General features: G+C 39.3%; 6 protein-coding genes and 3 non-coding genes across 23 annotated transcripts in view; 2 read left to right on the top strand and 7 right to left on the bottom strand.

Moving 5' to 3' along the window:
• fchsd2 (FCH and double SH3 domains 2) overlaps positions 1 to 14,864 on the bottom strand; it is an 88,822-nt gene extending 73,958 nt beyond the window's left edge. For 2 of the 6 annotated variants that reach the window (XM_016676937.1, XM_016676939.1), the window contains exons 1-2: positions 14,486 to 14,861; positions 6,530 to 6,627 (exon numbers count right to left, since the gene is read on the bottom strand). In XM_016676937.1, the coding sequence (XP_016532423.1) occupies positions 6,530 to 6,627; positions 14,486 to 14,506 (119 nt within the window). In that variant the 5' untranslated portion in view covers positions 14,507 to 14,861. Of the gene's footprint in view, positions 1 to 6,529; positions 6,628 to 14,485 lie in introns of all 6 variants that reach the window. The other 4 variants (XM_007563030.2, XM_007563032.2, XM_016676936.1 and 1 more) reach the window with 3 other exon arrangements.
• Positions 1 to 22,874, top strand: part of p2ry2.1 (purinergic receptor P2Y2, tandem duplicate 1) — a 41,867-nt gene extending 18,993 nt beyond the window's left edge. Inside the window, exons 1-5 of one of the 5 annotated variants that reach the window (XM_007563033.2) lie at positions 18,033 to 18,114; positions 19,190 to 19,543; positions 20,393 to 20,561; positions 20,664 to 21,015; positions 21,102 to 22,874. In XM_007563033.2, the coding sequence (XP_007563095.1) occupies positions 19,207 to 19,543; positions 20,393 to 20,561; positions 20,664 to 21,015; positions 21,102 to 21,323 (1,080 nt within the window). In that variant the 5' untranslated portion in view covers positions 18,033 to 18,114; positions 19,190 to 19,206 and the 3' untranslated portion in view covers positions 21,324 to 22,874. Of the gene's footprint in view, positions 1 to 18,032; positions 18,115 to 19,189; positions 19,544 to 20,392; positions 20,562 to 20,630; positions 21,016 to 21,096 lie in introns of those variants that run through there. The other 4 variants (XM_007563034.2, XM_016676940.1, XM_016676942.1 and 1 more) reach the window with 4 other exon arrangements.
• Positions 183 to 255, top strand: trnam-cau (transfer RNA methionine (anticodon CAU)). Its single transcript has one exon. It is a non-coding gene; the product is annotated as a tRNA-Met (tRNA).
• trnat-agu (transfer RNA threonine (anticodon AGU)) lies at positions 642 to 715 on the bottom strand. The gene has a single exon. It is a non-coding gene; the product is annotated as a tRNA-Thr (tRNA).
• Positions 22,108 to 35,173, bottom strand: LOC103145563 (tumor necrosis factor receptor superfamily member 19L-like). 2 transcript variants are annotated; one of them, XM_007563035.2, is made up of 11 exons: positions 34,933 to 35,173; positions 33,495 to 33,569; positions 33,321 to 33,413; positions 32,300 to 32,484; positions 32,136 to 32,188; positions 31,789 to 32,043; positions 27,856 to 27,936; positions 27,147 to 27,219; positions 25,001 to 25,381; positions 24,643 to 24,771; positions 22,108 to 24,005 (listed from the first exon to the last, which is right to left on the bottom strand). In XM_007563035.2, the coding sequence occupies exons 2-11, from the start codon at positions 33,534 to 33,536 to the stop codon at positions 24,002 to 24,004; spliced, it is 1,296 nt and encodes a 431-aa protein (XP_007563097.1). In that variant the 5' UTR covers positions 33,537 to 33,569; positions 34,933 to 35,173; the 3' UTR covers positions 22,108 to 24,001. The 2 variants fall into 2 exon arrangements, with proteins under 2 accessions (XP_007563097.1, XP_007563098.1); XM_007563036.2 differs by having other exon boundaries at positions 31,789 to 32,040.
• An 11,210-nt stretch (positions 35,174 to 46,383) lies between these two features.
• Positions 46,384 to 62,037, bottom strand: LOC103145601 (tumor necrosis factor receptor superfamily member 19L-like). Of its 5 annotated transcripts, none has more exons than XM_016676931.1 (7): positions 61,846 to 62,037; positions 60,896 to 60,977; positions 48,330 to 48,404; positions 48,156 to 48,248; positions 47,135 to 47,319; positions 46,971 to 47,023; positions 46,385 to 46,878 (listed from the first exon to the last, which is right to left on the bottom strand). In XM_016676931.1, exons 3-7 carry the CDS (start codon positions 48,369 to 48,371, stop codon positions 46,595 to 46,597), a joined length of 657 nt encoding a protein of 218 aa, XP_016532417.1. In that variant the 5' UTR covers positions 48,372 to 48,404; positions 60,896 to 60,977; positions 61,846 to 62,037; the 3' UTR covers positions 46,385 to 46,594. The 5 variants fall into 5 exon arrangements, 4 of the variants coding, with proteins under 4 accessions (XP_016532417.1, XP_016532418.1, XP_016532419.1 ...); XM_016676933.1 differs by having other exon boundaries at positions 46,386 to 46,875; XM_016676932.1 differs by lacking the exons at positions 60,896 to 60,977; positions 61,846 to 62,037 and adding an exon at positions 49,768 to 50,016.
• Positions 62,038 to 64,827: 2,790 nt separating this feature from the next.
• arhgef17 (Rho guanine nucleotide exchange factor (GEF) 17) lies at positions 64,828 to 132,217 on the bottom strand. The gene is made up of 22 exons (XM_016676926.1): positions 126,720 to 132,217; positions 82,539 to 82,616; positions 78,403 to 78,585; positions 73,768 to 73,884; positions 72,797 to 72,889; positions 72,520 to 72,696; positions 72,364 to 72,414; positions 72,147 to 72,256; positions 71,972 to 72,057; positions 71,737 to 71,855; positions 71,405 to 71,612; positions 71,097 to 71,170; positions 70,850 to 70,933; positions 70,659 to 70,762; positions 70,293 to 70,402; positions 69,759 to 69,878; positions 69,409 to 69,676; positions 68,954 to 69,040; positions 68,607 to 68,688; positions 68,448 to 68,574; positions 67,919 to 68,101; positions 64,828 to 67,740 (listed from the first exon to the last, which is right to left on the bottom strand). The coding sequence occupies exons 1-22, from the start codon at positions 131,763 to 131,765 to the stop codon at positions 67,526 to 67,528; spliced, it is 7,722 nt and encodes a 2,573-aa protein (XP_016532412.1). The 5' UTR covers positions 131,766 to 132,217; the 3' UTR covers positions 64,828 to 67,525.
• trnam-cau (transfer RNA methionine (anticodon CAU)) lies at positions 76,136 to 76,208 on the bottom strand. The gene has a single exon. It is a non-coding gene; the product is annotated as a tRNA-Met (tRNA).
• Positions 132,218 to 133,671: 1,454 nt separating the features above from the next.
• p2ry6 (pyrimidinergic receptor P2Y6) overlaps positions 133,672 to 138,011 on the bottom strand; it is a 15,714-nt gene continuing 11,374 nt past the window's right edge. The window contains exons 2-3 of the mRNA XM_007563027.2: positions 136,882 to 137,303; positions 133,672 to 136,275 (exon numbers count right to left, since the gene is read on the bottom strand). Coding sequence (XP_007563089.1) covers positions 135,603 to 136,275; positions 136,882 to 137,294 — 1,086 coding nt within the window. The 5' untranslated portion in view covers positions 137,295 to 137,303 and the 3' untranslated portion in view covers positions 133,672 to 135,602. The remainder of the gene's footprint in view (positions 136,276 to 136,881; positions 137,304 to 138,011) is intronic.

Genomic DNA, 138,011 nt, shown 5'->3' with positions numbered 1-138,011 from the left:
AATGAGGAAAAGGTGGGACATATATATGTATTTAAAAAAAAAATGTAACCAGCTTCTGCTTCCAGTCGGCCGCAGCAGTTAATGTTCAGCTCACCCCACCCTCGGTCTCTTGTCAACTGAAATCTGAGACCAACCAGACACATCCGGCTGTGGATTTCAGCACTGAAAGAGAAACTTTGCAGGCCTCGTTGGCGCAGTAGGCAGCGCGTCAGTCTCATAATCTGAAGGTCGTGAGTTCGAGCCTCACACGGGGCAAGTCTTTTATTATGACAACTCCTTTCAAACGCTCTAAATAAACGCAGATCGACAAAACAAACATCAGAAAGCTTCCATCCTCGATACTTCAGTCAAAAGGGTAAATGTAGAAGCTTTCACCAACCAGAAGCTGACATAAAACCCCCGCATTCGACAGAGAAGTAAAACAACCCTTGAAATTTAGGATAGGAGGAGCCTGATTTACATCAAAATGCATCCAGACTCTATAGATTCCTTTAATTTTCTGAGCAGCAATCAGATCAGTGAGAGTCAAACGCCTTGCTTGGGCACACAATCTTGGCATATAGCTGATTCTGATTATTCCGAGAGTTATCACATAAAAATGAGGAAAAGGTGGGACATATATATGTATTTAAAAAAAAAAAAGGCACTGCTGGGATTTGAACCCAGGATCTCCTGTTTACTAGACAGGCGCTTTAACCAACTAAGCCACAGCGCCACACACGCCTGCTCCACAAGAAAACACACCTTATACAGCAATAATGTTCCCTGCTGGTCTGTTGCGCCCATCCCTGCTTTTGTTAGGTGATCACTCAGGCGCTCACCAAACAGGAAGAGCAGCGCAGTAAAGTATGCTTCTGTTAAACTTCAAAATCAACACCAACAAAGACAAGAGTCCCAATTGTCCAAGAATCACTTCTTGGATGCAATATTTAGTAGATTATTATATCTCATATTACCTGAAATCATGCTCAGGACACCACTATGTAGAAGCATGATCCAAATGCCCAGACCTGATATAGCTTTTAGCGACCTGCGGCCTAAAATAGTTTCCTAAACTGGGACTTTATTTAACTTGATATATAGTGTGTGGGATCAGTGATTACCATTTAGCAGTTGAACAGAAATAGATGTGAGCCACACTTGAAGTGATAATTGTGCGTTATTTCCTGAAAATCTATTTATACTAAGACTTCATCAGCAGGCAACAGCAGTTCTTATCTACACTGTAGTACCGGTGTATTTACTCAAAGCAAAGCAAACAAACACCGACGTCAGAGTTGATTTTAGGTATCACCACACCTTTCCCAACAAACAGTCACCAGTTGTCAAAAAGCCTTCGTTCTTGGTTGCAAACAATAAGACGCAACAATTGCTGAAAATGTTTTAAACGTTTTGGAAGATATCCCCATGTAGTTCCCCCCCCCCCTCATCAATGGTGATTAAAACATCTACAGATATTGTTCAATAAAAGTGCGTTTTATCATCAAAAGTTTATTTATTTCAGCAATTAAATTCAACAAAAAAAATGCCATGAAGTGTCCCTATTGTCCCATGTTACGGCATGGGACAATAGGGACCATGCCGTCCACTGATGAGGTATCCAACCTCATCAGTGGAAAGCAGACAAACAAATTCAAAAATATTAAGTCATTACAGTCATATAATTCCATCTTTTTTATTTTGCTTGCCATAGACTGTCTCCTTACCAAAGCCTTCAGTTCTAAAAATCTATCCATTTTGTCTCAGACATAGGTTTGGTGAAGTTGGCTAAATGTTCAGTTATTTTTTTCCACGTGTCTCACACCCCCCGTACAACTTTGGCGCCCCACACTTTGAAAAGCCTTGGTTTAGGACTTCCTGGACATAAACCTTTTTTCCCATAAGGCTGTGCAATTACCACTGCTAAAATGCTACAGTCATGTACTGTGCTGTGACAAGATGTTGACCCACGCAAACTGATTCCCTTATGATTTTCTTTTAATGTTGCCTGTTTTTAGTCTTTACATTTCATTGCTATATATTTGTGTTAGCAAGGCGCCTCAAAAGCACAGGAGAGAAACCAACACAAGTTCAGAGTCAATAAGCACATCGGCAAACAAATCGCGCTGGGATCCCTGGGCATGTCTAGACCATTCATGATGTCATGGTGACATTACAGCAGAGATTGCATCTGTAAACATGGGCAGCCAGTTATGCCTAAGATTGACTTTACATGTTTATGTGACACTACTCATTCCTACAGCACTGGAAAGATTGTAATCAGCAATAATATGTTGTACTCATCAGTTGTATTCCACTTCTTAAAACCTGGTCATGCTGTTCATTAATTTCTGCTGCACTCTTGTTTTTTTTTTTGTTTTGTTTTTTTAATTCGTCTTATTTGTTGCTCTCATCTTCTATTATTCTTCCTCCACTATTGTTTCCTCCAACACTCCTTCAGTGCTTCGTTCTGCTTATGATTAATTCATTGTTGCAACTGCAAGGCGTATGAGTCAGGAAATCATGTCGGCATCAGCTGTGCGAGAAGTGCAAAACAAGAAAAGAAAGAGTGAATGTGCCTGATGGGAAATACTTGAGAGCTTAAAGAGTGGCCAAGAAGTGGATGACTGTCTCCATGTTCATGTTCTTAAGGATGAAAGAGTGTTTAGTTTAATGAGGGCAAGGGGTTCACTGGTTAAAAAAAAACAAAAACAAATGAGGAGATAAACATGAGGAAACGCCACAAGACGCGGCGCGGGAGGTTCTTCAGATCACGCTCTGGTAGGACGCAGAAGGGTTTTATCTCGTTTAGGAAAGCTCCGTAAATCTGCAGGTGGAATACAAAGAAAAGCTCAAAGTGATGAGATCGACTAAACAAACACTGCATTAAAAATGATCTGCTGCAAAATATTTGACTCTTGGAAAACTGTTGATTTTTCATTTAGATTATTTAAGAAAATTAAGCCAACAGATTAAACGAAAAGATATTGTAATTAGTAAAAACCCAACTCCTAATGCTCCAAACAAACAACTTGCACAATTTTCCAATTCCATCAAATAAATTATTATTATTATACGACAGTCTGACTAGAACAAACTACAGCAGAACAACATCACAGTCAACTACTGCTTTGATCAGTCACAGCTGCTGAAATATAACCTGCTAAACAGATCACTGTGGATACATGGACTCATCGTTCATTTCAAAAAGCTATTTTCAGGGAGTGTCACTTTTACAGTGTAACAATTCCTCCACACAGTGAAGCCAAAGATGATCAATCTCTGCTCTTACAGGGTCTCAAGCGAAATGGGAATAGTGTGGCTGTGTTAATGCTGATTATGATTAATCGCACTTTATCGCTTACAAGTTCTCTGCCGTTTAGAGCAGCAGCTGAGGTTTTCTGCAGCATAATTCTGTGAAACACAGAGACGACCCTGCCTAATTGCTTTTCCAGAATAGTTTTGCATTAATGTGAGGTTTTGATTTTTTGTTCCCCGTGCATTTAAATTACAGAAGCCGCACAAAACAGGACCCTGGGAGAATTCTGGGTTCAAATCGGTGAGCTTCGTCTCACTACTCGGCATGGAGAGCCATTACGCTTTAATGATATGTACAGGACAATTCCCAGGAATCGGTCAATAAATCTGTGTGCGTCGCAAATTTCAATTATCCTTTTCATAATTCCCTTCCAGCAGGACAGGATGGGAATCGCATTGAGATTCCAGTCAAATCCTGCGCCATCAGCTGCACTTTTACTGATCATTTGATGACTATTGATGTGTCAGGAAATTACAAACGTTGTGCGACTGTTCTCAAAAAAAAAAAAAAAAACATTTCCCTTGAGCCGAAAACATTTTAAGGACTTAAAAACAGGAAAAACATGTTCTTGTCATTCGTAAAATACAGCAAAATAGCACGATGAACGCCAGTGTAGCCAAAATGAGAGGAATACAAACACACACGTTCTGTTTGTGAGCTGATTTTAAACAGTCAGCAGCAGCAGGGTGATGAGTGTATCTCTGTTGAGTCAGATATAAGAGTATATAGGGGGATTTAGGTGGATTGAGGACACCAAGTTGAACCCACTGACTACACATCATTTTCTGCTCCCTGTCTTTTTCTGACCATTCCTTCACAAGACATCAAAACCAGAAGATTAAACACACCCCCCCATCCCTCTCTCATCTTTCTTCTCACCAGCGTTGCTTAGTCTTTCCACCGTCATCCTGAACCTTATAGATTTTGCGGGCAAGTGCAGAGAGCGTTTTTATTCAGGCTCCCCAGTGGTCTGATGAGAGTAAATAACCTCAGCAAAAACCTCAGAGCAGCTTTTGGGATTAAGGCGCTGCGTTTAATGTATTCTTCATATGGAATAATATGCACTTTTCAACTCTGACAAAATGTCTCATGAGGCCAGACGTTTTGTTGTCCTGCTGTATGCTTCAATCATTTCAAAGGTCAGTCTCCATACTTTATCGGATTAATTCTTACAGAGTTCAAGCGACTGATGAGCCTTTTTTTCCCCCCTATGCGCAGGAATGGTTAAAAAAAAAACAAAAAAAAAAACAAAAAAAACTATTTTACGGTCTGCAAGTATACAAGAAACTAAAACAACAGATTCAATATTCCGGATAAAACGTTAAACCTAAAAAGGTGGTACTCCATCTTTACTGTGACATTAAATATAAATGTAAAACCTTCTTCAAACTCACATTTTGTCACATTACACACACAAAAAGTTCAATTTGTTTTCATGAGAGTTTATGGGAAGTAAACTAATTAAATTAATGAATAACAGGAAGAAAACTCCAGTCTCATAAGAACATAAAATAAAAAGAGCTTGAAATAAAAAGTAAAAGAAAAAAAAAACATTATCTTGTTTTTATTTCATAGGGAAATTAATTTAACTTATGCCATATTTATTAGTTATTTATTAATCACAGTATTTATTTATTCATCCATTCATCCATTAGAAGAAATCCTGGAAGAAAACTTGTTGGACGCTGCTGACGACCTCACAATGAGTCAAGGGTTCACCTTCCAGCACAAAGCCAGAGCTACTATGCAATGGTTCAGATCACAGCTTGTTCATGTAGAACGGCCTAGTCAAAGTGCAGACCAAATGCCTAGTTAGAATCTGTGGCAAGATTTGAAAACTGCTGTTCAAAACGCCGTTCATCCAGTCAGACCGAGCACGAGTTGTCTGTAAAGAGCAAAGATCTTTCCTCTATGATTGTAACAAAATGTTGTTCTTCACAGTATTGACTCCAGGGGCTGAAAACAAATAAAAAAGCGTACATCATTTCCTTTCACTTCACAAGTATGCACTGCTTTGCGTCGTTCTAGCAAATGATATCCCAATAAACTCTTGTTTTGCTGCTGCATAAAAGACAAAATGTGAAAAGGTTTTAGTGGTAAACACTTTAGCAAGGTACCGCACCTATCAACGTGATCACTAGTATGCTGCAGAGTTGTGTTAAAAATCAAATTGTGGCTCTTTTTGACAATAGCCGTAATGACTCGCTTAAAGAAACAAACGGCAAACAGATGCGGGTCACTGCAGGGGCCCGGGCCCCAGCGACCTAATCAAAGGACGACTTCCCCAATCACTACAGAACCCCGCTGCTCCCCCATTTTACCACCATCAAAGTGCATCATCACAAATAATTACAAAACATTAAAAGCTCGAGTGACATACTGAGAAAACACTACAGGCAGCTTTTTTTTTCTCCCCTCACTGATGAGAACGACAAGGACAAAGTTTTGAGCTCTTTAACCAGCGGTATGCAGCTTGATCTCGCGCCGACTTACACAACCGAGACGTTGCGGTCACATGCGGCGTTTAGCTGGCTCTCAAAATCTCCCACCAGTGAGACCTGAGCCTTGTTCACTCTCCAAAACCCCTGCAGCAACAGGCCAGTCTGGTCCCAAACAGCTGGAGCTGCCTCCCAAGAGATGGAGGGAGACAGAGAGAAGAGTTGAGACAGAGCAGAGGACAGCACTGGGAGCAGAAAGGCTCAGTTTTTTTGTTTTTGTTTTTTATTGTTGTCATATGTAATCAGTGTTTAGTCAACAGAGAAACTGAAACCGAGAAAGGGAATCAAGGTTTTATCCTAAATCCAGACAGATTCGGCTGTGGGATGAAACTGTCGACTCGTGTGCGTCATAAGGAAAAGTAAAGAAACAGATTGAAAAATGATGGCGCGCATGAACGCTAAGAACGTCGAATATTCAAGGATCTGGGTGACATAGATTGATATTTTGTAAAGAAAACGGAGCACGGACAAGAAAAAGGAGAGCTGGAAATTCCTTCTCAATACGACAAGCTCCCACCTCGGTTTGCGTCTTTCTCACGTGTCACTTCCCTCTAATTCCTTAGCCGCCTCCTTCGCCATTTTTCTTTGCGTTTCTGTGCAAGCACATCTTTGCCGTGTAAAATCAGACAACAAGATTTCCAAACATCTGCCATTTGGCTTGAGCCTTTCCATTTTCATACTTTGACAGAGGATCGTGTTGGAGCGATTCATGCAGAGCGGAGATCCGTCATACCTCATGTCTTCCAGCAGGTCACATTCGGTTTGATGTTTAAAGTGCAGCCTTGTCATCTGCTCCGTGTGAGTGTTTTTTAGCTCCTGTGTCACTTTGACCTGCAGAAAACAGCAAAAAAAAAATAAAATAGTGATTAATCATTTTCTTATCTCTCTTCCCTGCAGGCATCTTATCTCATCTTCTGACTTTCACTCACCAACTGATAACCCTCCTCAAAAACAAATTCTTAGTTCTCCTTTTTTGATTTTTATTACAATCCTATTTACAATAAGCAGAATTTCTTAACATCCTTCTTAATTGCAAAAACACGCTATTTTGTTGTCTTTCTGACAATGACAATAAAATTCTTCTGATTCTGGTATATTGTCTGTTTGAGAACACCTTTATGCAGTATATTGACAATGGAGTAATGGCTTTAATTTTGAACAGAACACTCCCCACTGGAACTGGAAAACCAATCCAATAAACAACCAAAAACAATAAAAAAAATTTAAAATAAACACACACACAATCTAAACCAGAGGTTCCCAAACTGTGGGCCGTCTGGATGAAAAAAAAAAACATGAAAGCTATATGCTGGGTTTTTACCTTAGAATGGCAACTCTGTTATTCCTATGTCAATTTGATACAGTAGGGGCTTCCACACTTCCCATATATGTGTCCTCTGTCACTTTTATCAGCAGTTAAAACTGTTTAATCCGTTGTTAACATGTCGTAACCTGTTTTTCCGAGCCGTCTTTAAACGCAACATGAGCGCTAGACGCTCGCTTACACCTGTGCGGCAGTGAAGGAGACCTGCTGCTGCTGTGCAGAGCTACAGGTGTGTTAGAATCATGGCAGCAAACCAGCAAAACACAAAGAACTTTTCACAGTTTTTCCCTCAAACTAACCGACTGTTGAGTAAAGCTGTTGGATGCAGGTAAAGTTAGCTAAAAGAAGACTAGCTAGCTAATATCAATACAGAACCTTAAGCTTGTTAACAAGTAGCCTGTAGGCTGCTGGTGTTGTTGTCTATGTTTAGCTACGATCAAAAAAGTTGATTCCCACCTCCCCCTTGTTTGTTTGGAGCCGGGGCTGAGTATAACAGGGAGTCTCTAAAAATCTACCCCCCCACCCACTTCGCTCACACACATCGTTCAACCAGACAGCCATTTGTAAGCCATAGGGGGGGCCCAGGATAAATAGTTTGGAAACCACTGGGGGGCCCAGGAGAAAAAGTTTGGGAACCACTGATCTAAACCATAAACAAAATGGAGTATGGTGTCTCTGTAAACAAAATTGCCCTTCAAAAAATATTAATTATCAAGCTCATTTTAATTAATCGTGCGATTAATGAATTAATTGCGACCAGCTTAATTCACACAGTATGGCATCTTTTAGTTGAAATACCTCAGCTTCATGGCTTCACTGGGTTTTTACCAAAGATTTAAAAGCAAAAGCACAAAAGTAAAACAGTTGAACATATTGAGGAAGTCTGCTATGAGCATGCAAGTCTGCTGGCAGCCCAAGGTATTGTTGCAATATTAAGCGATAGTTGTGCAATTATGTGTTTTTCAATTTTAAACAGGAGGGCATCTGGAGTAAGAATATTTATAATCTAGAAAATAAACATACAACAATGTTTATTCAGGGCAGAAAGACTTGGTAAATTCCATTATCAAGTCATTTTGTTCCCTAATGAAACGACTTTTCAACATTTTTCTCTCAAAGGGGTTAGAGATGACAAACTTTTTCTCTTTTTTATTTTACTTCTACTATGTTCTGATGTGTTTTGTTAGCCTCTCCATCTCAACAATCTGTAGATCAGATTACACACTGGACAAGACTGTTAAACATAATTATCAATCAAAAAATTGTAGTAGCATGACTGTGTGCTTTATTCATTAATCTGACCAAAAACACTAAAGACATTCTGAATTTTAAAAAAAGTCAACATCTGAAGGTGTTTAAATTCAAATATTGTACTGAAAAGATGTGGTTCACAAAATATGACTGCAGTTTCGTTGCCACTCGATGAAACAGAAGCTACTCGGTTGGCAACATTAAGAAACAGACAGACCCTACTGAGTGCCGTAAAAGGATACATAAAGTTTAATCTCACATACAAATGGGTTTTGCTGATTAAGCCATATCCATTCACACTGTCCTGTGCTAAAAACTGCCAGGGACAAAGCAGACCCTTAATATACAACCGCACATCTCCAGCCAAACAGAGAAGGCCACCGAGCATTGTGGCCTGGATTCCATCATCTATTCACCGCGGTAACAGTGGGCAAATTCATGACGCTTCTAGACAAAACAATCAACAACGACCCCACACATTACACACAACGAGAGAAAGAGAGAGGCAGAGAGAGGGAACTTCCTTTTTCTCCATCAGCTGGTCCTCTGAAGATCAGGGGGGAGTGGTTCATTACATTAACAGGGCTAGAGCACTTCACTTGATTTCACCTTCTATTGCTCACAGGGATCCACAGGAGGAGTGAGGGGTAAAAAAATAAAAGAAGAAGAGGGTAATATGGTGATCAGGAGGTAAGCGGGGTGTGAGAAGAAAAAGGAGATGAAACATGAAGGAAATGAGTGAAAACAGAAGAAAAAAGAATGAGACCAGAAGCAATAGTTGGTGGGTTGGAGGAAGAAGGTGACACGTTTACTCTTGACGACGATCTTAACTACGCTGGCAATCGATGGGAGTTTAGATTCCTCCGAGATATTTCTTTTTTTATTGCTCCTGCAATCAATTATTTAAGCCTCAAACCAGACCCTTCAAGCATAGGACATTCTTTCCAGTTTACAATGGACTTCAGTCCTGCTGGTTCCTAGATTTTTATTGAACATCCTGACAAATTTCCCTCCATCTGAGGGTGACACTTTGAGCCAGCCAGTAAAAACTTCCAAACAACCGTGTATATCAGCAAGAAGATGTTCTCATAACTCAAAAGTGGTTGTGAGTTATGTCTGTATATATTTTTTCGCTCTCTGTGGGTAAGAGAGTTGATCTTAAACGTGTGAAGTTGTCCGTTGCAGAATCTGATCAACCCAAAAGTCAAAAGGCTAAAGAAATGACACTGAAAATTATTATGACATTCATGTTGTATAAATGTGAACTTGAAAGTCAAATTGAGAATGCAACAACAGTAGCTAGGCCCGGTTCACAAAAACATATAGCACTTTTTCCCCCCAAGCAGCGATATGTGCACTTCTGTTTCACACACAGTTTTTTAGCAAGATTCTTGAGATTATAAAACAACGATGTGGACTAGACTGCAGTAGAAAGTGCAAGAACAGTAAAGGAGTGAAGGTGACTTTTCTACATCCGTCTCATTTTACTCTGTCTGCTAAACGTGAATTGCAAGACAAAGAATTTAAAAAATGTTTTTAAAAAAAATCATAAAAGTGTCAGAGACAACAAAAAAAAAGATTTCAATTAAAATCACAGACATTTGTAGACACAGATATGAAGAAAATATCAATAAAAGCAGGTGAAACAACAGTCCTCTTTAGAATCAGAGCAAACTGACCTCAAAACACATCACTATGCACGTTATGAAAAAGTCTTGAATCTTTCCTAAATTATGTTTGTTGTGCTTTCAAATTCAAATTTCTAGTCATACTTTAAAACTGCTCTTAATATTTCTTCAAGCTCCCTAAATGTGTTTCCAAGTTTTCTTTTAGACTTCAGCTGCTTTTTAGCCACTTTCTTTTCAGTACCTAACCATTTTCAGGAAGCTATTTAATTGGCTTGGTAAGGTACTTAACTCAGACTTATGAATTATTCAGACATAAAACGTTTCTAAACTAGATGAATAAATTGACGTTGTGTCTAGAAATACCAGACTCAGACACTAAAATGCCCTATGTTACCTTTTTTTAAAGTGGAAATATAAGAATATAAGTGTGGTGTACGATGGCTTTTAGCCCTTAAGTTCAACAGACATACACTTTATTAATCTGATCTTTATGGAAAAGTGGAAAGGAGACAGTCATCAGAAGAAGATCCATTTGCAGTTTGTCATAAGCCAAGAATGCATTTGGTGCAACAGAGAAAAATTGAAGTTTCTGAACATTTGATCCACTTATTTGGAAAGCCTAAAACAGTAATAGATGTATGGCTCTTCAATCATAAGATAAAATGTTAAATGGTAGGTACCTTAATGACTTGAAAACTCATCTTCATTTTGTGGATGGAGACAAATTTGATTTAAAAAGAGCAAAAATGGACCTCTGTGATGTAAAGGTAAATGCTTCCCAGCTAGTCTGACTCAGCTGAGGAATGAAGAATAGACAATACTTTCCTAGATGCGTTTTCAGACTGATCTGTTCACAGTGAAATGGAAATGTAGCTCCACTGGTGGACAAGCGTCCACCAGCACATACATGTAAGAAAACCTGGAATTGTTCTTTCACTTTGCAATGAACCACTAACGTGTTGTTCGAAAACAGCCAAATAAGTTGAAGTTTGTGACTGCAACATGTGCGAAAGTGGAGGACGTTCAAGCTCCACGAATACTTTTGCAAGGCACGGCGTCACTCAGCTGAAAACTGAATGACGCATATTCCATCTCTCAGGTCCAATGTCAGGCGTCCGCTTCACTGTTTGTATATTTCTCACTGTCAGTACTTTTCCCCCTAGTGTTTTAGACACACTCCACAACTAACTCCTTTACATACGTTTTTTTTAATATTATTTTCTTTTATGTCCCGTTAAAATTGCTAGAAAAAAAAAAGAAAAGCTAAATGTTTAATCAATACATCATATCTTTGAGAAAAAGCTGCTCTGCTGGGTTCATTCCTGCCTCTGCCTCACACAGACACTCTACATCTATTAGTCTGCATTAACCCAGAAGCAGCCATCTATAATTTAAGTCACATCAAACTAATATATGGGGCTCAAATAGCTCAGTTTGTTAGCAGATGGGCCGAGACCCAGACAAAACACTTCAGGGGCTGGATGTGTCGCCGTGGGAGGGAGAAAATACTTGTATCTGACAGCCAAACACTGATACACTCTGGCGGTGGTGCTGCGGGCTGAGAGGATGGCGTGTGTCACCCACCTTGGCATAGTGTTAAAAAAAAACCAAAAAAACTGTACTTTTGGCTAATTTGTGTTAATTCTTGAGAGAATTTTGACATAAAATTGATCAAGAAGACATCAAAGAGTGGCCTCTGCTCACCATAGCCCCGTTTATGGAAGAAGCTTGTAAAGTGACTGAGTTTTAAGGGCATGATTTGACATGTAGAAAGGCAGCACATTAAAAAGCACAGGGGGGAGATATGTGATAATTAAAAGACATCCGCACAGAGACTTACAGGGGAACACCATGCACCTGCTTTAAGACTCCACGAAACAAAAAGCAGTGAGAAATGCGTCCAGTCACTGTCCATTGTGTACAAGCACAGCATGCATTTACTTTATTTCTATTATTGCCTTCTAATAAAATAGAAGGCAAAACTGGACGTTTCCCAATTTTAAAAGTATAAAAACCAATTGATTAAAAAAAAAAACAGAGATAAACAAATTACCAGTTCGCTCAAACATTGCATCATCGTCACAAGTATGATCACGCTTGTGATAGACGTCGCTTACTTAAAGCTCCCTCACATTACCGCTCATCCAAAGAAAATAGTCAAACTCCGATTTATTCGTCGTCATATTTCCAAGTTTGCTTTTGTTCTGGAGTTCAACCTGTATAACATGCATTGAACCAACAAAGCTGTGTTGGAGCTCACCGGAACACCAACACAGACTTTGGAAAACAGAATCTACAGGGTGATCTTTCAGTCAAGCTCTAGTAGAACCAGTCGTTGGTCTACTCTTAAGAGTAGGCCTAAATTTGTTCTTTTTTTTGGTGATGCGTAAAGTTAAGTGGCTTAAGTTATCTTCCCCTAACTCTATAGATCAGCAGTGATGGGCTTAGGCTACTAGGAGACTTTCTGACCAACTTTCTTCCCTCTGCTGTCTTTACTCTCTCTCCACTTATGGGTTATTCACACTTGATGCTGCACATTAACTTCTTACAATCTCTTTATTTTTCTTTTCAGTAGAAATGACTCCTAGTCCAGTGATTCATTGCTTAGCCATTTTGGAGTGTTGAACAAAACCTTTGCAGCTGTTGTGACCATTAATTACTTGAATCATGCGTGTAGTTTTCCTTCCAGTAGAAAGTATTCCCACCCCAGTGCTTCTGCATCTCTTTCCTGGATGGAGTCATTGACAGAGCTGTTGATTACTCTACTTGCATTCCTTATGTTTCTCCTTCCATTCGTAGCCCAATGCTGTCTTTGTATGTCTTTCTTTCTGAGTGTTTTTACTGGAAGGAGCTTTTGATGGCACTATTGATACCATTAACCTTGAGTTAGATTGTTGTGCATGTAGAACTTACTTCTGGTTTATCCATGGTTGAATCCTTTAACATAGTTTTTATTGCCATTATCTACTTATTATTATCCACATTTCTTTTTCTTTCCTATTAAAAATATGGAGGTACGCTTCATTACGTTTCTTTTTTGTCTCCTTCTTTTCCTCTCAAGTTGGTTGAGGTGATGGTTCCTCAATTAGAGCCTGTTCATCTGGAGGTTTCTCTGTCTTAAAGGGGAACCGTTTCTTTCCACTGTCCCCATGTGCTTACTCAGGTTGAGGCAGGACACAGATGTGAAGATTCAATTACCTTGTTTTCTCTAGTTTTGGAAGATCAGCGGTCAGCCAATACTTGCAAGAGAAATCATTTTCATCCACTGGTCTTATCTACCTCTGAAAACTTCTGAAAAATCAGCTTTTTGCTCTCCCATGACAGAGGACTGACTCACAGACCACAGCACCAGGTCACATCTAAATGTTCGTCACCCCACTGTTGCGTACTCAATGACTTTATCACTATATTTACCGACTTTTCAGAACAAAAAAAAAAAAAAAAAGTATTGTCCAAAATTGGAAGGGGCTGGTGATCGGCCAGAAAGCAGCAATCGGTGCACCCGTACTTTTTACCAACTGTAAGGGTACCTTACAATCGGATGAAACTAACAGATCTGAAATTAAATCTGAATTTCAATCTGATGGTACTGGAATGCATTGGAATATGTATTTTGTCTTTTGAAAAAGCCTTAAAATTAACTTTGTTGTCAATTGGTGCTCTACAGATACACTAAGCTTAACTGAAGGTGTTCGTTTAAAAAAAAAAAAAACTACCAAGGGATATAAAGCTTGTAAGAACAACTTCATTTCCACTGTTTAAGTTCCTTATTTGACCTCTCTTTAGTTTTCAAATTAAATACGATGCTCACAGACAGTGCTGTGTGCTTCAGAGTGCTGGAGAGAGTAAAACACGAATCAATAAGCCAGCATCAGACCTGGCTCTGGCGTGTGAATTTTAGCTTCTGCAAGCTCAGCTTCCTTACAGATAAACCAATGTGACCCTCGTTTGATTCATACTCTTTCGCTAAAGTAAAAACGATTATGCATCACATTGGACAAAAGCCCGTTGTTGTTGATGTTGTTGTTGTACCTTCTGGAAACAAAAGCTGTCACAAATCTGACAGCGTACATAAATTAGCAAAATAACAACACTGGGCTTTGGCTTGTGCTGTGCACTTAAATGCAACGAATAAGCACCTAAATTTAAAGTTATTTCCACAACAATGCGCGTCAAAATGACAGCCACGGTATTACAGTCAATACAACAGTGTGAGGCTTTGTTTAAAACGTCTTGTAGCAGACCACCTAGCGCCTTGTAGCTAACGCGGTTTGACGTTTTGACGGCTGGACAGATGCACATTAATGTCAATAAAAGGTTTCTAACTCGCCATGCTAGCTCGTCCATCTGATATCTTTAACCTTGTGTTGACAAACGCTTGTTGTGTGGGGTCAATAAATTACTTCCATCTGAGGTTAACAACACCGTTATTTGTCATTGTGTGAGCAGCCAGCTAAAAACATAACGGACCCTGGGAATCACTCACCTTCCTCGGCGGCGGCTGCATGTTGGAGATTTGACATGAATGGTATTTCCCTTGTGAGATGTACTGTAATTCCAGGAGGAAATCCAAATCCGTGTGGGGCCAACAATAATCTTTCGTCTTCTTCAAACAGAAATCCCCCCTACTCCTGTTAAAAGTCGATAGGGAGGAGAAGACGGAGAGTTAAATCTGTACTCCGGCGGCCATGATTGATGATAAATGGCCAGTTTTATTGAGAGCCTAAGCTACGAGGAGGCACTGCACACGCTTGTGCTGGTTGCTGCCACTACGAGAGTGTACTGTACTGTTGTAGGCAGCAAAGAAAGAAAGAGCAGAGGGAAGGAGAGAGTGTTATCAGCAAATTAAGCTCAACGGCGCCACCATGTGGACACCAGTGATATCTGTTTAGTAGAGGAAAAAAAAAAACACCAAGAGCGACACAGCACAATTTTTTTGTTTCTCCACCAGCGTGACCTCGATTAACGCGCCCGCAGATATTTTTGAAGGCAAACATGAAGACTAGATGACTGATGGAGATACTGACTCCATCCGTCAATTTATGTCTGGGTTATCCACCAAAAGCATATTTATTTTTCCCTCCCTAACGTCTACCAGCATGAGTAAGAAGAAAAGGCAAGAGACGGAGCTGCATAGCAACAAGAAACCGCAGTCGATCGAGGAAAAATCGATCGTTTTTAAATGCACAATGAAAAGGGGTCTCATCTCTTAATAATATAATATAATATAATATAATATAATATAATATAATATAATATAATTCTCTAATCAGGACGAAGCTTTAAACTAGACTCAACAAGGTCACTACGACGTTTTCCAATTTTAATCTTTTTTTTTTTTTTCAAAATAAACATAACCCAGATTTTAGGCAGTGTAACAGAGAGAAAAGCTTGTGTGTTTCTTTGTGTGAGTTTTGATCAAAATGATTGTAATGACGGCTGAAGAGATACAGCAGCAGATTCCTGCTAAAGATTTTGTGTTGTAATTTAACAGAAAATGTAAACCGAGTAAGACTTCCTCAACCAAAGGTGTAAAAATCTTTGTTGCTCACCTAATCAACTCTTTCTTATAACTGCTGACCAGGTTTGTGTTTGTTTTCACTAGTCTGAGCCATTTATCCTGGGTGATGAGCTCCAAATCGTGTGTGTGTATGTATTAGTTTTTTTTGTTTGTTTGTTTTTTTTACTTTTTTTGTCCTGAGTGTATCTGTGCTGCCCTGTGATGGACTGGCAACCTGTCCATGGTTCAACATGTCTTTCACCCAATGACTGCTAGAACCCCCTTTCAGCTCTGCAAAGATAAGCAGTACAAAGAAAACAGATGCATGGTTGGATAGCACTAAACACACCTTTTAAAAAACTAGTTAACATCTATTTGTAAGGTAACAAAAATGTCCCTGCATGGATTGTTGTTGCTAATTTCAAAAGCAATAAAACAAATCTAAAACAACAACAAAATAAAGCTAAATAACATTTAAGTGTAAATTGTCTTTTCTAATCTCAATAGTTATGAATATAATGCCTCAGAACAGTTTAAACTACTCCTCCCATCCCACCATGTTTTCTCCCCAGAAAAATTTAACCAAATGGTCCAAGCTGTTCAAGCTTAATACGTGTTAGCAATCATGGGAAAAAAACTTCCTTTTTACTAATTTGATTCTGAAAGTTTCCACCTCTCCCAAAGCGGATTATCTTAATTTCAAGGTTTTCAGAGCAAATGTGTTTAAAGAATTCTCATAAAGCCATTATCAAATTATTTGGCCTGCTAGTATGACTCCAGTCGTATGGTAATGTTGGCTAACAGAGTAAAAGGCAAGGTGTATGCCCTCTACAGTGACATACATGTAAGGTTAAGGAACAGTAAATGATTAATGCGCAGAGTTTCTAAAAGCAGGTAAGACATTAAGCGCCTCTTCTCACCTTCCTTTTCAATATTAACACCTAACATACACCCACACGAGGCTATTCATTGAAGCCAAACTCTTCTACAGTTAGTGCTCAAGGCAGGAAGGAAAATGGATGACATTCATTTCTGGATGATATTGTATTTTGAGAGGACGCCGAGACAATTATTTTGATGTATGGTTTGTTTTCTTTTGGCCGAATTAAGGTAAGAAAGCAGATGCTACACACTATATTCTAGACACGGTGTCTCCTACGTTGAAGCTTGTTTGATTTCCAGTGAATAAAGCAATCCCAAGAAACATTTTCATATCTTGCACCACATCAAGGGGAGACAAACTCTTGCTGGAATACACAGTGCACCTTGGGGATGAGCACACCGTGTTACATCAGCTGGCTGGCCTACACTGTTCTTTTTTATTTATATTTTGTTTCTCTTCTCCTGGTTTGCCTACCAAAGACTTATCAGTTTTATAAAAGTTTAAATAGAAATATGGTTTTGTGTTGGTGAACGTGTTTTGATATTTGACAGCAGCATAACTTTGGAGGTCCTGTGTGGGCAATATTAGTATTGTTTTGCTTCAGACGATTGAGATCAGGAATGATAATATTTTTACCATCAGGAGAAAAACAGTGGTTTGGGCTCTAGTTCCTCCATTTCTCTGTAATAGTAGTAGTTTAGTTATAAAGTGGGAGAGTTGTGTCAATGGGGTTTTCAAGTGTACACAAAAAGAAGACAGAATGCAATTTCTATGTAATAAATCTGCAGTAGTCATAATAAAAGTAAAAATCCTTTATAAATACAGCTCAAAAGCAAATAAATGTGTGTTTGGTTGATTTTATCTTTGATGTAACAGTACTTTTTCGATACACATTTTTACTGTTGAAAAGCTTGTTTAAGTCCTCTTAAACAGTGTCTTATTAATAACAAAAATGCATTGAATATGTGGGTTGTATTAATGAAAAACTGACAAATATCAAACAGCTTTTGGTGGAGGCAGTGTGATGATGATAGACAAGTCTCTTCATCAGAACACTCTCTTGGAAATTAGATTGGTTTAATCCCAGCAAATTCATAGCAAAGAAGTGTTTGTGTCTATAACTGCTTCTTTATTATTCTATTCATAAAAGTCATAATTTAAACAGTCATGTTTTATTTATAGATTTTTAAAGAGAAATACACACACACACACGCACACACACACACACACACACACACACACACACACACACACACACACACACACACACACACACACACACACACAAAACAATAACACTAACGTGCCAAAACTGTTCTAACAAAGAAGCAAAACATAAAACATTCCCATATAGATTACTTAATTGACAAAAATGAAGACAAATGTCCATATATTCAAGTTCTAGAAATTGCCATATATATATATATATATATATATCCATGTTTTTTCCCCCATGTGTCTTGGCAGAATAAACAATTAATTTGACTTTGAATTTGATATATTTTTGAAATGTTATGCATGTAAGATCAAAGATTTGGACAGTTTAAGGCTGTAAATGGGAGAAATAGTATCCGAGCCCTCAGGGCAAAGTGTGCAGGCTGCAGCTTGTCAGCCTAGCACACACCTCCAAGTTCTTTACCATCCCAAAGTTCCTACATTCACACTCAGCCAAAAAAGCAGCACGCTGAGGATTCCTAGCTTAGGAGAGGCAGCGCTAAAACTCCCGTTTAATGTGAGTAGCCCTTTAATTTTATCAGTTTTATAAATCTATGTGAGCAACCACTTCATCTGGAAAGCACAGGATGTTGATGCATAGCTGCGTGTGCTTAGTTTTTCCTGCTTTGCACACTGAAAGTTAGGAGAACTGGGTAGATTTTTTAAAGAAGTGGCTAATTCGTAACTGTTATCAGGGAGAGTTAACCTTCTGCAGTTTCAGAGAGGACACTGTAAGAGGGGGACGCTCACTGGGAATAGAAAACTCGTTTTACAAAGAAAACAGTAAGAGAATAACAAAATTACAGTTTTTTTTCCCAAACTGACAGGGAAAAAAGGTTTGCTCTTATATTTGCATAAATAAATTGTGTTTGTGTTATGTTAATGTTAATGCATGACTGATTTAAGCTGGTCACTGCACAGAAATGCCAGCTGAAACTGAGCGAGGCACTGTTGTTGCTTGCGGGAGAGAAAATCTTCAAATAGTTTTGAAACTGGCCTGGTTTGAGTTAAAGTTGTTTCTCTCTTCTGTTGCACAGCTGTGAGTCTTCAGAAACTTAGGCATGCAGATTGTGAGGGTGACAGTTGATTATCTGTGTGGAAGTACGGCTCCAATAAATGTTGTGTTGCAACAGTGCAATCTGTGTAAATCAGTAAATGGGTAAAGAAACGTCTTAGATTTAGTTGTAAAACCTACAAATCCCACATCTTGAAATGTTCAAATCTTTGTACTCATTCAGGAGAGCAAAAATAAAAAAATAAATAAAATAAAAAATTCATGAATTTTAATTAAATGTATATTTACAGTCACATACAATATTTATCATTTTGGTTATTTTCCCCATCATATTTTTCTCTCATTAATTCTAGCGCCCACTCAGAGAGAAAATGCAAAATCGACAATCAAATGACTCAATCTCTGCTGAGTAACTTTGACCGTTGCTCTGCATGATTTGTTCTGAACTGTGCTGCTGAATCAGAACGAGATGAGCATCCTACGACGATGACACACTTCCTGCGTCTACTTGCCCTCTGAATAACGCCTGCATATTAAAGTGAACTCACTTGTAACCAGTCGAAATCTTCCCCGTCAGGTGCTGTCACAATCAACATGGCCTACTCTCACATCAACATGACCAACAGCTCCAACTCCAGCAGCCCCTTCTGTCGATTTAACGAAGACTTTAAATTCATCCTCCTTCCCGTCAGCTACGCCCTGGTTTTCGTCATTGGTCTGGCGTTGAACGCCACAGCTCTGTTTGTGATGGTGTTCCGGACGAAGCGATGGAAGCCTTCCACCATTTACATGTTCAACCTGACGATGTGTGACACACTCTACATCTTCACTCTTCCCTTCCTCATCTTCTACTATGCCGACGAGAACGATTGGCCCTTCAGCGAGCCGGTCTGCAAGCTGATACGCTTCCTGTTTTATGCCAACTTGTATGGTATGGCAAGGGCCAAGACACACACACACACACACACACATACACACACACACACATCTGTGATACAGCACACACTGTGTATCGCATCTGAAATGTGATGCACAGAGGAAGTGGTAGAGCAAAGGAAAATCATCTCATATTTGCCATTTGGCCATAATATGATATATTACTGGCAAATATCACGACTATATAATGATATGTGTTGGCACAGCATATAATCAACAAGAAGACATGGTGAAAGCTTAGCAGTATCTCAATGGCTTGTTACTGAAGAATCCACAAATCACTACTTAATGTTTTTTTGACAGACACATTTGTGCAATATAATATAGGGACACATCTGAAGGATGCAGGACTGCAGCCTATTTGATGAACTCTCAATGAAGGTAACTGGTGTCAGAAAAATCTACAAGAAAAGAAGTCAAATAATTAGCACATAGGGTTTATTTGTGTGTGATTTAATATGAGTGTAAACCCAGCTGTTCTCTGACGTTTTCTGAGATTTGCAGAGAACGTTTCTGAACAAATAGCATCATAAACAACTTTAAAGCAGCGTTGGGTCATAAAATAGTATTAGAAACTCATCTGAAACTAGAGAAAAGAAAGGTACAACTTTAACCTTCCAAAAAATGCATTCTATAATGTTTTAAAAGCATGTATCACATTACTGTCACTTCAAAATGATGCACTGCTTTTTGTTGATCAGTCATAAAAAAAAAATCCAATGCTATAAATTAAAATTTATCCTTAAAAAGTCTAGAAAGTTTCAAAATGTTTACTAATAAGCTATAGAACATTTATTCATACGAATATATATGAAGAACATACAATTTTTGATCACCTTTGCAGGTTCTATTCTATTCCTCTGCTGCATCAGTATCCATCGGTTTCTTGGTATCTGCCATCCCGTCCGCTCGCTCAGCTGGGTCAGTGCTCGTCGGGCCAGGCTGGTGTCTGTAGCAGTGTGGGCGTGCGTTTTATTCTGCCAGGCTCCGATTCTCTACTTTGCAAGAACAAGGTGATTAAACTATATTTTACGTCTCGTCTGCAACTGAAAACTGTACAGTCGGCCATTTTGCTCCCACAGCTTTGAATGTATTTTATGTATGTCCTCTGCCAGGGATGTAAAGACAGAGCGAATCTGCTATGACACCACCAGCTCAGAGCTTTTCGATGACTTCCTGGTGTACAGCTCAGTCGTGTCGGTGCTCATGTTTGCCTTGCCCTTCATGGTGGTGATGATTTGTTATGGCCTCATGGTTCGGAAGCTTCTGGAGCCCGGCTGGGGGTCTAACGAGAGAGGAGAAGGTGAAGGCGAAGGAGGCGGTCTGAAGGCCCAACGGTCAAAGCAGAAGTCTGTGAAGATGATCATTATTGTGCTGGCAGCGTTCATGCTGTGCTTCCTCCCTTTTCACCTGACCAGAAGTCTTTACTATTCATTTCGATACCTGAGACAGATGGATCCATCACAGGTAAGTCCCCGGCTTGTTTCCGGTTTTAATTGGCTCACAGTCTGTTTGAAACTCCTCAGATATCCAATATGTGTTCATCAGATCAGCTGCAGTTTGCTGGAGGCTGCCAGCGTGGCCTACAAGGTGACACGACCTTTAGCCAGCGCCAACAGCTGCGTGGACCCGATCCTTTACTTCCTGGCAGGACGGGACGCCCGCAGCACTCTCACCAAGAAGAGCAAATTGTCCTCACAAAATCCCACCATAAGACATTTTTTGACCACAAAACTCTGATTCCCTGTCCAAGACTTGAGTGGATTGTTTCTTAAGAGGTTTTTTAAGCAGCTCAGATAGTTGGAACATCTTCATGGAGCCTGGTATTTTTTTTTTTTTTTTTCAAAATTGAATAAGCATTTAACGGCATGTTGTACACTACTTGGAATTTTTTCCATATTCCTTGGACTTTGCTAAACATTTTTACATTTCACCCTAAGCACTAATTAGTTTTGAGTGTCTGATCTTTTGTAAGTTGCTTCCTGACAGAGAGTATCATTTATAAGATATTTGATCTCTGCCTCTAAAAGCAATCTGGAGATAAAGCCTCTTTATACAAGTCTTGCCAATGAAATAACAATAATGTCTGTTTATAGCCGACATAAGAATAAATTATTGAGTTGCTAATTTAATTCACAAAGCTTTGATTTGTTGGAAATGTCAATAGGACTTACAGTAAAAATAATGTTCTTGACATCAAGATACAATCCCCACCATGAAGTGCTTTTGTCACTGTACTAATTGAATATCTGTGACTGTTTCTGCTTATTTGCTGAATATCCCAGTTGATGTAAATAGTCAATACTTTCATTTATTTTCCGTTAGCTCCAAAGGAAATCCCTACGAAGCAACCTGAAGTACCACCAATGGTACCAAGGTTTGACAATCACCAGTCAAGTCCTTGTAATGTGTAGCGATCAGCAGTAGGGGGCGGTAGTTACAAAGGAATTTTGGTTCTTCAAGATCCTGTCCCTCTGGCACACTCTAATAACAACATACATATCTCACATGCATACATGTCAAACCTCAATACGCTATGGATAATCAACAATGAAACAGTTTAAAATACAGCTCTTCTTTATTTCATGAGTAAAAACAGCATACAGAAATATATGCGATATAATAAAATGAAGCACGATATAAACAAAAACCCCAAAAATCCGATGAGATGTTTTTTTCTTCCTTCCTGCCTAGTTTGAAAGCATTTAATGCTGACAACACCAAAGCAATGAAATCAGATGAAAACACGTGATCATCAGCTTGGGATAATAAATGCCCTCTCCTCTACATACGTCATGTTATTTTTAAACAGCATAACATGAGCATAATAAAGTAATTAAATCTGATAATAGCCACACTCTTGGAAAACTAAAGTCTGCGTAAGGGTCCGGACTACCTGCAGTTTGTTAGTTTATTAAAGATCTATGATGGATAAAATGTGAGTTTGTGTAGCTCAGGATGAGAGAGAGAAAAAACACTGATATGCTTAACCCTAGATTAAGAGTAGAAAACCATTTCAGACAGCAGTTCAGCTTATATGAATGACAGAATCCTGTCACTGGTGCAGTGCAGCTGTTCACCCCTGAATTACTTCGTACGTACTATGTTTTAGAGTATAAAATCAAAATAAAGAGTTTACTTGTGTATGCTCTCAGTTTTATTTACATATTTACATCTATATACATGTTTTGTTTTTTTTCATTGCGGTCTTTCTCAATGTTTAGTTTTTCACTTGTGGTCCAAAATGATATTTGCTGCTTATAATAAGATCTGAGCTGCAACATCATTTAAATGTAGTGAAAATATACAAAAAAAAACAAAAAAACCTCCTTTCCAACTAAACCTGGGTCCACACTGGACTCTATCTAAAAAAAAAACTAAAACGTACCAAGAGGTTCTTAATTCTGCTTTCGGGAAATTGTTGAATTGATAATTTAAACTTCTTGATTATACAAGAGTGGAAAAGAAAATGTGTCTTTTTATCAGGGCTTAAATCAATAACTGATACAACAAAAGCTGCTTCGCTGTGATACAATATAAAGTTTGCAGGTCTGTGACGTTATCGCATGAAGAAAACATCTGTCTGACAGGCAGCGACATTTTTGAACTTTTTAAAAGACTTTCACAGGTTACCAGAGGAGCTCTGAAACATGCTGAATCCTTGTTTATAATCTGGAAGACTGAAATGATTTTGTTTATCTGGCATCAGCATAGATGATTGCATGGCACAACTCGATAAGAAACGTTTACCCCGAGGATTGTGACAGATTTCCAATAGCTATAGGCATTTATCGAATATTGACCTTTAAAGATGTAAAAATCAGAGCTCAGGTTTAAACGCTCCAACCGGATTAACTTACTTCAGTGCACACAATGAGTTTCTGCTAATACATTCAACAGATTAAGGAATAAATCAAATCCTTAATTCATCTGTAATTTCTATGCAAGTCACAGAGAAGAACAAACCCGTTTTTTTGTATGAACCAGTTGTTAACAAACACATTCTTACCTCTAATCTGTGGCACTTGGTTGCAAAGATTATTTATGTTTTTTTTGACAGTGTTGTGCTGTCTGGTTTCCTCCAAAGCTTACGGGAGGGAAACGGGTCACAAAAGTTATATCCAAAGCAGCAGAACCACCATATTTTGATCGGTAACGATTGGTGATTTTGCATCTTTGGTTTCATTGATGTTTGGTTTAAACTAACCCTCCTCCTGCGTTAAACTCATTAGCTTGCCAGCGCCGTTGCTGACTGGACATTAAGCTTTGAGCAGCATAAGATCAAGCTGTCAATAGATCGTCTTATCATGCGATGAGAAGCAATTCCTTCTTCTTCCAGCAGGTGGAGGTTAAGTTTTCTGAAGAGTGTCTCCATCCTGGCGTTTAAGCTGCCATCAGGTAATGAGGTCTTCTTTCACGAGGTAGGATGATCATGCAGCATCTCTACATCTTTTTATCTGATAAGACAAAGGAAATGGTAATGTTAATGAGCCATTAAAATCCTTTGCTAATGATGCAACAACACTGAAGGCTTGTTACAGCTGTGTCTTCTCAATATTTTGGACTGGGACAGATTCTGAAGCATTGTCTTCTGTCTAAAAGTTTTTAATCTGCAGGACAGATAGAAGTATTTATGAGCCTGTTAATAAGTGGCCAGTCTGAGTGCAGTGTTTCTAAGATATTGTTCCCAATAACTTAGAGCCAGAACATCATAACATCATAATCTGTGCTTTCTCAAATTATTTAACTTGAGAAGGCTGACTTCTCAGTTTGAAGAAGCATTAAATGGTTTTTCAAGATATTCTCGCTCCCATTAATTCGCTAAAACAAAAATGATCTTGGTACCTCTATGTAACCCGACATAGTCAGACAGTTGGAGAAGATGGTTACTTGTTGTCTTTTTTATCCAACATTTACATTTTTTCTCTGTCATAATTAATACACGAGACTTATCTTGTGTTATTTCAGTGAACTGACAATCACTTCAACACACATTCGCCATTTAATCAAGTATAAAGAAACAGCAGAGACATAGATTGAAGCGAGAATCAGAAAGAAAGTGATGACACATGGTGTGAGTTTTTATGACCGTACCTCCTGAAGCCAGATGACGAACAGGAGGAAAAATGTTTCCCACCAAACAGGGAGTCTCTTTGTTCCTGGGATGATGTTTTTGTTTCCGTGGTGACAGGCTTGTACTCAGGTATGTGAGCCACTTGAAATCTTTAAATCAAAAACAGAAAGTTATCTAAAGTCAGTGCCAGAAAGACAAATGCAAATATTCCAAAAGAAACCAGAATAGTTTTATCTGAAACTGCAAGGCAAAGTGTTTAAACAAAATGCTGTTCAGGCCAGTTTTCAGGGTTCAGACGTGAAGTTAAAGAAGACTTTAAAGCAGAAACAGATATAAAAAAACAACAACAAAAACAGCAATGCATTTAGCCGGACTCACCTCCCAACAGACAACACCTCTCCTTCTTTTTTCTCCCTCCCTTCACTGCTGTCCACTTTGTTCTGAACAGGCTTTGGCACAACAGCGGCTTGGGGGTGATGAGTGTCTACGCGACCCGCCCCCAGCAGAGGGTTCTTCTGCTGGTCAACAGGTGTGTCCAAGGAGGGCAGAATGAGGCCCTGCGGGGGCTTCAGAGGGTCTTTGAGAGAATCCAGGGGAGGAATGAGAACAGGAGGCCACTTTCTCTGAGCGCAGCGGGAGCAACGGTAGCCGTGTTTGGGAGCGAGACCGGAGAGACCCGAGATGGTGTGGAGGTGGGACTGATGGGGGCAAGACTTGGGGATGGAGCGGAAGGTGGACAAGGGAGACAGCATCGGGAACCTGTTGGTGAGAAAGGGAGGGAAAACGGTCAGAAAGTTTATTCGAACCCACACAAGATGACTACAATCGTCAACTATTGCATTTTTAATTTAGAAAATTTCACAAATTGGCCTCGTTTTGTAGTGAACCTAAATGTACAAATTTCTGTCCTATGATGGGCCAACTCCGCTCACTCTCCCATGTTGTTCAGCGGTTTCTAAACCTGGTCCTCAAGTACCCCAAGTACCCCAAGTACCCCATGCCTCTGTTCCAGCACAGAGGCTGGATGTCTTAGATCTGTATACCAACGAAGCAACGAATAAAAGATGAAGTTTAATTGTTTCAGGAAGTAGCTCTGTACATTGACTGTGTAGACACAGAGCAATTTTGATGTTAAAGAACTGAAGGTCTCTTTATTGTTATAAGGTGCTGATTAAGGTAAAGAGCAAAATAGAGACAGACAATTGTCTCTGTTATTGCAGCAAGGGGTTGGTTGAACCCCCACATTGCCCCTTCCATGGGCTGTGCATCTATCTAAAACTTTTTTTTTCCAGAGCTGTGTGTGGACAATGTGTGTGTGTCAGAATGTTCCTGAAACTGTAGCTATGTGTTTCTGCGGCCCCATTGAGAAACAGCACACCGGCACCAGCCACAGAGATCTCCATTGGTTCACAATTTTTCACACTAAAAGGGAATACATAAAAATCAGAGCTGAACAAATTGGGGGGTGGAGGGGGTGAAGAGTCAGGACAAAATCAAAAGATGAGTAAAATATTATTTATTTGGTTAGATGACTTTCAAAGGCTACAGTTTTCTAACAGTTTTTTAAGATAATTTATTTCTATTTATTCTGTTATCTAGACAGTACAGTGGTGCAACTCAGATTAGTTTAAATGCACTTTACAGCTTACTAAACTCTACAACATAATATGTTCTGTGAACAAACGAAGGAGTTAATGCTATCTATTCCAGTGTTAAAAGCCAGCAGTGACAGTCTGAAGGTACTTCAAATCATGACATAGTTAAGCTTTCTGTCTGTGAATGCATCTGTAACATTTAAAAATAAATGCAGAATTTCAACAATAAACTAGAAAGGCTTGGGGTCTCACAGCAAAATTACATCCAAGGAATGGTTCTGTTCTCAAAAGAGTCCACTGAACAGTGCTTAACTACAAACAGATTTTAGAACAAGAACTTTTTCAATATTATTCCAGACTGAAATGTTAACATATGTTTAAAAAATAAACAAGATCTCATGCAAGAAAACAGGGAGGCGCAGCGGCGTAAACTGACATTTTCAATTTAATTCTGACTACTTGAGTGATTCTTAAAGCCGCAGCAACCAAAGTTCCAGCCGCAGTCACCCTTGGTCGTGTAAAAGTTGAGACTTTGATAAGTTATGTGACCACCAGTGAGCTCAGTGACCAAATGACTGCCGAAGTCTCATAATTGGACAGTTTTTATGACTGTGTGAGACGTTCGCTGCAGACCTGTGGGAATGAGTCACCGCCAAGCGTCAAACTGCTCCCACTCAGAAAAATGCAGCCAGAGCAGTCTGAAGGGTCAATACATCTTTTGAAACTATGTGTTTTTGTTGAAAAAGTTGAAGGAAACTGTGAATTACAAATATCATTAGTATATATAATTAGAGAGAAAATTACAGGAGTGAAGTTGACTTCTTGTTAAATCTGACCTCAAGGGGGACAACTTAGTGAAAGCATGCAAGGATTTGTCAGTGTGTGACTGCGTGTGCGTGTGTGTGTGCGCGTGTGTGTATGACACTTACTTGATTGATGAGCCTTTGCTCATCTGTTTGCTCTCATACTCCAGCAGCAGTTCCTCCAGTGCAGCAGCATTTTCTGAAACACAGAGACAATATCAGCTTATTGAAACACCACCTCTTAATGTTATTGGTTGCACAAGTTATCGCACTCCGGCTGAAGTAAAAGTAGATCATGTTAAGAAAGCAAAAGATAATATGGGTTAAAAGTACAGAAGAAGAATTATTTGCCTCTTAAATGTATCTTGCTTTTGGTCTGTGTGTCACACTCATGCATTTCAAATGATCAGACAAATACACAGCAACTTAATTAAAATATAAGAAGCTATTTTCAAATGGAAATTGCATCTTTTGAAGCAAAAGCTTCAAAATTATCAGAACGAGCACAGCCCTTTGTATTGAAGTAGTCACAAAATTTTGAGGACAAAAAATATCACGTGGACTGACAAGACAAAAGTGGAAAATGCAATAAAAAAATAATAAAAAAATAAATAATTGAAAGTGGTTACCAACAAGAATAGCACAGCCAATTATTAGATTTAATCTTGTCAGATTTTTTTTAGTCTGACAAGTTAAATAAACTAATATTTTGCATTTGCTAAGGTTATTTTTTGTCTGATACTAACATTTGTCAGATCTGAAATTTACAGGTAGCAAAAACTAAAGAAATCTACCAGGGACCACAGGCTCAGATCAAATCAGATGTGTTATATACCTTTCTTCTCTGTTATGAGGCGAACCAGAACACTGATTGTGTCTTCATTCAGGTCATCGGATATGTAGGGGCAGTTGTGACCTAAAAGACAGGGGGAAACATGTTAGCTAGCTCATAAAATAGACTGCATCGCGAGGAAAGAAGATTATATTTAGAAATAGTGAAGCAACAGCTTTAGACATCAGCCAGGAAGTTAAAGTTTAAATAACAATAAATAACCCAATAAATAACCCTAAGCAAACAGCCAACGTGTATCAATGTGACAACAGCAAAGTCAGCAATCACAAAGCCCTGATTTCAACCCTATGGAGAAGTTTTAGGCAAGTTGCGAGTCAGACGGCCTCCAAAATGCTCTCGGTTATACCAGCTCTGTTCAGGAGGAATGGTCCAGAACTCCAGCAAGCTATTGTGAGAAGCTTGTGTAAGGAAGCCCAAAAGGTTGGAACCTAACCATGCAGTTTAAAAGACAATTATTTTTGGATACTGACCAAATGTAGATAAACTTCTGAGTTTGAACAAAGTTGCAAAACATTTCCCCTAGGTTTTCTGGTATTTAGCAAATAGAAATAATTTTGGTAATTCCATCCTAAAACAAGAGAGGTTTGGTCTGATTAATCTTCTGACAGTGAGGGAAAAAAACGTGTATTTTTTTATTCAGCATAATTTTGTAAATACCTGGTTTCAGCTGTAAATCACAGCGTACCGCCCAATGGCAGAGGATCGTTTATCACAGTAGCCATTGTTACTGGACAGTCAGGTAAAATCCTTGGTAACATAAAATATCAACACAATTACTACGATTTTTTTCACAGTTGTTTTGACCTTGACCCACCACTGGAGGGTGCTGCAGATCTGGCAGCCCACCCACTTCACACACAGACGATTGCAACCACTGCAACCAGCAGCTAAAGTGATCAAATATCTGATAAGCAAAGTATATGTTTTTAATCTGAAAAATAACCCTTTTTTTCCATCACAGATGAAATGTTTTTCCCATATAGGAGGGTAAATAGTATGCAAACTTTTTTTTTTTTTTTTAATAGGAATCCCAAAATTCACAAAGTCACTCATACTGAGCCGCTCTGTCTGATGAGGACAGACGAGGACAGATTAACTGCAAAGAATATAAATGCCTCCATGGCCACCCCCATCCCATAATAGATGAGGACAGTGAGAGAAGGCAGCGAGGGCCTGTGGGGGGAGAGGGGGGGGGGACAGAATAGACTCACTCAGCAGTTCTCCTCCATTCAGCGCTGCTGGAGCACACAGAACTCAGTGTGTTGGTGCGTTCAGTGCGCTGTAGTGTGAAATGCCAAGCGACACTGAGCCAAGTGTGAACTCCAACTGTATTGATTGGAAATATCTCTGAGTGTATGCGCGCGCGCGCGTGTGTGTGTGTGTAGAGTTTTATTTCTATCTCTTGCATCAGCAGCATTAGGCTGTTGTCAGAGCGTAACAATAGCTCTGTCTCTACAGTGACTGTTGCTATGGAAAAATAACAGCATCACCTTCACCGAGTGGCACTCTTTATCTGCTGTTAACACCGTGACTCTTTGATCAAGTTCAACCGCAGCGTCTGACTGAGAACTGGAGAGCTAGAGTTTTTAATGAGTCATTACTCTGCCTGAACACAGATTTAGAGATATTACTCCCATTAATGCTTCTCTACACCTGGAATTTATAAGTCCTGCCAGCAGGTCCGCTTTAGTCCTGCAAGGCAAATGGCTTGTTGTAATTCAGCCTCTGGGGTGTTCTCCCTGACAGAGTCGGTCTGAAAAGTGCAGAAGTAGGACGTTTGTTTAACTTTAGCCGAGCAAAGACATCGTGAGACTGACAGACTGTCACAACAACAGCATAATGTAGCAGTGCTGGCAAAGAAACAGGGACAGGTTTTCTGTTTCGTGCTCTTAATTTTTTCCATAGCTCACTTTCTCAAGTTTCCTGTTTTCCATCATCTTCACCTGACTCCCTGCATAAACACCCTCCTTCTCTCCTTTATCTCATTTAGCATAGTACATTAATTCAGTCTATTCATAGGCAGCTACATCAAGAACTGAAAAGACCCGAAAGAATGAATGTGCAAGTTATTGCTCCCAGTCCTCAATGCATCCCTCAAACATTAAATTACTAAACTTAGCAACTTTTCTTTCACTGTAAATAGAAACAGTCTTAGAATTGAGAGCAGAAAGCAACTAAAGAGTCCTGGCCAAGGAGAACGAAACAGAAGACATTAACAATGAGGTAAATGAGCTGATTAAATAATTGATCTGACTGAGAAAGGAGAGAGGGATGGGTGGTGTCGGGTTCTTGACCAGATACGACTGAAACTTATGATAAATGGAGAGGAGATGGAAGAAACGACGGAGCCGCAGAGAGAGCGAGGTTCAGGTTCAGTTTCCTTCGCAGCATCAGGAGCAATTTAAGTTTTGAGGCAACAGTTACACAAACACAAAAACCAGACATCGCTGATACCTGAAGCACTTGCCACTATTAAATGGCATCCTCTATGCTCACCCGTCTGGGTTTTAATCACATTGAGCGTCTGTTCAACTCAGTGAAACGTCCTGTCAAAGTTTATAGGGAGCAAGAAAAGGTATCCGTTGGGTCTGTTACTTCATAGAACATAAAAACACAGATAAGTATCAGACTAATATAAAGTCTAAAGTGGACACATGTTCATTACTATGTTCTAAATGTGCTTTTTATTTCATTTTAACTGTTTTAATATGAAGTTTTGCACAGTTTTCAATTCTATTGTTTTTTTTTTCTTTCCCCGCCATACTTGTTGAGTCTCTGACCATCTTGGGGCTGAAAGTTCAATGATTTCTACATGTATGTCCCCCACATTGTGCAATAATTGTTAATTGAATTCACTAGAAAGCAGACCCCACTCTTCCTCCATGTCAGTCACTAAGAAACCTAAAAGCAACAGCTGTTGTGCAGACGTAAACAGCCTTTTAACAGGATCTGTTGAGCTCCCAGCTGACACTCCTGCTGGGTCATAATACTTCTTTGGCTCTGCTTTGCACCACCAGGTGAGAGCAGAAGAAGCCAGCTTAGCCAGCTTAAAATCTGTTAAGGCTCACATTTTAAAGGCCCTCTAATTTCTTCTTTGGACTAACTAATAAACAACCTAGGCAATTAATTACTGAATATTACCTTTTTTTATATGGTTTTTGTTTTTCATGGATGCTGAATTACAATCAGGTTTCAGTTTGTAGGCTATCCAAACTTTTTTTTATTGTTTTTTTTTTTACATAAGATAAACCTTTTTATTATGCTATCTCTCAATAAAATCTTCAGCATTTGTCCTTTCAACTCCCTGTGGAAAATACAACCCATCCCATGTGTTCTGCAAGAATGAGAACCCAACAACCACAGTGCGCCAGATCCAAAAGGAGAATAATGGAGGAGAAGTGGGTGCTTTTTACCACATTACGTGCAAAGCAGTGAGGGTGACCTCGACACTGCAATTGTAATGTCAATTACTGCCTTATATCAACAACTCTCAAAGCTCTTTTTGCGTGTAAGTGGGTCAAAGGCTAAGAATTATGCTTAGAAATACAATCTCAAGATGGCTGTTCTTTTTTGAAAAGCAGTTGGTACAACGTGCAGAGAGTGGGTGTGATGAATCAATATTTGTTTTAGAGCCACTCCCCCACACCCTTAATCCTTTTTCTTTTTCAGTTTCTCTCACTTTAAACTTTTAATAGCTTTTATTGATTTCTGTCTGCCTCGTTTGATTTTCCCATCTTAACTTTTCTGCTCTGTTGACTCTTGAATTGACCCTTGTATGGCATTAAAAAAAAAAAAAAAGCCCTCGCTTCCTCTGAGCGCTGATGCCTTTAGAGCACATCACAGCACCAATCGTTACAGGATTACAGGATTCAATGACATTACATGGTCAATTTTGCACTTTTTTGTCTTTCTCACCTTCTTTCTGAGGTGTGGCAGTCTCTTCGTCTTTCCCGTCCTTCTCAGCAGTGCAGTTGTATCCCTTCTTCTTCAGGATGTTGCAGATCAGGATGCCCAACAGGCCCATTATGCAGAAGACAGGCACCAATGCGAACACAGCGTACTCCGCCGTCTTTTCCTCGGCGCTTCGAACCACCGTGCTGTTGGCTGGTCCTCCTGTCCCACTGGAGGAACCTTTTCCCACAGTGCGAACCTTTCTGACATGCAATTCTGCTGGAGGACGGAGACAAGAATTGCAAAATGAATCAGAGGAATAGATGCCTATAAACACCAGGGAGCAAATGTAGGGTTGCAAAGAATTTTACTTTTCGTGCAACCGCTTTCAGTGGAAACTTGTCCTCCATCAGGAGAGAGAAATCTGGATGAGGAAAACAAAACAAAAACAAAACAAGGAACAAAATTAAAGCGAGACAAGTTTAAATCGTGGGCGCATGTGGAGCAGCAGCAAGACAGAAGCGGCAGTTCTCACCCAGGCAGACAGTCGCCACAGACAGCGTCTGAGGTCAGAGTCCCAGACACTGAAACATTTCTGCCCAGGATCTCGCAGGATGTGTGTGGACGGCAGAGCTCAGAGTCGACCGTGTCTGAAAAGCTCCCAGGTGGGCAGAACTGACATTTAATGTCTTCAGCTGAACTCTGGATCTGCCTGCAAGGCTGAAAGAGAAAGAAAAGACTTCAAACACGAGGAGATAAAACTGAAAAATAAGACACAACAGAGCCTCTTTCTTGTGCTGTGCAATGTCAACTTTAGCTAGGAGAGTTTGTGTTTTATATTTTCTTCATGATTTTACTGATACAATCTTACACAGTTTTTGGCAGTAAATAGAAGTGATTAAAATTGATTTAAGGCAACAACTCTTGATCTCTTTAAACCTGCAGTGCCTTTTGAGCTTTTTCGCATTTTGTGCTATTCCACAAACACAACCTTCAACTTATTTTGAGCTAAAAATTTACAAAAAGAAACCTATTGTTGAAAGAATGCATTAAGATGTCCAGTTTAACATTGGTCAAAAGCCTTGTAGTGGATATGGAAAACTGTTCTCTGGTCACTATACTTGTTTTTAGGCTACATACACATCATGAGTTCAGGAAATGGTGGAATAGTCACAAGCTGTTTGAAGGATGTAGGGGTATTAATACTTGTGAAAGACACTGTAAATAAGTCTCCAAAAAAAACAAAAAAAAACAAAAAAGTTTACATGCTGGCCTTTATTCCTTGACTTTTACAGACTTTACATTAATATAAGGATTTAATAAAATGTATTTCAAAACTAAATAGTTTTTTTTTGTTTGTTTGTTTGTTTCTAGTGAATGACCCACTACTTTTTATTGTATATTCTGTGGATAAAAACATGCACAAGCACATTTCATCACATTTGTATTTGATTTGGATTATAAAAGCAATGGGAGATGCATTGAAGGAAGCATAGTGGACAACACGGGCAAGAGAAAATTAATTTACCATTTATTCTTGTGGCTCATTTGCTCACCTTGGATGGCTCCTGGCCTGCAGGGCATTGCAAACACACACACCCTTCTCCCCACCGACACTGCACCGCTGCAGTTCCACCACAGCCTATCACCTGGAAGATACATAAGTCTGAGTGAGGGGAGGTGCAAACATATTTGCGTTTATTAAAACATACAAAAGTAACGTATTATACCGCGAGAAGGACGAGAGTTGAGCAGCACAGGTGGTTCCTCATCTTTTTCAATGTATTCTTCTATGTGCATATGATCTGCAGCAGAGCAAACAAGCTGGACATAAATGTACCGTTTCGAAAGCTCCAAATATGACATGACACCTTAAATATAACCATCCATTTGGAGCAAACTAGCATACAAGTACAGCACATGTTCATAACAGCTGAGTCATTTTTGCTAGCGATCAAAAGTCGAGACTCTGGACACAGATCGGTAAGAAGCACCTCTTGGAGCTGTAAATAACATTTACTATGATTCAGAAGCTTTTTGTGTACTCCTGTGAATGAACCAGGGATTTTCTGCAGCTATTTTTGGGCTGCAGATGCTGACACATACAGTTCATCCAATGATTCATCCTACAACACCTTCATTTGCTAACACATGCTGTCGAGATCTTTCTCGACATGTGACATCAGCTGACCCTGGAAGCAGTGTTTTCTGATTCCAAGCTTCAGGAGTGGAGATTTGAGATTCACAGATTAACAGATTAATGGGAAAAATTGCATATGAGCAAACCAATGATGATTAAAGCTTAATATGCATATAGCAACTTTTATGATTATTATCACAACCTTTTAAAATGTGATGAAACTTCCAGATATGACCCCCTATTTTAATACCATGTACCAAAACTCAATTATAGGGGTTGACAAAACACACCTTTTCACTTTGAAATAAAAAGTTACTTAAACATCTAATCAAATGTAAAAATTTGATTATAATTACCATGATGCAGCAAATCAACTGGTTCATTTTCTTCACTTTTCCCTCTTAATCTACTGAATTGCATGACAGGTGCCATCATGAAATTAATTATTACTTGTTTTTAATGGGTGTGCATAAGCATGCACAAATATCATAACATCCCAAATGTTTTAGCTGATACCAGAATATTATAGTGATAAAAAAAACATGCTAAATGTCATCCCTACTGCACTAAAACATCATTAATTGGGCCAAATGTCAAGATAAACCATGAAAATTGGCAGAGAGAAATTCCTCTGCACAGATCTCTCATTTAAAGCCACAATTACAGGGCTATGAATTTGCAAAACCCTGGCATTATCATGATGGGCCTGAAGTTACCACTAAACAGCTAGGTACTTTGTGGTTTAAGATGTTACTTTAAAAAAAAAAAAGCAAACTGATGTCTGTGTTTGCTGTAAGATTTTATTTTATTTCTTTTTTCTGCACAAATTGTTTGGAAAATTGTGAGCGTTTCCTGGAAAAATAACAGATATATACAAAAATGTTAGGTATGTGCTTTTCTAAGTGCAGTTTTCCCTAAAAACAAACAGTAGATGACAAAGTGGGCTAAAAGTAGGAGAATTGAAACCAAACTAAAGAGATAATGCTAAGGAAGGAGAGCAGGAAGATCCAGCTGAGCTGCATACTCACCCCAGACTTGCAGTGGACCCACACGGTTGCTGAGGCAACCCAGCAAGGATGCTTGACTAATAAAACCGAATCAATACTAAACTTAAAAATGCTGCAGTTTTCTCCCTAACTCACACACTTTGATAACTAATGTTCTGAGAGACACTGAAAATAAAGCTTCAAAAAGACAAACTAGTTCGTATTCAACCGGAAATAAAATGAAATGAATGAAGCATGAAATGAAGTTACAGAAATGAGTCAAAACCGAGATCTGCACTCTTCAGTGCAGCTGAATGAAAATCTTTAGAGTTCCTAGCTGTGTCTTATATGGTCAGTCTGACCACAGACACACCCCACACACCCTCTGGACATGCCCCGTCTGTCACTGCTAAAACAGTCAACCTGCACACTGTGCATGTGTGTGGGTGATACTTGTTTAATGATGCTCTTAACCATCAAGCCAGTAGAAAAACATGTTTTCACAGGTACCCAACAAGAAAATCAACACATTTTTAATTATTTATTCTGGAAATTTAGTTCCTCCAGAGAGTTAGAGCTCTCCTTCCCTTTCAATTAGACATAAATCGAAAACAACCAGAGAGAGACAACCAGAAGAAATCCTTATCTGAACTACCTCAACTGACTCCTTTCAAGATGGATCGCAGAGATCCCCAGGTTTTGGTCATCATACACCAGGGCCGGACAGTCTGGTTCCGGTTATTGTGCAATTGCCACATTAATGAGATGAAGACGTTATAGTACCCCAATTATCTTGAGGCTATGTTTTATTTTATTTTACTTTTTTTCTTGGGAAGGTGAGAGCTACCTGTGTCAGAATGTCTTCCTGTTTCTTGAAAACTTGTCTTTTAAGTAATGTTTTTCCACTTGTCCGCTTTCCTCTTATTTTACGGAAACATCCTTAGGGATTTATTAATCAGAACCACTTTATAAAGATTACAAGAAAATATAGCCTCTTGGAAGCAAAGAATAAAGAAATAAGGAGTAAAACCTTTGCACAGTATTATATGTATGTAGCATCTACACAACTGATTTCCACATGGCTTGTTCATAAAGGGGAAATACACACAAAGACACACTCAAACATCTGAATGGTACGAAGCCTGCCAACGGCAAGCTGTGTCTTACACAAACTGCAAAATAAAAATTATAATGCGTTTATGAGTTCAGTCTGGGAGACAAAATCCTTGTGCCAATAAAAAGCTTCTGAGACACAATTTTCAGAATTGCAAAAACTGAAAAAAGATAAAGGGGGAACAAAGAAACCACAAAAGCTTAAAAAACAGCATAGCCCCAATCCAAAGGGACGGAAAGCAAAGGAGGTGGACGGAGTTACTCTGCTAAAACATCAGTCTGATAGCATGTCCATATAAATAAATATAGAAGCATTTGTTAAAATGCCATACAGACCAGAGCACAAAGCTAATTACAAGTCAGACATGCGCACAGACATCAGCATCCACTTACACACAACTCCAGGCATGCAACATCGCATACAGCTGAAAATTTTGAAAAACGGATCAATAAAACGGCAATGATAGAGAGAGCAAAACAAAAACGGGACCCGCAATTAAATGCCTCTGTTTTTGGAAAGTGTCAAGTAACAAATTGGACATGGCTACAGGAATGCTGGCTTTCTCCAAAGAACCTCGTTTGACCTCCAGCAGAGCACTGAGGCAGCAGTACTTCATCTGCAGCTGAGTGGCTGAGTATAGAGGTGGGATATAGGACTTGCTAATCAGTCAGGTGACAGAAGGTGGATTCTGTAAAAAAAAAAAAAACAACAACAAAAAACACCTGCAGGTAGAGAGTATCTATATTTAAAAAAATACAGAAGTGCCCCAAAACTGTTTATGCAACCACTGCAACACTGGAGGCAATCAAAGCCTCCAGTGTCTGTAAATGTGACGCTTTTACAAACCAGTTTGCCTGAGGTTTTCCCAACTAACCCACTACAAAAGGACTGTCACATGTGGACTTCAGTTGCACTCACAGACACGTGAGCGCTCTCGTGTCCTTGAATGCCTTGGCCTTCGTAAAGCCATTGTTCTTTGCTTTTCCAAACAATTGCCTCTCAAAAGTGACATTTTTAATATGTAAAACATTATCACGCTTTAGGAAGTAAGCTTCTTCGGAGCTTGATGGGAGCTGCTACAAAATCTGTCAGTAAATTAAGTGATATGGAGTAACTGCTTTTCTTGCTTTCTTCAAATGAAACATGGTTTTCTGTTAGAATCTTGTAAGAATTATGTTATCTAATATTTTCTGGGAAGAAAACCAAACACTATAACTATGATTTTACTTCTCTGTCAGTCGGAATGGGCGCTTCCATCAAAGCCAGCATACAAGGTCTCCTTCTGGGTAGCCACATATTACATAGTAAGCTACTTGCTTACTGAACTTATGACAGTGGTCAAGACTCCAACATTTGCCTTGGAGAACCCAGTCTAGTTTGGGCAAGTAGTTCAGGTCCAGTGTCTATGAAGGAAATCTCTAGCTTCAAAATTGATTGTCTTTGGTTGGTGGTTGGGGTTTAAATCACTGTTTGGATTGAAATATGCCTTTTCTTTGCATTAACTTAAGGTATTGAACTAGAAACAAAAAAGTGTATGAACTTTCTTTCCTTCTTTCTTTCTTTTTGTGGCAAGCATAACAAATTGGTGATTTGGCCACATCTTTGATAAATACTCTACTTTGATATTGTTTTATACCCTAACCATGTGTTGGACTCAGTATGGCATGTTTCCTGGTGGTTTGTGATGCTGTTTCCCAATGGTCTCTAACAAAACCTAAGACACTCTCCAAATAAGATGAATTGTTACTGTTGCAGGTAAAACGTGTCTGGAAGCATGACTAAAACAGACTTTCAGCACAAAGCTTACATAATCAAAGAAGTCTGAGGTCTTTGTCTGCTTCTTATAGCGTTGTCTCACATCTTTGAACTCATTCACTCGTCTTCCACGTGCCTTCGCCGTCCTTGCTGGCCTGACTGTGCTGTCAGTCCTATATAATTGCAATTTTTGTGTTTCCCTTTTCAAAGCCTGCCTTTGATGACAGTTACACCAGGGTCTGCCATGTGCTTTGGTTTGGAGGGTGCATGTGGTTGGGGGTGTACAGACAGAGGAACGAGAAGTAGAGAGCAGACAAAAGCGACAGATACAAAGTGGGAGGCGGTGGAAAAGTGGCATACAACCAGGATATTAGCACCTCTCAGAATATCTCAGCAAACACAACAAAAATGCCCATGGAACACAGCACCCTCAGTGCTGTCGTCATTTTATGTGACGGGACGGAAACAGCAAAACACAAGTCAAATTCCAGAAAACACATTCGAGGAGGAAGAGCGACTCGTGGTGAATTTTCCTAAACGCCGTTAAAACAGTAATTACCTGACACCTTCTGCTCTGCCATTTGACGCATCCCAATAACAAGCCGCCGCGACGTCAGATGACATGTCAAATTTTCTGTTTTGTTCAGGAGGGCTAAATATAGCTCTAATAAAGAAGCAATGGTCAACAGGTTGACAAAAACAGGGACATTATTCCCTTCTGTGGTGGCTTTGGAGGCAAGGACAGGCAAAACGTGTTTGGGAGCTTTTTCTGGCTTCTTGATGTCATGTCGCAGCTGAGCTGAGAAATCCTCCTGGATGAAGCTGTGAAGGAGGGACGGGACCACAAAACAGGAAACACAAGAATGAGTGGAACTTCCAGGCCTTTGAATGTGAGGTGACGGAGCAGCGGGGGAAGATCATGGGTCAGGCTAACACCCTGTCGGCTTTCAAAGTTGGCACTGAGCTGTCTTTGTTGGACAGACGAGGAGACTCCGGCTGGACACCAGACATTTTACGTTTTGGTATCAAGTCTGGGCACCCCAGTAGGTTTTTTTTTTTTTTTTTAAGGTGACATCTAGCAGCATCTGTTTGGCAAACAGTCTTAATGAGAACACACTGTAGAGCTTAGATTGATGAAACAGCTTAGTTGCAAATAAAAGCTCCAACGACAACAACTTCTCCGACTTTCCAATTATATAACAGCAGATACCAAAAGGATTGTCGACACCTTGCAAGGACATTTGACAATTACAGTCCACGTTATGAAGCATTGTTGCATTTGTCCCTATGAGACTTTGTCTTCTGGATATTTTACTGAAACATGCCGTATTACAATGAATAGGTCCGACTCAATGAATTGTGTTTTGATGAAAATAAAAGTCTGTAAGTAAATAAGTAACATATTTTGTTTTTAAATCTGGGAATTTTGAAAGTTTATACATGCTATAACACCAGGTTTTTGTGAGAAGACACACTTAAAAATGAAACTCAAAAAGACCACTTTTAAGCTTTTTCTAAATTTAATGAAAAAAAAAAAATCCTGTACTATTCAACCTGCATCTGTAAAAGGAACAACCTAAGAAGTGAAAAGTTGTAGAGATTTAGATTATGAGACAGTGTGAACTTGTCCAGGGTGTTCACTGTTTTCAGAAGGTCATGCACAATGGCTGCAAAGACAAGTCACTTTTTAAGCTGTCTTGGCTTTTCATAAGTCAAACACTTACAGAAAGTCGAGTCCCAACGGTGATCACTGAGTTCTTCAGTGTTGGTATATTCCACAAAAAATACCAACACTGAAGAGCCAGTGGGTGGTATAATGAAGCTCTGCTTGCACTGTTTCTCCATACAAACAGGCGCAATGCATTGTGGGAAAAATACATATTTCCTGTGACTATTCATATTTAGCTTACATAAATTTATTATTTCTCAGAATTTTTGAGTGTGAATTAAAATCCTTAGTATGAAGGTTGAAAATTTTCTACAAAAAAACAAAAAAACCAAAACAAAAACAAACAATTATCCGCTGTCTTTATTTTATATTTTTATTTCGCACCGTGAGTGAGAACCACATGTGTGAAGCTAATAGTTGCAAGTCTCGGTTTAAATCTTTCTGTTAATGAGGTTTGGCCATTCCATTGTGGTTGTGAACCAGATCAGCCATAACTCCAATGATTTGGATGAGCTTCAGTCATTGCACTCTGGTGGTAGACTGTGTCAAATGCAGAGACTTGTTAAATGTCAGAAATGCTGGGTTTGAAGTAATGTGTAATGTTGGGCAGGCCCCAGTCAAATGTAATTTTAGTAGTCATTTTAGGGTTTTGACTACAATCCTCACTTCAACCAGTGAGGTTGTAGGTCAGTTTCAAACCCTAATGCCACATGTTTACGATAAAAATTATGTAAAAAGGTTTGCACCGTGTATATATAAAAAAAGAAAAAAAAAAAAATATATATATATATATATAGTAACTTTAAAGCAAAGACAAGAAAGCTAAGCCACTATGTTGAGTTTTATCTAAACTTCCATGTCCACAGAAAGATTTCCTTCGTACTAATGATGCAAGTACGTCAAATGACGTCAGTAGAGGCTGCCCAATAAACCCACCAAGTCGCATACAATGTCATAGCCCTGGGGAACACCTCCTTGTGATGCACATGAGCATGAGCTTATTCTCTACGGTGGGAAAATGCAATGGAAAAGAACTGAGGTGGCAAAAGAAAGGTTTAAGGTAATTATACTCTGCCATTCATCAGACATTTGGTGGACGTGAAGATAATACGCACATGTATGACAACGACGCGATCGGGAGAACCATACCCTCTGTTTGGCTTCATGGAGGTGCCCATTACTGGCAAAAGAAAGGCTGATTTACGCCAACACTTTGTACGTTGGTGTTTAGACAATGTCTCATTATGGGAAGCAAGTCTGATAAATGGGCAGGTGTCATTAGTCTTTGGATTTCTCTGTCACTCTTCCTCTCTGTTCCTAGGCCTGTGTCGCATCAGTCATGATTTCCACAGCATCTGTGCACCAGTATGAAGTGATAAACAGGCCCTCTGTACTGCTGCTGGCATACGTCGCTATGCATTATCAGTTGTAACAAAAGAAGCTGATTTGATCAGAGAGAGTAGAGGAGAGACGGTAAGGGTAGAACGTACTCTTACCTGTAGAAGATAATATTTCAGAATCAGATGTGCATGAGTATTTGTTCCTCCTATTTGAATAGCATGCAAACAAAACAATCAAGACCAAAAAAGATCCCTGGCTTTCCATCATTACAAAAGAGATTCTACATTTTATTGGAGGTTATAAGTTTAGCGCTACATTATTATTGTCAACATAAGGTCAGAAATCCTTTGTGCTGCTTTGTGTCAGTCTTGAAATGTACAATAATTATGAAATTTTGGAAAATTAGTTTTATTTAAAATTTTGGTTATTTTAATTTCTGTGTTCTGTGCAGTGTGGATGTCCAGATTCACATTTCATTTTGAAAAGGTGTAAAAATATCCTGACGTCACTAAAAAAATAAAGAAATAAATAAACAAATGGCTCGGGGATTAAAACAAACCAAAGGCGATTATAAGGAAGCTGATTTCAAAACAAAATATTCCATAACAACTGAAATTGCAACGTGTGAGAAATATGTAAAATAATAATAAAACAATTTTATAAAAAAATATATATTATATCTATATGAGAGACTAATCGTTATTTATAACCAACTTGTTTTATGAATTGGTCTTTAACCTTCTTTCACAGCTATTTTTATCAGTGTAAACGATGATGATGATGCAAATCAGCTCTACTTTTGTTGACTTCAGCAGTCTACAATTACATTATGTCAGGACATATTCACACTAAACAAATCCTATTTTCTCAATCCTACGTGTGAAAATAGCCCTTGAAGCTTGTTGCTTCAGTTTGTGAAACAAATATGAAGGATTCAGTTAATGATTGTTTTAGTCATGGGAGAAATCTTTTTAAGAAGTTGACCTCAGGTGAGGAAAACAGGACTTTTACCATGTCATCCCCATTAGTCATCCATCTCTAAATATTTACGTTTGCAAAGAGTGAAAACAGATGTGTGGTTGAAACAGAAACAATGAGACAAAATCGGAACAAGATTTACAGAAAGAAAGAGAGATATAACTACCAAACTGTTCAAATGCTAGTCTTTTCTGTGCATAAATATTGGGATAATTTAGTGAACTTAAATGGTAGGTGGACTAGATTTATACAGTGTTATTCTAGTCCCCTCGATTTGTGGCAGGAGAAAAGCTGGAATCAAAGCAGTAATTCTCCAAATCCATGATAACTGTTTGGAAACTTGAAGCAGCTGATGAGCCAGTCATCCACTTAGGCCTGAAAATAGTTTCACAGAAAAACACTCTTCTTCCTGATCATGCCTCTTTTGTATTTCATTGAACCATTTTGTAGGTACCAACCACTGCAAAACACCAAACCATCACAATTTAAACCTTAACCAGAGTACCTTAATAAGCACCGTCTGTGAAAAGCAAATGAGTCATTATCTGAATTAAATAATATTGACAGAGGTGAAACAATATAATCTTACAGCCCTTTTATTTGCCCCCAATGAGCACAAAAAAAAAAACTAACCACAGACAAGCACATGTACACCAACATATCTTCAAAGGTCTAAAAACGGTTTGCTTTGAATTTGACTCAATAACTTTAGCTAACAGAAATGAGAGGTTCCGTTTCCTGCACCGCTCTGCCACACTGAAAATACTCTGCAGGCTATCTGGAGCACTTTAAATATGAAGGATTGCATGCTCATCAAAACATGACAAACACACACACACACGCAGAAAAAATCCTGGCTCTCCCACTCACTTCTGCCTTGTTATAAAGAACTTGTTTCGCATGTGCTATATGATTTGCTCTGGCAGCTTAAAGCCAGCAGCAGGTCACCAGCAGGTCCGACTGGTAGATTGTGGTTATTCCCAGAACTACTTGTCCTTAACCAGACCCTGCTTCTTTAGCTTAAAAAAAAACAACAAAAAAAACCTGTGTGAGTTAATAGGATACAGTAGAAAGTGACAAAGAAGATGGGTCAGAAAGAGAGCGGAGGTTATTGGGTCAAGCAAGATCTGCTTTCACTCTGAATCATATAGTGCCAAGGTTTTTACAGGTGCTATATTAAAACGAACTATGTTAATGGCAGTCCAGAAAAATAAACTATGAAAACAGAAATAATGTATAATTCTTATAGGGGTCATTTCCTGCCAACATGTAAATCAGCAATTTTGCTTGGAAGACTAAAACAACAGGAGTTTATTGACTTTTAGAAAAAATAACCACACACGTTTTCTTTCCGTATGTAAACTGGTGAGCCAACACTCTAAAGTTTCACTTGGTGACTTTACTTTGGGCTTATTTTTGTGACTTCTGCAGATCTTGAAAAGAGATAATAATAATAAAAAATAAATAAATAAAATTCCTTGTTGACAGTTGTTTGTCCTTAATCAGAAAATGTGCTGTTTTTTCAGCTTCTCTGAGTTGTAAAGTGCGCTTGTGTAATATAATTTGGTCGTGAACAATAACGCCGCATTGGTTCNTGTAAATACCTGGTTTCAGCTGTAAATCACAGCGTACCGCCCAATGGCAGAGGATCGTTTATCACAGTAGCCATTGTTACTGGACAGTCAAGTAAAATCCTTGGTAACATAAAATATCAACACAATTACTACGATTTTTTTCACAGTTGTTTTGACCTTGACCCACCACTGGAGGGTGCTGCAGATCTGGCAGCCCACCCACTTCACACACAGACGATTGCAACCACTGCAACCAGCAGCTAAAGTGATCAAATATCTGATAAGCAAAGTATATGTTTTTAATCTGAAAAATAACCCTTTTTTTCCATCACAGATGAAATGTTTTTCCCATATAGGAGGGTAAATAGTATGCAAACTTTTTTTTTTTTTTTTAATAGGAATCCCAAAATTCACAAAGTCACTCATACTGAGCCGCTCTGTCTGATGAGGACAGACGAGGACAGATTAACTGCAAAGAATATAAATGCCTCCATGGCCACCCCCATCCCATAATAGATGAGGACAGTGAGAGAAGGCAGCGAGGGCCTGTGGGGGGAGAGGGGGGGGGGACAGAATAGACTCACTCAGCAGTTCTCCTCCATTCAGCGCTGCTGGAGCACACAGAACTCAGTGTGTTGGTGCGTTCAGTGCGCTGTAGTGTGAAATGCCAAGCGACACTGAGCCAAGTGTGAACTCCAACTGTATTGATTGGAAATATCTCTGAGTGTATGCGCGCGCGCGCGTGTGTGTGTGTGTAGAGTTTTATTTCTATCTCTTGCATCAGCAGCATTAGGCTGTTGTCAGAGCGTAACAATAGCTCTGTCTCTACAGTGACTGTTGCTATGGAAAAATAACAGCATCACCTTCACCGAGTGGCACTCTTTATCTGCTGTTAACACCGTGACTCTTTGATGAAGTTCAACCGCAGCGTCTGACTGAGAACTGGAGAGCTAGAGTTTTTAATGAGTCATTACTCTGCCTGAACACAGATTTAGAGATATTACTCCCATTAATGCTTCTCTACACCTGGAATTTATAAGTCCTGCCAGCAGGTCCGCTTTAGTCCTGCAAGGCAAATGGCTTGTTGTAATTCAGCCTCTGGGGTGTTCTCCCTGACAGAGTCGGTCTGAAAACTGCAGAAGTAGGAAGTTTGTTTAACTTTAGCCGAGCAAAGACATCGTGAGACTGACAGACTGTCACAACAACAGCATAATGTAGCAGTGCTGGCAAAGAAACAGGGACAGGTTTTGTTAATGAGGTTTTCTGTTTCGTGCTCTTAATTTTTTCCATAGCTCACTTTCTCAAGTTTCCTGTTTTCCATCATCTTCACCTGACTCCCTGCATAAACACCCTCCTTCTCTCCTTTATCTCATTTAGCATAGTACATTAATTCAGTCTATTCATAGGCAGCTGCATCAAGACCTGAAAAGACCCGAAAGAATGAATGTGCAAGTTATTGCTCCCAGTCCTCAATGCATCCCTCAAACATTAAATTACTAAACTTAGCAACTTTTCTTTCACTGTAAATAGAAACAGTCTTAGAATTGAGAGCAGAAAGCAACTAAAGAGTCCTGGCCAAGGAGAATGAAACAGAAGACATTAACAATGAGGTAAATGAGCTGATTAAATAATTGATCTGACTGAGAAAGGAGAGAGGGATGGGTGGTGTCGGGTTCTTGACCAGATACGACTGAAACTTATGATAAATGGAGAGGAGATGGAAGAAACGACGGAGCCGCAGAGAGAGCGAGGTTCAGGTTCAGTTTCCTTCGCAGCATCAGGAGCAATTTAAGTTTTGAGGCAACAGTTACACAAACACAAAAACCAGACATCGCTGATACCTGAAGCACTTGCCACTATTAAATGGCATCCTCTATGCTCACCCGTCTGGGTTTTAATCACATTGAGCGTCTGCTCAACTCAGTGAAACGTCCTGTCAAAGTTTATAGGGAGCAAGAAAAGGTATCCGTTGGGTCTGTTACTTCATAGAACATAAAAACACAGATAAGTATCAGACTAATATAAAGTCTAAAGTGGACACATGTTCATTACTATGTTCTAAATGTGCTTTTTATTTCATTTTAACTGTTTTAATATGAAGTTTTGCACAGTTTTCAATTCTATTGTTTTTTTTTTCTTTCCCCGCCATACTTGTTGAGTCTCTGACCATCTTGGGGCTGAAAGTTCAATGATTTCTACATGTATGTCCCCCACATTGTGCAATAATTGTTAATTGAATTCACTAGAAAGCAGACCCCACTCTTCCTCCATGTCAGTCACTAAGAAACCTAAAAGCAACAGCTGTTGTGCAGACGTAAACAGCCTTTTAACAGGATCTGTTGAGCTCCCAGCTGACACTCCTGCTGGGTCATAATACTTCTTTGGCTCTGCTTTGCACCACCAGGTGAGAGCAGAAGAAGCCAGCTTAGCCAGCTTAAAATCTGTTAAGGCTCACATTTTAAAGGCCCTCTAATTTCTTCTTTGGACTAACTAATAAACAACCTAGGCAATTAATTACTGAATATTACCTTTTTTTATATGGTTTTTGTTTTTCATGGATGCTGAATTACAATCAGGTTTCAGTTTGTAGGCTATCCAAACTTTTTTTTATTGTTTTTTTTTTTACATAAGATAAACCTTTTTATTATGCTATCTCTCAATAAAATCTTCAGCATTTGTCCTTTCAACTCCCTGTGGAAAATACAACCCATCCCATGTGTTCTGCAAGAATGAGAACCCAACAACCACAGTGCGCCAGATCCAAAAGGAGAATAATGGAGGAGAAGTGGGTGCTTTTTACCACATTACGTGCAAAGCAGTGAGGGTGACCTCGACACTGCAATTGTAATGTCAATTACTGCCTTATATCAACAACTCTCAAAGCTCTTTTTGCGTGTAAGTGGGTCAAAGGCTAAGAATTATGCTTAGAAATACAATCTCAAGATGGCTGTTCTTTTTTGAAAAGCAGTTGGTACAACGTGCAGAGAGTGGGTGTGATGAATCAATATTTGTTTTAGAGCCACTCCCCCACACCCTTAATCCTTTTTCTTTTTCAGTTTCTCTCACTTTAAACTTTTAATAGCTTTTATTGATTTCTGTCTGCCTCGTTTGATTTTCCCATCTTAACTTTTCTGCTCTGTTGACTCTTGAATTGACCCTTGTATGGCATTAAAAAAAAAAAAAAAGCCCTCGCTTCCTCTGAGCGCTGATGCCTTTAGAGCACATCACAGCACCAATCGTTACAGGATTACAGGATTCAATGACATTACATGGTCAATTTTGCACTTTTTTGTCTTTCTCACCTTCTTTCTGAGGTGTGGCAGTCTCTTCGTCTTTCCCGTCCTTCTCAGCAGTGCAGTTGTATCCCTTCTTCTTCAGGATGTTGCAGATCAGGATGCCCAACAGGCCCATTATGCAGAAGACAGGCACCAATGCGAACACAGCGTACTCCGCCGTCTTTTCCTCGGCGCTTCGAACCACCGTGCTGTTGGCTGGTCCTCCTGTCCCACTGGAGGAACCTTTTCCCACAGTGCGAACCTTTCTGACATGCAATTCTGCTGGAGGACGGAGACAAGAATTGCAAAATGAATCAGAGGAATAGATGCCTATAAACACCAGGGAGCAAATGTAGGGTTGCAAAGAATTTTACTTTTCGTGCAACCGCTTTCAGTGGAAACTTGTCCTCCATCAGGAGAGAGAAATCTGGATGAGGAAAACAAAACAAAAACAAAACAAGGAACAAAATTAAAGCGAGACAAGTTTAAATCGTGGGCGCATGTGGAGCAGCAGCAAGACAGAAGCGGCAGTTCTCACCCAGGCAGACAGTCGCCACAGACAGCGTCTGAGGTCAGAGTCCCAGACACTGAAACATTTCTGCCCAGGATCTCGCAGGATGTGTGTGGACGGCAGAGCTCAGAGTCGACCGTGTCTGAAAAGCTCCCAGGTGGGCAGAACTGACATTTAATGTCTTCAGCTGAACTCTGGATCTGCCTGCAAGGCTGAAAGAGAAAGAAAAGACTTCAAACACGAGGAGATAAAACTGAAAAATAAGACACAACAGAGCCTCTTTCTTGTGCTGTGCAATGTCAACTTTAGCTAGGAGAGTTTGTGTTTTATATTTTCTTCATGATTTTACTGATACAATCTTACACAGTTTTTGGCAGTAAATAGAAGTGATTAAAATTGATTTAAGGCAACAACTCTTGATCTCTTTAAACCTGCAGTGCCTTTTGAGCTTTTTCGCATTTTGTGCTATTCCACAAACACAACCTTCAACTTATTTTGAGCTAAAAATTTACAAAAAGAAACCTATTGTTGAAAGAATGCATTAAGATGTCCAGTTTAACATTGGTCAAAAGCCTTGTAGTGGATATGGAAAACTGTTCTCTGGTCACTATACTTGTTTTTAGGCTACATACACATCATGAGTTCAGGAAATGGTGGAATAGTCACAAGCTGTTTGAAGGATGTAGGGGTATTAATACTTGTGAAAGACACTGTAAATAAGTCTCCAAAAAAAACAAAAAAAAACAAAAAAGTTTACATGCTGGCCTTTATTCCTTGACTTTTACAGACTTTACATTAATATAAGGATTTAATAAAATGTATTTCAAAACTAAATAGTTTTTTTTTGTTTGTTTGTTTGTTTCTAGTGAATGACCCACTACTTTTTATTGTATATTCTGTGGATAAAAACATGCACAAGCACATTTCATCACATTTGTATTTGATTTGGATTATAAAAGCAATGGGAGATGCATTGAAGGAAGCATAGTGGACAACACGGGCAAGAGAAAATTAATTTACCATTTATTCTTGTGGCTCATTTGCTCACCTTGGATGGCTCCTGGCCTGCAGGGCATTGCAAACACACACACCCTTCTCCCCACCGACACTGCACCGCTGCAGTTCCACCACAGCCTATCACCTGGAAGATACATAAGTCTGAGTGAGGGGAGGTGCAAACATATTTGCGTTTATTAAAACATACAAAAGTAACGTATTATACCGCGAGAAGGACGAGAGTTGAGCAGCACAGGTGGTTCCTCATCTTTTTCAATGTATTCTTCTATGTGCATATGATCTGCAGCAGAGCAAACAAGCTGGACATAAATGTACCGTTTCGAAAGCTCCAAATATGACATGACACCTTAAATATAACCATCCATTTGGAGCAAACTAGCATACAAGTACAGCACATGTTCATAACAGCTGAGTCATTTTTGCTAGCGATCAAAAGTCGAGACTCTGGACACAGATCGGTAAGAAGCACCTCTTGGAGCTGTAAATAACATTTACTATGATTCAGAAGCTTTTTGTGTACTCCTGTGAATGAACCAGGGATTTTCTGCAGCTATTTTTGGGCTGCAGATGCTGACACATACAGTTCATCCAATGATTCATCCTACAACACCTTCATTTGCTAACACATGCTGTCGAGATCTTTCTCGACATGTGACATCAGCTGACCCTGGAAGCAGTGTTTTCTGATTCCAAGCTTCAGGAGTGGAGATTTGAGATTCACAGATTAACAGATTAATGGGAAAAATTGCATATGAGCAAACCAATGATGATTAAAGCTTAATATGCATATAGCAACTTTTATGATTATTATCACAACCTTTTAAAATGTGATGAAACTTCCAGATATGACCCCCTATTTTAATACCATGTACCAAAACTCAATTATAGGGGTTGACAAAACACACCTTTTCACTTTGAAATAAAAAGTTACTTAAACATCTAATCAAATGTAAAAATTTGATTATAATTACCATGATGCAGCAAATCAACTGGTTCATTTTCTTCACTTTTCCCTCTTAATCTACTGAATTGCATGACAGGTGCCATCATGAAATTAATTATTACTTGTTTTTAATGGGTGTGCATAAGCATGCACAAATATCATAACATCCCAAATGTTTTAGCTGATACCAGAATATTATAGTGATAAAAAAAACATGCTAAATGTCATCCCTACTGCACTAAAACATCATTAATTGGGCCAAATGTCAAGATAAACCATGAAAATTGGCAGAGAGAAATTCCTCTGCACAGATCTCTCATTTAAAGCCACAATTACAGGGCTATGAATTTGCAAAACCCTGGCATTATCATGATGGGCCTGAAGTTACCACTAAACAGCTAGGTACTTTGTGGTTTAAGATGTTACTTTAAAAAAAAAAAAGCAAACTGATGTCTGTGTTTGCTGTAAGATTTTATTTTATTTCTTTTTTCTGCACAAATTGTTTGGAAAATTGTGAGCGTTTCCTGGAAAAATAACAGATATATACAAAAATGTTAGGTATGTGCTTTTCTAAGTGCAGTTTTCCCTAAAAACAAACAGTAGATGACAAAGTGGGCTAAAAGTAGGAGAATTGAAACCAAACTAAAGAGATAATGCTAAGGAAGGAGAGCAGGAAGATCCAGCTGAGCTGCATACTCACCCCAGACTTGCAGTGGACCCACACGGTTGCTGAGGCAACCCAGCAAGGATGCTTGACTAATAAAACCGAATCAATACTAAACTTAAAAATGCTGCAGTTTTCTCCCTAACTCACACACTTTGATAACTAATGTTCTGAGAGACACTGAAAATAAAGCTTCAAAAAGACAAACTAGTTCGTATTCAACCGGAAATAAAATGAAATGAATGAAGCATGAAATGAAGTTACAGAAATGAGTCAAAACCGAGATCTGCACTCTTCAGTGCAGCTGAATGAAAATCTTTAGAGTTCCTAGCTGTGTCTTATATGGTCAGTCTGACCACAGACACACCCCACACACCCTCTGGACATGCCCCGTCTGTCACTGCTAAAACAGTCAACCTGCACACTGTGCATGTGTGTGGGTGATACTTGTTTAATGATGCTCTTAACCATCAAGCCAGTAGAAAAACATGTTTTCACAGGTACCCAACAAGAAAATCAACACATTTTTAATTATTTATTCTGGAAATTTAGTTCCTCCAGAGAGTTAGAGCTCTCCTTCCCTTTCAATTAGACATAAATCGAAAACAACCAGAGAGAGACAACCAGAAGAAATCCTTATCTGAACTACCTCAACTGACTCCTTTCAAGATGGATCGCCGAGATCCCCAGGTTTTGGTCATCATACACCAGGGCCGGACAGTCTGGTTCCGGTTATTGTGCAATTGCCACATTAATGAGATGAAGACGTTATAGTACCCCAATTATCTTGAGGCTATGTTTTATTTTATTTTACTTTTTTTCTTGGGAAGGTGAGAGCTACCTGTGTCAGAATGTCTTCCTGTTTCTTGAAAACTTGTCTTTTAAGTAATGTTTTTCCACTTGTCCGCTTTCCTCTTATTTTACGGAAACATCCTTAGGGATTTATTAATCAGAACCACTTTATAAAGATTACAAGAAAATATAGCCTCTTGGAAGCAAAGAATAAAGAAATAAGGAGTAAAACCTTTGCACAGTATTATATGTATGTAGCATCTACACAACTGATTTCCACATGGCTTGTTCATAAAGGGGAAATACACACAAAGACACACTCAAACATCTGAATGGTACGAAGCCTGCCAACGGCAAGCTGTGTCTTACACAAACTGCAAAATAAAAATTATAATGCGTTTATGAGTTCAGTCTGGGAGACAAAATCCTTGTGCCAATAAAAAGCTTCTGAGACACAATTTTCAGAATTGCAAAAACTGAAAAAAGATAAAGGGGGAACAAAGAAACCACAAAAGCTTAAAAAACAGCATAGCCCCAATCCAAAGGGACGGAAAGCAAAGGAGGTGGACGGAGTTACTCTGCTAAAACATCAGTCTGATAGCATGTCCATATAAATAAATATAGAAGCATTTGTTAAAATGCCATACAGACCAGAGCACAAAGCTAATTACAAGTCAGACATGCGCACAGACATCAGCATCCACTTACACACAACTCCAGGCATGCAACATCGCATACAGCTGAAAATTTTGAAAAACGGATCAATAAAACGGCAATGATAGAGAGAGCAAAACAAAAACGGGACCCGCAATTAAATGCCTCTGTTTTTGGAAAGTGTCAAGTAACAAATTGGACATGGCTACAGGAATGCTGGCTTTCTCCAAAGAACCTCGTTTGACCTCCAGCAGAGCACTGAGGCAGCAGTACTTCATCTGCAGCTGAGTGGCTGAGTATAGAGGTGGGATATAGGACTTGCTAATCAGTCAGGTGACAGAAGGTGGATTCTGTAAAAAAAACAACAACAAAAAACCAAAAAAACACCTGCAGGTAGAAAGTATCTATATTTAAAAAAAATACAGAAGTGCCCCAAAACTGTTTATTCAACCACTGCAACACTGGAGGCAATCAAAGCCTCCAGTGTCTGTAAATGTGACGCTTTTACAAACCAGTTTGCCTGAGGTTTTCCCAACTAACCCACTACAAAAGGACTGTCACATGTGGACTTCAGTTGCACTCACAGACACGTGAGCGCTCTCGTGTCCTTGAATGCCTTGGCCTTCGTAAAGCCATTGTTCTTTGCTTTTCCAAACAATTGCCTCTCAAAAGTGACATTTTTAATATGTAAAACATTATCACGCTTTAGGAAGTAAGCTTCTTCGGAGCTTGATGGGAGCTGCTACAAAATCTGTCAGTAAATTAAGTGATATGGAGTAACTGCTTTTCTTGCTTTCTTCAAATGAAACATGGTTTTCTGTTAGAATCTTGTAAGAATTATGTTATCTAATATTTTCTGGGAAGAAAACCAAACACTATAACTATGATTTTACTTCTCTGTCAGTCGGAATGGGCGCTTCCATCAAAGCCAGCATACAAGGTCTCCTTCTGGGTAGCCACATATTACATAGTAAGCTACTTGCTTACTGAACTTATGACAGTGGTCAAGACTCCAACATTTGCCTTGGAGAACCCAGTCTAGTTTGGGCAAGTAGTTCAGGTCCAGTGTCTATGAAGGAAATCTCTAGCTTCAAAATTGATTGTCTTTGGTTGGTGGTTGGGGTTTAAATCACTGTTTGGATTGAAATATGCCTTTTCTTTGCATTAACTTAAGGTATTGAACTAGAAACAAAAAAGTGTATGAACTTTCTTTCCTTCTTTCTTTCTTTTTGTGGCAAGCATAACAAATTGGTGATTTGGCCACATCTTTGATAAATACTCTACTTTGATATTGTTTTATACCCTAACCATGTGTTGGACTCAGTATGGCATGTTTCCTGGTGGTTTGTGATGCTGTTTCCCAATGGTCTCTAACAAAACCTAAGACACTCTCCAAATAAGATGAATTGTTACTGTTGCAGGTAAAACGTGTCTGGAAGCATGACTAAAACAGACTTTCAGCACAAAGCTTACATAATCAAAGAAGTCTGAGGTCTTTGTCTGCTTCTTATAGCGTTGTCTCACATCTTTGAACTCATTCACTCGTCTTCCACGTGCCTTCGCCGTCCTTGCTGGCCTGACTGTGCTGTCAGTCCTATATAATTGCAATTTTTGTGTTTCCCTTTTCAAAGCCTGCCTTTGATGACAGTTACACCAGGGTCTGCCATGTGCTTTGGTTTGGAGGGTGCATGTGGTTGGGGGTGTACAGACAGAGGAACGAGAAGTAGAGAGCAGACAAAAGCGACAGATACAAAGTGGGAGGCGGTGGAAAAGTGGCATACAACCAGGATATTAGCACCTCTCAGAATATCTCAGCAAACACAACAAAAATGCCCATGGAACACAGCACCCTCAGTGCTGTCGTCATTTTATGTGACGGGACGGAAACAGCAAAACACAAGTCAAATTCCAGAAAACACATTCGAGGAGGAAGAGCGACTCGTGGTGAATTTTCCTAAACGCCGTTAAAACAGTAATTACCTGACACCTTCTGCTCTGCCATTTGACGCATCCCAATAACAAGCCGCCGCGACGTCAGATGACATGTCAAATTTTCTGTTTTGTTCAGGAGGGCTAAATATAGCTCTAATAAAGAAGCAATGGTCAACAGGTTGACAAAAACAGGGACATTATTCCCTTCTGTGGTGGCTTTGGAGGCAAGGACAGGCAAAACGTGTTTGGGAGCTTTTTCTGGCTTCTTGATGTCATGTCGCAGCTGAGCTGAGAAATCCTCCTGGATGAAGCTGTGAAGGAGGGACGGGACCACAAAACAGGAAACACAAGAATGAGTGGAACTTCCAGGCCTTTGAATGTGAGGTGACGGAGCAGCGGGGGAAGATCATGGGTCAGGCTAACACCCTGTCGGCTTTCAAAGTTGGCACTGAGCTGTCTTTGTTGGACAGACGAGGAGACTCCGGCTGGACACCAGACATTTTACGTTTTGGTATCAAGTCTGGGCACCCCAGTAGGTTTTTTTTTTTTTTTTTAAGGTGACATCTAGCAGCATCTGTTTGGCAAACAGTCTTAATGAGAACACACTGTAGAGCTTAGATTGATGAAACAGCTTAGTTGCAAATAAAAGCTCCAACGACAACAACTTCTCCGACTTTCCAATTATATAACAGCAGATACCAAAAGGATTGTCGACACCTTGCAAGGACATTTGACAATTACAGTCCACGTTATGAAGCATTGTTGCATTTGTCCCTATGAGACTTTGTCTTCTGGATATTTTACTGAAACATGCCGTATTACAATGAATAGGTCCGACTCAATGAATTGTGTTTTGATGAAAATAAAAGTCTGTAAGTAAATAAGTAACATATTTTGTTTTTAAATCTGGGAATTTTGAAAGTTTATACATGCTATAACACCAGGTTTTTGTGAGAAGACACACTTAAAAATGAAACTCAAAAAGACCACTTTTAAGCTTTTTCTAAATTTAATGAAAAAAAAAAAATCCTGTACTATTCAACCTGCATCTGTAAAAGGAACAACCTAAGAAGTGAAAAGTTGTAGAGATTTAGATTATGAGACAGTGTGAACTTGTCCAGGGTGTTCACTGTTTTCAGAAGGTCATGCACAATGGCTGCAAAGACAAGTCACTTTTTAAGCTGTCTTGGCTTTTCATAAGTCAAACACTTACAGAAAGTCGAGTCCCAACGGTGATCACTGAGTTCTTCAGTGTTGGTATATTCCACAAAAAATACCAACACTGAAGAGCCAGTGGGTGGTATAATGAAGCTCTGCTTGCACTGTTTCTCCATACAAACAGGCGCAATGCATTGTGGGAAAAATACATATTTCCTGTGACTATTCATATTTAGCTTACATAAATTTATTATTTCTCAGAATTTTTGAGTGTGAATTAAAATCCTTAGTATGAAGGTTGAAAATTTTCTACAAAAAAACAAAAAAACCAAAACAAAAACAAACAATTATCCGCTGTCTTTATTTTATATTTTTATTTCGCACCGTGAGTGAGAACCACATGTGTGAAGCTAATAGTTGCAAGTCTCGGTTTAAATCTTTCTGTTAATGAGGTTTGGCCATTCCATTGTGGTTGTGAACCAGATCAGCCATAACTCCAATGATTTGGATGAGCTTCAGTCATTGCACTCTGGTGGTAGACTGTGTCAAATGCAGAGACTTGTTAAATGTCAGAAATGCTGGGTTTGAAGTAATGTGTAATGTTGGGCAGGCCCCAGTCAAATGTAATTTTAGTAGTCATTTTAGGGTTTTGACTACAATCCTCACTTCAACCAGTGAGGTTGTAGGTCAGTTTCAAACCCTAATGCCACATGTTTACGATAAAAATTATGTAAAAAGGTTTGCACCGTGTATATATAAAAAAAGAAAAAAAAAAAAATATATATATATATATATAGTAACTTTAAAGCAAAGACAAGAAAGCTAAGCCACTATGTTGAGTTTTATCTAAACTTCCATGTCCACAGAAAGATTTCCTTCGTACTAATGATGCAAGTACGTCAAATGACGTCAGTAGAGGCTGCCCAATAAACCCACCAAGTCGCATACAATGTCATAGCCCTGGGGAACACCTCCTTGTGATGCACATGAGCATGAGCTTATTCTCTACGGTGGGAAAATGCAATGGAAAAGAACTGAGGTGGCAAAAGAAAGGTTTAAGGTAATTATACTCTGCCATTCATCAGACATTTGGTGGACGTGAAGATAATACGCACATGTATGACAACGACGCGATCGGGAGAACCATACCCTCTGTTTGGCTTCATGGAGGTGCCCATTACTGGCAAAAGAAAGGCTGATTTACGCCAACACTTTGTACGTTGGTGTTTAGACAATGTCTCATTATGGGAAGCAAGTCTGATAAATGGGCAGGTGTCATTAGTCTTTGGATTTCTCTGTCACTCTTCCTCTCTGTTCCTAGGCCTGTGTCGCATCAGTCATGATTTCCACAGCATCTGTGCACCAGTATGAAGTGATAAACAGGCCCTCTGTACTGCTGCTGGCATACGTCGCTATGCATTATCAGTTGTAACAAAAGAAGCTGATTTGATCAGAGAGAGTAGAGGAGAGACGGTAAGGGTAGAACGTACTCTTACCTGTAGAAGATAATATTTCAGAATCAGATGTGCATGAGTATTTGTTCCTCCTATTTGAATAGCATGCAAACAAAACAATCAAGACCAAAAAAGATCCCTGGCTTTCCATCATTACAAAAGAGATTCTACATTTTATTGGAGGTTATAAGTTTAGCGCTACATTATTATTGTCAACATAAGGTCAGAAATCCTTTGTGCTGCTTTGTGTCAGTCTTGAAATGTACAATAATTATGAAATTTTGGAAAATTAGTTTTATTTAAAATTTTGGTTATTTTAATTTCTGTGTTCTGTGCAGTGTGGATGTCCAGATTCACATTTCATTTTGAAAAGGTGTAAAAATATCCTGACGTCACTAAAAAAATAAAGAAATAAATAAACAAATGGCTCGGGGATTAAAACAAACCAAAGGCGATTATAAGGAAGCTGATTTCAAAACAAAATATTCCATAACAACTGAAATTGCAACGTGTGAGAAATATGTAAAATAATAATAAAACAATTTTATAAAAAAATATATATTATATCTATATGAGAGACTAATCGTTATTTATAACCAACTTGTTTTATGAATTGGTCTTTAACCTTCTTTCACAGCTATTTTTATCAGTGTAAACGATGATGATGATGCAAATCAGCTCTACTTTTGTTGACTTCAGCAGTCTACAATTACATTATGTCAGGACATATTCACACTAAACAAATCCTATTTTCTCAATCCTACGTGTGAAAATAGCCCTTGAAGCTTGTTGCTTCAGTTTGTGAAACAAATATGAAGGATTCAGTTAATGATTGTTTTAGTCATGTGAGAAATCTTTTTAAGAAGTTGACCTCAGGTGAGGAAAACAGGACTTTTACCATGTCATCCCCATTAGTCATCCATCTCTAAATCTTTACGTTTGCAAAGAGTGAAAACAGATGTGTGGTTGAAACAGAAACAATGATAACAAAATAGGAACAAGATTTGCAGAAAGAAAGAGATATAACTACCAAACTGTTTTTCAAATGCTAGTCTTTTCTGTGCATAAATATTGGGATAATTTAATGAACTTAAATGGTAGGTGGACTAGATTTATACGGTGTTATTCTAGTCCCCTCGACTTGTGGCAGGAGAAAAGCTGGAATCAAAGCAGTAATTCTCCAAATCCATGATAACTGTTTGGAAACTTGAAGCAGCTGATGAGCCAGTCATCCACTTAGGCCTGAAAACAGTTTCACAGAAAAACACTCTTCTTCCTGATCATGCCTCTTTTGTATTTCATTGAACCATTTTGTAGGTACCAACCACTGCAAAACACCAAACCATCACAATTTAAACCTTAACCAGAGTACCTTAATAAGCACCGTCTGTGAAAAGCAAATGAGTCATTATCTGAATTAAATAATATTGACAGAGGTGAAACAATATAATCTTACAGCCCTTTTATTTGCCCCCAATGAGCACAAAAAAAAAAACTAACCACAGACAAGCACATGTACACCAACATATCTTCAAAGGTCTAAAAACGGTTTGCTTTGAATTTGACTCAATAACTTTAGCTAACAGAAATGAGAGGTTCAGTTTCCTGCACCGCTCTGCCACACTGAAAATACTCTGCAGGCTATCTGGAGCACTTTAAATATGAAGGATTGCATGCTCATCAAAACATGACAAACACACACACACACGCAGAAAAAATCCTGGCTCTCCCACTCACTTCTGCCTTGTTATAAAGAACTTGTTTCGCATGTGCTATATGATTTGCTCTGGCAGCTTAAAGCCAGCAGCAGGTCACCAGCAGGTCCGACTGGTAGATTGTGGTTATTCCCAGAACTACTTGTCCTTAACCAGACCCTGCTTCTTTAGCTTAAAAAAAAACAACAAAAAAAACCTGTGTGAGTTAATAGGATACAGTAGAGAGTGACAAAGAAGATGGGTCAGAAAGAGAGCGGAGGTTATTGGGTCAAGCAAGATCTGCTTTCACTCTGAATCATATAGTGCCAAGGTTTTTACAGGTGCTATATTAAAACGAACTATGTTAATGGCAGTCCAGAAAAATAAACAATGAAAACAGAAATAATGTATAATTCTTATAGGGGTCATTTCCTGCCAACATGTAAATCAGCAATTTTGCTTGGAAGACTAAAACAACAGGAGTTTATTGACTTTTAGAAAAAATAACCACACACGTTTTCTTTCCGTATGTAAACTGGTGAGCCAACACTCTAAAGTTTCACTTGGTGACTTTACTTTGGGCTTATTTTTGTGACTTCTGCAGATCTTGAAAAGAGATAATAATAATAAAAAAATAAATAAATAAAACTCCTTGTTGACAGTTGTTTGTCCTTAATCAGAAAATGTGCTGTTTTTTTTTCAGCTTCTCTGAGTTGTAAAGTGCGCTTGTGTAATATAATTTGGTCGTGAACAATAACGCCGCATTGGTTCTGCTTGGTGCATCTGAACTCTTAAATGATTAAATGAAAACAACCAAAATGATTTTTTAAAAACAAAAATTTGGCACACAAATATTCATTTACAGTGGATTTTCTCTAATTTACACACATTTAATTACTTATAAATACACTGCCACTAATATTTAGAGGAAGTTGCAGAAAAATCAGGCATTTTCTGTTGGACAACCATGAATTAGAAGGGCCAAGAAAGAAAATCTTCTTTCAAAGCCCAACAACTTGATATTGGACTGAAAATGGTGGAGGCCCATGTGAATGAGCTAAATGCCTTTTGGAGAAATTCACTGTTAAGTGAAACAAAGATTGACCTATGTGGATGCAATGACTAGAAGTACACGTGGAGCACTCAAAGTAAGGTTTTCAAGCCTAAAAAGAGCACAGTGGTGGCAGCATTATGCTGAGGGCCTATTTTGCAGGTTGCTGGTACAATAATAAGATCTACTACCTGCATATTCTTTGACTACACCCCTAAATAATCAGTAGATAGACATGAATAGATGTTCCAAAAGGACAACAGTCTCCCCTAAGCACAACAGATGTGATTTTAGAAAAAATTAATTAGCCAAACATTGAACTTTTATAATGGCCTTAACCCTTAAAGCCTCCTTTGTATGTAGCTGCCGTTGCGTTTTTTCTAAGATAACTAGCGGTAAAACATGACAAAACACACCAGGATCAGCATTGGGTAAACTTCAGCTACCCATCCTGTGTCACTTCCAGGAGAAGACACATCCTGGAAGTGACTCACTTCTCACAGCTTGATTTTCAACAGAGTATGATGGAAACCCTCAGCAGAATGACTTTTATTTTCCCCACCTACTGAAAAAGAATATCCCATGCACAATAAAAACAAAAAAAGGTGGTTCTTTAAGAAGAATGCAAAGGAAGGAAAATGCGCCACAGATCGTGTTTGTCAGCGTTCTAATTAAGCCTGCGTGTGCCCTGCATGTGTGCTGTGAGCGAGTGAGGATATCAGGAGGTGAGTTTGTCTGCACGCTCATAGCTGCGTCTGTTCAGGTTGCCCCCTGTAATTATCCAGCCCTTTCACCATGCGTGGATGCTGACCGAGCAAGCTTGGATCGGGATCTGTTGACTGGTAATATAGAGGGAATTTCTTTTGGCACAGGATCCCCCGGCTGACACTGGAGAGGCAGGCAGTGAAGCCACGGGCATGGAAGGACGCCGGGCACAACTCCCAACCACACTGGCTCAAAGAATGCGGAGACAGATGACAGGATTGATGGCTTAATTAGGGCTTAGTTCACGTCTTTGACTCTTACATGGCCTCGCACGCGCTCAGACAGAGATGCACACATGCCCACCTAACTTTATGATCGCCTCCAGCATTTAAGGTTAGCACAGAGGGTATCGGAGATAAAAACAAAGTCTATTCAATAAATAACCCTGTTCAAGTTCAGTCACGGATCTCCTGCACTAATTTCTTTAAAGCTCAAATAGAGGGCAGCACCTGGAGCAGCGGAGATATTTTAGGGTGTACTGTTTATCATGTGATGCTGATACTTTTCTTTCATTTTGTGTTGCTTGTGCAATTTTCATCCTGCTGTCTTGAATTTTTCCGCTTCTTTTCATGAGAAAACTGCTCAAGAGTGTATCCTTCCAAACTAAAACTCACGTTGCACTTCAAATGAACACACTAAGCTCTTTCTTGAAATTAATCCGCGCTTCCCTGAGACAGCTCCTCTGAGTCTGAGACCAGAAAAAAGACGAGGTGGCTCCGATTGACCCCAGAGGCCAGGTTTTTCCCCAAGTATCTTGTTAACAATTGATGGAAGAATGATGGAAGAAATGGATAGAAGAATTTGGGTCTAATTTGCAGCAATGAGGGCGACGTTCCCCTCTATCGTTTGTCATTGACATAGATTTTAGCTTCGCTCCCTATGCATTTGTTATGTTGTGTGGGTTCAAAAACTTCTTCTGAAACCAATCCTGTGTGTATGATAGTATTCCTCTAAATGATGTGGCAGAGATCTTTGTTTTTAATAAAGACCTGGCTGATTTGTATGCAAGGTCTCAGACTGTTTTGGCTTAGTTAAAACTTACAAATCCTTGATTATTTTATTGGAAAGCTAATATATCACTATCCTCTGCCGATGGATGTGTGCAGATTGTGTGTGTGTGTGTGTGCCTCCAGATGTGTGAGAGAAACGGAGAGGTCAAAAGCCTCATACTGAAACCAACATGTTGGAATTTAAACTCAGACAATGGATGCCCGCTGCTAAAGATGACAGTCTCATCTGGGGCGGATTAATGAGTGTGAGCATGCTCATTGGGGTCAGTAGAGCATCCTGCCAAAACCACTGTAGTATGAAATGGCAAATGATGAGACAAAGTCAATTACAAAATACAAGAGTAAAAATATATTGTAAAAAAAAACAACAAAAAAACAAGTTCTTTTTGTATTTTATACTTAACAATTCCTTAATTTGTTACAGCTGGCCTCTCTAAACTGATTAGATGCACCCAAGCCAACGATACTCAACAATACAGTCTGAGCCAAAGTTTGGACCACAAACCTCATTAAAAAGTGAGGAGGAGGAGGATCACATGGCAAGTGAGGTCATTACATAGACTACCCATATCGACGCACCATGAGATACTCTCCCCACTTCATGGGGAGAGCTTTAAGATACAGTTATTCCATTACAAAGCAAGCATGGCTGACCTGGAGTACAGGTGGACCTTTAAGCTGCTCAAGGTCCCACTCCTGGCCTGTGGAAAAACTTGAATTTCCAAGACAGGAAACCCTATGTGGAGAAAAGAGAGACTCATATAACCACTGCATGATTCCCTAATATAAAGTGTTTGGGCTCTGAGAGGATCAGAGTAACAATGCTAGTCAGAACAGGAGCAAAGGAGCAAAAATTACATCTAACCTGAACATTTTAGAGTTTTGAATGCTAATTTTTATTTATTTATTTTTTGTCATAACTGATTATTTTCCACTGTGGTAGGCTTACGAGGACCGAGACCTTTTATGTCACTCAGGGGTCTGCAACGCCAGACCTCGAGATCTTGTGCTATGAAAATGTGTGATTTTAGCGATTTCAGCCATGGAAATATATTTGACCGTTGCTTCCTGTGAACCAGAAGACAGTTGAAAAGATGGGTTTTTTTTCTTTCTCTTTAATGACTCAACAAACAAGTTTATAATGAGGAAGATTTCTTATCTTTAATTTTTTAGGCAAAAAAAATATAAAGTAAATCAATATAACTTCTCTCATAGTCTATATGCAAGTAATTAGTGAGTCACCTCTTAAGTTGTGTTAAGTCCAAAAATAGTCAATTGTGCGTGGACCCCCCCCCCACACACACACACACACACTCTTTCATCCCCAATTCCTCAAGGCCTCAAAAAATATTTTGCCGCCTCTGAGCCGGAGTGCAACTATCAGCTTTTAACAATTACTGTTACCGCGTTACTACAAGCTGTACTCCAGACCAGCCGTGTAATCCTAAGAAAAGTCAAACCACCATCATGCGTAAAAACGGTGATGCCGGTGTTGCGCAGGCTCTGTGGGGAATGACATCCCTCAAGAGAAAACTTAACTACCTACTTCAGCAGACCTCTAGCTGCTTCCTTATACGTTTAAAGGGAACTTCAAGCAAACTTACCGGTTCGGTGAATGAATGTAGCTGAAGTTAATAGTTGAAAACGAGCATAATTATCGTCATGGGCTCCACCGGGCTGAGCTGAGCTGGCAGGTGCTGGTAAAACGCTTGATAGGGGATGGAAACCACAAAGCCGGTATACGCGAGGATCCCCCCGCCCCCTCCCTTTCTCTGTCTCTCTGCGGTGTGTGTGTGTGTGTGTGTGAGTGTGTGTAAGAGAAAGAGAGGGCACAAACGCTGAGCTGGCTCAAAGTCAAGTGAGCTCACGGTGCGTCACTGTGCGTGCGCTTCCCAGGCGAGGGGCGGCGGGTCACAGTCTGCTGCATAATGACAGCTTGTAGTTGTCAAACAGACGCAAAGAGCTCGATATCGACTAAATATTCAAATGGAGCCAAAGTTTTAAATACAAGAAGCAAAAATACGAATAAAGCGGAATGTATTTGAAAAGTTAAAGAAATAAATGATGGGGGGCGGGGGAGGATGATAATTGCTACAGAATCAGGCTATTCACTGAGTGCTGTATCCAAACATGGTAATAAAAAGTGAAGTGGAAGGAAAAAATATCCTTGTACAAAAAAAACAAAAAACAAAAACATGCATAATTAGCTGGGATAACTATTCAAACGTCACAAGAGTAAATGTTTACAGGACACAGACTGCAGCTGCAGTCTGTGTCCTGACAGATAGGTCAGAAACTACAGACCTTCATTCAGAAAGCAAGCTCCCAGAGCGGAGAGGCGGAAACCAAATTATTTGAGCTCCAGGGAATTTCTGCTACATTGATGATTTGAGGAGACATTTCATGAAGCTGGTGTTGATCTACCATCTTTTACAAAGTCCAAAGTTATCTCATCAGTTACTTTATGGTGCTCTGAATTATTGATATACAGCTGAGCTCACCTTTCGAAATCTTTAAAAAAAATGTTTGCGCTCACTTCAGACTATTTAAGTTTTTATTACCTCTTACTCTTGACAGAGATGACTTGTAAGTTCACTAATTTGGTCTATTAGGGAAAAGGCGAGTTTTCACTGAGATGAAGCACAGAAGAAGACGGCCTCTTAGTGTTGATCGAGTTTCCCATAAATGCTGAATTGATTACCATTCTGTCCCTTTCAACTTGGAGCCATTTCCATTTGAAGTTTCCCTCATTTTCTCACAGAATTTCCAAATGAGTAACTGAGTCTTTCTGTGGACTCATATATAACTTAGTTATTGTGGCAATTTGCACCAATAGCTTAAAAATGTTCCAGATACGATCAGTGACAACATGTGGCATAGATCAGGCTTCGAAATATAAAAATATTTCAGTACTGAAATGATTTTCAGTACTGAAAATCATTTCAGTACTGAAAATACTGAATGATTTTCAGTATCAGTTGCTCATTTTGATGAGACAGATGGAGCTTTGTGCTGCTGTTTTTCCAGCCTTGTTAGTCATCCTGCAGATCTTCGTTGTGAGCATGTGTGAGTCTTCATGAAGGAATGGCTGTTTGTTGGACTGCAGTGTTACAAAGCAATTTATTGTGGGTCAGTGGGGCTTAAATGTTTTGCTGAGTAACGCTGAAGGAATGAGCCACAGAGGTAACTTTGTGTCCAGGTTTGAGTTACTTTTTGATGAATGTGAACATTGATTTGAATTAAATTAAACAGAGTGGAAGGAATAAAACATGTATTAAAGATACATGTTAGGACATTTATTTTCTAATTTGTGTTACTGTTTTATAAATAAATAAATAAAATATATATATATATATATGTGTGTTTACAAAAATATTGCCGTTTAGGGATGATTGCTGTATTTGAACCCAGAAAATATTAAAATATTAAAACATCTGTGACAAATAATGAGTACATAATTTTACTGTGAAAATAAATTATGTTAAATTATGTTAATTACTAATTAATATTCACAAATATTCTAGGGAGATTTTATTTTCTTCTTTTTCTTCAAGGCAAACAGACCATGCAATGCCCACAGGATATTGTTTTTAAGATTCTGGATAGTATTAGTTTGAACAAAACAAAGAAACTGAATATTAGTTCAGAAAGTAACATCTAAACAAGCCTTTAGACTTGAAGTCTTGAAACATGTCAAAATAAATCGCTGTTTAAATATGAGGCACAGCGTCGCAAACTGCTATAAGACCGTCAAGCATAGAGGAAGAAGGTTGATGATTTTGGATTGTTTTTTTCACCCCCAACACGACTTGAGCACCTTGAAGTCACTATGCCAGCAACAACGTCCACTGCACAAAAAAATCTGGAGTCGGATAGGAGACTATCCAAGAAGTGAAGCTCAACACTAAAGCTGTCTCGCAGCAGAACAATTTGTTCAAGATTAGAAGCAAATCTATAGCAGAGTGACTGAACAAGAAAATAACCAAGTTGTTTCTATGACCTAGTCAAAGTCTAGAGCTCAACCTGAAGGGAATAGTTAACAGATCAGTCCAAAACCGTTTAACTGAACAGAAATGACAACACAAAGAGTAAAACAACTTTCACACAACAAAAATTGTTGAGACTGCTATAGTTTTATTGCCTAAACGTGTCTTTTCATTGATGATCAGCTGTTTGTCCTGAAAGATTTGAGAGATGACATACATTGCTTTTGAATTACGAGCATCTTCAATAAATATTCAGTATTAAAAATAGAAACGCTTTACAAAAGGCGAAATACTCACAATCCTGTTCTCAGTAGTTTTACCTAGAATAAAGTACTATAAGCTAAAGCTGTAAGTCAAGAGAACAAACACAAGCTGGCCCCAGTGAAATTATTTATTTTACAGAGGAACCCAAAGTGACAAAACTAGAGCAGCTACATACAGGAAGAAACGCCAATAGACTGCAGCCATGACAATATGTCAACCAGAGGCAGAGGAAAACAGAAGGTCAGCAGAGCAAAAACTGATGTTGCTTTTCCTCCCTGCAGAAATGTAAGCAACAAAGCAAACATTTTGAAGCTACCATAAATGCAACTCCATCAATAAAACAGAAATCTGTTTATTACAAATCTTTTGTCAGAGGCAATTTTTTTTTTTCTTTCTGACAGTTCAAAGGTTTTTTTTTTATGACTGAAGGCGCATGCAGAGGACTAAAGGGGGGAATACACACAGACAAACTTCACAGAAACATATAAAAATATGCCATACGACTTATATCAACAATTGAGGACTGTGAGTGCACTATTTACAGAAATAAAGCAGTATATATACCAATATTTACATCAATACGACTTAGTTCACATGTAGTCACGTACATGTCAGTGAGATTTATGGAAAAGTTGGGATGACACCGATTGTTACCATTCGCCTCCTTCTCCTGGTCACGTTTAAAGTAATATGCAGATTGATATTCATACCTTCATATTTAGGATCTAACGTTTCGTAAGGAGTCTTAGCAGATCCGTTTCGCTTCTTCTACTTCTTCTGGAATTATTAATAGGTGTTACTTCTGATTAACTCTTTTCATTTGAACCTATTAAAAACATTCAACTGAAATTATTTATTACAACCACAACGCAAAAAAAAAAAAAAAAAATCAGCCAAAACTACAGTTCTGGTCAGAGAACGTGAAAACACAATACAGGCTACCATCTTTGAGTGCTTTTCTGCTACCTGTTTGTGGAGTTCATCGAAAAGAACAGTATGTGTACCTCCTATAGCCAGCATAAATGTATATTTTACATACAGAAAACACAAAAGTCAACGTTTTGACTGATCATGCGGTTTAAAAACAAACATTTACCTCACATCAACAATTAGGAATGTTTTAGGGATTCTTCTTGAAAGTAATCGTTTCTGCTGGGGATGGAAAAAAAAAAAAAAGGTTAGCAATAAAATCGAAGACAACTATGTGGGTAGTAAGCATAGCTTAGCCCGATTCGTAAACCAACAAAGTGGGCAGAAAACAGGGCAAAAAAAAAAGGCATCTCCTTTTATTCATCTCACCTAAATAAATGCACTTGAGGAAATGAATCCACATCTACACTAACAGACGCTAACTGGCTAGTTAGCGGCTAAAGCAGCTAAACTGATTCTCTTAGTTATTTCACAGGGAGAAAGAGCCAAATGTGGATGTATTTGGAAGTGAGAATCTTGAGGTGAAGAGCCCAGATGGCTGATAAAGTGCAATGAGGTTTTCAAGGCTTTGAGGGATCAAAGACAATCACCACTTAACCCCCAAAGCCTGAGGCTAACACCTACGAGAGCGTGTGCAAGGACAAGAAATCAAGGACAGGTGACTTTTACTTGTGTGTAATGGCCTTAACCTTTAAGCCTCCTGAAGAAATGCGTAGGCACTAAGCATTTGTCCTACTGACAAACTATCTTGTTTGTAAATACCAGGTGTAAAACTCCCTCTGGATTTGGGGTTTTTGTAAGATAAAAAAAACAACTATGAAGCATATTTGGCACACATACAGGCATCAGAGTGACTGTGCTCAAGCAGTCCAAAAGCTGCTTTCTGGTACTGTACAAGGCAAAACCGTGGGACATTTATCCTACAGCGAAAAACATAATTTTTGGTCTAGTCCAAACCCTGCACTGTGAACTGTTGTGACCATGAGGGAATGGAGCTAAACCGCTTGTTTTAATTCACTCTCATAATCAAGTCAGAGCCTCTGTTTTCATCGTTTCCAACAGAAAAAAGTGGAGGAAGGCTACATCTTGTATAAATTAAGTGCTGTAAAAGGCGGCGCTAAAATTAAAAGCATAAATACTGTACACAACTATTTCTGCGTCCGCAGCTTAGCGTCATCAGTGAAGAGGTTCATGACAGAACTTCAGCTGACTTTTCATGGCAAAAAAAATACAAAACATATCATTAACGTATACAAGGCTTTGGCATGACTGTGTTGAGGAACGCACTTATATTTCACTTCCCAGTGGGACACATTTTAAGCTTAAACTGACAGCAAAAGTAAAACTGACCGAGCCAACCAAATGTGATTTTCTGCAAAAAATCATATGTTCTTTTTTTATTGTTTAATAAGGCTGTGTGCAATGTTTCGCCGTAACGCTCCCTCTAGTGGCGGAAAAAGGACATTGGCAGTTTCACAACTATGACTAGCCATTGTGAAAACAGATAATCACCACCTGACTGGAATCAGAAAAATCTGACAATACATCTGATATTAAGGCTAGCATTAAATTTCAGCTGAAAAAATAGAACTAAAATAAAATAAGAATTTCAAACTACCATTCTGAGCTATGTTACATTTAATGTACATTGTTACAGCTGATCATCTGCGGATGAAACGATGGACTGAAGTATTTCAAGTTCAAAAAGACTACATTTCAAAGAAAATGCAATGCCTCAATCACATCACATGACTCAATCCTCCTGTTTTTGTGCACAGACACCCTGAAGAATCCAGATCCGCCTGTGTAAGTTCTTTATTTGTCCTCAGTTTGAAAATAAGTCCGTCTGTGCACGCTTGTTTTTGGAACTTCAATTGTCTTATATCTCTTTCAACAGAAAAATGAGCGAAAATGCACAAATCACCAGGAAGACAACAAAAGCCGAGTGTGTGATGTGGTGGTATTCATTCATAAATCCAGGAGGGAGCTCAGAGTCGTGTCATAGCACATAGAGACGGATGGACTGAGCAAAAAAACCACCACCAAAAAAAACAACGCCTAAAGGTGCTGGAGGGAGATTGGTCAGACGGGGTGTTTGATTGTCTCAGACTCTCCAGAGCAACAGGTGATTGGTGCTGTCATCTCGACCGATGGTTTCACTGCTGTTGGTCAGCCTAAAGTCCTCGTAGCCGTCTCCACCAGAAATGACGAGGTGGTTGGTCTTCACTGGGATGTGTGTGGAGGTCCTGTGGTGTGTGGAGTCTCGCCTCTGGAGGCTCCCGTCGTCTACGCTGCTGCTGCTGCTCGGAGGCCGATTGCCTAGATCCAGATAAACTGGGGTTATTTTTGTTCGATAATAGAATTTGCTCATCTGAAATACTTAATTGCAAAAAAAAAACAAAAAAAAAAAGCAAAGACTTAAAAATACTTTTTCACAGCTCTGTAAACGTGAAGGAGTTTTTTTTGTTTGTTTGTTTTTGCTAAAGCAACAAAGTACCTGTGGAGTCTGTTGTTGTTGGAGGGAAGTTCATGTCAAATCCTTCTGGTAGCTCAATTGAAGTCAGAAACCGAACGTGCCCTGTGTGACCGTGAGCCGATCCGATCGGAACCAGAGGCGACTTAAGAGTCCCGGCACCAGTTCCTGTGCTCACTGTCGGGATCACCAGTGTAAGGACCACTCCTGAAGAATATCAAATCTCTTTGAAAATCAGGGTCTACCACCTAAGGACCTTGAATTTTGAAAACTTATACAAAAACTCAAACTTAGAATTCATACAATAAATCGGCTTCAGATTCTGCAGGCCAGAAATGTTAGAATTACAATTTAAAATCTCAACCTAAATTTGCAAGCCACAATACAATACGAGACAGCTTATTACTGTGGGTTTCTTTTTTTCCCCATCCGATTTCAGTAATGTTGAATTGCTATTGTGCAGATTTATGTTGCATTTCTGCAGTCATTGTTCCATTAGCATTGTGCGACTGTAGGACCACCGCAGTTAAATAGACAAACTCCGTGTCCTCACCTGCACTGGTGCCGATCCACAGCAGGTCCTTGCAGGCCAACAAGGCTGTGATCCTGAGGCAGGCAGCTTTGTGCTGTCTAATGATTGCATCTGCACCTGAATAAAGGTTTAAAAAACAAACAAAAAAAAAAACTATTCAGCAATTTTTAAACACTTTTTAGTCGTTAGCTCACCTGCTTCTCTCTGATAGACGATAACCTCTCCATTTGCTAATGATACAAACACTTTGTTGTCAAAGTACCTGACGTTAGAGGGGATAAAAACAAAAGTTGAAATTAAAAACATCAAGTTACAAGTTTCAAATGACTCAGCCTTCATAGACTGTGTTTCTGAACTATCAGTAAAATGATTTTATTTTTCCTTTTTATCAAAACAACTCTGAGTTGGAAATGATATCTCTGGATCTCAATTAGACAACCTCTACAATTAAAGGTCAAATAAATAAAGAAAACAAAATAAAGACTTTCAAAGACTGATGAGCTGTAAGTGCAAAAAGGCAGACTTACAATATACAGAGGATGGAGGCTGAGTGCTGCATCTTCATGCTGTTTTTACGGTTCCGAATGTTGTCTGAGGACTGGTACACGTGTATGCTGAAACAGACAGATGTTACAATTGATCAAGAAACCTGGACAAGACGTTGGCTGCCTCTCATCCAACAGCTGCTTTATATCCATGAATGCACGGATATTAACGTGCTGACAATGGATGGAGGGATGGATGGATGGATGGATGTGCTCTAGCACAAAACAGTAACTACAAAAGTTTCATGTTAAATCCACATACCATTACAAACTCAAATTTCAGAGCGTTGAAAGAAACAAAAGAATGAAGCAAAGGAAAAAGAGAAAAGAAAAGAAAGGAAGGTAGAAGGGTTTGTGAGAGACAGGATGGGTTGAAGGGCTTAAGGAAAGACACTGGGACAGAGAATAAGAGAAAAGAAAAGAGTTCATTTCCCTACCATCCATCTTCTGTGCCCAGCCACACAGAGCTCTGGTACGCCTCTGGGTCAATACTCAGCAGATCCTCCAGACTCGCTCGGGTGAATGACCCCCTGGAGGACCGGCGCATGGCCCGGCCGTCCATGGGACTCTCTGTGTGGGCGCGACTCCCCCCGCCTACTCCCAGCATCCCAGGAGCACCATAGGAGCTCGGGACGGGGAACTCCTGCTCCTCCTCGCTGCTGGTGGTCTCCGTGGCCATGTCCTTGGAGCTCACACCCTCATCGTCTTCAGGAAACGAACAGAGTAATGCCCGGTGAGCTGGCAAAATCTGGTGGTTCAACTGGCTAAATCTGGCACAATTACTCACTGCCATAGCTGGACGATATGGTGGAGTGACTGGCCTGACTCTGCAAGGTTGAAGAAGGACTAGGTGAATCTTCGTCGTCCGAGTCGTCGCTGTCAAATGGCACAAGCTCTGCCCCTGGTCCTGGGGAAGATAAGCCAACAGTCTGAAGGAAGGCTTGTTTTTATTTAACATTATCACGTCATCAGAAATTAAAAGATCCGACTTGATCTTATCTCACACAGTCCACAAATGACAAACTTTAGATGTTTATTTCTTAAAACCGTCACGGACAAGTTGGTCGATGTTGCAGGAAAACAACCTCTTATGTTTCAGAGGCTTTTTGTCAACTAAATTTAGATCACGTTCTAAGAAAACAGGGCCAACAAGTTAGCAAAGCAAGTGCATTTATTTCTCACCTACACAACAAAATTATCAGACAGTGATCTACTATGAAAGCTAAAATTTATGGAGATTTTAAATCTCAACGTATTCCCACCGCCCTCACAAACATAATTCAAACAGGACTATAAGGAGGGTTTTGTGGCAGCAGCTGACCTGTTGGCTGCTCCGTTGGCTCCAAGGTCGAAGGTGAGATGGAGATGTCGAGCTGCTGCTGGGGATGAGTAGGAGGCCCGGAGGTCGGCGCAGGTTCTGACACACGATCCCTGAGAGGGCAACATGGTGAAAAGCTTCACAATCACACTCATCAAATATTTCAGCTCCATCTAGAAATGTATGCCGGATCTCTATACGTCCAACAAAGTAAAGTGCAGCTGATTTTCCGACATATTAATCTCAGAGCCAGGTTTAATTGAATTTACAACCAAACGTGTGTCGTCCTCAAGAACACGCGTTTCATGTTGTTTTTGACAACATGTCAATAAGGAAAAATAAACGATTGCTCATTAACTGTGCACCCACCTTCCTTTGAGTCCTGGAACCGCAGCGATACAAATGATCCTGGCCGAGCAGACGGCGATGCAGGCCTCCACCGTGGGCTCATCTTTGATATTCAACAAGCAAACCTGCAACGAAGACGTCACATCACTCAGAATGGCTGCAAATTGAATTTGCTATTCGTAATCGGGTAATCTTTAGCCATGTCCTCTCACCTGGCCTACATATCCATCACTGTTACACACCCAAACCTCACAGCCACTGTCGGGACAGCTGTGGCTGGGCGAGGCACATGAAAACTAGAAAAACAAACAAATCATAAATACATGTTTTTTTGTTTTTTTTTTAGAACATGTTTCTTTTTCCCCTCATCATATGATTATTTGGTACAAGCAAAATTCAACAAACACACACAGCAATAGTTTGTTTTGTGTGTAAAAAAAGAAAAGAAAAAAAACACACCTGCATCCCACTGCGGGTCTTCATAATAGGGATTGCCTTCAGGAACTCTGGGTCCCACTGGTCCTTGTTCATGGCTAAAAGCACACACAAAAAAATAATCAGGAAGATTTTAACACCACAAGTAGAGTGAGGCTGCTCCGATTCATGAAACACATGTAAAGTTTTCTTAGATTTTGCAAAATTGAAAGGAGATGTAGCTTCTCAGCTACAGGTAGACATAAAAGTTTACTGAAAAGAATCTCATCCCCTTCGACCCGTTTCTTGTAGGACAGCATTTATTCGATCACATGATAGATTTCCTCACTGACCCAACTTTTTCTTGGCATCCTCAAAGGCCTGTTCGAAGCTCGACCGAGCGTCGGGCGAGCTGAACTCAAAGACGAAGGTGCTCTCAGCCGAGGCCGTTGTGAACTCCAGCTTTGTGGGCAAGAAGGTCATGCTAAAGGCCAAAGACTGTTTCTCAGAGAGCTCTTTGTGGACTGATGCCATCAGGTCTTTTATGACCTCATCTAGGGACTGAGAGGAGCAAATGAAAAGATGGAAGAGGTTAGATAGATTCGCTAGTTCCTCCTCCAGAGCTGGAGATAACTAATATATTTTTCTAAACTTTCCAATCCAAACTCTGCACAGCCACATGTACCTGATGTGGGAAGCTCAGGGTCTCTGATAGTTTGCTGATCTGACCCAAAGTGCTGAGATCCTCATCTAATCGGGTAATCATCTTCTGGACGCTCTCTCTGTTGGTTGCCTGAGAAGAACCTTTGGGAGAAACATGAGAGACATTCAAACATTGGGTTACTAGTTTCTTTATCGTGCATGAAGTGAATTGATACAATAACACAAAAGAAAAAACTAAACAAATAAAAAAATCTTACTTTTCACCACCTCCACATCCTCCAAAGGAAGCTTCCACAAAAACTTGTATTTGCTGGAGGTATCTATCACACTGGCAGCAGAGTATCTGAAACAGAGGTCGCATTATTTTTTTTTTTGAACACCAGGGGGCAGTGTGGGCTTTGTGCTGTGATGGCGCACATGATTGTTGCATACAGGCTCATGGAGCTGCGCCTCAACGAGCCAGACTTCCTCTTGAGGGTGGTGCAGATGATCAGATCGCTGAAGAGGAAGAGGGATCGGTCCTTCTTCCCCCCTACAGTCTTCTACACAGACACAGGAACAGCTCAGGTGATCTGAACCACATTCCTCCTGTAACGTTTGTTTGATACTACTGAATGCACCAGAAAAGAGTTTGCTACATTAATCTTACCGCCTCCATGACTATTTCCTGCCTCAAGAATTTCCTCTGTGGATTCAGAATCTGTCAAAGAAAAATAAAAAAAAAAGACAGCAATTAAAAAAAAAAAAAGGCTAAATCGACGCAGAACAAGCTCAGGTTGGTAGATGTAAAGCCAAAACATCTCACATGTTCAACTCCCTCTATGTGAGCCTCAATCTCCTGGATAACCCTGGCCTCCCTCTCCGCCTCCTCAGCGGAGCGACGCCCCTTGTTGATTTTCTCTGCCAGTCGGTGGATGTTCTTCTGCGCGTCCAGCAGAAACGGATGATCTGGATGATCCTCTGGCGTGTGTTTCAACAAGTCCTTGAACAAGTAACAAAAAAAAAACATGAATCCCTCTTTATACCACCCGAGTGCAGCTGAAGTCTCACTTCTAGCTGTGTAGTGCAGACAAAGCGGTCACCTTAACCAGCAGCTCGTATCGAGGAATCCTCTGCACCGGCTTGATCATCAGGTCGCCCAGAGCCTGCTTCTCCTTGTTCTCACGCATGTTTTGCTTTTGGATTAGAGGGAGAGAGAGAGACGATCGACACACAGACACACACACACACACAAAAGAGAGCATCTAAGTGGTGAAATGGACTGAGGCCTTCCCTCCTGGTTAATGTGTTTGTGTTTCAGAGCTCCAGGTAAATTGGTGTTGATTGGAAATGGAGGCAGCTGGCCTGTATAAGACTAAAAGGCACACCACTTCCTGGAAGTCTCGCTCTTTTTTTCTTCTTCTTCTTGCCAGCCAAATCTAATTAAAATAAATCTAATTCTAAGTTACACCCGTGTGTTGCTTCCCATTGTTTTTTGGTTTTGGTTTATGAGCCAGGCCATAACAGTAGCTTGAATTATTTTTTTAATGGGACAATATTGAGGACAACCCAGGGCATTAAATGCAGCACAGTGAAACCAGCAGAAATTTTGGTTGGCCGGAAAAACTACGACAATGTGAATGATTTGTTGGAAGGTTTATGATAATTGGACGAAGTGTTGAGCTTGTTTCTGAAAATAAAAACTGTTAGGCAAGAGTCCTGCTCGAGGTACTTTTAGGAATCCTGCCCATCTCTCTGAAGACACTCTAATTAGTGGACTACTGCAGGTAACATAAGTATTAAACTCCCTAAAATCTGATCTGTGGTGAACTTCACAGCTTCACCACAAGATGGCGAACTGGTTCTACTGTCCACAAATTTGACTGCAGCGCCAGAGCAGACATGGTTAAAAGAAAATCTCACTTATTAACATACCTGCACTGAATAATTATCATTACAGTATGTTTCAGATGAGAGGTTTGATTGCCTAAGCAGAGAATTGAAAGTTTGAACTAATTTTCCTACAAACAAAGAGCACGTAAAAGAAACACCAGAAACTTGGTCAGACACTCACCTCCAGAAACTTGTGAAATGCTGGTTTGGCCTCCTTTGCGATCCTAACTGCATCTTTAGCATTGAGGAAATTGTCGATGTATGCTGAATACATATCAGCGAGAGCATCTTTGGAGAACTACAAGAAGAAATAAACAAACAAAAAAAAACAAAAAAAAAAACACTGATTACCCGTTTAGGAACATCAGCCTGAAAATGATGTTTTATCTTTGAAATAAATGGGCAGTAATTTGAGCTCAATTTAAAATGAGGACAGAAATTTGGTGTTAGATTTAATCTCTGTACCAATAAATATGAAAAAAAAAGACAAAACAAAACAAAAAAACCCCACCAATACTAATAATAAAGCAACAAAAACAGGTTTACTTTCTTTTTTCCTCAACAAAAAACCCTTTCAGATTCTAAGATTTCAAACTGTAAATGATTTAAGTTAATTACTTTTAAAAGAAAGGAAATTTTAAAATGCCACACTTGAAAATGTAGGTCTTTGACATTGCAAAATCAAGCAGGTTGTTATAAAAAACATAAAAACTTTTTTTTTATTGTTCTTCGTCCATTCATCCGTCCATTTTCTTTGCACCGTCGTCCCTAGTGGGGTCGGGACAAAGGTGCTGGTGCCTATTTCCAGCGAGACATTTCAGGCAAGAGGCGGGGGTTATTGTTCTCAATTTTCAAAAAAAAAAAAACTATTTTCAAAATCTCTATTTGCTTATAGGAATACTTCCATCTAGTTACAGGAAACACAAACCAGGGCAAACCTAAGACACGCCACATTTCCCGTAAGCTAAATTTGCCAGGTTTCTGAGAAAAAAACTAAATCCTTCAGTCAATCTATTTATCTTGTATTTTTCTGTCTCCTTCAATCACACACATGAACCCAGATGACTCAGCCTGACCTGATTTTCCCTCAAATGGTTGAAGACCAACAGGGAGACAGAGAGATACAGAGAGAGAGAGAGCCAGAAAGAGATAGAGATAGAGAGACAGAAAGAGATAGAGATAGAGAGAGAGAGAGAGAGAGAGAGAAAGAGATAGAGAGAGAGAGAGAGAGCTGGAATTGTAGCACCGATCTAAACAGAAGAGGAGGGCGTGGAGGGAGCTGTTATTTAACCCGATTACAGAGTAAACAGATTTTTGTCACTCTATCAAATACGAGTTGACATTTTCCTAATTATCTCAGATTTTCTGTTCCCAACCTTTCATGCCCGATGCCCTCCCCTCTTTAATTTGTCCATTCTCTGACTTTGGGAACTCACAAGCAACGTCAAAACAAAAGCCTGAGTTGTGGAGGACACATGAGGTAAAAAGGTGAAGTTCTTTCCAGTAGATTTTTTTCTCTAAGTATAGCTCCCTCTGATCTTTACTTAGCTTTAATTAAGAGTGTCCACTCGTCTAAATGTTAACAAGAAGATTAAACTGTGCACTGCCAGAGAGTCGATAACACAATGCCTTGTGTTTAACATTTTAATCCCTTGATGTTTGCACACTTAATACGGTCAGGAAAAAAACAAAAAATCTTTTTAAGCACCGACTTTCAGATTCAAAACATGTCTGGGCTGTGTGCTTAAAGTGTAATTTATGCTCATGAACAAGTGCATTTTTTAATTAAAAGTTAGGGAAAGTAAAACGGCTTTATTGCTGTTTTATTTCTTCATTTAAGAGCAGAATTTGGGTGCTAAAAATGTGTTGATTCGTACGTGTAACAATGTCTTTTTCTTTTTTTTTTACATGAGCTCTACATATTTCATACATTTTATGTTACAGAAATAATAGCCCTTAAAATGTCATCAAAATACAGCCACAAACTGCAATCAATTTAACTGAAATTTTGTACAAAACAGCAACATAAAGTACTGTGTGTGGAAAACTGTGAATAAGACTAACATCCAAATTTTGAAATATATATATTGAAAATCCTAATATTCTCTTTCCTCAAAGGACAAAAGTCATCATATGTTTACTTTAAGATTTCTGACAACTTCTTGACACAATATGATCAATGTATTGACAATTTGCCTAATTCTACAATAAAAGTAATCTTGTCCAAGGAATTTAAATGATTAGATAAAATTATTCTATATAATCTAGACATTATTACAGCAGTCCCAGCTTTTAAAGAGAATTTGAATTACTTACAAATGTACATTGAAATACAGAATGTGTTTACGTTTCTAAGGATTTGCAATGTGAATAATCTGAAACAATTGAAGGATTACTGTCATACTATGTGATGACACTCCATAGCACATTTTCTGACGAGACAAAGCTGATTCTGACAGAGACACAAAGGTAGACAGCACCAGAAAAATGAAAACGACTAGTGACTGAAGCAGCCGAAGGGTTAAAAAAAAAAAAAAAGAAAAGGAACTTGCCCCGTGTGAGGCTCGAACTCACGACCTTCAGATTATGAGACTGACGCGCTGCCTACTGCGCCAACGAGGCCTGCAGCACACTGCAGCCGCTTCCGTTTAGATAGTCGGGGGAAGGTGGTGTAACAGTGCCTGCTAGTGGGGGAGAAATACCACCAACTACCTGCTATCGAGACTATTTCTCCATGTGGCTCCAGTTTTGCTTTAGAAAGTATAAGAAATCTTTGAGAAGCTTTTAAAAAAAAGAGATCAGACAGTGTTTGAATTTCACATGTAATCGGTAAAATGCTCTTAAGTTACTTTTAATTGAATTTATCAAGGCTTTATAATCACTTCAAGTCTAAAAAAGGGGAAAAAAATCTAATGTAGAAACTAGAGATTTGTCTATGACATATTTCTGCTTGCTAGTTCAGTATTTCTCTTTCCTGCCTTTTTCAAAGACCAAACGTAACATTTAGACCGACGCTGATCGTTTGGCAGAGTTTAACATCTAGGTCTAGAGCCATCATTAGGTCATGGGAAATTTTAAAAAGGGGCACAGAGCAAGCCACTAGAAAAAAACCAGTGCTGAAATATTGCCACATGTGGTCCGCCCCTCTTTATTCCAGCTTCTCCTTGTTGGAAGAATTATTTGTCTTTTCAGGACAAACAATTTTACAAATGTAGTATGTTTAAATGCACATACTACATTTGTCTTAGCCACTAAAATTAAAATATTCATTACAGAAATTGAACACTGTATGAATTTTGACAGAAAAATCTACATTAACCAAACTAAAACACAGTTTTATGGAGGTTTAGTAAACAAACCAACAGCATCCTCTACATTTACTGGATCTCCTTGGTAAATGTGTTGATACTAAGTTGAAGTAGCATTGTATTACAGTGATAAAATCTGCAAAATCCAGTTTACAATTTCAGTACTTTTCTTTAGTGAGAATGAAGCTATAATTGCTTAAAATGAAATCACAGATGCCTCAGTCGGGTGAAGCTCAAGCAGTTCCTGTATAATTAAAGCAGCTGAAGCTTTTTACTTAGATTTTAGGTTGACTTAGTATCTGGGAACGTTTAATCTGCAGTCCATGACTTTCTACTTCCTTGGGCTGTAATATAACAGACATATCTCTATGCTACTTATCAATATGGGAAAGATGAGAGAGCATATCATTCAATAACAGAATAATAGAATAGAAAGATTGCATTTTATCCCTCAAAGAAACTTTAGGAAACACAACTAGCATTTGGAAACCTACTGTCTTTAGCAATTTGTTTCTGATAAATGTAATACAAGCAACACATGAGAAAGTACTGTTTGCTCCTCCCCCTACACTATACAGTTTATATAGTTTTTGTCTTCATATTATTGTAAACAGGTTTTAAAAAGTTTTGTTTTTTTAAATTTCACATGAGATAATGTGCCAGAAAGAGCGATGACAACAAATGTGTGTACTTCGGGCGCGTCAAACGAAAAACAAATTTCGACAAGTCTTTTTTGTGACTCTTCTGCGAGAAAATAACTATCAGTCTAACAAATACAGCATGTAGTTCAGCCTCTATAAATGGACTGGGTAAAAAAAAAATGTTTTTCTCATTTTAAATGTTTATAAAGTGGCCACTGACACAAAATTCAAAACAGATGTGGGCCATAATTCAAGCAATCCACTAAGAAGTGAGGGCAGATATGTTCCCAGCTGAAGTTATAGGTAAACAACTGGAATGATAAAGGATATAGGTATCAAATATAATTGCAGAAATTAAATAAATATACAGTGCCAAAGTATGGCACAGAGTAGTGTGAATAGCAAAAGCAAAGATCCCTCCACAAAAAACAAAACAAAACAAATCTTACTATTGCTTATGGCATTGCTTACAGCTGCATTTTTAAACTTCTAAGTGTTACAGTACGATTCCTTGAACAGAGAATGATACCTTTGGCTGCATCAGCAGGCCACTTGTAATGTGGGTAGGGTGCAAGAAACACTGATCATCAGTCAGCTCATTTATGCTTAAAACTGGGAATTTTAGAACATCTATATTTGCTAAATTGGTGCATCACTTATAATTTAAGAGAGCACAGCTGAGAGGTACTTAAAAATGTTAAAAAAGGGGGGGGGGAAAAACAGGAAAAAAAACTGCAGATTCACACAGTTACATCTCAGATTTGTAGCAAGGCTCCTAATAGTGGAAATTAAAAATTCACCTGTGATCTTGAAAATGTCAATCCAGCCAATTTAAACTTCTCATCCATAACTTTTAGCTCCACTTACTGAGTGGATGAGGAGGTGTCCCACCGTCTGCCTGTCGTGCCATTGGCCGACACAGCCTGCAACCTGCTCCAAGAACTGTTCGTGATGCTCCAGGATCTCTGGGATCTGATAAAACATCTCGTCCACCAGCAGGGGGTCCACGATGGAGCTGCCGTCTGGTTGTTTCAGAGGACGCATGTAGCCCTGATGGAAGAAAAACAAGGACAACTCAGCAACTGAACAGTTTTAGATAAATTAAGGAGGCAGCTTTAATAAAGATTTGATATGGATCCAATTTCCAACTTATATGAAAGTTTTTGATTTAAAAAAAAAAAAAGAAAAAAAAGTGAAATTGGATTTGTGTTGTACTGAACCCATTAGGACATGGGGAACATTTTTTTTTTTTGTTACCTTGCAAAACTTTTGCGTTCCCTCGCAATATTTGCTAGTCTATATTGTATACATAGTCACAAATGTCAATTTAAAATTTCAAATATGTAGACTTTTAAAGATCCTCAGTGAAAATGTGTTTATTATTAACTCTTTCATGGAAAATTTTTTATTGAAAATCAATTTATTCACTGCATGTTAATGTCCGTTTGTGTAAGTTCGAGATGGAAACGGCCCTTTAAACCGTTCAGATTACCAACACAAAAGAGACACAACCAAAACTGTCGGATAACTTATTACCCTGCGATAATAACTCAGAAAGAGTCCAAATAGTTTGGATGTTTGTTTTTTTTTTTCTTTCTTTCCTACTTATGGAAAGTTGCTGTTTATATATCATGAGTTTGTGGTGATTTTTCTAAAGAAAAAGATATAAAACTTCAGATATTAAACAAAGAGATATTAACATGGATAAACCTTACGATAACCTTATATTGAAGCAGAAAATACGATGGGCACCATAAGAAAGGCTTAAGGTAATCAATTATGCCACATGAACTGATCAGTAAATTATTGCGAGGGAACGTAAAAGTATTGTGGGGGAAATAAACATCCTCCATGTCCCGTAGGGGGCGCCGCAGTGTTGGGTACACAGTCACAAAAACCAAAAACCAAAACCAGAAACGAGTAATATGGGGAAAGTTGTCGGATTTAGGCCACTTTTGCCAGAAGTGTGAACATAATCTTAATATCTGCGTTCCTCTGCAGGAATAGCATGTTCACTGTGATGTGCACTAAGCTTTATTCTGTGTGCTATTCGAGAACCACTGTTTTATAGAGATTAAAATAAATACAGGGAGACTGTGCTTACTGGTAAGGTGAGTTTTAAAAGCAATGTGCTGCGGTGCATTTGATTTAAGAGTGTGAGAGTAAAAGGAGGCTTGAATGCAAATACATGTCGCATGTTTCCATTTGACATTCGCAACAACGAAAACCGTGTATCCTGCTCCTCGGTTATGTGCTACTTTTTATCGCTCCATCATATAAAGTCGTCCTCCAATGTCATAAAATGTAGAAAACGTCCTGGGAATTAAATTTATACCCCATTGAAAGGCATTGTAGCTCAATGAGTGGGATGCTCATGTGAAGACAGGTGTCATGACACGCAGCTAAAGGTTCACAAATCCCCCTAAAACTGTCTGGTTCTGAGGCAGCAATAAACACCAACTCAGCTCAGAGTTAGAAAGTCAGCTCAGCAGGATCTGCAAGATCCCAAATAAACAATGTTTGTACCTCTGCTGTGATCTCCGTTGTTTTGTTTTCTGGGATCAGCTTTTCCTATTTCCCACCACCGTTCTTCCAGCACACCAGCACTGGGCATAAGCCACAGGGTGCTTTCATTCGGTTTTAACAGATCGATGGGCTAAATCTGCTGTTTGTTAAACCGGGAGATTGTTATGGCGAGCCCCCCACCATTCACACATAAACCGATTCGTGTCTCTATTTCTCCGCATCAGCGTGATCTTCACTGAATCTGAACGATTCGGTTTGCACAAGATGCGGAATCCGCATTGAGATTATTGCAGTTTTACCGACTCAAATGGATTTGCTGTACTAAACACTGGGTTTTATTTTGTGAAGGTTTGAACAGCCACATGACGAGAAGTTCTGACTTTTGTTGTCGGGACTGCTAAGCATTTGAGCTGTGGACTGAGAAAACCCCTCCACAACTAAACTACCCTGAATTTTTATCTGAATTCCTTTTAATATTGTTGCCTTTTCTTTGTCTCCCAGTTTTATTGATTGTGGGGTTAAAACTGGGCTCGAGTCAGACACCATATCTCCAGCAGTGAGACGCATGCTGTGAACCAGTAAACATGAGGGAATTTAGGAAATTCAATTTAAGCAGAAGTGGACTCAGCCGGATATGACCTCCAGGCACCACAAACAGAAACCAGACCTTATAGCTTATGACCAAGACAATCTGGAGTTTACGCCATTTGAAATGTAGACAGAACTGAGATTTTGTCAATGCAGCACTGATTCAGCTTGTGCTTTTATTAAGTGCAACATAAGATCTCAGTATTTTTTTTAATCTCCAGATACTATAAAGAAAAAAAAGATGAAGCTGTGCGGCCTTTAACTAGGTTGTTTTGAATCGTGTTGTGAATTACATAATCTTATGTAAGATTGGTTTAGCGCATGTCTATCTTTAACTGTTTAATAAAACAAACTGTGAAGTTTGCTTCACCATTTGATTCTTTTTCATATTTCATATTTGTGTGTCAACATTTCCCTTATACAGATGTCATATTTCTCAAGAAAAATTCAAGTGCATGTTGCTGGGTCAGTTCTAGCTTTAAAGCTAATTAGCAGTCTGCAACCTACCATCATAATAGATCAAAATAAACTGATAATGTTAAACAAAGTAGTTAACAACAAGTATGTGAACAAAATTTTCACGCAAAAACAATTTTTCAGAGACCACAGAAAGAAAACTTGTGCTGAAAAATAAAAGTAATTCACTTATTAACCCATGTGTGCTCCAGCATTCATTTACACCTCCGAAAGTACTGCTTAATGCATTTCATTTGGGAGTTAGGAGCAGCTATGTCAGAGCAGACATCTGATCCAATCATGGCTAACCATATTACTCAAACTAAATACGCTATGCACAAAAAGTTTTCCAAAAAAGTCCCAAATGAAGAAGGTTCGATTTGAGTCCTGGCCGGCGCTGCTGCAGAGCGGCCTAAGCTGGAGCACATCAGAAGCCCTCCCTCAAGGATCTGCACTCTGCAGTCTCCGTGGTAACGCATCTTTTTCCCAGTGTCGTCATGGGAACACAGCTGAGGATTATTCACTTTGTGGCCACACACAAACTCAGAAATACATGAGCAAGAAGAGCGCAGTCAGTGTGCATGTGGGATGTAACATGTTCCTACAAAAACAACTCTCACACACACACACACACACACACACACACACACTGCAGGGAGCTTAAACAAACATATACAACAAACAGCGACGGGCTGCTCAACCAAGTGGTTGCAGTTTGTACTTGAATCTGTGTGTGTAACTGTGCTACAGGGAGAGACAGATCATACTGCTGAAGATTTGGGGTAAAGGTTAGTTAGTGGGTAAAGCACAGACAGGTATGCGAAATATAAGGAGAGTGGATGTGTGTGTATATAATATAATAAAATACGCTTATAAATCTCATTTAAAAAGATATTTTAATATTATAATTACAATTATATTATTGTATTATTACAATATTATGGTATGGTAATAATAATACCATACAATAATATGGTATTATTATTAACTGATCAGTAATGTAAAGACATCTTTGAACTGGATTAAGACATTTTATGGTCTCAACTCTCTGAAAAACCGTCTGAGCGGCACTGGATCACAAAAATGCTGGAAAGTGTGTTTTAAATTTAAAAGGCTGTTATGATTTTACTTCTCTGGTTTTCCAGACGCTCTACTGCGCGTGTTTGTGTGTGTGTGTGTGTGTGGGCAGATACTGCTGATGACAGGGAGTTGTGATAAGGTTAGCAGATAATCCTGGCCTAATGAATGACAGTAAGTGGATTACATAACACCTTTGCTACCTACATTTGTTATTCATCGCCTCAGCGCTCTGAGTTTACAAGCCGGTTGGTAGTTTTTTGCCTTCTGTGTGCACAGATAATGTGCGTCTGAGAACAACGCTCGCTTATGAGGGGAGAAATATCAGCAGATGAGTGAGTGTTTGAGTGTGTCACCTGAATAAGAGTGCGTAGAGACTCAACATATGACTGCTCTGTGTCCAGGAGGGTCATCATTACATGCTTTCTCATGTCCTACAAAGACAAAGAGACAAGGTGAATAAATGAAGATTAGTCATTGCATTCATTTCTTACAAACACAATTAATGCTGATTTATGTAACTGTAACCTTCAATGTAGAATATAAAACATGAGGGAACACAAACAGTGGCATGTAGACACATTCTTCCATATCATAAGGAACTGATGTTAAAATATTCCTAAATGTGCAAAAACTAGTAAATCTGTAAAATATAACTTAAAAATGTGAAAGGACGTTTAGATACCCAAATGTTCAAACAACACTTAAGAAATATCCATCAGTGTCACCAGATTCTTGTGAGCTGTTTTTGTAACTTAAGCAAATTAATCTTCTTCCTGCTAGATGTATATAAGATGAATACTTTGCTATTTCTTGCAGACTTCATGGCGGAAAAGTTATAGCAAGAACACAGATGCACAGCAAGCACACACACACAAAAAAACTCTCCAGATTAGAGGTGACAAAAGTCATAAAATGCCCACGAGAAAACCTGACTCAGCTAAACACTCTTGCCGTGACTCAAGACGATATGTGGATGTGACCTAACAGCCTGCTCCAACATACTGACATCAGGAAGGAAACAAAAATAACAGAAAGTGCAAGGATAAGAAAAAGAAATGCGGGAAGTTCTTCCACAGAGCAAGAAACATCAAGATGACAACATACCTTCCCTATTAATTTTACATATTGTATTAAAAATATCCTTCTTCTGACAAAATGCTGCTACATTTCAATTGCTTTCCTATGTATATATAAATCGACCATATTGTGAGATTCCCATCCCATCAATTTCTATCCATAATTAATTGTAACCGAATATAAGAGTCCTGTTGAAAATAATTCTAATGTTTTATTTTGTATTGCAAGTCAACCTTAAAAATACTGTGTGTGATATAAATATAAATGAACACTTTCCCACTGATAAACATGGTAGTCGTAGCATCATGCTGGAGGAATACTTCTTGCCAGCAAGACATAGGAACTTGGTCAGAGTTGATTTTAATGTAGATATTGTTAAACACGTGGAAATCCAATAAGGAAACGTGGTAGATCTAAAGCTAAGGCAGAGACTGAGACTCCATTTGGACTTACAACAGAGAAACAAAGAAACGGTTCATATCAAAGCTTTAAATCCAGACCAACATATGTTAGGGAAAGTGTAGCAAGACTTAAAGTGTTGTTAGCTAATGTTTTCAGTTCAATCCGAATAAATTTGAGCTATTTTGCAAAAGCCGGCCAGAAATCGCAGTTGCTACATGTGCAAAGTTAGTGGTAGAGTCTTGCCCCAGAAGACTTGCACCTCAGTAGATAACCCACTTAAAGACACAGCAAGGACAATGTGGTCAAATTTGATGACCTAACCTGTCAAAACTTGATAACAAACCATTTTCTATGTCCTAGATCAGCTATTAAGAAACGATGGCTTGCTGGAGGCATGAACTCTGCTGAAGTTTTAAATTGAACACAATTGCAAATATTTGGCTGTGGAATATGTAATGCGCGAGCTCAATGAAGTTTAACGGAAAATTTGTGCACTGTGAACAACACCGTGGGGAGTGAGGCTACATCATCTTTGCCAGGCAATAAAATGTCTTGCACGTTCCTCTTGCTGCGATTTTAATTGGTCAATGTTTGGAAGCATGGCCAGTACAGACTGAATGGCTTTGTTCACTTCCTCCGCTGCCATTCCCAAACATCAAACCTACTAAAGGCAGACTACGGTTCAAAAACAATGCAGAAAATCAACATCAATCATTCACAACTCCTTCTGTTCGCTGACTGGCCTGGTTGAAATTCAATTGAAGAAATCCAACTCAATGGCAGAAATCCTAGACGGCGTGAGGAAGAGAGATGAGAATGCATAGAAAGGCAATGGCCAAACTAAAGGAAAACTAACAGGAACTGCACTTGTGCTTCTCAATCACAGATAACATGTAAATGCTCTAATCTGTCAATAATCTGCTTTGATGAATACAATTGTGTTACTTCTGCCATTTAATTTTGTGGCTATTTGGCAGCAACAACAAGTGGAGAGGAAGTGTGTGTGTGTGTGTTTTAAGGGGTAGGAGTGTGAGGTTGAGGGATATGAGGAACATGTCAGATGTATAATCTGGGGGGATCTCAGGGGAGGTTCCCAAAATATTCTAGTACCAAACAGGACATAAATATCAGAGGAAGCCGCAGGCAGAGCCGTGTGGTGCTTGTACAACCACAGAGGCTCTTTCTCCCTCTCCCCGTCTCAGAAGGAGAGGTTGCATAAAAATACACTATGGAGGACTTATTCCCCCCTCTTCGCCTGCTCTGCTCTGCCAGCAGCTCTTTGCCCTATAAATAACCTTAACAATAACTTCCCAGAAAGGGTATGTTTAGTGTTTGGCATCTGTGGAGGTCCCAGGGGCACCGAGGGGTTCCAAGTGGGGCCGAAAGGTGGTGTTTGGATGGGGAAGAATGTGTATCGTTGTGGGTGAGGGGGTAGTGAGTGAGAAAATTGCTTTTTACAATACAGAAGAGAGTGTTTAACACTTTTTGTTGAAGGGGTTGTACCCAACTCTCTTCTTTGTCAGATTAATTTCCATTTACCTCAATGTTGCCATTCCAGTCTGCTCATATGAACACAAACATACGGTGAAATAAACAAGGCTACAGGGCGAAGCACGCGATGCAGAGTAATCATCATCTCTTTATTTCCCATAATTACCCAGAAAGTGGGGAGTTACTCTGAATGTTTTGTGCTCCAGTACCTTCTTATATTATGTAGCAGGACTAATGTTAGACGTCTCAGTTACTCTGTGACGGTTCCTATTACTCGATCTGTAACAATCACTTACGGTGTGGTAAAAAAGGATTTTCCCCATCACAGATATCTTGTTTTATTTTTTGCCCTTTCTTTTCTGGCACTGTTTCAGCCTGAGTAAATACTTTAAGCACTCTGATGATCCCCAAGACTTCTGGGGGAAATAATGTGTGGACTGGAGAGAAAACTGTGGAACTTGTCTGGTGTAAAAACTAACAGCATCTCATAAAAAAAAATTTAAATAAAGAACATCACATGGCGACAAAAACAGCTTTGCTTCAGAGGATAAACCCATCTCACACAGTATCAAACTGTCTTCCTAAATCTTATTAAACATGACAACGGCACACATGCATACAAAATGAAAACGCGTAAAATACCCTGAGCGAATTGCTAATTTGAATTACGCCTCATTTACAATGATTACAGTGATAAATGCAAATCTCGTTTTCCTCATGGAAGCTAAACTGAAATCAACAACTTAGATTGGTTGCTGTTTATTCAGACTTAGCATTTAATAAGAGGAATTTGCAAGTCCTGCTGTAGGATTTACAGATCTTTTGTAAGATGTGCTGAGATGATAATGTTCTCTGGATGACCGGACAGGAAGACGAGTGATACAGTAAGATACGTTTAGATACGAGGAAAAAAAAGAAGAAAAAAAAGAGGGGAACTTCCCTACGGACAAGAATGTTTTTCTATTTTCCCTTGGTTGTCTTTATTAAATTACACACACACGCACATCAGAACATGGAGAAATAATGCTTGGAATGTCACTTTCATTTCATGTGCCAGGTTACCATAGCAGCCCCAGCTGAGAGGTCGAACAATTACGGGACGACAAGTGATTCGCTGTGAAGTTGACAGTAGTTTGGGACGAAAGTCAGCCTATATGCTCAGTCCGGTTTCTGTCAAACTTCAGCACAAAACACTGGAACCACTACAGTAAGACAATCAATGCTCAGCTCATGAAGCTAAGCAGACATAGAAAAGAAAAAAAAAGCTCAATACAAAAAGACAAGAGAGAATATTTGTGATAGACAATATAATTGGATGAATATGATTAAAATTTGTAATATTTTGAAAATTCTATTCAACACCGATTCATTTGAGCTTTACTCTGTTCTTATTGTATGCACACACAAAAAAAAACAAAAAAAAAAAAACAAGATAAGATCCTCTGTGGACCTGTCAGAACGGGAACAATCAGACCTGATTGTTACACCTATAAACTGCAGCGCATGTGTGAATAGCGCATACTTAAAAAGAAATGAAGCCAGTTATTAAACAGGAGACAAAAGTATAATCAAGCTTACAAAATCAGTATCTTTTGTTCTTCTAGTTTCAACTGACACTCAACCCCAACAATGTTTTTTTGTTTCTTTTTAGGATGAGACCAAAATTACTTAATAAAAAACAGGATCCATTAGTACACCATTGATCCATGGAAACACATCGGAGGATCCAATCAAAACCTTCTGTGGCAATGCATCCAACAAATGTCGATGTCAAATTTATTTATAATGCACTTTAAAAACAGGTGTAAAACTGCACTAAAGTGCTGTGCAAGAACAATAATAAAATAAGTTGATGAAAAGAAAAAGAGAAATATTACAAGAAAAGAAAGAAAATCCATATCTATTGTTAAAATGATATAGGTAATAAGTAAAAAAAAAAATAGAAAGAGAAAAGTGTATTTTTCTTACTTTTACACCTGCCAGCGTCAGGTTGATTTATACAATAGTCCTATTTTTATTCACTTTTAGGCAACTTCACCTTCTGCAAAATGCCTGACACAAACACATCTTTGAAAATATCACCTCAAATGGAAGAGAAAAATGGATACGTGCGACAAAAATCAGCATAATCTAAATTAAACGCACCCAACAGAACCAATGAGTCATCCTCATTTAAAAATGAAACCGGAGAGCCTTCATTATGCCAGCACTGCATATCTCAGGAATGATGTGGCTTTAAAGATGGAGTCTGTGTAATTCAATCGCCCCACAAACAGAGGAGGGGTAATGATTTTTGGGCAGACAAGTCCGTACATCACAGTCTGTTCGTCTGAGAGGGGATTCACATCCACACGTAAAAGTCGTAAAACATTGCAGGTTGGATTTTTCTTGCCTCCAATACGTTAACAGTGTCTAACATCAAGCTTACTCAGCAGTCTGAGTGTGTGTGTATGTGTGTGTGTGTGTATTAGTACATCATGTTCTCCTAAGGTTACACATGTCCTCTTATGCGCTTTAGCGATGATGGGGACACAGCGGACAAAAAAATGATCCCAAATATTCCCGGCAAAGGAGAACGTAGGAACACTGGATGACAAACATAGGACAATAATCTCAGACAGCTTTTACAAATTAAACCAGAAATCCACATGCGCATTACAAAAACCTTTTTGTTGCTGCCTGACAATAAGTCAAACTAAACGTTCACTGTTATTTTATAATTTTACTTCAAACTCAAACGTTACCATACAGCTCTTTAGTATGTGGTATAATTTCCCTTCAAATTGCATGACTTGGATTTAATATTTTGCAGATCCTTCCGCGACTTTCTTACATTGTAAATTACCTGCATTTGTATGTTTTGTCAAGTCCAAAGACTCCAGTTACACTACATGCGTTCAACATGCATGTATGTGGATTTGTGTAAAATGGAGCTATGATGAGCAGGCTTTATCTTACTTTTAAAGCAACGGCTTCTTCCTCTATGTGTGGTCGTCCATGTTGAACAGGACTTGTTTTACTGTGCACAATGACACACTTTTATCTTACCAGAAATCAATCAACATCTTCCCAGAATATTTGTAATTTGCTCTGGGGTGGATTTGCATATTTAGCACCAAAACGGCTTCGTCACTGAATAATCTTTGTTTAAATAAACCGTTTAATTGTTGGCACTTGAATTTTACCTGAACAGGGTCGAGCGGCACTTTCACTCTTCAAGAACCGGATCTAAGGATGAACTAGACTTGTGTCTTCCTGATATCTTGGCTGATTTCTTTTGTGTTTTCCATGATGCCAAACAGAAACGGAGTGTATTTGAGGTGTTTCCTTGAAATACATGCAGAGGTGTGACTCCGTTCAACTCAGCTAAACAGCACGAGCGATGAAGCCGCCGCCACCTGGTCTGTCCTAAAATGTTTGAGGGCATAGTAAGCCTGCGCAGAACTGAATAAGCAACATCTAAAAAGTATCTTTCAAATGAAAGCATCCCATCCACCCAGGGAAAAAAATGTGTGATTCAAATTCAGACCAGTGCAGGAAAAAAGGTGCAACTTTTATACAATGCATCAAAATATTTGGCTTCAACTCCATTTCAGTTGTTGTTTTTCATGCAACAAAGGGAAAAAATGTGTTTTCTTTTACTGTGTGCAAATGTTTAATCCTGTAGGACAGCTGCAATTTATGATGGTTTGCAATAATCTGCATGAAGCAGAATAAAAAAAACAAAAACAACAACAAAAAAAAAAAAACACTTTTCAAAACTGAATGGGCTTTTTCTCTTACCAAAAATAAAACCCTTTCTTCCCCACGAGATTCCCTTGAATAATAAATGAACAGCTGAAAACATACAAGGTTATAATTAAAACATGTTTCATTTGTCTGGCTCTTAGTTTCCTAACTCAATAAAATACTTAAACAGAGGAGCAGGTGTTCAAGCACCTCACCGATTCTGGGTGATAAGAGTTCAAAATGGTGACAGTCATACAGCATAAAAGTCACCAAACTATGTCTGATGACATAATATAGGAGAGGCTTCCTTCCATGTCTCTGCTTATAAAATAAGTATTACCATCCAGATAATATAAAGTACCCCTTTAAGTAATTCTTGACAAAATATCCAAAAGCACCGTTTTGAGTCGTTTTGCAATATTATTTTTTCTGCTCTTTTCCTGGAAAAATCTCTCTAAAAGAAGAATGTGTACTTATTCCTTTTGCAATTTTACAGCTTAAATGCTACATAGCCTTTCAACAAATCAATTAGTTTCTGCAGCCACTCTGCCTGCAGTCTTCAGTGGCGATATGGTCCTAATGCACATAGAAAATGCACGTGGTGGGAGTGCAAGCTCGATTCTGTCAGACACCCACATAACGATACAACTGAAGATGCTAAATGTTTGGTGACTATCTCTGTTCTGCTGTGCATCTCTTGTCCCAGGACCACAAAACACCACTGTGGCAGAGGACCACACTGCAAACACTCCACATAATCAACAAACCTCACATTAAAGCGGGAGGAACTGACAGAAGCATCTGTACAGACTGACTAAAGTTATTTTACCAAAAGCTTTAGTGATTAAAACACCGCTCCGTCCTCCTGTCACTGCTCTCGTCACACCATCTCCCACCTCCGCCTTCAGCCTCTCCTTTCCTTTTATCCTCCCCTTCTTGGCTACTGTATCCCTTGGCAACAGCTTGGCAAAAGCAGCAACAGGCAGCCTCTTAGTTCAACGTGAAGCACTTAAACCGCGGCTTTCTCCGCATCCCTCTGTTGAAAATGCTACACAAGTGGGTGATTCTCTGAATTCGGTGCCTTTTGGGGTCTATGGTTACTTAAAAATAAACCACAAAAAATAGTGTTTTTGAACACTGCATCTATTGAAGGACTCTTTGAACCTCCAAGAAAATATGTCTGCCCACCTTATGCATGAAATCCCAAACATTAATACAATTTTCTTTGTTGCTTAGGTTGCTTTAAATTCAACCCTGTAACGGGACAGTTTCATTCCTCTATCAGTATAACTGCATAACATAATTAAACTAATTCTTCCAGTTCCTCTGAGATCACCTGTCCCTTGATTAAAATAACCAATTGTAAGTATATTTTATTTGATTCTTAATCATAATAATTAGACTGATAAGTAGAATATGGCAACTTGATGTAAAATCACTTCTCATAAATCATGAAAATACACTTAAAAATAAAAATTAAATCAGGCTTTTTCATGTTTTTGAATCATTCTTTAAACTTTGCATACAGTCCAACAGACATTAGTCTAATATTTGCTGTTATTATAAAAAATAAAAAAATTACAGCAATGTATCGCGTTACAGGGTTGAATCCATTGTAAAAGTTGACCAGACTGTTATGGGGTTGAACCCTTAACAACAGTCCAACGTTCAACCCCGTAAGAAAACCACCGTTTTTGTAACGGGGTTGAAGATTTTCGCTAAAAGTTGCCAAAAGTCCACATCAGCTAGGGTATGGAGCAACATTATGGTATGATGAAAACAAGAAATTAATATGCGTTTCAAAGACCATTCTTTACTTTTTCCCAAACAACAATAAATATTATTTATGTGCGTAACAGGGTTGAAAGGTTGAGCTTGACGATGTCGACATTTGGGTAAAAGAAATAACCAAATATAGGTAAGAAACTTTCCTAACACTTAAATCTCTTTACAGTGTGAGTGAGAAGAGACTTCAGTGATGTCACTTCCTGGTGACATCACTGCTGAGGAAATTGAACTGAACCATTATTTATAAAAAGGAGGAATTGGTATGTTGTTACGGGGTTGAACAAAACTTGAGGGACAGGATTAAAAAGTGCTATTTTATATATAATTAGTGTATTTTTTTATTTAGGATAAAGTATAACGAAAAATGTTTATAATGGTACAAATAACTTGAAGTTACTGGCTATTTGTATTTGTTTTATATTAACTGAAAAATGAACATTGGTCAGTGGGGACCTGCTCATTTGGCTGATTTCTACACTTCAACAACCCATAAAAATTTTTCAAAACCTGATTTTTAAAATATATTTGTATATGACATTACCAAAACACATGGATATTTCCATTTCTTGATTATCTCAAAAAATTGTGTTTGCATTATGTGAAAATCTTTGAGATAAACCTGTGGGACACAAAACAATTTTGTATCTTTAGCAAAATAAAATATGCTGAACATGATGTAGTGAACTGTCATATCACTTATGACTAAATTATGAACTCATCTTTCAGTCTTTACACAAAGTGTTTTTATGGATGAAGCGTTTAAATGCTGGATTTTTCAAGGTTATCTTAAAAAGCATGCCTCAGATTTTGCCACTCTCACTCAAAATTTACACCCGACTCTTTTGCACATTAATCCTTCTTGATTACGCTGCAAATATTCTGATAATTTCATAGGATATTAATGAGCTGAAAGAGGTATTCGATAAGTGAGAAGAAGTGTTTATATACATATATATATATATATATATATTTTTTTTTTTTAAGAACTATGCAAAACAAAGCCAGTTTGCTTTTACATAAGAACTCTTGAGCCACACAAAAAACTGTGCAACGTATCCACTCCCGCTTATTATTATGATCAATGTCAGATAATATTGACGACAAAGGACTGCCTGGTTGCAATATTTGGACAGCATGTTTTTGGCATGCATCAAGTTTAAATGATATACAGAATTTGACCAGCTGAATGAACATACAGTTTAGCCCTGAACTATTCATACCGTCAGAAGATTCAGGTTTAAAATAATCTTTTAATTTCACCATCATGTTTTTTTCTGATTTGAAATAGTATTAGTTCTAATCAATTTCTTATTAATAGATGCTCTCTTTTTTTTGTATTGTTTAACTTTTTTTTAAACAGTAGCTCTCTAATCCAACCCTAAGCAAACTTAAAGGTTGGATTAAAAATATTTTAAATGTTAATATATCACAGGGAATTAATGAGTTCTTGAGAGGGGAAAAAATATGAGGAAAATATGGATTTATCACAGGCAGTACCAATCAGCACAACATTTAAAAGTGTTGGGCAACCTCCTAATTAACATAGTAATTTGGCTACCTAGTTAAAAACAAGCAGACAAACAATATTACAACAGTGTTTTTTTCTATCTCACTCCGAGCCTGACAGTAGCATAATAAGCCATGGTTAAGACAAGAAAATCTTGAATATAATTATATCAGTGTTGTAGTTTGTTCCTTTTCCCACACAAATCGACCCTGATGTAAAAAGAAAAAAAGCCTCCTGTGTCAGCTTTGGTTAAAAAAAAACCTCAAAACATCTACGAAGCAGCATGGAAAGACCAGCTGTGAGACTACTGAGTGAGGGCTCTGTGTTTAGGTGCTGGAGATTATCATCTCATTTACTCAGCTCTAATCATATAAAGGACAGGCATGAGGAAAAGAGACAGAACTCCCAAAGAGAGACGGACATTAGCCAGTCGAGACAGGGACGTAAAGAAAAGAAGGGAACTGAAAATGAGTGTCGATAGGAAAAGGAAAACTGAAGAGAGGAGAAACGGGACCTAATGGGAGGAGGAGGCGGGATGGAGTGCAATCTAAATTGAACTGGACAGGCAGGTGATGGTGTCCCAGATAACCACAGGAGGATGTCACAGGCAGGGGAAAAAAAAAAAAAACATCCGAATGGGCGATCTGGTTTACCTCTCCACCAGCGTTCCAGGAGCAAAGTCCGTTTCCATTCAAGCTGCCACCTGAGCTCCCACTGCTGCCATTCCTGAACACATCTCTGTGCACCATTTCTTCTCCTCCACCACCTTCTCCTCCACCGCCTCCTTCGTCTCCTGTGTTCTCCCCGCTCTCGTTCATTTCTTCCAGAGCGATGCTGAACTGGGCTAGGGTCCGAACCATCTGCAGCATACGGACCGCTCCGTGCGCCCGAACGCACCCTCCGCCTGGCGCATAGACTTTAAAACAAACTCGAGGCAACGAGGTTTTGATCTAACTGTTTATGCACACAGCTCCAGCCATTATGTGCAGAAAAGAAGGCGAAACGAAAAATAAGACACCTGAGGGGTTCGAGGAACCAACGCCTCTCCTGGTTCTTACAGCTCGCGATGCCCTGTTTCGGTTTTCTCTTCTCAAAAACAAATTACGGTCTTATAATTCAATCCTTCGGGAAAGCATTTTCTCTCTGTACTGTCCGCTCTTCCACAAATGAAGTCTTGAGTCTTCAGCGAGCCTCAAACTACGGGTTTGTTCTGCAGCAGGTACGCTCAGCCGCGCAGCTCGTCAAATCGTGTATCCTGTGCCACACACACGCATCCCAAATGCCAGGCGAAGGAGCGCACCTCAGCATGTCTGATCTGCTTCCACTGCATGGGTGATGTAAGCAGAGTTGGAGCGCACGTCGAGGTGTCTGTCTCTGTGTGTGTGTGTGTGTGTGTGTGTGTGTGTTACAGGCGAGACGCCCAGCATGTGAGTCTGTGTGTGGGTGTGAGCGAGTGTGTCACAGCCCTCCCTCTGGGTGTGTGTATAATAGGAGGCAGCAAGCAGGGCAGACGCTCGCAGCGCTTAGATCTGCTTCACACCAGCCAGACTCGACCAATCATCAGAAACGCAACGGATCCACTGAGTTAGGAAAGGGATAAGGAACTGAGAGGTGAGGGGCAGCCTGAGAAATCCTCCCCTAATGCCCTCACAGCTCACAAACACAGAATAGTATTGTCTCTTTCTTCAACCTCAAGTGAAAATTTCAACTTACAAAAAAAAAAAAAAAAAAAGAAGATTCATTATAATACATCGGTTTCTTTTGCTTCCTTGCACAGTTTGTATTATACGTCAAGTGTCTTGAGCTAAAACTTTAGATGCTAATGTAATTTTCAGACTGGTGGATGAAATGTGGTCACTTTAGATGCCCACAACTAAAACGGATGATGGTGTCTGAGGTGCTAAAGGCTACACAATGCTGGAAACGCAGCTGAGAGAGAAAAAAGGGAGGAAAAATATAGATTTAGAACCAACACCGTCATCACAAAATGAGCCAGAAACATTCCCATTTCATGATTTGGTCACAACGCAGAGAGCCCCATGAAAAACTACAAGTTGAATTTATAAACATTTGGTCTTTAAGTCTGTAGTCACCTAAAAATAGCAGTAAATGCTAAGTTTTCTGTTGTGCTTCAAGCTACTTAGACATGAAAAAGGACTCTTTCCTCCAGCTGGGGTTAGGCAGTGACTGAACAAAAAGGTCATTGGGGGACATTCAAAGGTCAAGTTCATCACAGGGAACACAGCCTTTAATCCACGTCGCCATAGGAACATCAGAGCAGCTTTCAAGGTCTGGTGACAATCTTTCTGTGCTAATAATCTGGTCCAAAGTTAAGTTTTAGCTCACAGTTAAGCATGTCTGAACAAAACCACCCATGACATAACGATTATTTCCAATGAATATATTAATATATCCACAAATCTTTCTTTCCTGATGTCAGATTCTTCTTCTTTTATTTTCTGAACGGCAACAGTGTAAAATGAAAGTGTTATAAAAAAAAAGAATCCAGAATTTACTGAAGTACAACATTTCACAAGCTCAGTTTGCATTATGCAAAGCAAAACATAATCAGTCCTAAGATGATATCAAATAAGGTCTGAGCAATAGGATTTGAGATGGAGAAACGCTGCTCTGTGCGGTAAAAGATTGATTCTTGAAGATAATCTCTTGTCTAGAACTGATGTAAGTTTTTGTGAGCCATCCTAACTATCCATCCCCAAATGTTTCCAATGGGACTTACACCAGTAGACATGCATAATAGTCTAACAGAAGGAAGCATATAATCCTGTTTTAAACTGCAACATTTTCCAGTTAAGAGGTCAGGTGATTCCTAATCTCCATGTTTTAGTAACATGATATTGCCAGTTGCAATTTGTTGCCCCTGCATGACAAGAAGTTACTTTTTTTTTTTTTTTTTTTTTTTTTTGAGGAAAAATCACCCAGATAAACATTTTTCTTCTTTGAGCCCCATTGGAAACATCTCCAGTGGGATCTCCTTGCCATGTCAGGTAGCTGGACCTTTCCAGAGTTCAAAAGTGAAAGTTTGTGGTGTGGGAGGAGCAAGAGGACTTTGTATTTTTGGCTCTTTAAGACTTTCTCTTTCAAATCATCATTAGTGAGGGCAAAAATTTTGGTTAGCGATTTTCCTGTGTTTTCATGGGGAGCTGCTGGATCATCTAGCTCTGAGAAAATGAAATTATTTTGTGTTCACTTCAATGATTTTTTTTTTTTTTTGTCCTGTAACCATGAGCAACTTTTAAAGACATTTTTAGAAAATCTTTGAAGAGATTTTGCTGCATCCAACTCTGGCAGCGAATATGCATTGCAGGAGCCATTGTTTATGAGGATCAATGACAAATTCAAAGACAGAAGGTGTTTTTGTCATTTATTGCCATAATGGGAGTCAGGGTAATACGAGTGCCAGAAGGAAAATGACATGAAGGTCAGACTTATGTGCCAGTTTTGACTTTTTAAGTCTGCTGGTTATTTATTCACCAGCACAAGTATGTTTATCTTTTATATACATTTTGAAGCTCTAATTAAAACCCGGTTACGATCCACCAGGGCAGATTCTGAATCCCTATTATTACTTTCCAAGTGTTCAGATTTTGCTAAGGACTGTATTTCGCAGTTTCTGAAATTTTGAGTAAATGTTGATCAGACAAAACCAAAATTTTGCTTGCTGAAGCTGTGCATTAATACAGATATTTGTTCAAGCGTACGTGGATTCTGGAAAGTTTTAGCTGAGGTGAAGTTACACAAACAGGACATCCTCGTATGTGTCCTCTGAGTCACATGTCAGCATCGGCGGTATCTTGTTCCCATAGCAACTCATCAGCATTTCCTGTTTAGGTTAGGACTAATGCAGTTGCTGGGTCACAAAAGGATGGAGGGGGAAAAGAGGCATACATGCGAGCACGTGTGTGAGAGAGTGTGGATAAACTAAGGTGACGAAAGAGAACACAGTCTGTGCTGCGGGCTCGTGGCGAGCTGACCCAGATTTCCCTGAGGTGTGTGTTCCCTTTCTTTCTCTTTCACACACACGTATCCTTCACGCAGTCCGTTACTACATGGCTGAATGAAGATCACTGCATCCCTTTCGAGAAGCGAACAGGATGTTCCGATTACTTTCAGGTGCATGCTAAAGGACACGGGTGAGGAGGGGGAGGGGATTTATGACAACATAAAAAAGCCAGACGAGTCAGAGACACTCAGTTTGTTTTCTATTAACACATTCACAAGAAAAAAAAATCATTAAGGACACTGTGTTGACAGTTCGGTAGAGACAGAGAAGCAAATTCAACAGCACTAAGAAATAAACCACCAGAGAGACCTCAGACTCCAACTCCACCCTGTTTGGAAATCTGTGTGTGGTTTAATTCCTGCCCCACCTTATCGCGTCAATCGGCGCTACCCACCCCCCGACCCGTCGCTGTCACCAACATAAAACGCCGCCGTTCTGAGGGTAAACCTCAGAACGGCAAAAAATGTGGCACCTGTCAGCAGACACGCGGGTCCCACATTTTCGAGGGTGTGTGACTGCGAGACGCTGAGCGTTACCTCGGGAGAGGGTCAACGGAGGGTTGTCCAAACAGATCAAAACAGATTTTTCATCCCACACCTGTGCAGGCTTACAGCTTGAACCATGTGAGTGTGTTGGCGTGTCGGTGGCCCCGTTTGCTCCCATTGTTGATGATGGGAGCAGAAATACTTGGGCAAGGATTTCTTCATTCCACATGAAAGAAAAAAGAAAAAAAAAACGTCCCTTCTCCGCCTACCGTTATATACCCTCATTATCACAGCAACAGCTTCTTCATAACTCAAATTTAGATAAGCTGAATCTATTCATGTTTAGAAAAACAGAGGAAACACTCGGACATTTCACCGAAAAGCTGATGAGGTTCTGTGAGCTGTTTTGACTGTTTCCATTTTAAAAGCCGTCCGTACAACCAGCATGTACCACAGCTTGGCCTGCAGTGGCGCTACTGCAGTTACATTGATTGAAGGGGGGAAAAAAACTGTCAATGCTTTCAATAACCACAAGATATGCTAGTGCTTAACATTTGTTTTAGGCGCTAGTATGATGTAATTGGGTTTAACCCCATCTGCCCAGTCTGGTGGTGGTGGTGAATACGGCCCACCATAAAATAGGTTGTTCTGTTGAATACAATAATAATAACAATAATAATAATAATAATAATAATAATAACATTTGTTGTGGTTTTTTTTGTAAAAGTGCCCAACACTCTAAATCACGCTCTGTTGAAACACCTGATTTTATCAAGCCATTCAGTGTTTTTCTAGAAAACTTTAAACTTCTTCTAACGAAACCATTATTTTACTGGTTCTGATGTAGGTTTTGAATGGTTGATTTAAAGTTTATTTTCCTCTTTAGCTTTCTAGCAAAAGCCGGAAGGGTTCGGTGCAAAAGTTGACTAGTTATTGCTCGAACCCTCAGTGAGTCCCTAAAACACAATTCTGCTTCTCTACGAGTATAATATGCTTTTGTGAAAAGCTCAGTCTTGCTTTTATCAGACTATTTAGTATTCTTGAGAGATGCTGGCTTTTAAAAAAAAAAATTCAAAGTGCAAACTTTAGAAGTGTTTGTGGCTAGTTTAATGTATTTTGGTGCATGTCCTTAGTGCTGGTTGCACATACTAAAGTTCATCTGCATAAAGACTGATGATCACTATTATTCAAGTAAGTTTGAATTAAGTCTCCTATTACGGAAGACAAAACCCTAAACTTTACGTTAAAGCAGATATGACTGCATGTTGAACGTAACAATTATATTTTTGAATCGATGATGCGTTATCTCCTTGAAAGACTGTTGAATTTCTCTAGAGAATATTTTAACCACCACCTGAATAAAGTGCCAGAAAATAACAGCAGGACGAACCCTTCAGCTTAAATCTGTTTAAAGTCTTTCCTTAATATGAAAAATACACACAAGCACAAGAGGGCAGCATTCATAAAAAGAACAACTCTTTACTAATTGACGATGTTTTCTATTCTGTAGTATGACAGCCAGCTGGTGTGACAAATTAAGGTATATTTAAAGATAAAAGTAACTTAAAATAAAAAAAAAGGAACCAGTGTAGACCAAAGGGAGACATTTTGTCAGGTTTCCATTTGAAAACAATGTTGATGTAAAACACAAAGTCAGCAAATCACCAACTGTGAGAAAACTGGATTAAAATGATGGAGGCATAGTTCATTTCTGCACGTTACAGAGAATTCACAGGTAATAAGATCTTCCTGCGCTCTAAATACGCCCTTATGGGATGGCATGCATCAGAGTGTGTGTGTGTGTGTGTGTGTGTGTGTGTATGGCAGAGAGAAATGTGGTGAAAAGAGCCTTTTGTCCCTGAGAGGAGAGGCTTAAACAAGGACAGCACTAGCCACAGGACTCAGACACTCGTATACAAACACATAGACAGACAGAGCAAGGACTCTCCCTTACTCCTGTCCAAACATGTGAACACCTGATATTACGTCTTAATAAAGCAGAAGACTAGAATGATACTAAAGCAACGAGTCATCTACTTAGTTTATAGCAGTATTTGTAATGAAAAAAGATTCTTCCTTTTGCAAAATTGCTCATTTAATAACTGAGCAAATATTCTAGAAAATAAAAGTACTCTTAAAAAAATGTTACACTTGCTGTTTGGGGAAAAACTACATACCGAATAGTATTTATGTGCGTTTCTGTGTAATTGCATCACATTATGAAAACTTGTACTTCTTCAACAAGCATAAGAATAACATGTCAAATCATACTTATGCAGAAGAAATGACTAAAAACTGATCTTGCTTCCAGAAGGAGTGTCCCATTTCTCAAAGAAATATTTTAACCATTTCCTTAAATTAGATACCAGGGAAAACAATATTCAGCCTAACAGTGGCATCACCTGGTCAACGCTTCACAAAACGAATGCTCCTGTTCTGTTAACAATAAATCAATATCTTATTACATTACTATATGAACATAAAATGCAGTTTCTGAGGAAGAAAACTTAAACATCCATCCATTTATATCCATCAAAAACGGTCAAAGTATTTTCAAACCAAACACCATTTGTCCAAAAAAAAAAAAAAAAAGTTTATCAAGTTGGTTCTAAATGAAAATGAGAAAGTTTACAGTTTCTGTCTGTAAAGATCCTGATAAAGTTCCTCTGAGGAGAACAGCGTTGCTGCGATAACACCAGGAGGAGCCTTTGATCCACTCTGCAGCATCTTCGTCTTCAGTTTCAAGGTTTACAGCAAGTCTGTAATCTGACATCCCTTTCCACTTCCTGTCCGGCACCCCGTCCCACAGTGCAACAGGCTCCAGCGATAGCCATCAGCCACACAAAGAAGTTTTAACCCCAACACCACTCCGGAAATACCTCCTCTTCATCTGTCTTTCCCACCCAGTTTGTCCTTTCTGATGCCCTCTGCCATCTCCCTCTTTCCTTTCTCTTCAAATTTACAAGAACTTCCCTCCTCCTGCCTGTCACGGTTCCTCCCACACAACCAAATCTCCATTCTGCGTATCGCAGAGTTATTTTTGAAAATCCAAAGTGGTGCAAAAATTTTTTTTAAAAGGCTGAATTTCTCATCAGCTGCTCCTCAGCATGCAGCGCTCTAACATGTCCTCACACAGGGATGCCGATATTTATACAAAACTAAAACAGAGAGATAAGAACGCGATAAGATGAAATAAGAGGAAATGCTGATTCAGGAGTTATCAATCCTGTTAATAGAGGCAAAGTCTGAACATATGTGATTTTTACAAAACTGTACTGTAATTGTAATCACTTTCCTTTCTCTCTTCATGCTCTTTCTTCCTTTTTTTTTACCCCTTCCTCGCCCATTTCCATGGTTACCTCCATTTCTCCATCATTATCCTGCTTTCCACAACATTCCTGACCCCTTGCTTCCTGTAATCCCTGTGCGTCTAGCAAAGAGCGTCTTTCTCTTGCGTCATTAGACATGCGAACATTGCAGTTTTAAAAAGGCGGCTAAATCAGAGCTTCGGTGCACCTCCAGCAGTGAAACGGAGTGGGAGTTAGCCTGTGACAAATCAAAGTGAGATGAAATGAGAAGATGTCTCAGGGTGCACAGGAAGAATCAGAAGAGAGAGTGATGAGGGGCTTTCTTTTGTTTAACCAAGAGGAAAATATTTAAATGCGGCGTAAACAGAGACACCTCACTGTCAGAACAAACCGGGGCAGCAAGAGAAGAAACAACAAATCAGAGGAAGGTTTTTCAGGCTGTCCAATCGAGCCTTATGCTGCGTGGTGATTTGAATCTTTTGAGATACAACACTGAGAAAAAGTGCAAGATGCAGAATTTGAAAAAGTACCCACTAAAAAAAAACAACCTTCAGTCACAGTATTTTTAAAACCTTGGCGCTATCAAGAAGGCCATGTTGTTTTCCCATCAGTTATTTCAAAAATGTAACGTCATGTTTGTTTGTTGTTTGCATGAAGTTGTTTGAACGTGGAAGCAAAGTTTGTGATGTTATGAAATAAAACGAATGAGAAATATGGGGTCTGCAGGTTGTACTCCTCATTCAGTTTGGTGAATATTTGATGACAAATAAGAAGCAGAAACCAATAAGTGAAACTGAGCTGCTCTCTTGCATGCACTTCCTGAGTTAAAGGTGCAAATTTCAGCCAATTTTAGGAGTGAATTGTTTTAGAATTACCATAAAATAACTAAAATTAAAAAAAGCTGATTGTTAGTATAAATGTCTTAAAATGAAATTACGTATTAAACAGATTTGGGTGCAGCACTATTAGAAGTAAAACTCGGTTATCCAAGAATGCAGTTTTGAAGAATGTCATCAATGAAACTAGCAAAAGGCAAATGAAGAAGATGAGGTGAATTTCAACCATCAAAAAGCAACAAGTCACATTTTTTTTTTACCTTTTGGATATTAGCTTTTGAAAGATGTTTCTAACGATTCCAGCAGCCATTAGCTTCATACATGCTAATACTAAGTAAGCTAACATGCAAAAAGTTCTTGGAGTAGCACTACTGTACGGGAAAGTCAAAATAATATTTCATATCAGATAAACAATGATATCTTTCTGAAAACCTTCAAAATAAAAGCTTTTAGATCACTAAAATGGTTGGGACCTAAATAACACATTATCTCTGTTGGGCACAAACCTTGCATCTCCATTTTTAGCTATTCTTGAAAGAATCCACTCAGCTGATCAATGAAATCAGTTTTGTGAAGATCTTTACAGATAGCTCATAACTTTGACCTTAAAAGTGTGAGGTTGACCTTAAAAGTGTGAGGTTACATTTAGGAAGTACAATGGTTATTTCAATGTCTTGAAAAGTCACATTTTCAAAAAACATGGTTCCTGTCTGCTGTTACACCCATCATCATTTGTAAATCTAGCTAAGCCTTTATTGTTTCAGGTCAGCTAGGGTTACTAAAAACACCTGGGTTTTATAAAAAAGGGAACAAATTTGAGAAAACTTTATCCCCTCCAATGTTGGTTTTGGGACAAAGATCTAAAGTTTAAGCCTCTGATGTCTTTTGTTTAAAAACGCTTGTTGACCGAAGCTGCAACTTGGTTTAGCCGGAAAACAATCCCTGGGACAGTGTTTCTAGCAGTGGCAATAAGCAAAGCACAAAACAGCAAAACTAAGGAAAATGTCATCAACACCCTTAATGTTTGTCAATTACGTAGATTAGATTTCCACTGTTAATTTATTTCATAACATCACAAACTTTGCAATCTTACAGCAGGAGCATTGAGAAATTATCTGATGGATTTGTAAAAGAACCAACCGGGACACATTTTTATGAAAACACCAATTGGATGAGGTTTTCTCTCCGTCTCAACCTCTCACAATGCCAACAGCTTCAGAGAGTCATCAACTTTTTCTCTTATTTTCATTGTCCATTTGAAAGCTGGGCAGCACAACAGAGTTCCCAAGCTGCAGAGTTCCCACAGATTTTCTTAGAAAGAAACTCGTAAACCAGAAGAGTAAACCAGACGCCAGACGGATGGTCTCAATTCAGTAACATAAAAAAAGATTAGGTCTTGGCAGATAAAGGTGAGATTGATAGGAGAGAGTCACTTCTCATGCACAAAAATGTAAATTTCACAAATACAGATGCTGCTGTACTTGGTGCAAAGAGGAGTTAGTTTACATGCTTCCCTTTAAAACGCAAGAAAATGTAACCACAGAAGAGATTTTTTTTAAAGATTAAAAGAAAGAAAAATCTGTGTAATGAACATCTACAGGCAGGTCAGCAACTCCAGTTACCACAGAAACAGGCAAATGGTACAAAAAGCATGAATGAGACAGCAAACAGCCAAAAAAAAGATCCAGTTACACACCCAAACAATATAATATAATAATGCTGCAGCAACACACTAAATAGGAAGTGCAGCTGCCCCATTGTGAAGTTCCAATAACTGGGTCTGACACATGCAAAAGATAAAGTAAGTGAATGGAAACGGATATGTGGCAGAAGCCTTTGTGAAGGATGTAGGTCATTAAAGAGGACCCATTATACTTCCTTGAACAAGCGATTATAGGAATACGGTAAATACAAAACAAGGTCATCACATTTAGTTTTTGTTTTTTTACATAAAATACTTCTTAGATAATAAGATTCAACTTCTTCAGCTCTGCCTACTTTAAGCTCCTCTCAGAATGAGCCGTTTTAGGACCTTTTCAGGCCCAGGTCTACTCAACATTTAACACGCGCACATAAAAATGGCTGCAAACGGATGTGCAATTTTATAACCGTACGTCTTTGAAAAGCAGAAGAAGAGCTTGCTGCACAACCAACCAGAATGTAGCAACCACTGGTTTCTGAATCCAGCAGCCATTGTACAGTGCATACGGTGGTAAAACCAAACGTGTCGGAGCGCCGCTTGGGTTGCTAGGTAATGGGGCAGTGTTCGCTGATTGTGACTTAATAATCACAATCGCAATCTAGCAATAAGTTAGAAAACGTAAAAATGCTGTCTTACTTTTTTTAAATGCTTGAACTACTTCTAGAAGCAGAAGAAACCCAGAAGGAAGTTCAGAAACACACTAAAAGCGAATTTTGCACAATACATCTCTTTTGAATAACATAGTGACAACATGTGACAAATAGAAGAGTATGAAGCTAAATATGAGTCAGTGTGGGTTTGAAAACAAGTGCATATAATATACAAGATGATAAGAGGTAGATTCATCCAGACTGATATGAAAGTTAGAACAGCCGTTTAGTAAAATAACCTCAGAAGTGTTATTTTTCTTTAATAGTCTGTTAAAAACAACAAAAAATGATCCGTCATTTAATATCCTAAGTAACGATTTGAATAAGGAATCAAAGTCAAGAAAAAAAATCCTTAGTGGATGTAAATTGGCTCCAAGTGACATAAAGTCCAGCATTATTTAAACAAAACAAATAATCCCAGTTGGTCACACATAACAGCATAAATAAAAAAAAATCATTTTTATTTACGACCTACAGGACAAGATAAGAATAATACTGATCGTATTATTACTCTTGCTCAGTTCACAGCTTTCGTAGATCTCGTCCAGGTTAGTTTTGCTTCACTTGGACACCTCATGAAATCAAGGAGCTCTGAATGTTTGGTTAGGATTAAGAAAATGTTTCAGTTTTTCAAAAACATCACAATATTGATCACTGATTGCGGCAGAGAAGAGATGAAGACTATTTTATTTCTTAAAGGTTTTCTATTTAAAAAATAATATTTGTTAGGTATTGAGGAAACCAGCAATAATAAAACTAAAGTAACAACATGTGCTGTGGCTTATTCTTTAACAGTAGAAATTGTGTAAACAATCACTTAGATTTTACATGAGCTTGTGGAAGAGTGCAGTCAAACTTCAGAGCCCGTTGTCTATATGAACAGAGGAGGAACTTAGTACCACAGATGAATGCCCACCTCCCATTTATAAGTTATTTTCCCAGTGGGGCAAAACTAAAAAAAAAAACGGAAAACATGTTCTGTATCTCGACTACCAACACACACACTCACGGCATACACACGCACACGCGCATGCCTACACACACACACACCGGATACTCCCAGGAAAAAGAAGCTGTTTATAACCAAGCTTGAAACACTTGCATTCCAAACACAAACACACAGAAACTGGATGTGATCCACAGGGGGTGCTTAACTGTACACATTAACTACTGCCTTGTTCAAATATTCACCAAATGTGTCACACTCCACTTTCTAACTCCTCCTCAACGCGCCGTGGGGTCCAGAACAAAGATATTACACATTGTGTTGCATTACATCACTCTGATGTAGGAGAAACCTTTCCAATGAAACATTCACTTCAGACCTGTAAACAAGCCCCCGCACTTAAAGTCATCTTTTTTATTTTATTTGAACTATAGAGATAAACTGTAATCAGAAGGCTTAAATCTCACATTTAATTTAACTTGTACCTTATAAACAGTTTATGTTGCTCATATACAACTTGCGTGTTGCTGTGAACGTTTGTGTTGCACTCTGTTCCCAATTACGGTCAAAAACTATTGCACATTATGTTAAAAAACACAAAATGTTCTTGTTCTGGATCAGTAGGAATAGCAAAATTTCTTTAGTCGATTAAATGCCAGAATAAAGAGAGAGTAAAAAATGTAAAGAAATGTTATAATTACATTCATCCAACTTAGATATTTTACATAAATTTCTCTAATATTTGATAGAATCATCTTTGACTTTGGTTAAATGTTTTGGGTATCCTTCCACCAGTTTCTCAATGGTTTGCTGGAGCGGTGGTCCATTTCTCTGGACAGAAATGGGGCGACAGACTCAAGTCTGCAGGCTGCCTCACACACACACACACACACACCTTTTCAGATCTAAATCCTGTATACTGGCATTGAGATCGGGATTCTGCCATGTCCACTCTAAAACACTGACTTTGTTATTCTCCGACCACTTTTTTTTTTTTTTAAACTAATTCGGTGACATTTTCAGGATCGTTGTCTACTTGTGAAGATCGATTTGTCCCCAAGCTTCAAGTTTCTGTTTTGAGATTTTGATTGACATTATGATGTTATTCGTTTTGTAAAGTTCTCCAGTCAATCACTCTTGAGAGAAAAAAAACACACCACATCATAATGATAATTCATAATTAAGAGGGTGTTTGTCAAATTGAATCTTAGAGAGTGTGGAGCTAAATGCTTTACTTTGTTTTTAATCTTTTGTACTCTGAGCTCTTGAAACCGTTTCCTTGTTTGTGGTTATAAATCAGACTCATGTTAACATTTTTGTTTTCAGTAAACAGCTGATTTTTCCATCACTTTTAAATCACCGGTTGCTAAAAAGGATATAAAAAAAGTCACTCGCAAAAGATGTTTTGGGTTTCCAGTTTTTTCAGCTAAGGAGCAGCCAACAATGGCAAAGGTAAAATTGGCACAAAATGATTCTTACTGTGAGGAAAAGTGTCCTTAAAACCGAGTTTTTGAACGTGTGCGTCAACAGCTAAAAAGCAAAAGGCAGAATATAAAATTCCAATTATGCCAAATCACTTCAAACACAAAATGTCAAGTTCACATCAGCCTCCCGGCATTGCTCACTCAGTCTCATGCTTCATCATCAACGTAGCAAATGTAAGAAATGTATTTTGAGGATGTGTTTAAACTCAGTTGGTATCAATGACGGTCATTTAGTTAATGAATAAGGTTGAGCAAAGTCTTAGGAGGAAAGAAAGCATTTGATGCCAGCAAAAGCACTTCCCAAAAAACTTGGTGTGCAGCCGGCATCTGATAAGAGAGAGAGAGAGAAACTGATTCCGACCGGAAAGTATGAGAATGAAAGAGAAGGGCATATAAGAAAAACACAAGGGGATGAATGAGTGAAAGTGAGCGCTTGAAGACCAAAATGAACTTCAGGACGGCATTAGATTCAGAAAGAGGTGGTGGAAAGAGAAGAAAAGAAGACCCCCTCCCCTTTTCAACCTCGTCCCGTTCCCTCTTGCTCTCTCCTTTTATGGCAGCGTTACGTGTGTGTGCCTCTCAGCATTAATGTGTGTTATACGGGCTCGGTCCCAGCGTTGCTCTCAAACCGAGCGATTAGATCAGCAAACAATTGCTGCCCAAATTCAAACCAAAGCTGCTCTCCACATCACTGCTGCAAGCACATTGGACGTTTAAGCTAAAAACAAAAACAAAAACAAAACAACAACCCCACATGGTTAAAATGCACTTTTTAATCAAGGCGAGCGAATCTAGATTATAATTTTAGGATTGTAGCTAAATATAACCCCAACAAAGTTCAAAAAAATATGCCTATGGCCCAGGGCACAGGCTGGAAAGTAAAAAAACAAACAAACAAAAAAAAAAACTATGGGAAGTTGCATCACAGCCAGTCTGTTTAAGGGACAGATAAATCCCCTGGGATTTTTGCCTCAGAATGGAAGGAACTCAACTCAAGACTCCTCTCACTCCTTCTTCTTCTCCTCCCTTATATTTTCATTTCAACCCCTCCCTGCTCCATACTTCCCAGAATGCTGTAGTCTGAGCCCAAAATGCAGGACTGGAATGCAGGAATCCAGGTAGCATGTCTGCATAAACACATTCGCAAACAATGCATCCATCCACACATACTGCACAAAAAGGAATGCATGCGTAACCCCGGCCCCGGACATAAAACCGGAGCAAACAAGGTGATCGATGTTACTTTGGAGTAGAAGATTTCCATAAGTGGGAACAAAAACAGGGAGCCTTCACAGCTGGAAATAAACTGCACAATTTTTTATGATCCTGTATGCTTTTATTTCTCTCTAAGCAACTCTTGCAAGCTTCTTGCTCCTTCACCATAAATCAGAAAAGAAAAAAAAACGTTCTTCCACTCCAAGAGTTTCAGGTGGAGGCACACTAGACCAAGGATGAACATGTACAGCAGCTGCTCTGGGCAACAGAAGAGTTTAGAAACATGTCTCTGGGCATTCTTCACATTTTTGAAAAGTTGGAGTCTAAAACCACAACTAACTCAGAAAAAGCCTCACCGCCAAAACCCTACTTGCTCATCTTTATGTCCGTTACCTCTGACATAACTTTAAAATCATCCATTATGATTTTGGAATCTGCACCTCAATTGGCCAACAGGAACACTATTAGTTGTGCACTCCTTTAGTTAGTTTGTGCATTTACAGAAAAGAAAGCTTTGTAGGAAAAGATAACAAGAAGTCTCATTTGGAGATTGCTACAAGTCGGCAGCGACATGGATGAAAACTGGGGCCGAGAACACTTTTTCCCTCAGAACAGGTTGCCGTTTTCAAAACACCTGCATCCACATGGGGCTATTTTCAGAAATGTCTTTCATTCACACAGAAGCACCGAGGACAGCTTTTAATTCTCCAGATCTGTAAACATGGAGTATGAGACATGAGCATAAAGCCTCCACAAGAGAACAACAAGAAAACAACAAGAAAACCTCATTAAATGTTCATTAAATGTTCATTAAATGTTCATTAAATGTTCTGCATTACAATCACAAAAATGGAATACGCCTATGTTGCCATTCTTGGGGTTATAGGTCAAGTTACAGGTTGCAGAAATTTCACAAAAAAAAAAAAATCACACAAACACAGGAGGGTGAAGGTTTCCCTCTGGAATGCATTTACAAAAAGAAATGTTTAGGGTGCCCTAAACATCGTTTTGGTCCAATGCAGAAAAGAGTGAAAATCTTTTGCCGTTTAGAAAAAAAAGGGTCCTGTGTGGATGTCACCACATCATCCTGAAGACGTTAACCCAACTGTGAAACACTGTGGTGGCGGCATCATCCTGTGTGGCTGATTTCTTTAACAGTAAAGCTGGTCAGAGGTAATGGAAAAATGCATGGAGTAAAAACATATTGTACTTCAAAGCACCACCTAGTAATCAAAGCAGTAACATCTTGTCCTGTTCTAATCATCTCTAACGATTTAGGCTCAAGAATGTAATATTTATTTCTGCTCTGAAAAAGCCACATGTTTTCATTTGGCCATTTAAGATCTGTTCAGTTCATAAGTTTATTTTGGATCCTGACATTTGGTAAATTGCTAAATTTCTCAGATTACCCGTCTGGTGTCAGTAATTCAAACCTGAAATCGCTTTTTAAAACAGCACCTGTTGTGAAAATAAAACTCAGTTATAAAGCAAACTATTATCATTTCTTTCCAAACACCACACGTCTTGCAGTCTTTCTCCATCTTACTATCTTTTCTCCTTCCCTCCCCCATCGTGTCATTATTCCCATCTCACATGGAGAGCAACAGACAGAAAGGGGGACAGGGAGGGAGGAAAGAAAAGTTTGTTTTTCCAGAGGGGACAACATTCCCAGGCCTGCACCATTCCTTTCTCTATTATTAGAGTACACACACACACACACACGCACGCACGTTTGCGTGGCTATCTTTGTGGCGGCTTTCCATTGACTTCCATTCATTTCTACAGCCTAAACCTTAGCTTTATCCTTTACCTAACCCTATCCATCACATACCTAACCCTAACCAAAACTCAATTCATACCGTAGCCCTAAATCTGACCACAAGGAGCAATTGGTCCCCACAACGTAATATGTGTCAGCAAAATCATCCCCACAAGGTATTACAAACACACACACACACACACAAACAATCTAGAGTTCAATTAAACACACTCTAAAGCTCTGATCTTTTTTCCCATGTAGTTAACATACAACACAAAGCGTCACCATGTTGAGTTAATGACAACATTCTTCAGTGCAGACTTTTTTACTGCAACACGACTCAGCCAACTGATATCAGTGAGGAGTTTAAAAGTGAGGTCAGAAGAAACACAAACAAATGATGTTTTCTCTCAAAATACAAGGAATTTAGCTGATAACGGCAAAGTTGTTCAAAAGGATAAAAGTTGCATGCTTTTTGAAAAGTCCAAATCTGTCTGTCATGGAACATGCTGGATTTGGAAATGTTGGCAGATTTTTGTAAATCTCACATGGAGCACATTAAACAGACAAAAAAATATAAAAATTAACGCTTCAGACTGAAAATATTGAACAGCATTTTACAAAAGCATATAAGTTCCTTTTTGCCAGAGAACACAACACACACTGAGTTACCGATTGTTTACGTAAGCTAATAATGCTAATTGCGAATAAAAGATGATGAAATCTGGAGGACTGCATTTGGAGAGTTCAATGATGCAGAGAGAGACAAGTCTAACTTTGGCCTGATTTTGAGAAGCATTCGTTTTATTTTACTAAAACACATTTTCATTGTTAAGACAGTTTAAACTTCAAAAAGAAAGACAATAAAAGATCAACTAATCAGATTGGCCAGGGTCAGATTTCTACTAACTTGGATCAAACAATGAGCAGCGGGAAAGCAGAGAGACGCAAATTAGAGGCTGAAGTGGTAAAAATGGTATTTGCTGTCATCTCAAACCTGTTGTCACTGTTGAATACTTACAATAAACATTCACCTGATTAATTTTCTACATGGATCATAACAACACTTTACAAACGACAGCCAGCTAAAGTGGTTTAGCAGAGTCAACGTAGCTGTGGAAGAGTCTGTCAGCCGGTCCGGGCGTTTTCAGTCCCGCCTCCTGGAGGCACCAGGCATATTTTTTTCTCTCGTCAGAAATACAGCCTACCATTAGCTAGATTAGAGGTCATCATGTCAATGGTTCTTAAATCATAGTTTGGGTAAGAACAGTGCTTTGCTCCCTGAGAGTTAAGAGCTTAAAAGATCTGGAGGAGCCTATTACACTCAGGTGAGTTTCAAAACTCAGGTGGACGATAGATTGATGACGTTCTGCGGACCACCAAGTTGAAGGATGACAGTCTCTACATTTCAAAGGCTGAAAAAAAAGTTTAAAAAGACAACAGCATGATGATTAGTTTATGCGCAAAAGAAACTTGTTGCACAAAAAGTCAAAGTCAAGTTTGTGGCAAAAGAAGAACCCATTAAATATCCCATTAAATTTTGATCTGTACCAAGGTCCTTTTTATTGAAACTGCTAAATAAGCTGCCAGGCTTCATGAAAGTGAATTTCTCTAAGCACTCTTGTTCTGTAAGGCTGTTGCCAACAACACATTTCAGAAAATAAAAAAAAAAATAAAATAAAAACTGGTTTCCTCATAAAAACGTGTGATAAAACAGGTCCTATGTCTTGGAGGAGGTCAGGAATATTTCTGCCAATGAAAGAAAAAAAGATTGCTACGAGGGCAGGCTTGTTTAAAACGACGGAGATAAAACAGTGTCAAAGACAACAACGCTTACTGAAAATCACAAAAACAACTCGGAGATGGAAGCCATTTATAAATTAACTGAGGTAAGGTAGAAAACTTGAGCTTCGGGTCAAGGCCAGGTCCACAGTCCACTGCAGTCACGTGACAGCTCATGTCTCCAGTTCACATATTATGATTTTTGAAAAGTGTAGCGAGGAAACTGGAGTGACTAGCAGGTCGACAGTCACACATGAGGAGAACCTGCAGTAAAGCCTCAAGCCGACACTCGAACCAGCAACACTGACGATCTGAGACAGCAACTTATTTTTTTTTGATGACAAAATTGAGGCGTGAGCTGAAAATTATTGGCTCTGCAGCCATAGAGCTAAACTGTGGAGAAAGCAAGAAAACTGACTATGAGCTCACAACTCACACTAATAAGTTCACCATGGATTCATGTATATTATTCAGCTAATCTGCTCATTTGTAAAGTGATGCTCAATACTGGGTTTTATTATAATTTGGAAGAATCTCCTCATGTTTGTTGAGGGAAAAAATTTATAACTACAGGAAGAAGAGGTCCAAAAAAAAAAAAAACCCACCATTGACGTATAATAAAAATCATAAATTTTTATAACAAAGTCCTACTGCTATGTGATCTAATTATAAGTATGACAAAACGGCACTAAAGACATTTCATATTGTCTCATATGGGGCCATATGGACAACAGCGATTTTGTTGATATATATTTCGAAGACATGCTCCAGCTACGTTTTGCGATGTGTTTGCCTACCAAGACTGCGTGGATCACTTCCGGTTCAGACTTGTGGGAACTACGCATTACTAGGAGTCGAAGTGTTTTAAACAAAAACCATGAGAGCTGAACGCTTCCTTTGACCTTCATTTCTCGCCAAAGAATAACGAATCTCTTCAGCTGCGGTGAAAAACTTTACATTTGCAGAAATCACCGAAACAATCGTACGTTTTCTCTTTTTTCTTTTCATGGACTCAAAACCTACAGAAGGCCATCCGATACCAGAGAAGTGGTTGGGCTACGAGGTCCGGATGAAAACTTGAATTAGATGTGTTCAAACATTAGCAGACACACAGGTAGACTAGAAATAAAAGTAAGAAAAAGTATGATTAAGTGTAAAATGTGCCTTGCAGGTACCAACTGTAGTTTTAAATATAAATGTTCTGTATTTGTGTGGCAATGTGTCGGGTCCAGAGGACCCAGAAGTGCTTCACATTACATTCAACCAGTCGCAAACTGATGGTAGTGATAATTGTTGTGATAGTTAGGAGAGTCTGACAGAAGCTCCAGCAGCATTTGGACCTTTGGAAAAGGCAAGACGGGTGAAGTGAAATAAAGATTAGCAAAAAAAAAAAAGAAAAGTAGAAGACATGGAAGAAGAAGAATGTACATCAACTCTTCTTCTTAGATATGGCCGTCTATGTTTTGGTGCATAACTCATGTTAGGAGCTCTACATGTTTTGTAAGCCAAACACCAGCACATGCACACATAGTCTTTAATGGCTGAAAGCCTGTTCCCTCTGTATATAAGATCCAGATGTGAACGTAGTGGGAGAGAAGTTAAAAATAGAGGAAGAGAGGTGAAAGGAAAGGGGGAGAGAGAAAGACCAAAACAAGGTATGAAGGAAACAAGTTGAACAAACAGAAACAACAATATTAGAAGGTGAATGCTGAAGGAAAGTAAGAGTAAAACAAAGTTAACACAATGACACTAATTGTCTTTCTTTTCCATTAAGCTTAAATTGAAACTTTAGCCTCTCTGATGTCACCACATTCCTAAGGGGAAAAAAACAAAAAAACATCGATGCCACGGATGATGAAAAATACACAAAAGGGTGACCATCAACTTTCACCAGCCAAAAAAAAGCCCAAAGCTCTCATAGCCGCTTAAAAAAGCTCCCCCAAATCCCCTCTCTCTTCTTTTCCTCTCACCAGATACAAGAACCATTTAGTGTGCATGTGTGCGTGCGTGTGTGTGTGTGTGTGTGTGTCCACGATGCTCTGAAAATGCCTCCCCCAAACCCACTTCCTGCCCTGCCCTCTCAATGAAGACAATTATGGTTTTTGCAAGAAGGATAACACAGAAGAAATAGCTCCATAAAAGGCAGGATCCATGTCGTTTTCACCTCCACACACATTTTTCAAATTAAAAGCCAATATGGCAGGTTTTTAAATATTAGCTTCTTTGTTCTTGCAGATGCTGAGTAACGACACAAAATCTGAGCATTCACTGCACTTACGAAGACAAAAAACCCTGCAGCCTTCAGTTTGAGCACAAATATGTGTTTCACTGCTGTAAATCTGAATGCAATTTCACTTGAAAGTGAAATAAATCAGTGCAAACTCAACTGCAGTTTGCACTAATCAAAATGTGCAGCCAGATTAGAGAGTGAGCGCGGCTTGATTTATAGATGATGATTTAAACAGTTTGTGGAGAAGCTGCCAGCTGCAAAACCGCCAAGCCAACAGAAAGCCTGTTTACATGAAATTGCATGTTATTAACAAGCTGGATCCCATTTTACATTTGCTTTTCTGCTGCCTTTCTGTGTCATTCATGTCGGTATTATCGACATTTCGGCATGAGTCTACGGGTTGTCAGACTGCATTCAGAGGCATGTAAAAAATATGAGAACGCCTGGGTTTATTCAACATACGTAATGTCAATTCACTCAAAAAAATGAACATGAACGAAAACATTCTGAATTTCAACACACAAGAAATCACTTAAGCTACTTCAACTAAAAGTGTGTAAAATACGATTTCGTTGGATGACTAAAACAACACAAATATTTGGTGTCAACTTGTAAAGAACCCATTGACTTTTTCAGAGTTTAATACATTAAAAAACAGATGCAAGCATTTCTTGTGGGAGGACTAAATATTTAACAGGTTATAATGTTTTCCCATCACTGTCCTGCAATTGTTTTTCCATTTCCATGATGACTGGCTTTTCTATTACATGATTTGAAGCAAAATAACTAGGCGGTGTTCAGGAGAGGGCTAACAGTAGTTCCTGGAAGAAAATTATACCTGTGAACGAGAGGCTGTGATTGCGGGAAAAAGGAAACTAAATCGGCAGCCTTGAATACAGTACGTGCAAAAATAAATAAATTCAAGAATTACTGTCAACTAAGTTCGCCTGGTAAGTTTATTCTGCAATAAATGAGTTTTACCCATACTACTAGTGGCAGATAAACTGTCCATATAACCGGCCGTTTTAGGACTTTTTTGCATCACATTTAATTCATGCCAAATTAAATGTTAAAATTCTGCATCATATTGCTTTTAAATTAAAAGCTCCACCTGTTGCAGTCTTGGCGCATCGCCTAAGGGATTCCTTCTTCTAACTCTCCCTATGGTTTAACTGTTTTTAAAATTAAAGTCTGAAAACTTCAAGATGCATGTTTATTAAGCAGCAGACTGCAGGCTATTTAGTGGAGCAGATAGCCAGTCTAATTAAGAAGCTAAAATTAGCTTGCTAGACCCCCAGCATCACTCTATAAAGAGTAGAGTGGCGGAAAGTTAAAATATTCTGTATAATGCTAATTTTCAGGTGCCTAAATCTATGCATCAGAATCAAAATACCAAAAAATACATGTCATAAACATTACCTCAATAATACTGCAGTAGCTCTATCTCTGAGTTTTAAATTAGAGCAGTTAGGTCACATTATGCATTTTAAGTTTTGTAAAAACACTTTGATGCCGTGATATTTTTAGCTTACAATTGTCCAATCAAATAAGCAAATATTTGTGAAATAAAATAATCTAATTACGCTTAGCTTGTAAAGGGGGCAGACACAAAAAAAGCCAAAGAGAGTAAAAACAAACAAAAAAATCTAATCAAGTTAGAAACTAGAAAGGCAATGATGATGAACAAAGGAGTAAATAAAGCCTCGATGGACATAGAAGCAAACATCTTCCCTCTTTATCATCCTGAAGAAATAAGACTTTACTTCAAATTCAGATTTGGAACTTTTTTCTAGTTAAATGTTGCCTGCACAACATTTAACTAGAGCCTTGAAACATTTTAGTAGAAGATGTAGCCGCACGACAACAGAGACACCCAGAAGAGAAAATAAATCACCACAGTAAAAGAGACTGCAACTCATTCTTTGGTTCAGGTGTCTCATCTGAAGAATTGCTTTTTAAATATCCATACATGAAAAACAAAAAACAAAAAAGTCATCCAGTTGTTTCGCACTGGAGATCAGTCACAATAGTGCAGTGTTTCTGTGACATTTACTGGAAACCTTGCTTTCCTGAATAGCTTAACTGTGGTTGACGTACGCTGTCCTAGATCATTTTCCTCCATACTTAACAAAAACAACAGAACTGCAAAGTTAATATTCCACATAACATACTTGAAGAGGTTAAAAAAAAAAAAAGAAAAAGCTGAAGTCTTCTTGAAAATAAAAAGCCCATTGAGCGGTGAAGAAGGACTACATTGTTTCAGGAGAAACTGTTAGCGACAACCCCCTGACTGCTGTCACCGGGTGACGGGAGCCTCGTGTGAACCCTTCCAACAGGTCTAAGGGGACGCACGCAAACACAGGCGCATTCCTCTGGTCAGATAAATGGCAGTCATCATCATTAACCATCATCATTGCCATGGCGATTACTGCTGTTATTTTTGGCCAGATATTCACTTCACTGGATGGGTGTGAGAGACAGCCAAGGGACAGAGGAGCAAAACAGATACACTGGACTTCAAAAAAAAGAAGAAAGAAAATCAGTGAGAGATATATCAGATGTAGACTATGCCATGAAAAAAATGAATATTTACCTGATTAAACATTTGTTCTGTTTTTACTTTTCTGTCATGTTCCAGATCAAGTAAAATATTTTATATTAATAAAAAGTAACCTGAGCAAAAGAGAAAAGAATCAGTTTTCAAATCATGTCTAATGTTTATTATGAAAAAAAAAGATGTCTAAATTTGACCCTATGTGGAAAAAAAAAACAATTTTACCCTGCACCATATAGAGAATATATAAAGGCTATATATAATCGACATAGCATTTGATCTATTTTGATTAAACTTGAATCTAATACACAACGAAACCAGGTACTACATCATTAGTATGTAATTTCAGAATATGTAAAGCCAGCAGTTGCTTCATCCCAACTTGTCCCTTTCTCACACAGTGAGACGTCACCTCTGCTTCCAGTATAAAAATTGACCGCTCACAGGAAGACAGAAGAAAAAATACTGCAATTTATAGTCCAGAAAGAGCAAACAGAATTGGCTCAAAAATGGTATTGGTAACAATTATTATTCTTCCTATTATTACACTATTTTTTTTTTTAAGTCATACAGTTACAGCAATTGTAAATCTCACACACGCTACTTGGTTTAGGAAGCAAAGATAACGGAATGAATATTTTTACCAAACATATTTTTGTTGGGATGCAGAATATTAGCACACCATTGTGCTAATATTCACAATGTTGGCAATGGTGTGCACAACATTGTGAATATTGTGCTAACAGCGTTAGCACAACTTTTATACTTAATATAAAAGTTGTCATGACAATTTTAGCCGGAGATGGTAAGATTTTCCTCTCAATTCTCTTTTTTTATATCCTCACAATGTGCCCACCACACTAAGATTTTTGATCTATTTTAAATCAAAGCATGAAGGACGGTGAAAGTCCATCCAGGGGACCGAATACGTGTGTACATACATGCCTCCCATTAAAGCTACCCTTTTTATAAAGTCTTTTTCTGATTGTGCAGCCATGCTCTTTCATTTCAAGAGAAGCAAAAGATGACAAATGTCTTAAGATGACATTTAGGTTTTTTTGGAGACTGAGCTCGCCCAGGCGGTCTTAAATATGTTAGCAGTTGTTTTGAAAATAGACTGAACAATGAAATGGCTCATTTTAAATTTTTTTGAGACTTCTTTGAACTCCCTTAACTTGTCTGCCACTACAATGTCATTTCTGACATGGTTTTGATCTGCAGATGGTGACGACAGTCACTTCCACAGTCGGGACCACATCAGGGTGAATCATTGTCCTGCAGGTTAAAATAAATCAAACCTCCTGCAAAATGCTGAGTACTAATGTTCTCATTGTGTACTGAGGTGATGCACCTGTGTGATTTTAAATTTGAGGCTGTACCAATTTATTCACTACTAGAAACTGATTTTATTATTACATTTCCTGATTATTTTTAAATTATTTATCTTTAGTTTCTGCCTCCAACTTTAAACTTCTATGATTTAACACAGGACCCTCAACAACTTCTATATTTCAATCCAACTTAAAAATGGTCTGCATGAGCTCAGACAAACATTAACAACAACTTAAATGTTTAGATTACAAACTAAGAATGTGACTCATGAATTTATAATCCACAAACTCGTACCAAAAGTGAACTTCGGCTTACAGAGGCCGAAGCTGAGCAAATGTGAAAGTCAATATTTTTAAAATGTCGTCTTTAATGCCATTGGTTCTCATGACTTTGATCACCATGTGATCAAAAGACACAAGAACAATATGAACAAGCCTAGAGTAACGTAAACCACATGCTGCGAATGCTGTTATGACAGCACAGATGCAAAATCCACATGACAGTGTTGAAGTAATATGACAACAGCAGCTTAGAGCAAAAATATTACAAGATATTTTCCTGATAAAATATCAAAGTCCACTTTTCAGGCTGCTCCAAATATTTAAACAAAGCCAAAAAGCCTTTGATGAAGTTTTCAGCGACCAGGACAACTATCTTTATCCTACGCAACGACGTCAAGGAATCAAAAAGTGAGACTGAAGCCGACGATTATGTTTGAAACTCAATCTATTCTGCACAGACAAAGAGCAAACACCACCTGCCTGTCGGGTATCTCTGGTCTTAGGTGCTCCCATCTTTCCATCGCCGCCATCCTCTCCCTGAGCTTTGATCCGTGAGCCCAGCAGCCATTCGGGAGCCCAGCAGCCATTCGCGAAAGTGTCAGCGCTGTGACACTTTCGCCGCCTCTCGTTGCCGCCTCTGTGCACGTTTCTTAACTTGCAGCTAGAGCACGAGCCGAACCGTCGGATAGAGGCCATAAGACAGACGAAGGACAAGGTGAGCGAAAGATAAAGAGACAAAGAAAACAGAAGGAGCGCTGCGTAGTTCATGTTTCTCTGAGTGACAAAGCCTTGAGGGAACGCTCGGTGGCCAAACCAACCCACAGCTACATTGGGGCTCGAAGTCCATCTATGAACGTTTTTGTGCTGTGCCTGCATCCAACCACGCTCTGAAACATGCAATGTAATATGCAGCATGATGCAAGGAGGGCACAGTCGTAGCACTGTGTGAGAGAAACTGGCAGAAAGTCTTTAACAATGACTTCCTGTAGAAATAAGCGCACATCCCCATCTTACATGCATAGATGCATGGTGATGTAACTCCAGCTACCCACACTGTGAAAGCTTGTCACCATACTCTTTGGTTGCCATCATTTGTTAAATGAAAGAAGAAAATTCACCGTATGTATGAACAGTGTGAGGTTTAGTAGGTGCAAGTGTAAATGCTGGTGTAGCATTAAATAGAGCTGCCCCTACCCCACCTGTTGCTGCACACTGTGGTTAGTTGGTTGAAGAAATGCTCCAGCCAACTAATATGGAAAATACGCAGTAAGTCAAAGCTTTTTATGCTTTGTCAAACAATAAATCCATACTTCAACGTATCTTATAATTGCTATTTCATCCATAGATGTCTAAATAAAAATCTGAGAAGTGCCGAGTTCATTTTTATTTGACACCCTTACATCAGTACTTTGTGGAATCACCCCCAATGTCCAGGTTTTAACAATTGATAGTACTGGCTTTTATTTGGAGGTGTCAGAGTAAAGGGTGAATACAAATGCATGCTGCACTTTCCCATGGTGATCAGGGCAACAACCCCACTTTTTTAACTCAAACTGAAACCCCAAACTTGAGTGTAATAGATCCAACATGGTAACCAGAGACCTGGTGCAGCTTTGCAGTGAAACTTTGTAATAAATAAAGCTAGGTTAATCTTAGTAATCCCAGCTGCATATAGAGATTAGCTACAGCAAAGAAAGATAAACTGAGGGAATTTAAAAAAACTGAGAAGTTACCACGATTTCTTCTGTAATGCTTAATCTAAGTTAATTTGAAATATTTATTATCAGTGATCAAAGAAAAAAAAGGGGGGGTTGGAACCTGAATTTTTGGGCATATGTTTTAAAATATGTTGGAAAAATGTATCTTCTCCAGCTGGCACAACTTAGTCAGCATTACGTCAGTCATCCAGCGACTGAATACTATGTTTCTCACGTTAGCATATTTGCAGCCACAGTGGGAGCAGATGTCTGATTCAGAGAGAAGCCAAAAAGGAAGGCTAAAATTTCACTGGGCATACCAAAGACAGTTGAACCAAAGAAAAAACAGTCTTCAAAAGGTGAACATGTTTATCACAATCAAGTAAAAATGCCTCTTTTTTATGTTTTATTTTTTACGTTGCCCACATGAACCATGCCAAAATCTTCCAGTGCACACAGAACGGCTGAAATGGCAAGTCTGTTAGAAAGTGCTGGTTCAGGAGAGGCTTTCCTTACACAAGCAAACTGCTCTGTAATTACACTGGGTGGATCCACATCAGCCGAGAGACGAGAGCTAGAAAGGGACAGGAGTCAGGAACAAGGAGGAAAAATCAAGACGGACGACGACGCAAATTCATTTTTTACATGGGCAACAGTAAAATAATAATAATACAAAAAAAAAATCTGAAATACAGAAAACAAAACAAAAACCAAGGGAGGCTTTCCTTAAAAGGCCATGCTAAAGATTTTCAAAGCGTAGAGCAACTGTGACTTACCCAGCAAGGACATTCAACAGTGTTTTCCCACAGTTTGTTTTTTTTTTTTTTTTGTATATACATGGACGCTGTGAGAAACCAGATGGAGCCTCACTGCAGACAGAGAGACACTTCACGTCATCCGTTTTAATGTCTTAAGAAAACTTTAATCATCCACTTGCTAGTGCTAGAACTCTAAAAATGAGCTGGAAATGGCTGACAAATATTCAAAATTACCACCTGAAACTTTATCTTAAATAACAGCTTTGGCCAAAAGCTGCTACTATAGTTCATAGCTTAAAGCAAACTACTAGTAAAGGTTTTCCATTACTGATGTTCATATTGCCAAGCAAAGACCATTGTTGCCACAATCCTAGATAACAAAGGATTGGTCCACACAAAAATACAAGTACTACCTACTGTACTTCTGGTCAAATTTCTGCAAAAACATCAGACTAGAAGGAGCAAATATTATACATAAAAAAAATAACAATTATACGAATCTTTCTCACTGGGTCCATTTTGTGTGCAAGTACTGTTGCACACCTGCTCAGCATGAGGAAAACCGAATCAGACGAGTGGAAAGCCAAGAGGAAGCGATGAAGGAGAGAAGTGACCAGGCCGTTTGGGATGCCTGGACAGGAACAGATTAAAGAATATATATATATAAAAAAAAAAACCTGGAAAACTTCCAGGCCAAAGCAGAAAGAGAAGATGCATCCCAAGTAAAGTTGTACGTAATACAACTAAGTCTACTCCTGCTGTTTCCATGACATTTAATAGAAGAGAAGGTAGTGCATTGGTGCTATTATTTAAACATTCATAAATAAATGATCTTCTGTGCCTTTGCATCAGAAGGAGATCTGGCGGTTTGCCTGTCTTTGCTGATGTCTTTCCTTTCCTGGGCAACACAATCACCTTAAAAAGTAAATTAAGACAGCTGCCCATCATCTCAGGAATAGACCCAAGAGAGAAAAACAGAAAAGTTCCCCGTTTCAAGCTCAACAAATATGGCACATTCTACAAAGCTGAATCGAAATGAAGCAGAAAACCTTCTAGAACACTGTGTTTCAACAAAAGAGACCAAAGCGGACATGTTCAGCCACATAGCATAGCACAAACACCTCATTCTAATTGTCAAGAATGGAGGAGGAAAACTTATTATCCAGGCTCATGTTGCAGCCACAGGACCTTGGCACCTTGCAGTTTCTGTTTGCCAATGTATTCTAGCGTCAATAGTGACGCCATTTGTCTGACAACCAAAGCTTGGCCCACGTAGCACTGGACGACGATTCCAAAGCAAATCTACCAGCTGATGGAAAAAGAAAAGAATCAACATGCTGCAACGTCCCAGTGGCAAAACACAGACCTCGCTTTGGTTGATATGATGTGGGGGGATTTCCGAAAGCTAAATGAGTACGCGCAATCCTCAACCAAGTGGATAGATTTAGTGACAATATACAGCTCAGAGAGTCCTAAAGAAACCTCCATTCGTCCCCCTACTTATTTGTAGTTTTGTAGTCAGATTGTTTTTGTCAATATACAATTTTGAAAGAAAATCCAGCTTGGGAAGTCGACATATTTAGACTACTTGACATGCTACTGGCTGGCATTTGCAAAAGCAGTCAAATCAAGAGTGCCATTCATTTTCCTTGGTGCTGACTGCCTGTACCCCTCAGAGCAGAGACAAGCAAATTAAGGCATATTTGCTTTTTCTACTATTAAAATAGGCAGTTACAAGCATTTTACAAACGGTCTCACGTGATCATGGATTTTAGATATTTGCTGCCCTGCCAGCATGCCTAGGTGGGCCCCATCTGGGGAAAAGGAGGGCAGACCATATGGGTCCCATATGGGTTTGTCCGCGGGTTCCACGATGGCCCCACATGGGTTTGTCCATTTAGGGCCCATGTAGGGCCCATGTGGGCTGTGGCCCTACATGGGCAAACCCATGTGCGGCCATCGTGGAACCCACGGACAAACCCATATGGGGCCCATATATCAGCCCTCCTTTCCCCCACATGGGTCCCACCTAGGCATGCTGGCTGGGTGGCAGCTTTGGTCCCTAACCTCTTTAAGGCCACTTTAATACTTTAAGTTATTGGCTGAAGGTGTTTTTCCAAAAATGATGATTTATGTGTTGCACTTCAATTATCACAGATTATTCCATTTTGAAACAATGGTGTCCAGCTTGGTTTTAAAATGTACTCCAAAAAAAGAAAGGATGAATGTAGGTTTTGTTCAGTACATGAGTTTATTATTTATTATTCCGTAAGGTCAACTAAACCTCAAAGTTTTTTGAAAAAAAAAAAATGCACATACAAGATATGTGATAGATTTCATCAGACAGTTTTTAATCAAGCCTCAAAGGTTTTTAGGTGGTGGTGTCAGAATGTTTTGGATCGTTGCACGTACCAGTCAAAAGCTGGTCTGGTGATTCATTCTCCCAGCTAAGAACTTTCTGGAACAGTTTTCAGAGTAAAAGGTCTCCCAGCAGACACCAGCTATGTGTCACAGATAGCACAGATATCCACAGCATCATCTTTTATCTTCTGATTCATCCCACCTCCTCCTCCCACTTATCCGCAGAGCCAGAACAAGCCATATCCTGAACCTTTCATCTCACCAGCACATTTTAACCTCTCACATGCACGACTTTTTAGACCACCACTACCCTCCGCTGACCTTTGTAAGTAAAGGAAGAGCTCCAGGCACCAGCTCAATATTCACCATGTGATGTGGCCTTTCATTCAACTTTCAAGCTGGCCTTTAAAAAGAGTTGATTAATGGATTAGAGATTGTTTTCCCTTTTGCTGATTTTGGTGGGAGGGTTTATATAAAAGTAATTGTTTTTAAAGGCATAACAAAACAGTCATCAATCATATTTCTTTCTAATAACCAAAGTAATAGCTACTGCAGATGGGCAATGTTGGCTTAAATTTTTATCACATTGACATTTATTGCAATAATGATAAAAGTATTGGCAATTCAAGTATCACTACATGTGGCCAGAGTCTAACAAACACAAATAGTGCTCTAAAAATAAAACTTACCCAAATATTTAATAGCCTTCTTTAGTACATAACTGTACACAAAAATTACACTCAGTCATTCTTTCAAAGGCAGTGATTTAAATGAAGCTCCTATAAAACTAAGCCAAACAATACCAACAATATTGTCAGGGTGTTTTTTTTTCAATCATTAAAGTATATAATTATTCTGCTAAATCTGAACTCTAACTATTACGTTATTTTCACAATACCACAATACGGTTCAATAATTCCTTATCCAAAGTTGCTGCCATCATTTCAGCCTCTCATGCAGAGTTTGTCTCCCATTTATGACGTTGTGAATAGAGGCAATTGAATGCAATTTTGAAAAATGCTGCAGCATTGTAGAGGCTAAACAAAGCTAAAACAAAATTCAAAAAGCCTCCTTCAGTTAAGAAAAAAACAAAACAAAAAAAAAACGATGCAGCAACGACGACGCATCACACCATAAAGGAGAACCGGAAGGAGAGTTGACTGGTTGTCACAGAGAAAAATAACAGTGTGGTGGATTTCAGCCGCCCAAAACCACTCAGGTTGGATATCTTTGAATAATGTGTATATTTACTAGATTGTCATTATTGATTTTTTTTTACTAAAAAAAATAAATAAAAATCCACCAAAACTTTGTTTCTAAGCCAAAAACACAGTACATCATATATTAGACAAGCAAAATCATCGCAAAGGCATGTTGATTGTCTTTACTGTTATGCAAGTATCTATTTACCTAAAACCAATAATGATTTATGACCTTACAGAGTCCACTTCAGTCTCCGTCTTTATTGTGTGTAAAGAATTTGAAGAATTATGAAGTTAACATCAAATGAGTTTACAGCCCAGGTCTACCTTTCCATTTGTTTAAGTCTGGTTAGCATAACAAGGGGATTATAAAAGAGTGGCTGTAGAAAACGTAGATGGAAAGTATTTGATTCCATGTGGGTGGTCAAATAAAACAAAGTCACTCATAAATCTATAGTTATAAACACTTTGCTTTTAAACCTAATCCATGAAGAGTTGATCTAAACCAGCTTTTCCCTCCCTCTCCAGTTATGTCCTTTCCTCCATCTGTCTTCCTTAAACACCACAACTCATAGCTTCTGTCGACATGACTCATTATTCAAATCATATTGAACAACGTGGTACACTTTCATGCCTGGTCCGAGGGAAGATATTGCAAAGAGTACGCAAGAAATCAAGTCACCAGAGTAGGCTGATATGATTATGGGCAGCCAACAAAATTTCATAAAATTGAACATTTCATGTTCTAGAATTAGAACATAAAAAGTTCTAGTTCTAGAATATCTTATAGCCCAAATTAGGTCATTATGACACACACTCACTGCAAATCTTCATCTCTTTTGGGAAGTTGAGAGTTGTTATGCAACAAAAGAAGAGGCTGAGAATGGACCACATTCCTGCTGCCTGTTAAAGTGAAGACTGCTTAAATGAGCAGAAGACATGCACACATAAAAGGTCAAGAGGAAACTCCATCCGTCACAGTAATGTCACAAAAACAGCATGTGCACTGACATTTTTTTTTTCTGAGCGAATAAACACGGCCGGTTACAGCAACATCTTATGGTACTATTTGTTCAAACCTGCTTGTTCAGTTCCTGTGAAGTTAATTTCATAATAATGGATTTGTGAGAAGTACTGTACTATTATTTTTTTTAATGGAACATAAAAAATGACCAAAAACTAGACAGTTCTCCTTAACTTTTCTATTAAAGGCCTGTCTCCTTTTCCCCTCCCTTCATTTTTGCTTCATTCTTTAACTGCGTCTCACTTCTATTTTAATCCTGTTACTTTTTTAAGCCAGTACGCTTCCTTCCAACTCCTTTTATTTCTTTTTCTTTTCTCTCTCCGTCTACCTGACATTTGGCTTGTCGGCATGGACTACACTAAAGTTATGACCTCACTTCACAACAACGCTCCAAAGACGTAGCAGAGAGAATAAGCTGGACATGAGCTGGAATCTATGGGAATTAGACTGAAAAACACAAATGGAGATGTGAAAAGGCAACACGCTGGCACAACATTACAGGCATGCAATCGATAAAGACTGGCAAAAACATCTGGAAGGGGGAGGGAGACTGGATTTAGATCAAAAGAATAACACTAGAGCAGAGAAAAAAAGAATAGGTAAAACTGAACAAGGTAAAGGTGGAAGAAGGAAAAATATTCCTCCCTTAACCCCATAGAATTTCAACATTTTCCTTCTGTGCTTCTCCAAACCCTGAAGGTTCATTTTTAGCCCGGCACAGTCATTGCATTCAGTCCAAATCACACAGGCCGTCAGAGTTCACAAGAGCTGCAGGGCACCGTTCTAAACCTAATGTGCTGGCTCCAAACGTTTGAACAAGATACTGACATGTTCCAGGCAAACAATATGCACAAAGGCTCACGCACACACACAAAGCAGAGGAAGAGAGAAACCAGTTTATGACACACACACACAGAACAATGAGCACCAGTCGCACTGGACATCGTCAAACCCTCCAGTTACCACAACAACTTCCCATTTCCCTTAACCCATTTCCTGCTTGGAAAGGTCGTTTGCCAGCTACCGCTTCTGTGACTGCAGCAACAGGGAGGGAAAACCAACGAGCACCAAGGTAACAAAAGGGAATGAATTTAGCAGCTGAGCATCTTAGTTTAGTGCTAAAGTTAAGCAAAATTACAAGGAAGCCAATGTGATTGTTCAGGAAAATAAAAAAACAACAAATAAACAAAAAACAGCAAGCCTGGGATTGATGAAGGATCCAGATCACTTTGTACCCATGTACTTAAATTATAGAGGATCACCTTATTTTTTTTCTTTAGACTTCAGTATTTTCTTGCATTGTGGAGATAACTAGTCCCAATGTTTCACAAAATTTAATTCATTTGTAAATTATTTTCAGAGAACCTTAAAAATATATATTTTTTTCCAGTTCTGGTCCCTATATAAATGTGGATTTCCATGAAATATTACAGTTTCCAGTTTCTCACTAGTAAATAAGCTAAACCAGCTCTGAGCAACCTCCTGCTGGTAGCTATTATTCGTTGGAGTCCTATAACTTTGTTAGACTCTGAGTAAATTGTAGAAAATTACTGTAAATTCTCAGAAAACTACTTTAAACCCACTCCCTCACCGCTGTGGGAACAAATTGACAAATGGCAGATTAAAAATAAAAAAATAAAAAAAAAGTCCAGTGCCAGATGGCTCCATTTCCAGGGGAGCCAGATGAACGACTGCAGATGCATAATATAGCAAAGAGATGATACAGTGAGTACAGATTGCCATTTTCTAGATAAGCCTTATTTTTTCAAGGTTGTGGGGTGGCTAGACCCTGTCTTGCAATCAATGAGCAAAACTGTAAGACAAGAGACACACAGGGGAAACAACCTCATGGTAAAAGATACCATAAAGGCAATCTTGAGAGATCAATGAGCCTATTGGTCTCACATAATCCATTCAAAATATTCCATGTACCAACATCAAGCATCTCCACCAGAAAAAAAAAAAGTGAGCACATGGGTACATAGCTATCCCAGTGATGATGTAATGAACCGAAAGTCCTGAGTTTTGGTTGCAGCTTTCCTGCATGAGGTACCAAAGTTGTTTTTACTTTCTTCATACCTCACAGCCACATCCGTGACTGCAAATAATAATAACTTTGACCCGAGCCAGTGATCTGCAGCAAAGATTATGTCTATATAGAGATGTTAGAAATACACACAGGCAAATTTAATTCCCTTTCCATTCACTTTTAAACAAGTAACTACTCAACATAAGTTTAAAAAACATGACATAACAGAGCTTCACTTTGTTTATATTGCTATGAACTACAAACACCGGATTATGCCACCCTAATATCTGCAAATAAGACAAAAATAAATCTCTCAGCCTTTAAACATAGCATTACATAACATACTCTGATTGGGAGAGTATATTATTGTATGCCTTCTCTATGACTCCTACCCTGGCACAGTCACAATTGATGCTGGGGCAAAACAAACGAAAAAGAAACAGCAGGCCCTGGACTACCCCTTAATGTCTTTTGTGTGTTTTGTTTAATTAAACTAATAACATCCACTAATGTTAGTTTAACACTCCTCAACCTTTCAATAGCTTCTGCCATGTAATCCTGAAACCCAACTGGCCTCTGAAAATAGCCATGCAAGTGTTTGTTGGGAGAAAATAAACACAAGCGCTGAATGGTGCTGTAGAACCATAACAATTAGATTAGCTGTGTTTTTTTATTTATTATATTAACACAATGTCTGAATATTGCATAGTTTTTTTTTCCTGTCAATAAAACAAAAGAAAACCACATGAATATCTGTGTTGCGCTTGGTGTGCATATTTCAAGGTAAACAATCAAAACCTAAAACACAGAACACACAGCAGCAGACACAATAACAAGCACACTAAAGGAGGGTGGGAGAAAAAAAAAAAAACTGAACTCACCACTTTGGGTTTGGTCTTCTGTGGAGCAGAAGCAGACAACTTGTCCTCTGTGCCAATCTTCTGAGGTCCAGCTTCTGTAAGTCCAATGTTACTGGTCCCACCAGAGCCTTCTGCACCAGGAATTAATCCTTGAGATCCATTACTTGCTATAGAAGCAGGTCTGGCCTCAGTGTCCTCAAGATTGTATTTCTGTGAAACATCCTCCAAAGATGGGACCTCATGTCCTGGAGGCACTGCTTGGAAGTCCACTTCCTTCAGGGGTTGGAGCTGTGCAGGTGGGGAGATTGGAATGAAGGCGGCGGGTTCACTGGCGTTGCGAATGTGCTTGGGTTTAGTTTTGGATTTGGATTTCAGTGGTGATGCAGGAAGAGATGATATTAGCTTACTTTGGTTGCTGTGCTCCTCCTGGTCCTCTGGACCCATTTCAATGGGATGAAATTGGACATTGTCAGGAAAAGATTGTAACTTGCTGGGACGTTTCTTAGCCAGCCGGCGTGTTGTTCTAGGAGACAGAACCTCAGCAAGCTTCAGATCTAAGTTAAACTTCTCCTCCTTTTGATAGTGGTCTATTGAATCATCTTCGTCATCGGGGTTATCAGAAACAGCACTGCATTCTGACTTGGAGGCAGCAATCTTGGCCTGAAGCAGTTGTGTGCGGTTAGACTCTAAATCCCAAAGTTCTTCTCTCTGCTCACTTAGGATTGGTTCACTGCTAGAAGGTGGAATCTGTCCAGATTGATCCAACTCACTGACCTGATGTGTGCTGCCAGTTTGAGGGTCAGTTTGGGACACTGGAGGGGCCTCACTACGGCGACTGGGGTCACTAAAAGACTTCTTCTTGGGGGCCTTGCCGTTGCCATGATCATCTGTGATCAACCTGTCCATTGCACCTGGTTCGGCTACAATGTTCCTGATGACCCTGCTGTAATCCTGAATACCGTCATCACGTAAACCGCCGTCACTGTAAACAGACAAATCACTTGCCACGCTGCCTTTGTATTCTGATAGAGTAGATGCAACAGAGGCTTCAGGAGAAGCACCCCCCTTGACAGACAGGGAGCCCAAAAGGTTGCTGTCGACTGAAGAAAAATTGTTGCTTCCTTTTTCCGCGAGAGAACAGCACCGCTGAGGCATGGGGTCACTAAGAGAGCGATAGACAGTGGACTCACCATTTCCTACAGCTGCTATTGTTGACTCTGCATGACTTCCATTACTGGAATCGGACCCTGTGTTGTTGTTACCAGAAGGAGAGAATTTGCGCCTTCGGCGGACTGCACTTGGGGTTGCAGGAGATTCAAATCCTCCTTCTCCTGATGCTGCAGCTGATGTGAATCCCGTTGACACCGCACTGCTGGTGTTGATTTCCTCATTGTTAAGTTTGTTCATAAAAGTAGTAGCACTCATATCCACAATACGGTTGTCAGTTTGAGCCGTACATACTGGATAGGTCAAAGACTGCGGAAAACGAGTTTCATTTAGATGGTTTGTACAGTTCAAGCTGCTCTCTGGCATTGTTTTTTCCTCCTGTTTGAAGCTTTCCATCTCATGAAGAGCTGACTGCTTCCATCCAGTCAGTGGCTGCCCTAGAACATCTTTTGCTACTCTTGACCCTAAATTAACCCCAGCTGATCCCAGGAAAGATCTCACTGAGAGGTCAGGGGGACCCGACTCTGGCTCTGTCACAATCCCCTCATCTGTTAAGCTGGAGTCATGGCCTGAAAGCTCATCCATGGAGCGGTCATAGAGCATACTTTCCTCCGAGTCCCCCTTCAGTAATGATCTCTCAATCTCTCTGGTCTGCCTGTTGGACTTCTCCCAGCAGTCGGTACCCCTACTGTTTAGTTTCTCCAGCTGCATACTTTGTTCACTTCTCTCTCTCTCCTTGCTCTCTCTCTCCTGCTCATGTTTATTTTTGTCTTTTGTGTTCTCAGACTCTTGAGCTGTGCTCATCTGATCTTTAATGCCTCCTGTATTTTTCTTCCTTTCATCTGTTTGCTTGACCTGTAAACCTTCATTCCCCAAAATACTATCAGACAACATTAAAGCTAAATCATCATCATCATCATCATCCCTACTGCACATCTGGCAGATATCTTGGATGACCTGCCTGGCTTCCTGCACACATCTCTCCTCTAGTGGAGTTGGCATCACTTCTCCATTGTCATCCTCATCCTTTAGTCCATAAGTCCTAAGATTTTGCCCAAATCGAAAATCCCCACCATCACTTTCTACTTCTCTGTCTGACACCACCACCCTACCCTCAGTCTTCTCATCATCCAAGTCAAGCTGCTGCTCAGAGGAACTCCTCTTTGTTGCGCCACCTGTCAAATAAGATCTTGCACCTGTTGTTATTTTGTCCGAATAGGTGAATGATTTTGTGCGCCTTAGAGTGGCTGTGAGGTCTTTCAGTGAAGGGCGGTGACCCGAAGGTAAAACGGTCCCACTTAGAGGGCCCAAGTCCCTGCTGTACTCCGACGAACACTCCCCAGCCCTGTTTCGGTCCCCTCCACTTGGTCTTCGCATTTTGAGTTTTGGCACGTCATTTTTCAGTGAGTTTAAGAGAGTCATAGTTTCTGATGCAATATCGGGGTTGGACGTAGAAATTTTGTTAGCCTTATTTGCAGCCTCTCTCCCTGTTGTTTTCCTTAGTACAACAGTGTCAAGACCTCTTACTCCTGAAGATCCTCCACTTTCTCTGGGCGTTACACTTGGTATGAAGGTTACTGTTGGCAAGATTTTGGGATGCACTCGGACAGGTGCCCGGGAGAAGTTGTCTCCATGTCCAAAGCTGGGGGACCGGTACATGGTGAAATTTCCATGGTAAGTTTTACTCAACATAGATGACGAAGCAGCTCTGCTTGTTCTGCCTTGTGATCCGCTGGTGTTAAAGAGCATATTAGCTCCACAGCTGCCATCATCCCCCTGGTCCTCTTCTTTTAGAGTCTCAGTACTGGAGTATCTGCTACTGCAGCATGAATCACCAGGACTAGAAACAAAAGGGGGTATCTTCACCTTTGACACTCGTGATACAGCAGGAAGTGTGGTGGACATAGTAGGCGAGGAAAGGCGTTCCCAGTGCTGCACCCTGGCTTTATTGCTACGGCCACCAGGTTCTCGAGCCGAGTGGCTCCGATGTATCATCCCTGTAACTTCTCCAGTGTTTTGCTGCTGCCTCTCTGTGTGATCCATGGTCAGGGCTGGATCACTGTCACTGCCTTCTGATTCACCATACTGATCATTGTAATCATCACGGCCTGCTGCTAGAGCAGCCCCGCTGATCTTCTTCTTTTTTCTTAGAGAGCGACGGCGCACTGCCTCTCTACAGTGGGGGCCTATAGAAGCAGGGCTGTCCTCCTCGCTGCCTGAGGACCTGCCAATGACCTTTGCACCCCAACGGCCATTTTTATTGCGGGATAAATAGCTGCCCCCTCGCTCAGTGGCACTCCTTTCCCCTCCCCTGCAAGTGACAGAGGAAGCAGGACATGTGGGATAACTCCAAGCCCCTCCTCTCTTTCTCCTGCTGTGCACCTCTTCTTCGTCTCCAGAGCTTAACTTCCAATGGAAGCTGAGAGGAGAGCTAACTTTTGTAGAGGCTCCTGACTCAGAGGGGGGAGCTATAGTAGAGGAATAGGAGGTAATGGCTTTATCTGGAGCTGGAGTAGAGGAGATGGAGGAGGTGGTGGGGGCTGGTGCTCTAGAAGAACTATGTGAGGAATGTAAACTATCCCTGGGCAGCCCGACCCCCTGTATATCCCTTCTCTCCCTCTCTGTCGGCTGCTGTAGAGAGGAGCAGCAGGAGGAGGTGTCTAAGCCCACTGATCGCCTCGAAGACGGAGCAGCACAGGGTTGAAGGTCAGGTTTAGGGTCAGGCGTCGATCCAGCTTTTCTGGGGAACTTACAGGTAGCTTCTGCCTCAGCACTGGTACTATGAAATCTGCATGTAGACGAATTATTCCTGTGATAATTACACTCAGTGTGAAAATGACTTCTGGAAGACAATTCAGAATTTTCTATATCTCCTTCCTCGTCATTTGAGGGATGGGGATGTTCAGTTTTGAAATAAATGTCCACACAATAACAAAAAGTGTCTTTAGCAGAGCTAGTTTCCCTGCTTTCTTCTCCAGATGCGAATTTATCAAAGACAGAAATGCATACTGACTGCTTGTCACTTTCAATGTAGCTGGAGTCATGTAAATAGCCTCTGCCCGCTGCCTTTAAGCTCTCACATGTGTCAGTTTTGAGTAGTTGCGAAGCTTTCTCATCGAAAAGTTGTCTGATTTTGGTAACACTGGGCCACCTTTCAGAATGCGTGGGGATGTGGCGATAACTTCTGTGGGGTTTGCAAGGTAGTGAAGCCTCTTTACAACCAACATCCTCTTCCTCATCTGTAGTCAAACTCTTTCTAAGATCAGCGGCAGAGATCTGAGAATAATCTCTCTTACCAGACTTGCAGCTCTCAGCTGAGAAACGCCTAAAAATCCACTTCTCCGAATCTGAACCCGACACAGAATCGGTGCCAGAGTGAAACTTTAGCGATCTGCTGTCCGAGAGAGATTCTGCGGTGGTTGGGTCGCTCTCCAAGAAACATCCCTCACCGCTGTCTTCGTGGAAAGATTTACGAGTTGGAGATCCGTCTATCCTGTCGCCTCGGGCCCGGGGTAGAGTGCTGCTCCCCCGCGTAGGCGCTGCACCGTCTCCCGGTGAGGCGTGTTGCGTCCTGGTGGCTCCGCCGCTCCTCTTACTGCTGCTGCTGTTGAACTTCTCCGTGAGCTGGCGAATGGATGGAGAAATAGAGGAGGGAAGAGCGGAGGAGCCTCTCTTTGGCTCTGCGGTTGCGGTGGCGGAGATTTTGGAAACTTTTCTTGACACACTGACATTACGCGTCGCCCAGGACTGTTCTGCTCGGCTGGGCTCCGGGGGGAGGGCGACGCCGACAGACTCCGAACCCTCTGATTTCTGTTGCTGCTCCTCACTCCTACTGGAGCCCAACTTTTTGAAAGAGACGCTGCGATACGCGGCCGCATTCTTCTTTTTTCCTTCTGCCATTGTTCATGTCTTTTCTTTGTTACACTTCAAAGCTCCTTTTCTAGTTGTTGCTCCATTCCTCTTCTCTCCCCTCTTCTTACAGTTCAACCAACACCAAACAACAACCACTTTTGCATTTAAGCCGTTTGTAAAACACCAAGCGGCTCCTTGATGTATAAAACGACTAGGCAGTGGGGGGGGAGGGAAAGGTGAGGGCAGACCTCTTGATCAAAAACTTACATATTTGATCGAATGCCGAAACCGAATCCGTGCAAGAAAGAAAGGCGAAACTGGGGTTTTTTGGCCAAAAACTTCCCCAGCCAACCTCCTCACAAACACAACTTTTCCATTGTTATTCCTACTGTTTGTAAATCTGCGCACATCCTCCTGCACGGGCCCAGCACACCGACCACGCTGAACTCCCCCAAAACTGTTTGTGGATTCCTTAGTTTGGCATCATTTGCTTTTCCGTGACTTATGTTGTGTTTTTGCGTGTGCATGTTAATGCTTGAGATAGGGCAGAGGGGGTGGGCGGGACTAAGGGGGTATAGGGGCTGTCATAACCCCCCTGGGGAACTGAGAGGAAAAGCTCCCCCCGCCCCCCTTGTTGATAGAGGGGAGATACAGTGGACTAACTGGATGTAATTATAGCCTCTTCCCTTGTGAAAAACACAACAGCACTGTCAGAACAGGGGGGTGGGAAAAGTTCTCAAATAAGCAGCCACTATAAAACAAAACAGATTTCTACCATTATTCTGACTTTCTTTCTAGCGTTGTGCTAGAAAGAAAGAAAAAAAAAATTGCATTGCATACTTTACTACAGCTTTGGCACAGTAAGGAGCTCCAGAAGCAGCGTGTCAGCATTTGTAGGAAGGGGTGTTGGAGGGCTGGGGTGTGTAAAGATAAAAGTTTTCATTCCTGCACAATAACCTCTCTGTGGTGCTTCCCATGTGGCTGTCTGCTTAACAGGTCCTTTTGTTCCAGAGGGGAATTCTGTGCTCCAGTCTCTCACAAAGGAAAGAGGGGGGTTTGTCACTGCAGCGCCCCCCACCGGTGGGTTCCCTGCACCTTCAGGTCTGAGTTGGAGGACACTGCATGCTGGTTTAAAAGGACTCCTGCTGAATTCGGGTTGTAATTTGCTAAACTACTAAATGTTCTTTACTGTTTTAAAGTGAAAGCTAAAACACCAGCCTTTTAACAACGCCGAGTCTGCATACCAGAGCCAACAGGATAGAAAAAAAAAACTTGAAGTAGGCAGAAAAAAAATGTGAATAGATCCCCCCACCCCCCAAGAATGAGGTTTTTATACAAGTAACTTAAATGATTCTTAAAAAACAACAATTAGTTAAACGAGTCTTTGAGTTTAATGTGAGTGGTTTGCTCGATAGCAAGAAAGACCTGAGTTTGAATTCTAACCTCGATTCTTTTTGCATGGTTTCCCTATTTTGGTATGAATTCTCTCCAGGTACTCGGGCGTCTGCTCACAGTAAAAAAACAAAAAAAAAAACAAAAAAAAAACCTTTAGGCTATTTGGCTACTATAATTTGCCCTTATGATTTAGTGAGTTTGTTTGTTCTGTAATTCTCCGTGATGGACTGGTGACCTGTACAGGATGTCCTCCCCTGACTGCTGGAGAGAGACACCATTTTACCCTGTCAGGACAAGCACTCACAATGCGTGAGAGTCTTCCAATCAATAAAGACTGACATTTTACATATGTTTTGAATAAATACATTGGACCCCAAATACTATTTGACGAAAAGCCAGAGAGGCTTGGAGAAACTTATGAAAAACTTAAAAAAATAAAATAAAATAAACCCAACTTGCACGTACATAATTGTTGAAACTAAGTATAATCATTCAAATTCAAATAAATGAGATACATGCCTGTAATGGAAGCATTTTAAACCACAGTCCACAGAAGTTATGTAGTTTCCACCTGCTTTTATTTGCTTTTTCAGCTGCTCCTGTTACAAGTTATTTCGAATCATGGCAATACTGTTCAAAAAATAAATTCACAGAAAACTATGAGTCTAAGAAAATAAAATATTTACAACAGAGACATTTTTGACACAGAGCTTTTTTTTTTGACATGTTACAGTATTTCTAAAAATTAAAATCTCCTACACTTTTGAAAACACTACGAACAGCCACAATCGGCACTGTACAGAATTTAATAAGTTTCCAACATCACATCAAACACATGATAAACCCTCATATTTAGAGTGTGGAAGGGGGCACTTTTTAAGTTATATAATTTAATAACTGAAAATACACTTTGTCCAAACGCAAGGCTTCAAGCACATTACTTCATATTTGTGTCTTAAATGTTTATGCATATGAATTGCATGCATTTCACATTCAGTGTAACACATATTTACAAACACTAAGTCAGCTGGAGCTTTATTATCATCTCAGCTAAACACAGAAAGCAAACAATGAAGCTGAAGTATTACCACATTATTATCTCGTTAATGTGATTCTTAAAACAGTGAGTTTTCAGAAAAACAAACAACAAATAATGTTGTGAAAATGTAAGTGCAGCAAACGTATTGTTTGCATTGATTTTATACTGTTCTTTGAGACACACAGATTCACAGTTTCTGCAGTTACAATGGCATTTTCAAACAAAACAGCGTAAGAAAAACACATAATACCATAAAAGAAATACAAAGACCACAATCACAATCAAAGTCACACAGCATAAGCAAAAACAAATTGTAATATGCTGCATGATGGGAATTTACCATGAAAATTGAACAATTTTATACGCAAATGTAGTTTGGATTTTAAACTGTATCCAGTGAGAGCTATTAAAACGGTGCGATGCCAAGCAGTGCAATACTTCTCTCGACTACCTCTAGTAGAGTAAAGAACTCTTAGTAACACAGAACCATATGCATTGAAAGACAGCCCTGGTAAAGATGTGGAAAAAAATCCTTCAAATTATTTCATCATTTAATCCCAAAATAATTTCAGATAAGGAAACATTCAAAAATCCAAGGTAATTTTTTAGAAATTTCATTCATTGAGGGAACAAATAAGACTTCCTACAAAACATATTTAACAGAAGCATTTTCAAAGCTATATCATACTTCCTTTAAGTTGATAAGTTTGGGGGTAAATATGCATTTGTGCAGAGGTACGTCTTTCTTCCAGACTCCTTAGAAGCAGAAAGGTTAGCCTTACTGTAGGCCTTGCATTTAGGCCCATAATTCACCATTTTGTTACTTCTGAAAAAGCTCTTTGCTAGATTAACAGTATATGTGACGCATTAATGTCACCTCCAACATTAAAATGTACTTTCAATAAAACGGCGTCCAAACTGCCAAAGTTAGTGCACTACGAGCTGGACTTTGGTTGCAACTGGTTCATAATTAACTGCAGTGCAGATAATGTGATTCATGCTGAATAAATCATATTGATTACGTTCAATGCAGAGCCAGTGTTTGGGTGCAGTGGAGCACACACGACCTCCAGTGGTGAAAACATGAAACAACACGCTTTACAGCTTTAACATATTTTTAACATATTTTTATGCTGAACAAATGTAAAAAGATCTTCATATGAAAATGAAAAAAAAAAGGTGATTTAAGTTGTAAAAAAAAGACTTTTCAAATTTCAATCTGTATTACTACAGCAAGTGCAATGACAAAATATCCACTTAGTCATTTTTTTTTTGTGTGTTTAACGCTGATCAGTTACAGGTTACAGTCTCTTCATTTGAAAATCAGGAACACACCCCAAGTCTCGTTGGTTGTAGCTGAGAATTTGACTGGATTCCATTCATTTCAGTCTTCAAGGACTTTCTTACTTAAAATGGAGAAAGAACAGATAATGACAGACGTAGTCAAATGCTCACACTGAGGTTCCCTTGTCCCTGAGGGTGGTCACTTTGCGCATAAACCTCTTAGTGCTCTTGCGGTATCGCGGTTGGGTGAAGTAGAACAATATAGGGTCCAGGAAACTGTTCATGCTGGCAAATGGCCTTGTGCTCTTATAGATGATCGCAAACAAGTTCCTCATCTCACAGGGGGCACTGGGCAAAGTACGCACCACCAGGTACATAGTTTTAGTCAGGTGGAAGGGCAGAAAGCTTACACAGAACACGGCCGCCACCACAAGGATCATCCTCACAGCCCTGTCTCGTTTCTCCCCCGTGGCTACCGAGACCCCATGGTAGGACACGGGGCGGCAGAGGATGTGGGCCATCCGGCAGTAGCAGATCATCACGCCCAGAAAGGGAAGCAAGAAGCCAAGGAAGGTCAGAGCCATGCCGTAGGGATAGTAATCCACCGAGCGCTTCGGCGTGCTCAGATCATAACACACAGTGCGGTTGCGCTGGATTCCTGTCGCAGCAAAGGTAAAAGTTGGTGCACAAAGGAAGAGGACCACCACCCACACCCCTGCGCAGATTCCCCACGCCATCCTTCGGCCGCCTTCTTTGAGCCACACAGCGAAGGGGTGGCAAATCCCAATGTAGCGATTCACACTGATGCAGGTGAGGAAGAGGATGCTGCCATGCAGATTACTGAAATAGGAGAACAAAGATGTCAGTATCATTGGACTGCGCATCAAAATAAATGACTAATGACTTATAAGGAATTAATATGTGGTTTGGTAGAAACTAATTGGTTTTAGCAAAATCTCCTCCTCCTCTAGGAGAAGCTTCCCAGTTGTCTTATTTTTTTTTCTTTTTTTTTTTTTTTTTTTTACAAAGTATTAGCAGGAGATTTTGCTAAAAGCAATTAGTTTTTACATTTATTTAACACAGAATTTTTTTTTCATGCCGAGTTTCATTGTACTTTTTATTCTTTTATTGTATTTGTTATCGTTTTTATGTAAATTGGACTCTGAGTCTGTTATCTATCTATCTATCTATCTATCTATCTATCTATCTATCTATCTATCTATCTATCTATCTATCGTGGTACAAATAAATGTGCCCAACAATGTACTGCCCAGTTATGTTTCATAGACTGATAGAGAAAATGAGCACTTTTATCTCTTTAACACAGTACCACAATATACATATTCTCAACTACTTAGTATTTAGTAACTTAATACAGATCAACCACAAGTAAGACCACAACAAGTCTCTATATAGAGTGAAAATTAACCAAAATGCAGCAGGTACCTGTAGAACTGAAACCTGACCAGTTTACAGGCCAACTCCCCAAAGGGCCAGTAGTCATGGCTGGCGTAGTTGTAGATGAGTAAAGGAAGTGACGTCACATACAGAAAGTCAGCTATGGCCAAGTTGAGCATGTAGATATTGTTCCGGGAGATGTGGGGCCTCGTCCTCCATATCTTCAGTATGACGACGGCGTTGAGAGGAATGCCAAGCACAAAAACGACAATGTACACCGCAGGGAGTAAGATCTTCTTAAAGTCTTCCTTATATGTGCAGCGTAAGGAGGCGTTGCTGAAGCTGCCGACAGAGATATGTGTGCCGTTTGGTTCTGATTCTAAATGGGTGGAGAGTAAGTCCGAAGGGATCGCTCTTGAGATTAGCGACTCAGTAGGGGGGGAGTTAAGAAAATGTTGCATCTTCACATCCTGCAAGACAGGCATGGGGTGAAATGTTAAAATCAGAGTTGATATTTACTTTTATACAACAGATCAGTGCTCTGTGTTCCTCTACAACAACAAACAACAAACTCTTTATGAACTGATTCATTTAAAGTTCCTCTGAGGTCAGATGACTCCTCCATATTCAAGATACAGCAACACTCCACCAGAGGGCAGACAATATCTACATTGACGATAAAGAATATAGTGCAAACTAAAGCAAGCTCTAACCGTCTCTGAACGACTGCTCGAAGTGGTTTATGAACAAAATGAGTTGAAAAGGTGAGCTAAACGTGCTGGATTAACTTGCATGCTATGTCTTTCTCCTAGGGCCTTAAAAGATGAAAATGAAGTGCATGATTCTAATTTATCAACTTTGGTATTAAAATCCAATCCAATAAAATAAACAGACTAAATCCATTGTGTACCACACATGCCTCATTATTAACATATTATACATTTTTACTCCAAAGATCTGCAACACTGGTAAACACGTTAACACTCTGAAAGACTTGAAACCGTAACTGCAGCAAAAGGTGGTTCTTCAAAAAAAAAAAAAAAAAAAACAGAGTGGCTTTTTCCAATCACATTACACTTTTTTGGCTTTTATTTTTATGAGATTTTGAAAGAAACATTATTATTATTATTATTATTATTATTATTATTATTATTATTATTATTATTATTATTATTATT

This window comes from Poecilia formosa, unplaced genomic scaffold, assembly GCF_000485575.1.
Source record: "Poecilia formosa unplaced genomic scaffold, Poecilia_formosa-5.1.2 Scaffold144, whole genome shotgun sequence".
NCBI lineage: Eukaryota > Metazoa > Chordata > Actinopteri > Cyprinodontiformes > Poeciliidae > Poecilia > Poecilia formosa.
Note: the sequence above shows the minus strand (reverse complement) of the source record. Positions and strands in the feature narration are given on the sequence as shown.

Coding starts and splice junctions, on each gene's coding strand:
- LOC103145563 (XM_007563035.2), bottom strand. CDS start 33,536: ATGAGGAACCACCTGTGCTGCTCAACTCTCGTCCTTCTCGCG. Junction 27,937..31,788: donor TGCCACACCTCAGAAAGAAG/GTGAGAAAGACA, acceptor CCTGTCTTTTAG/GTCACAACTGCCCCTACATA. Junction 25,382..27,146: donor AGCAAAGGCTCATCAATCAA/GTAAGTGTCATA, acceptor TCTCACCAACAG/GTTCCCGATGCTGTCTCCCT.
- LOC103145601 (XM_016676931.1), bottom strand. CDS start 48,371: ATGAGGAACCACCTGTGCTGCTCAACTCTCGTCCTTCTCGCG. Junction 48,249..48,329: donor CAACTCTCGTCCTTCTCGCG/GTATAATACGTT, acceptor TGTATCTTCCAG/GTGATAGGCTGTGGTGGAAC. Junction 47,320..48,155: donor CAGGCCAGGAGCCATCCAAG/GTGAGCAAATGA, acceptor TTTCTCTTTCAG/CCTTGCAGGCAGATCCAGAG.
- arhgef17 (XM_016676926.1), bottom strand. CDS start 131,765: ATGGCAGAAGGAAAAAAGAAGAATGCGGCCGCGTATCGCAGCGTCTCT. Junction 70,934..71,096: donor AGACCCGCAGTGGGATGCAG/GTGTGTTTTTTT, acceptor TTGTTTTTCTAG/TTTTCATGTGCCTCGCCCAG. Junction 68,102..68,447: donor GTGGATCGGCACCAGTGCAG/GTGAGGACACGG, acceptor GATATTCTTCAG/GAGTGGTCCTTACACTGGTG.